At 38.1% G+C, this 144179-nt stretch overlaps 1 protein-coding gene and 1 long non-coding RNA gene across 6 annotated transcripts; one reads left to right on the top strand and one right to left on the bottom strand.

The window, feature by feature from the left end:
- Positions 1 to 35254: 35254 nt before the first annotated feature.
- On the bottom strand, positions 35255 to 143850 carry CEP162 (centrosomal protein 162). 5 transcript variants are annotated; one of them, XM_063637800.1, is made up of 28 exons: positions 142511 to 142616; positions 138494 to 138657; positions 137986 to 138188; positions 137237 to 137351; positions 131578 to 131724; positions 131080 to 131263; positions 129066 to 129133; positions 119657 to 119772; positions 117490 to 117520; positions 116550 to 116666; positions 110727 to 110918; positions 109464 to 109545; positions 103837 to 104119; positions 102723 to 102984; positions 92831 to 92964; positions 92340 to 92567; positions 91660 to 91800; positions 89226 to 89338; positions 86939 to 87044; positions 80760 to 80886; positions 79384 to 79547; positions 78464 to 78568; positions 68606 to 68818; positions 65858 to 66483; positions 62871 to 63012; positions 60023 to 60121; positions 36680 to 36814; positions 35255 to 35632 (listed from the first exon to the last, which is right to left on the bottom strand). In XM_063637800.1, the coding sequence occupies exons 4-28, from the start codon at positions 137292 to 137294 to the stop codon at positions 35426 to 35428; spliced, it is 4080 nt and encodes a 1359-aa protein (XP_063493870.1). In that variant the 5' UTR covers positions 137295 to 137351; positions 137986 to 138188; positions 138494 to 138657; positions 142511 to 142616; the 3' UTR covers positions 35255 to 35425. The 5 variants fall into 5 exon arrangements, 4 of the variants coding, with proteins under 4 accessions (XP_063493870.1, XP_055130062.1, XP_055130063.1 ...); XM_055274087.2 differs by lacking the exons at positions 137986 to 138188; positions 138494 to 138657 and adding an exon at positions 143731 to 143850 and having other exon boundaries at positions 142511 to 142626; XM_055274088.2 differs by lacking the exon at positions 137986 to 138188.
- On the top strand, positions 52799 to 59734 carry LOC129480408 (uncharacterized). The gene is made up of 3 exons (XR_008657029.2): positions 52799 to 53067; positions 58026 to 58094; positions 59279 to 59734. It is a non-coding gene; the product is annotated as an uncharacterized lncRNA (long non-coding RNA).
- Positions 143851 to 144179: the final 329 nt, after the last annotated feature.

Genomic DNA, 144179 nt, shown 5'->3' with positions numbered 1-144179 from the left:
TTGGAAACTGCCTCCCAAACCTAAAATGATCAAAGAGTAGATTGTATAAGTCACTGAGGATTTTTGAAAAAGAGGCAACTTTGAAGAAGTTGTGAAAAGAATGAAGGTGATTTTATAAATGCCTGATTTTCTCTTTTAGAGATGTACAACCACCTCAGGTTAAATTCAATGGATTTTTTCTCTTCTGAAAGCTGCCAAGCCTTTGCCAAATATATATTGTGTATGTGAGGTATTTTCTTACCTACTGAAAAAGTGTCTATTGTTGGTAGAACAATAATCCATCCTGTCACCCAGAAAAGATGTGTAGTAGAAATAGAAAGTCTTTATGTCTAGGCCAGGCTTGTAGATATATTGAGAGAGGCGACTTCAGGCAGCCTGTGATCAGAGGGGTTGAGTTGGCAGCTTGTGCTGATTCTTGAGGCAGATGTGTGTGAGTGGCACAGAGAAAATATTCTTGTCTTTCTATGGAGTTGGAGCTTTTGAATAAATTTTGCAGAAAACTTGGGATCCTCAGCTAAGAACAATCCTTGGGAAGTTCATTTACAACTGTATACCTAGCGAGAGGTCTCCAGAGAAATATGCCTGCCTTGGGAAGAATGTGTGTACATTTTAAGGAAAAACAGTTCATAAAATCCAGAGATACTGGAGAGAGAGGTATTCACATTTCTAGGATCCTTTCCATCTGTTCTCTGTGGAGCCAAGTTTTTCTTCCTCATGTTTTGCCTCTTCCTGTATATAAACAGAGAAACTCTATTTTTCTCCATCCCTCGTCTAGGATGCAGATGTTGTATGTATAGGAGGTTTTAACCTAGTTTGCAATGTTACTTCAGGGGTAGAATTGGGATGCGAGGGACCGTGTGGCTATGGATGGCTTTTAAAATGAATAATGGGAATCTGAACCTACCCAGATAACCTTGCGTATCCATTTATGATAAAATTAATAAAGACAAATGTTAAAAATTTAACACAAATGTTGTAAGACTTCATTCCAAAAACACCTCATTAGACAGCAGAATAGTGTCAAGTGTAAGTGTAGTACAAGTTGGCCCATAGAGTACCCACGGCCCCTGTGACCTACCAGTGTGAGTTTGAAAGCACCAGCCTTTGACTTCAAGTGAAATGTATGCGAATGACTTGCATTAAAAAATCATAAATTCAGAGACAATTATGATAACAACAGTGTCATAGGTTGTGTTCCATAAAAGCCTGAAAAGATTTATTGTAGGTGAGCTATAAGAAGGGGAATGATGGAAGCAGTTAGAGCAGGGGAAAAGCCACCAAGAATGTTATCTCAGCTGCAGACTGGCCACATTCTGATCTCACAGGAAGTTCTGGGGCACAAATTGCACTACAGAATCAGTCCCATCCTGAGGCAGGGCATGATCTTTTGTTGCCCCAAGCCAGTCAGGGTAAGATGCCTTCTGCTTTGATCAAGGGTAATTCTTGAGAGAAGAGGGTGCTGGTTAACATCCCTAGCAGCTGGGAACAGGCACTGGCTAGTAAAGGACCCTGTGTGGGCACTAGCAGCATGCATTACAAACAATAACATTTATTAGGCACTAAGGTGCCTAATTGGTGACATTTATTAGGCGCTAAGCTGCCCCTGTCCTAAATTAATTTTTGTAAGCCTACTATAGAACTTTCAACAGAGAGGTCTAAGTGAGCCTTTAAATATCATAATTCAGGTTACTTCTCTGTTCAAAATCCTTCAATGGCTTCCCATTTCATGCAGTGAAAAAGCCACATTCCTTATGATGACCTGAAAGCTCTACGTGATCTATGTCCTACTCTCCTGCCCATCACAGAAGCAGCCCTTCCAATAACTTTTATGTGTGTGTGTGGTGGGGTAGGGCAGGGTGGTCTTAGTAAGCCAAGAGTCATTACATCTGGGATGAGCCCTTTTCCTGAACAGATACGAGCCCACTCCTTTCAGGTACTGTGTTGTCAGCTCATAAGCTTACGATTGTGGCTTTCGGTTTCCTCTTTATTTTTGTCACCTGGAAACTTCACTTTCCTTCATGCTTAGCTCTATGTTACTTTTGTTGTTGTATTTTATCCAACATTACTAAAAGTTTTATTTAAGAGGGATTCGAATTAGCTCAGTTCACTGTGTTTCCAGAACTGGAAACATGTTATTTATTCCGTTTTAGAATACCTGTTTGATTCTTCTTAAAAATGTATGTAGTATATTTCTCTGGTGAAAATTTTTGTCTTTTCATCTATTTTGTCCATCATTTCCTCTATGCTCTTAAAATATTGCAACTAATTAGTTTATAGTTTTTATAAAAAGACTCTACTAACTCTAATGCCTAAATAATCTGTGGATTTGCATCTATTGTTTAATGTTTCTTATTCTTATATTATTAATCATATGGTCTTGACATTTCACATTTCTAGACATTTTTTATTATTTGGCAGATATTGTATATGAAAAATCCATTGATACAACATGGGAAATTATCTTCCATGAGAGATGTATTCTTCTTTCCTCTGTTAGGTAGATAGGGCTAGAGGCTGATTATCTCACTCGAATCAGGCATTGAAGTGGGTCAGGACTGAGTTGCGTTTTTAAAATAACTTTGAGGTATAAATGACAAAATAATTTTTACATATTTGAAGTGCACAATTTAATACATTTTGACACAGTATACACTCAAGAAATCATCACCACAATCAACATAATAAACATGTCCATCATCCATAAAAATTACGATGCCCTTTTATAATCCCTCCCTCCCATCCCTTTCTCTGAAACTACAGATCTGCTTTCCATTACAATAGATCAGTCCATATTTTCATGGTATTTATACAAGTGAAATCATGCAGTACATACTCTGTTTTGCCTGGCTTCTTTCATTCAGCATAATTATTTTGAGATTCATCCATGTTGTTGTGTGTATCAATAGTTCATTCCTTTTCATTGCTGAGTAGTGTTTCATTGTGTGGCTGTACATACCGTAATTTGCTTATCTATTTATTTGTTGATGGATATTTGGGTTACTTATCATTTTGGCTATTGTAAATAAATGTTTTCTATGAATATTTGCTGTAAATATTCGTTTATAAGTCTTTGTGTGAACATGTGCTTCTATTTGTTTAAGTTCCTAGAAGAGGGATTTCTGGGTCATATGATAGATAGGCATTTGTCTTTTTAAGAAATTGCTAAACAGTTTTCCAAAATGGTTGTACAATTTTAACTTTCTCATAGCGTATGTGAATTCTGGTTGCTCCACTTCCTTTCCAACATATTGTAACATCAGTCTTTTAAATTTTATTCATTCTAATATGCACATGTAGTAGTATCTCATTTTTCAATTGCATTTCTCTAATGGTATTCAGCATTTTTTCGTATGCTTATTTTTCATCAGTATATCTTTAGCGAAGTGCCTTTTCAAGTCTTTGTCCCATTGTTTTATTAGGGAATTTGTTTTATTATTGTTTTGAGAGTTCTTTATATTCTGTAAATATAAGTTATTTATCAGATACAGGATCTGCAAATAGTTTCTCTCAGTTTGTGGGTTGTCTTTTCATATCCTTAACAGTGTCTTCAAAGGACAGAAATTCTTCATTTTGGTGAACTCTAATCCATAATTTTTTAAAAAGATATCATGCTTTTGGTGTCATATGAAAGAAATCTTTGCCAAATCCAAGGTCGTAAAGATATAATCCTATGCTTTTTTTTCTAGAAGTTTTATAGTTTCAGATTTTCATTAAGGTTTATGATTCATTTTGAGTTTTTTTCTTAAACATGGTGTGAGATCACCATGATCTTTCTAATTAGAGATCAAAAAAGGTCCTTTTTTTTTTTGCTTATGGATATCTAATCATTCCAGCACGGTTTGGTGAAAAGATCCTTTCTCCAGTGTATTGCCTCTGCAACTTTACTGAAAATCAGTTGTCTATATATGTGTTGGCTTTATTTTTTTATTTTTTATTTTTTTACAATTCTGGACATTCTATTCACCTGTTTGACACTCATTCCACACTTCTCGATTATTATAGCTTTAGAAGTCTTGAAATCAGGTAGTAATATAGTTTGGATATTTACCCCCTCCAAATCTCATGTTGAAATGTAACCTCCAATGTTGGAGGTGGGCCTAGTGGAAGGTGTTTGGGTCATCAGGGCAGATTCCTCATGAATGGCTGTCCTCACAGTAATGAGTGGGTTCTCTAAGAATTCACACGAGAGCTGGATATTTAAAGGAGCCTGGCACCTCCTCCTCTCCTTCTTGCTCCCTCTCTCACCATGTGATGCACCCGCTCCCCCTGTGCTTTCTCCATGAGTGAAAACTCCCTGAGGCCTCAACAGAAGCTGAGCAGATGCTGGTGCCACACTTGTGCAGCCTGAATAACTTAACTGTGAGCCAAACAACCTCTCTTCTTTATAAATTACCTACTCTCAGGTATTCCTTTGTACTAATGCAAATGGATTAATACAGACAGTGTGTGTCTTCTTCTTCTCTCTCTTTTTTTTTTGAGACAGATTCTTGCTCTGTTGCCCAGGGGGGTACAGTGGTGGGATCTTGGCTCATTGCAAACTCCACCTCTCAGGTTCAAGTGATTCTGCTGCCTCAGCCTTCTGAGAGCTGGGATTACAGGCGCATGCCCCCATGCCCAGCAAATTTTTATATTTTTAGTAGGGATGGGGTTTTGCCATGTTGGCCAGGCTGATCTCGAACTCCTGGCCCCAAGTGATCCACTTGCCTTGGCCTCCCAAAGTGCTGGGAATACAGACATGAGCCACCATACCCAGCCAATTCTTCTAATGGTGTTCTTACTGTTTATTTTTGTTTTGACTATTTGGCATCCTTTGCATTTCTATATGAATTTTAGAATCAGTTTTTTATTTTTATTTTTATTTGTTTTTTGAGACAGGGTCTCACTCTGTCACCCAGGCTGGAATGCAGTGGTGCAAACATGGTTCACTGCAGCCTCAACCTCCCTGGGCTCAAGCCATCTTCCCACCTCAGCCCCCCGGGTTGCTGAGACTTCAGGCACGTGCCACCACACCTACCGAATTTTTTTCTTGTATTTTGTAGAGACAGCATTTCGCCATCTTGTCCAGGCTGGTCTTGAACTCCTGGGCTCAAGCAATCCACCTGCTTCAGCCTCCTAAAGTGCTGAAATTACAGGTGTGAGCCACCATGCCTGGCCAGAATCAGTTTTTAAATTCCCTGTCTTACACCCTTTTCTCCCTAAATTCCACTCATTTCTTAAGATACAACTTGAAAGCTATATTTTTGAAAAAATGTGCTCTAGATCCCTGGAGAAAGAAATTTCTACTTTCTCTGTGCTCTCTTCACACTTCATAACATTTTTATTGCATATATTCACATTCGGCTATATGTACAAGTCTGATCTTTTTTGCCACACAGTAAACCTTTCAAGACCAGGAATCTTGGTGTGTTCCCTCTGTCTGCTTGAAAAACTAGTTTTATACCTCGCAGGAGTGAGCCCTGTATTAAGAGAGACCTGCAGAAGACATGTAGCTCATTTCCCGCATATTGTCAAGGCATCCAATAGATTTACAATTGTTTATTCTATTGTTTGATGTCTCCAAGATCTCTCAGTCTTTATTATTTCTATTGACACTAATGTACTTTCAAAGAATAATGGGATTATTATTTTCCATATATCCAAACATACTCTAATTGACTTATGATGGTAATAACATGCAGCTGCATCTTAATCTATTCATTGTTCACATCCTCCTTCATCCTTGAACTCTTGGAGGAATGTCATATCATTAAAGATATTGATATCTTTGGCTAGCAGTGCAATAGTACATCAACTCAGACCTACTGAATATACACTGGCCCTCTATCTTATTATTCTCAGGAAGATTATTTTCATGGAGTTTAATTATGTCCTTCTTAGGGAAGAAATTCAGCTTAGTGATCTGGCAGCATGGGAATACGTGTAGCCTGCTTTTTGTAGGGTCTAAATTGTTTCATACTTATTAGGGACAAATACAATACAGAAATTGTTTCAGCATCTAACAAGTTAGCAGCATAACTGTATGAGTAGGGAAATCAGCTTTCCCATCCCACTCAGCCATTATGCCAGTGTGACGCTCACCTTGGGTAATGGTTTCCCCTGTGAGCAGTTTAAGGCTCCAGGACAGTTATGAATTTGGCTTTGTGTTTTTCTTCCTTAGTCTTTCCACATTGATTACACCTGGTGAGATTATATGACTCCTGTTTATTTGCAGCACTGCACTAATCTTTATTAAAGCATCATGTGTTTAAAAGCTAGTAGACAATTTGTTAGAAAATAGAAATGCTCTCAGATTTCGTCCTAAAGTAGAACCTTGATTAGTGGTTAAAGAAAATTTATATTAAACAATTAAATACAGAGGTATTAAAACAAAAAATGATTATTAGTTGATTCCATTAAATACTATAGCAGTCATTTGCCTTTAAGCCTATTTCTATGGAAGCTTTGCAATGATTCTGTCTCAAGTTCCATCAAAGGCCTGTGTCATTATCATCATCATCTTCATCATCATGGAATTAATTGCTCTGGAATATCCCAGGGAAATAAAGAGTTGAACACACAGGGGATGTGTGTATGTCAGTGTGTGTGCATGTATACAATGAGAATAATAATAAGACATTAGATCTTGGATATATATTCCTTTGAGAGAAGGACGTGATCAGGAAAACTTGGTGTGGTGAAAAAATAAAGCGGTAGGAGTGAGACGGTCAAATGGAAAGAAGTCATAGCAAAGGTGGTAGCAGAGTGGCATGGTTAGAAAATTCATAGAGCGGTTTGAAGGAAGGGGAGTGTCGTAGACAAAATAATGCTACCCACCACTCACCCACCTATGTCCGCCTGTGAATATGTTATGTATTGGCAAAAGGGCCTTTACAGATTAAGGACCTTGAGATGAGGAGACTGGAAAATGAGCCTGCATTATCCAGGTGGGCCCAATCTAATCACAGGAGTGGGGCATAAAATCAGAGAAGCTGAGTTAGAGCTGGAGGGAGATGTGACCACGGAAGAAGGCTCAGAGAGATGCAAAGTTGCTGGCCATGAAGATGGAGGAAGGGAGGCACAAGCCAAGGAATGTGAGTGGTTTACAGAAGCTGGAAAAGGCAAGAAAACAGATTCTTTTCTAGAGCACCCAGAAAAGAGCACAGTCTTGCTGATACCTTGATTTTAGCCCAACAAGAACTGCGTTGGATATTTGACCTACAGAACTGTAAGACGATAAACTTGTGTTGTTTTAAGTCATTATGTTTGCTATAACTTGTTACAACAGCAATAGAAAACTAACATAGGGAGGATTTATGTAAGACATTAGAGGTCTGTTATGGAGTGTGGATAGGAAGGCTGGGATCAGAGTGAGGAGGACCTCGGTGATTAGGGCAAGGATTCTGATGTTTACAACTTAAAAAAAAAATAATGTGAGGTAAGCAGGTGGAATGTGTCAAGCAATTTTTTAGGAAGAACCACCTGTCAATACTGTTGTAGACTATTTGGAGTGAGGGAACATTGGAGTAGAGGAATCAGTTAAGCTCCTACCAGAAAATCAAGAAGTAAAATGATGACAGAGCTTCAGTAGTGGTGGTAGCTATGAAAATGTAGACAGACAAATATATACATTATCTTGAAGAAAGTGGCTACAAGGTTGATGACTCCATGTTGGAGAAGATAAGTAAAGGATGCTTCAAAGTTTAAAACTGGCTGAATAGAGATGATGAAACATAGTGAGTAGGCAGCTGAGTTTAATGAGGACAGATTCTGGCAGAAATTGGAAACAGATGTTGGCATTCATGAGCAAGGAGAGAGGAAGGGTAGAAACGTAGATCCAATGTTATCTTGTTATCCCACTAGTAGTGGTATTTGTGACACGATGGTAGATAAAATCTCTGGGGATTTGAGGGGAGGGAGTGCTTTATTTGTGGAAGGAGATCAAGGGACAACAAAGGTGATTAATTTCCTGAGCCCCTACTTTGCGTGTGAGGCTGGGCTGCTGTGAAGGCTCTGATTCCAAATCACGGGGTGAGCACCTGCCCTTTTTTGCTACGGCTTCATTCACTCATTCCTGATAATGAGCAAAATAGGTAAGAAGACATGAGATTGCAAAGGTATGATTCCTTACCCTGACAGCCGAGAGCTGGTGAAAGACCTAGATGCCTTATTGCACCGTTTGCTCCAGTAAGCAGGCTCAATTTCACCCTTTATAAATAATTCAAATTCTTTCCTTCATGAATTCACTTGTGTGTACCTCACAAATCCTTTTCAGAAAACCATTCCAGACTTTTCTCCAAGAAGTTTCATAGACCTTGTGTAGCTCTATTTCTATTATCTGTCCTCTGTATCTGCATAAGGGTTTTGTTATTGTAATACCAATACCATTAGATAGGAACCATGGGTAGCGTGACCGTAAGTGCAGGGTACACTTTACTGAGACTAAATACACTTGGTCAGGCTCCTGCTGTGTTCTTGCCTTCGTTTTTGTGCTCCAAGAATGCATAACTTGTATAATTACCCTCTCGATCTGTTTGGCCTGCTCCTCTATATTCTATTCCATTTTCCATTTTCGTTTTACTTGAGTTTACAACTCATTTTATTCTACTAAAGAAACCTGATGCCTCTTCTCCTATAGATTTCCCCTCAAATTAATACTGTACTTCAACACACTTAATTCTTCCAACAATCTTATAAAGTAGGTATAGTTGGGAAAGAAAAGGATTTCCCTCAATTTGTATTATTTGGGTAGCTGTGCCAAGGCTTGGGGCTTACAACCTCTGAAGCCACAGCCCAAGCTCTACATTGGCCACTTTCAGCCGTGGTTGGAGTGGCTGGAATGCAGGGCACCAAGTCCCGAGGCTGCACACAGCATGGGAACTCTGGGTCTGGCCCACGAAACCATCTTTTCCTCCTAGGCCTCTGAGCCTGGGATGGAAGGGGCTGTCATGAAGACCTCTAACATTCCCTGAAGACATTTTCCCCACTATCTTGGGGATAAACATCTGGCTCCTCATTAATTATGCAAATCTCTGCAGCTGGCTTGAATTTCTCCTCAGAAAATGGGATTTTCTTTTCTATCGCATTGTTAGGCTGCAAATTTTTAGAAATTTTATGCTGTGTTTACCTTTTAAAATTGAATGCTTTTAACAGTACCCAACTCACCTCTTGAATGCTTTGTTGTCTAGAAATTTCTTCCATCGGCTGGGCGCAGTGGCTCACGCCTGTAATCCCAGCACTTTGGGAGGCTGAGGCGGGTGGATCACAAGGTCAGGAGATCGAGACCATCCTGGCTAACACACTGAAACCCTGTCTCTACTAAAAATACAAAAAATTAGCCGGGCATGGTGGCGGGCATCTGTAGTCCCAGCTACTTGGAGGCTGAGGCAGGACAACGGTGTGAACCCGGGAGACGGAGCTGGCAGCGAGCCGAGATTGCGCCACTGCACTCCAACCTGGGCGACAGAGCTAGACTCCGTCTCAAAAAAAAAAAAAGAAATTTATTTCATCAGATACCCTAAATCATCTCTCTCAAGCTCAAAGTTCCACCAATCTCTAGGGCAGAGGCAAAATGCCACCAGTCTCTTTGCTAAAACATAAGAGTCACCTTTGCTCCAGTTCCCAACAAGTTCATCTCCATCTGAGACCACCTCAGCCTGGATTTCATTGTCCATATCATTATCAGAATTTTGGCCAAAGCCATTCAACAAGTCTCTAGGGAGTCCCAAGCTTCCCCACATTTTCCTGTCTTCTTCTGAGTCCTCCAAACTGTTCCAACCTCGGCTTGTTACCCAGTTCTAAAGTAGCTTCCACATTTTTGGGTATATTTTCAGCAATGCCCCACTCTACGGGTACTAATTTATTGTATTCTGTTTTCATGCTGCTGATAAAGACATGCCTAAGACTGGGCAATTTACAAAAGAAAGAGGATTAATTGGACTTACAGTTCCACGTGGCTGGGGAAGCCTTACAATCATGGCAGAAGGTAAGGAGGAGCAAGTCATGTCTTACATGGATGGCAGCAGGCAAAGAGAGCTTGTGCAGCAGAATTTCTCTTTTCAAAACCATCAGATCTCATGAGACTTATTCACTATCATGAGAACAGCATGGGAAAGACTTGCCCCCATGATTCACTTACCTCCCACTGGGTCCCTCCCATAATATGTGGGAATTCAAGATGAGATTTGGGTGGTGACACAGCCAAACCATATCAGCATGGTAGTACTAAGAGACACCCTAAGGGATCTTCTGTATTCCAGGGGTACTGTTCTCTACCTCCATTGTGGAGTAGTAGTCCAATTTCCCCTTGGCAGTCTGGATTAGTCACCCTAGGCAATATCATAACTTCCTTCTTTGTCTGTTGACTCAGAGGCATGAGGAGCCCAAAGTAGCTAGATTGCAATCGTAACTTTCAGGTCAATGAAATCATTGTTTTATCTCTTGGTGGAAGTATCCTTCCCTCTGGAACTAAGAGCTCTAAGTCAACAAAGCATAAAGTCACAGGAATAGAAAGTAAAAATTTTGCTAGTGGGTCACTAGGGGTAATGTGGAGTGGTGCCATTCCCATTTCCACCCCTTGATTCCTAGACCTATATATTTTGCCAATAAGAAAAACTATCACATATTGGACACTGATTCAGAGCATCCATAACCTTTTTGAGAACCTTGTCCCAGCCCTGCAAGGTACTGTCACTTAGCTGTCACTGTAACTGTATCTTCAAATGACAATCCCACCATTCTATCAAGCCAGCTGCTTCAGGATGTTGAAGAACATTGTAAGACCAGTGAATTCCATGAACATTAGCCCACTGACATACTTCTTTGGCTTGTGAAATGATTTTCTTGGTCAGTAGCAGTGCTTTATGGAATACCATGACTGTGGATAAGGCATTTTATAAGTCAGTGGTTGGTGGTTTTGGCAGAAGCATTACATGCAGGAAAGACAAATCCATATCCACACTAAGTGTCTATTCCACTAAGGACAAAATGCTGCCCCTTCCATGATGGAAGTGATCCAATGTAATTAACCTGCCACCAGGTAGCTGACTGATGACCCCTGAGGATGGTGCCATATTGAGGACTCAGGGTTGGTCTCTGCTGCTGGCATATTGGGCACTTAGCAGTGGTCATAGCCAGGAAGGCTTTGGTGAGTGGAGGTCCATGTTGTTGAGCCTATGCATATCCTCCATCCCTGACTGCATATTACAGAATTATCTGTAAACCATGCCTGAGTTTCTCTTTGTTTGTCAACTGATTGTAGGGTACTCCCCCGTGAGGCCATAGATGCAGGCTGGGAGAAAGAAGACAATATAACAGGAGTAGGAACGATGGGCATTTGGGCCACCTCTTCATGTAACATACTTACGCCTTTGGAACCTGCTCATGGCTGATCACTTATATACCATTTCCATTTGATGATGGAGTGCTGCTGTTCATGCCCAATTTTTATAGTTCAGTGGGTCAGATAACATGCAGTTCATGATAGACAGCTTAGTTTGCATAGGAACTTTGTGGCTCATGGTCAAGGGTTCAGTTTCTACTAAGGCCCAGTAGCAGGTGAAGAGCTGTTTCTCAAAAGGAGAGCCATCTATGGATGATGATAGGGCCTTGCTGTAAAATCCTAAAGGCTTGAGCTTCAGTTCACATATAGGGTCCTTCCAAAGGCTCCAAACCGCACCCCTGTCTTCCGCTGAGACCTCAAGCACCATTGGATCTGCTGGATCATATAGCCCAAATGGCAGAGCAGTCTGTACAACAGCCTAGACCTGTTGGAGAGCCTTCTCCTATTCTGCACCCTACTCAAAACTAGTAGCTTTTTGGGTCACTTGGTACATGAGTCAGAGTAACACACCCAAATGAGTAATATGTTGCCTCCAAAATCCAACTAGGTCCACTAGGCATTGTGTCTCCTTCTTGGCTGTAGGAGGGGCCAGAAGCAAGAATACATATTTTACCTTAGAAGTAATATCTTACTGTCTCCCACACCACCGGACCCCTAGAAATTTCAGTGAGGTAGAAGGACCCAGAATTTTAGTTGATTTTATTTCCCACCCTCTCACATGCAAATGTCTTAATAAGTCTAGAGTAGTTGCTACTTCTTCCTCATTGGATCCAATCAGCATAACATTATTAATGAAATGGAACAGTGTGATACCTTGTGAAAGGGAAAGGCAATCAAGATCTTTGTGAACCAAATGCGATACAGTGCTGGAGGGTTGATATAATCCTGACATAGGATACTGAAGGTGTATTGCTGGCCTTACCAGCTAAAAGCAAACTGTTTATGGTTGGTTTTATGGACAGTTGTGAAGAAAAAGGCATTTACCAGATTAATAGCTGCATACAGCTCCCAAGAGATGTGTTAATTTGCTTAAGCAATAAAACCACATCTGGTACAGTAGCTGAATTAGAGTCACTACTTGGTTAAAGTATAACAATCTGCTGTCGTTCTTCAAGAATAAACCAAACCAGGATATTAACCATTGATCTAGCAACAATGTGGGGTCACACATAGCTTTGATTTGTTGGTACATGTCTTGCAGAGCTATCAAGACATTTCCAAAATTATCTGGGATGTATACACATCATTTAGTCTTAATTGATATGCCCTTTCCCGACTGTCAATTGTACTTGGAGGTCCTGTGGGGATATGATGGCAGGTTGGCTAAATATATATTTAATATATGTGTGCATGTGTCTTTATAATAGAGCCATTTATATTCCTTTGGGTATATACCCAGGAATGGCACTGCTGGGTCAAATGGTATTTTTGCCTCTAGGTCTTTGAGAAATTGCCACATTGGTTGAACTAATTTAAACTCCCATCAACAGTATGAAAGTATTCCTTTTTCTCCACAACCTTGCCAGCATCTGTTGTTGTTTGACTTTATAACAGTAGCCATTCTAACTGGTGTGAGATGGTATCTCATTGTGGTTTTGATATGCATTTCTCTAATGATCAGTGATGTTGAGATTTTTTTTTTATGCGTCTGCTGGCCACATTTATATCTTCTTTAAAGAAGTGTCTGTTCATGTCCTTTGCCTACTTTTTAATGGGGTTGTTTATGTTTTTCTAAATTTGTTTAAGTTCCTTATAGATGCTGGATATTAGACCTTTGTCAGATGCACCATTTGCCAAAAATCTTCTCCCATTCCATAGGTTGTCTGTTTACTCTGTGGATCGTTTCTTTTTCTAGGCAGAAGCTCTTTAATTATATCCCATTTGTCAAATTTTGTTTCTGTTGCAAGTGCTGTTGGCATCTTTGTCATCAAATCTTTGACCATGTTTATGTCCTAAATGGTATTGCCTAGGTTTTCTTACAGAGTTTTTATAGTTTGGGGGATTTATATTTAAGTCTTTAATTCATCTTGAGTTCATTTTATATATGGTGTAAGGAAGGGGTTCAGTTTCAATTTTCTGCATATGGCTAGCCAGTTCTCCCAGCACAATTTATTAAATAAGGAATCCTTTTCCCCTTGCTTGTTTTTGTTGTTTGTTGAAGATCAGATGGTTGTAGGTGTGTGGTCCTACTTCTGGGCTCTTTACTATGCACCATTGGTCTATGCGTCTGTTCCTGTACCAATACCATGCTGTTTTGGTTGCTGTATCCTTATAGTGTAGTTTGAAGTCAAGTAGTTTTGTAGTGTAGTGTGATGCCTCCAGCTTTGTTCTTTTTGCTTAGGATTGTATTGGCTTTTTGGGTTCTTTTTTGACTCCATAGGCATTTTAAAATAGTGTTTCCTAATTCTGTGAAGAATGTCAAAGGTAGTTTAATGGGAATAGCACTGAATCTATACATTGCTTTGGGTAGTATGACCATATGCATGCTATTGATTCCTCCTATCCATGAGCATGGAATGTGTTTCTATTTATTTGAGTCTTTCTCTGATTTCTTTGAGCAGTGGTTTGTAGTTTTCCTTGAAGAGGTCCTTCATTCCTTTGTTAGCTATTCCTAGGTATTTTATTCTTTTTGTGGCAGTTGTGAATGAAAGTTCATTCAAGGTTTAGCTCTCTCGGTTTGCCTGTTGTTGGTGTATAGGAAGAATAGCAATTTTTGCACATTGATTTTGTATACCGAAGTTGCTTATTAGTTTAAGAAGCTTTTGGGCTGAGATGGGGGAGGTTTCTTTTCTTCAAATACTCCACTTCTTTATTATTATTATTGTACTTTAAGTTCTGGGGTACTTGTGCAGAACATGCAGTTTTGTTACGTAGGTATACACGTGCCATAATGGTTTGCTGTACCTATCAACCTGTCATCTACATTACCTATTTCTCTTAATGCTACCCCTCTCCTAGGCCCCACCCCGCCATCCACAGGTCCTGGTGTGTGATGTTCCCCTCCCTGTGTTCATGTGTTCTCATTCTTCAACTGACACTTACGAGTGAGAACATGTGGTGTTTGGTTTTCTGTTCTTGCCTTAGTTTGCTGAAAATGATGGTTTCCAGCTTCATGCATGTCCCTGCAAAGGACATGAACTCATCGTTTTTTTATTTTTTTATTTATTTTTTTTTTATTATACTTTAGGTTTTAGGGTACATGTGCACAATGTGCAGGTTTGTTACATATGAATCCATATGCCATGTTGTTTTGCTGCACCCATTAACTCGTCATTTAGCATTAGGTATATCTCCTAATGCTGTCCCTCCCCACTCCCCCCACCCCACAACAGTCCCCAGAGTGTGATGTTCCCCTTCCTGTGTCCATGAGTTCTCATTGTTCAATTCCCACCTATGAGTGAGAACATGCGGTGTTTGGTTTTTTTGTCCTTGTGACAGTTTAGTGAGAATAATGATTTCGAGTTTCATCCATGTCCCTACAAAGGACATAAACTCATCATTTTTTATGGCTGCATAGTATTCCATGGTGTATATGTGCCACATTTTCTTAATCCAGTCTATTGTTGTTGGACATCTGGGTTGGTTCCAACTCTTTGCTATTGTGAATAGTGCCACAATAAACATATGTGTACATGTGTCTTTATAGCAGCATGATTTATAATCCTTTGGGTATATACCCAGTAATGGGATGGCTGGGTCAAATGGTATTTCTAGTTCTAGATCCCTGAGGAATCGCCACACTGACTTCCACAATGGTTGAACTAGTTTACAGTCCCACCAACAGTGTAAAAGTGTTCCTATTTCTCCACATCCTCTCCAGCACCTGTTGTTTCCTGACTTTTTAATGATGGCCATTCTAACTGGTGTGAGATGGTATCTCACTGTGGTTTTGATTTGCATTTCTCTGATGGCCAGTGATGATGAGCATTTTTTCATGTGGTTTTTGGCTGCATAAGTGTCTTCTTTTGAGAAATGTCTGTTTATGTCTTTTGCCCACTTTTTGATGGGGTTGTTTGTTTTTTTCTTGTAAATTTGCTTGAGTTCATTGTAGATTCTGGATATTAGCCCTTTGTCAGATGAGTAGGTTGCAAAAATTTTCTCCCATTCTGTAGGTTGCCTGTTCACTCTGATGGTAATTTCTTTTGCTGTGCAGAAGCTCTTTAGTTTAATTAGATCCCATTTGTCAATTTTGGCTTTTGTTGCCATTGCTTTTGGTGTTTTAAACATGAAGTCCTTGCCCACACCTATGTCCTGAATGATATTGCCTAGGTTTTCTTGTAGGATTTTAATGGTTTTAGGTCTAACATTTAAGTCTTTAATCCATCTTGAATTAATTTTTGTATAAGGTGTAAGGAAGGGATCCAGTTTCAGCTTTCTACATATGGCTAGCCAGTTTTCCCAGCACCATTTATTAAATAGGGAATCCTTTCCCCATTTCTTGTTTTTGTCAGGTTTGTCAAAGATCAGATAGTTGTAGATATGTGGCATCATTTCTGAGGGCTCTGTTCTGTTCCATTGATCTATGTCTCTGTTGTGGTACCAGTACCATGCTGTTTTGGTTACTGTAGCCTTGTAGTATAATTTGAAGTCAGGTAGCGTGATGCCTCCAGCTTTGTTCTTTTGGCTTAGGATTGACTTGGTGATGCGGGCTCTTTTTTGGTTCCATATGAACTTTAAAGTAGTTTTTTCCAATTCTGTGAAGAAAGTCATTGGTAGCTTGATGGGGATGGCATTGAATGTATAAATTACCTTGGGCAGTATGGCCATTTTCACGATATTGATTCTTCCAACCCATGAGCATGGCATGTTCTTCCATTTGTTTGTATCCTCTTTTATTTCATTGAGCAGTTGTTTGCAGTTCTCCTTGAAGAGGTCCTTCACATCCCTTGTAAGTTGGATTCCTAGGTATTTTATTCTCTTTGAAGCAATTGTGAATGGGAGTTCACTCATGATTTGGCTCTCTGTTTGTCTGTGATTGGTGTACAAGAATGCTTGTGATTTTTGTACATTGATTTTGTATCCTGAGACTTTGCTGAAGTTGCTAATCAGCTTAAGGAGATTTTGGGCTGAGACGATGGGGTTTTCTAGATATACAATCATGTCATCTGCAAACAGGGACAATTTGACTTCTTCTTTTCCTAATTGAATACCCTTTATTTCCTTCTCCTGCCTGATTGCCCTGGCCAGAACTTCCAGCACTATGTTGAATAGGAGTGGTGAGAGAGAGCATCCCTGTCTTGTGCCAGTATTCAAAGGGAATGCTTCCAGTTTTTGCCCATTCAGTATGATATTGGCTGTGGGATTGTGATAGATAGCTCTTATTATTTTGAGATGTGTCCCATCAATACCTAATTTATTGAGAGTTTTTAGCATGAAGGATTGTTGAATTTTGTCAAAGGCCTTTTCTGCATCTATTGAGATAATCGTGGTTTTTGTCTTTGGTTCTGTTTATATGCTGGATTACATTTATTGATGTGCGTATGTTGAACCAGCCCTGCATCCCAGGGATGAAGCCCACTTGATCATGGTGTATAAGCTTTTTGATGTGCTGCTGGATTCGGTTTGCTAGTATTTTATTGAGGATTTTTGCATCAATGTTCATCAAGGATATTGGTCTGAAATTCTCTTTTTTGTTTATGTCTCTGCCAGGCTTTGGTATCAGGACGATGCTGGCTTCATAAAATGTGTTAGGGAGGATTCCCTCTTTTTCTATCGATTGGAATAGTTTCAGAAGGAATGGTACCAGTTCCTCCTGGTACCTCTGGTAGAATTCGGCTGTGAATCCATCAGGTCCTGGACTCTTTTTGGTTGGTAAGCTATTGATTATTGCCACAATTTCAGAACCTGTTATTGGTCTATTCAGAGATTCAACTTCTTCCTCGCTTAGTCTTGGGAGGGTGTATTTGTTGAGGAATTTATCGATTTCTTCTAAATTTTCTAGTTTATTTGCATAGAGGTGTTTGTAGTATTCTCTGATGGTAGATTGTATTTCTGTGGGATCAGTGGTGATATCCCCTTTTTCATTTTTTATTGCATCTATTTGATTCTTCTCTCTTTCTTTTCTTCTTTATTAGTCTTGCTTGTGGTCTATCAATTTTGTTGATCTTTTCAAAAAACCAGCTCCTGGATTCATTAATTTTTTGAAGGGTTTTTTGTGTCTCTATTTCCTTCAGTTCTGCTCTGATTTTAGTTATTTCTAGCCTTCTGCTAGCTTTTGAATGTGTTTGCTCTTGCTTTTCTAGTTCTTTTAATTGTGATGTTAGGGTGTCAATTTTGGATCTTTCCTGCTTTCTCTTGTGGGCATTTAGTGCTATAAATTTCCCTCTACACACTGCTTTGAGTGTGTCCCAGAGATTCTGGTATGTTGTGTCTTTGTTCTTGTTGATTTCAAAGAACATCTTTATTTCTGCCTTCATTTCATTATGTACCCAATAGTCATTCAGGAGCAGGTTGTTCAGTTTCCATGTAGTTGAGTGGTTTTGAGTGAATTTCTTAATCCTGAGTTCTAGTTTGATTGCACTGTGGTCTGAGAGACGGTTTGTTATAATTTCTGTTCTTTTACATTTGCTGAGGAGAGCTTTACTTCCAACTATGTGGTCAATTTTGGAATAGGTGTGGTGTGGTGCTGAAAAAAATGTATATTCTGTTGATTTGGGGTGGAGAGTTCTGTAGATGTCTATTAGGTCCACTTTGTGCAGAGCTGAGTTCAATTCCTGGATGTCATTGTTAACTTTCTGTCTCGTTGATCTGTCTAATGTTGACAGTGGGGTGTTAAAATCTCCCATTATTATTGTGTGGGAGTTTAAGTCCCTTTGTAGGTCACTCAGGACTTGCTTTATGAATCTGGGTGCTCCTGTATTGGGTGCATATATATTTAGGATAGTTAGCTCTTCTTGTTGAATTGATCCCTTTACCATTATGTAGTGGCCTTCTTTGTCTCTTTTGATCTTTGTTGGTTTAAAGTCTGTTTTATCAGAGACTAGGATTGCAACCCCTACCTTTTTTTGTTTTCCATTTGCTTGATGGATCTTCCTCCATCCCTTTATCTTGAGTCTATGTGTGTCTCTGCACATGAGATGGGTTTCCTGAATACAGCACACTGATGGGTCCTGACTCCTTATCCAGTTTGCCAGTCTATGTCTTTTAATTGGAGCATTTAGCCCATTTACATTTAAAGTTAATAATGTTATGTGTGAATCTGATCCTGTCATTATGATGTTAGTTGGTTATTTTGCTCGTTAGTTGATGCAGTTTCTTCCTAGCCTCGATAGTCTTTACAATTTGGCATGTTTTTGCAGTGGCTGGTACTGGTTGTTCCTTTCCATGTTTAGTGCTTCCTTCAGGAGCTCTTTTAGGGCAGGCCTGGTGGTGACAAAATCACTCAGCGTTTGCTTGTCTGTAAAGTATTTTATTTCTCCTTCACTTATGAAGCTTAGTTTGGCGGGATAGGAAATTCTAGGTTGAAAATTCTTTTCTTTAAAAATGTTGAATATCGGCCCCCACTCTCTTCTGGCTTGTAGAGTTTCTGCCAAGAGATCAGCTGTTAGTCTGATGGGCTTCCCTTTGTGGGTAACCCGACCTTACTCTCTGGCTGCCCTTAACATTTTTTCCTTCATTTCAACTTTGGTGAATCTGACAATTATGTGTCTTGGAGTTGCTCTTCTCGAGGAGTATCTTTGTGGCATTCTCTGTATTTCCTGAATCTGAATGTTGGCCTGCCTTGCTAGATTGGGGAAGTTCTCCTGGATAATATCTTGCAGAGTGTTTTCCAACTTGGTTCCATTCTCCACGTCATTTTCAGGTACACCAATCAGACGTAGGTTTGGTCTTTTCGCATAGTCCCAAATTTCTTGGAGGCTTTGTTCATTTCTTTTTATTCTTTTTTCTCTAAACTTCCCTTCTCGCTTCATTTCATTCATTTCATCTTCCATCAGCGATACCCTTTCTTCCAGTTGATCGCATCTGCTACCGAGGCTTCTGCAATCTTCGCGTAGTTCTCGAAACTTGGCTTTCAGCTCCATCAGCTCCTTTAAGCCCTTCTCTCCATTGGTTTTTCTAGTTATCCATTCGTCTAATTTTTTTTCAAAGTTTTTAACTTCTTTGCTCTTGTTTTGAATTTCCTCCCGTAGCTCAGAGTAGTTTGATCGTCTGAAGCCTTCTTCTCTTAACTCGTCAAAGTCATCCTCCGTCCAGCTTTTTTCCGTTGCTGGTGAGGAACTGTGTTCCTTTGGAGGAGGAGAGGTGCTCTGCTTTTTAGAGTTTCCAGTTTTTCTGCTGTGTTTTTTCCCGATCTTTGTGGTTTTATCTACTTTTGGTCTTTGATGATGGTGATGTACAGATGGGTTTTTGGTGTGGATGTCCTTTCTGTTTGTTAGTTTTCCTTCTACCAGACAGGACCCTCAGCTGCAGGTCTGTTGGAGTTTACTAGAGGTCCACTCCAGACCCTGTTTGGCTGGGTGTCAGCAGCGGTGGCTGCAGAACAGCAGATTTTCGTGAGACCACAAATTCAGCTGTCTGATTGTTCCTCTGGAAGTTTTGTCTCAGAGGAGTACCCGTCCGAGTGAGGTGTCAGTCTGTCCCTACTGGGGGGTGCCTCCCAGTTAGACTGCTCAGGGGTGAGGGACCCACTTTAGGAGGCAGTCTGTCTGTTCTCAGATCTCCAGCTGCGTGCTGGGAGAACCACTACTCTCTTCAAAGCTGTCAGTCAGACAGGGACATTTAAGTCTGTGGAGGTTCCTGCTGAGTTTTTGTTTGTCTGTGCCCTGCCCCCAGAGGTGGAGCCTACAGAGGCAGGCAGGCCTCCTTGAGCTGTGGTGGGCTCCACCCAGTTCCAGCTTCCTGGCTGCTTTGTTCACCTAAGCAATCCTGGGCAATGGCGGGCGCCCCTCCCCCAGCCTCGCTGCCGCCTTGCAGTTTGATCTCAGACTGCTGTGCTAGCAATCAGTGAGACTCCGTGGGCATAGGACCCTCTGATCCAGGTGGGGGACACAATCTCCTAGTGTGCCGTTTTCCAGGCCCGTTGGAAAAGTGCAGTATTAGGGTGCGACTGACCTGATTTTGCAGGTGCCGTCTGTTACCCCTTTCTTTGACTAGGAAAGGGAACTCCCTGACCCCTTGCGCTTCCCGAGTGAGGCAATGCCTCGCCCTGCTTCGGCTCACGCACAGTACGCTTCACCGACTGTCCTGCACCCACTGTTTGGTACTCCCTAGTGAGATGAAACTGGTACCTCAAACAGAAATGCAGAAATCACCCGTCTTCTGTGTTGCTCAGGCTGGGAGCTGTAGACGGGAGCTGTTCCTATTCCGAACTCTTAGTTTTTTATGGCTGCATAGTATTCCATGGTGTATATGTGCCACATTTGCTTTATCCAGTCTAACATTGATGGGCATTTGGGTTGGTTCCAAGTCTTTGCTATTGTGAACAGCGCCACAATAAACATATGTGTCCATGTGTCTTTATAGTAGCATGATTTATAATCCTTTGGGTATACCCAGTAATGGGATTGCTGGGTCAAATGGTATTTCTGGTTCTAGATCCTTGAGGAATTGCCATACTGTCTTCCAAAATGGTTGAACTAATTTATACTCCCACCAACAATGTAAAAATATTCCTATTTCTCCACATCCTCTCCAGCATCTGTTTCCTGACTTTTCAATGATTGCCATTTTAACTGCCATGAGATGGTATCTCATTGTGGTTTTGATTTGCATTTCTCTAATGACCAGTGATGATGAACTTTGTTTTATATGTTTGTTGGCTACATAAATGTTTTCTTTTGAGAAGTGTCTGTTCATATCCTTCACCCACTTTTTGATGAGTTTGTTTTTTTCTTGTAAATTTAAGTTCTTTGTAGATTCTGGATATTAGCCCTTTTTCAGATGGATAGATTGCAGAGATTTTCTACCATTCTGTATGTTGCCTGTTCACTCTGATGATAGTTTCTTTTGCTGTGCAGAAGTTCTTTAATTAGATCTCATTTGTCAATTTTGGCTTTTGTTGTCATTGCTTTTGGTGTTTTAGTCATGAAGTCTTTGCCCATGCCTATGTCCTGAATGATATTGCCTAGGTTTTCTCCTAGTGTTTTTATGGTTTTAGGTCTTATGTTTAAGTCTGTGATCCATCTTGAGTTAATTTTTGTATAAGGTGTAAGGAAGGGGGTCAGTTTCAGTTTTCTGCGTATGGCTAGCCTGTTTTCCCAACACCATTTATTAAATAGGGAATCCTTTCCCCATTGCTTGTTTTTGTCAGTTTTGTCAAAGATCAGATGGTTGTAGATGTGTGGTATTATTTCTGAGGCCTCTGTTTTGTTCCATTTGTCTATATATCTGTTTTGGTACCAGTAGTATGCTGTTTTGGTTACTGTAGCCTTGTAGTATAGGTTGAAGCCAGATAGCATGATGCTTTCAGCTTTGTTCTTTTTGCTGAGGATTTTCTTGGCTATACGAGCTTTTTTTTGTTTCCGTATGAAATTTAAAGTAGTTTTTTTCCAATTCTGTGAAGAAAGTCAGTGGTAGCTTGATGGGAATAGCATTGAATCTATAAATTACTTTGGGCAGTATGATCATTTTAATGACATTGATTTCTTCCCATCCATGAGCATGAATTGTTTTTCCATTTGTTTGTGTCCTCTCTTATTTTCTTGAGTGGTGGTTTGTAGTTCTCCTTGAAGCAGTCCTTCAGATCCCTTGTAAGTTTTATTCCTAGTTATTTTATTCTCTTCGTAGCAATTGTGAATGGGAGTTCACTCATGATTTGGCTCTCTATTATTTGTGTGTAGGAATGCTTGTGATTTTGCACATTGATTTTGTGTTCTGAGAGTTTGCTGAAGTTGCTTATCAGCTTCAGGAGATTTGAGCTGAGATAATGGGGTTTTCTAAATATACAATCATGTCATCTGCAAAAAGAGACAATCTGACTTCCTCTTTTTCTATTTGAATACCCTTTATTTCTTTCTCTTGCCTAACTGCCCTGGCCCAAACTTCCAATACGGTATTGAACAGGAGTGGTGAGAGAGGGCATCCTTGTCTTTTGCCAGTTTTCAAAGGGAATGCTTCCAGTTTTTGCTCATTCAGTATGATATTGGCTGTGGGTTTGTCATAAATACCTCTTATTATTTAGAGATACATTCCATCAATACCTAGTTTATTGAGAGTTTTTAAGCATGAAGCGCTGTTGAATTTCGTCGAAGGCCTTTTCTACATTTATTGAGATAATTATGTGGTTTTTGTCATGGGTTCTGTTTATGTGATGGATTACATTTATTGATTTGCATATGTTGAATCAGCCTTGCATCCCAGGGATGAAGCCCACTTGATCATGGTAGATAAGCTTTCTGATGAGCTGCTGGACTCAGTCTGTGAATATTTTATTGAGGATTTTCACATCAATGTTATCATGGATATTGGCCTGAAATTTTTTTTGTTGTGTTTCTGCCAGGTTTTGGTATCAGGATGATGCTGGCCTCCTAAAATGAGTTAAGGAGGAGTCCCCCTTTTTCTATTGTTTGGAATAGTGTCATAAGGATTGGTACCAGCTCCTGTTTGTGCCTCTGGTAGAATGAAGCTGTGAATCCGTCTGGTCCTGGGCTTCTTTTGGTTGGTAGGCTATTAATTACTCCCTCAATTTCAGAACTTGTTATTGATCTATTCAGGGATTTGACTTCTTCCTGGTATAGACTTGGGAGACTGTATGTGTCCAGGAAATTGTCCATTTCTTCTTGATTTTCTAGTTAATTTGCATAGGGTTGTTTATAGTATTCTTTGATGGTAGTTTGTATTTCTGTGAGATCAGTGGTGATATATCCTTTATCATTTTTTATTGCATCTATTTGATTCTTCTCTATTTTCTTCTTTATTAGTCTGGCTAGCAGTCTATCTATTTTGTTAATCTTTACAAAAAACTGGCTCCTGGATTCATTGATTTTTACGAGGGATTTTTTATGTCTCTGTCTTCTTCAGTTCTGATCTGATCTTAGTTATTTCTTGTCTTCTGCTAGCTTTTGAATATGTTTGCTCTTGCCTCTCTAGTTCTTTTGTGATGTTAGGGTGTTGATTTTAGATCTTTCCTGCTTTCTCCTGTGGGCATTTAGTGCTTAATTTCCTTCTACACACTGCTTTAAATGTGTCCCAGAGATTCTGGTACACTGTGTCTTTGTTCTCATTGGTTTCAAAGAACATCTTTATTTCTGCCTTAATTTCGTTATTTACCCAGTAGTCATTCAGGAGCAGTTGTTCAGTTTCCATGTAGTTGTGCAGTTTTGAGTGAGTTTTTTAATCCTGAGTTCTAATTTTATTGCACTGTGGTCTGAGAGACTGTTTATGATTTCTGTTTTTTGCATCTGCTGAGGAGTGTTTTACTTCCAATTATGTGGTCAATTTTAGAATAAGTGTGATGTGATGCTGAGAAGAATGTATATTCTGTTGATTTGGGGTGGAGAGTTCTGTAGGTGTCTATTAGGTCCTCTTGGTTCAGAGCTGAGTTCAAGTCCTGAATATCCTTGTTAATTTTCTGTCTCATTGATCTGTCTAATATTGACAGTAGGGTAAAGTCTCCCATTATTGTGTGGGAGTCTAAGTCTCTTTGTAGGTCTCTCAGAACTTGCTTTATGAATCTGGGTGCTCTTGTATTGGGTGCATATATATTTAGGATAGTTAGCTCTTCTTGTTGCATTGATCCCTTTACCGTTATGTAATACCCTTCTTTGTCTCATTTGATCTTTGTTTAAAGTCTGTTTTATGAGATACTAGGATTGCAACCCCTGATTATTTTGCTTTCCATTTGTGAGGTAAATCTTCCTCCATCCCTTTATTTTGAGCCTATGTGTGTCTCTGCACGTGACATGGGTCTCCTGAATATAGCACACTGATGGGTCTTGACTCTTTATCCAATTTGCCAGTCTGTGTGTTTTAATTGGGGCATTTAGGACATTTACATTTAAGGTTAATATTTTTATGTGCGAATTTGATCCTGTCATTATGATCCTAGCTGGTTATTTTACCCATTAGTTGATGCAGTTTCTTCATAGTGTCAATGGTCTTTACAATTTGTTATGTTTTTGCAGTGGCTGGTACCAGTTGTTCCTTTCCAACTTCAGTGCTTCCTTCAGGAGCTCTAGTAAGGCAAAATCTCTCAGCATTTGCTTGTCCTTAAAGGATTTTATTTCTCTTTCACTTTTGAAGCTTAGTTTGGCTGGATATGAAATTCTGGGTTGAGAATTATTTAAGAACGTTGAATATTGGTCCCCAGCCTCTTCTGGCTTGTAGGGTTTCTGCCGAGAGATCTGTTAGTCTGATGGGTTTCCCTTTGTGGGTAAGCTGATCTTTCTCTCTGGCTGCCTTTAACATTTTTTCATTAATTTCAACCTTGTTGAATCTGACAATTACGTGTCTTGGGGTTGCTCTTCTTGAGCAGTATCTTTGTAGTGTTCTCTGTATTTCCTGAATTTGAATGTTGCTCTGTCTTGCTAGGTTGGGGAAGTTCTCCTGGATGATATCCTGAAGAGTGTTTTCCAGCTTGGTTCCATTCTCTCCCTCACTTTCCGGTACACCAATCAGACATACATTTGGTCTTTTCACATAGTCCCATATTTCTTGGAGACTTTGTTCATTCCTTTTCATTCTTTTTTCTCTAATCTTGTCTTCAAACTTTATTTCATTGAGTTAATCTTCAATCTCTGATGTCCTTTCTTCCACTTGATCGATTTGGCTATTGATATTTGTGTATGCTTCACGAAGTTCTCATGTTGTGTTTTTCAGCTCCATCAGGTCATTGATGTTCTCTAAACTGGTCATTCTAGTTAGGAACTCCTCTAACCTTTTTTCAAGGTTCTTAGCTTCCTTGCATTGGGTTAGAACATGCTCCTTTAGCTCAGAGGAGTTTGTTATTCCTCACCTTCTGAAGCCTACTTCTGTCAGTTAGTCAAACTCATTCTCCGTCCAGTTTTGTTCCCTTGCTGGTGAGGAGTTGTGATCCTTTGGAGAAGAGGCATTCTGGTTTTTAGAATTTTCATCCTTTTTGTGCTGATTTCTCCCCATCTTTGTGGATTTATCTACCTTTGCTCTTTGATGTTGGTGACCTTTGGATGGGGTCTCTGCATGGACGTCCTTTTTGTTGATGTTGATACCATTCCTTTCTGTTTATTTGTTTTCCTTCTAACAGGCCCACTGCTGCAGGTCTGCTGGAGTTTGTTGGAAGTCCACTGCACTCCCTGTTTTCCTGGGTATCACCAGTAGAAGCTGCAGAACAGCAAAGATTGCTGCCTGTTCCTTCCTCTGGAAGCTTCGTCCCAGAGGGGCACCCGCCAGATGCCAGCCAGAGCTCTCCTGTATGAGGTGTCTGTTGATCCCTGCTGGGAGGTGTCTCCCAGTCAGGATAAATGGGGGTCAGGGACCCCCTTAAGGAGGCAGTCTGTCTCTTAGCAGAGCTTGAACACTGTGCTGGGAGATCCACAGCTCTCTTCAGAGCTGTCAGGGAGGGACATTTAAATCTGCTGAAGCTGCATCCATAACTGCCCCTTCCCCCAGGCACTCTGTCCCAGGCAGATGGGTGTTTTATCTATAAGCGCCTGACTGGGGCTACTGCCTTTTTTTCAGAGATGCCCTGCCCAGAGAGGAGGAATCTAGAGAGGCAGTCTGGCCACAGTGGCTTTGCTGAGCTGCAGTCAGCTTCACCCAGTTTGAACTTCTCGGCAGCTTTATTTACACTGTGAGAGTAAAACCTCCAACCCAGGTCTCAGCAGTGGTGGACGCCCCTTTACCCACCAAGTTTGAGCATCCCAGGTTGACCTCAGACTGCTGTGCTGGCAGTGAGAATTTCAAGCCAGTGGAACTTAGCCTGCTGAGCTTCATGGGGGTGGGACCTGCCAAGCCAGACCGCTTGGCTCCCTGGCTTCAGCCCCCTTTCTAGGGGAGTGAACGGATCTGTCTCGCTGGTGTTCTGGGCACCACTGGGGTATGGAAAAAAAACACTCCTGCAGCTAGCTCAGTGTCTGCCCAAATGGCTGCCCAGTTTCGTGCTGGAAACCCAGGGCCCTGACGGTGTAGGCACTGCAGGGAATCTCCTGGTCTGCAGGTCGTGAAGACCACGGGAAAAGCACAACATCTGGGCCAGAGTTCACTGTTCCTCACGTCACAGTCCTTCATGGCTTCCCTTGGGTAGGGGAGAGGATTCCCTGACCCTTTGTGCTTCCTGGGTGAGGCAAAGCCCCACCCTGCTTCAGCTTGCCCTCCATGAGCTGCACCCACTGTCCAACCAGTTCCAGTGAGATGAACCAGGTACCTCAGTTGGAAATGCAGAGATCGCCCGCCTTCTGCATCGATCTCACTGGGAGCTGCGGACCAGAGCTGTTTCTATTTGGCCATCTTGATGGGATTTTCTAGACTTAAGATCATGTCATCTGCAAACAAAAAAGAGTTTGACTTCCTCTCTTCCTATTTAAATACACTTTGTTTCTCTTGCTGATTGCCCTGGCCAGAACTTCCAGTACTATGTTGAATAGGAGTGGTGAGAGAGGGCATCCTTGTTGATATGGTTTGGGTGTGTCCCCACCCAAATCTCATCTTGAATTGTAGCTCCTACAATTCCTATTTGTTGGTGAGGGACCTGGTGGGAGGTAATTGGATCATAAGGGTGATACTTTCCAGTGCTGTTATCGTGATAGTAAGTCTCATGAGATCTGATGGTTTTATAAGGGGAAATCCCTTTCGCTTGACTCTCATTCTGTCTTGCCTGCTGCCACCTAAGACATGCCTTTCACCTTCTGCCATGATTGTAAGGCCTTCCCAGCTGCATAGAATTGTGAATCCATTAAACTTCTTTTTCTTCATAAATTACCCAGTCTTGGGTATGTCTTCATCAGCAGTGTGAGAACAGACTAATACACCCGTCTTATGCCGATTTTCAAGGAGAATGTTTCCAGCTTTTACTTATTCAGTATGATATTGACTTTGGGTTTGTCATTTATGGCTCTTATTATTTTGAGGTATATTCCTTCAATACCTAGTTTTTTGAGTTTTTGACGTGAAGGAATGTTAAATTTTATGGAAGGACTTTTCTGACTCTGTTGAAATAATCACGTGATTTTTGTGTTCAGTTTACTTATGTGATGAATCACATTTATTGACTTGTGTATGTTGAACTAGCCTTGCATCCTGGGGATGTAGCCTACTTGATCGTGGTAGATAAGCTTTTTGATGTACTGCTGAATTTGGTTTGCCAGTATTTTGTTGAGAATTTTTGCATCGATGTTCATCAAGGATATTGGCTTGCAATTCCCTTCTCTTCCCTTCCCTTCTTCCCTTTCGTTTTTTCTTTTTCTTTTTTTTTTTTTCATGAGACAGAGTCTTGCTCTGTTGCCCAGCCTGGAGTGCAGTGGTGTGATCTCAGCTCACTACAACCTCTGATACCTAGGTTCAAGTGATTCCCCATCTCAGCTTCCCAAGTAGCTGGTATTACAGGAGAGCACCACCACACCCAGCTAATTTTTGTATTTTTAGTAGAGACAAAGTTTCACCGTATTGGCCAGGCTAGTCTTGAACTCCTGAGCACATGTGATCCGTCCACCTTGGCCTCCCAAAGTACTGGGATTACAGGTGTGAGCCACCATGCCCAGCCTGAAGTTTCTTTTATTTTATCTCTGCTGAGTTTTGGAATCAAGATGATGCCGGCTTCATAGAATGAGTTAGGGAGGAGTCTCTCCTTTTTTATTTTTTTCTGAATAGTTTCAGTCAGAATGGTACTGTCTCTTCTTTGTACCTCTGGTAGAATTCATATGGTCCTGGGCATTTTTTTGGTGGGCAAGCTATTTATTACTACCACAATTTCAAAATGTGTTATTGTTCTATTCAAGGATTCAATTTCTTTCTGGTTCTCATGTTTGGGGGCTTGTCTTCAATCTTTGAGGTTGCTGACCTTTGGATGTGGAGTGTGTGTGTGTGTGTGTGTGTGTGTGTTGTTGTTGTTGTTGATTTTTAACAGTTTGGCCACTCTCCAGTAGGGCTGCTGCAGTTTGCTGGGGGTCTGCTCCAGATCCTAGTCATCTTGGTTTTTCCAGTACCTGGAGGTATCACCAGTGAAGGCTGTGAAACAGCAAAGATGGCGGCCTGCCCCTTCCTCTGGAAGCTTCCTCTTAGGGGAATACTGACCTGTTGTTGGGCTGAATGCACCTGTAGGAGGTGGCTGGAGAATCCTATTGGGAGGTCTCACCCAGTTAGGAGGAACGGGATCAGGGACCTTCTTAAATAAGCAGTCTAGCTGCATTTTGGTGGAACAGTTGTGCTCTGTTGGGGATCCCTTCATCCCCCAATCAATTTGGGCTCTTCAATACCTGCAGGCTGGACTGGCTGAGACACCCAAACAGCAAAGGTGGCAGCCAGCCTCCCACACCCAGGCATTTCATTCATCCCAGGGAGAAATTAGAACTCTGAAGGCTGTAGAACATGGTTGGGGGTGGCTGGAGGCCCCAGCTAGGAGGATCAGTCCAGTGAGAAAAAATGGATCTGGATCCTGTTTAAAGAAGCATTCTGGCCATGCCTCCACAAAACAGCCATGCTATGCTGGGAAACCACCTCTGCTCTGGTGTGCTGGGACTCTCCAAAGCCCACAGGCTCAACAGCTCAGTCGTCCGAACACCAAAGGTGGCATCCCACCCCTCCCCCAGGGCACTCCATCCCAGGGAGAGATCAGAGCTCTTTCTAGAATACCAGCAGGTGAGGGTGGCTGGAGGCCCTGGCTGGGAGGTCCCGCTCCATGAAGAGGAACAGATCAGAGTCCTCCTTAAAGAAGCAGTCTGACCACATTCTGGCAATGCAGTTGTGCTGCACTGGGGGAATCCTTCCTCAGACTGTTTGGACTCTCTAAAGCCTGCAGGCTGGAAGGGCTGAGTTGACCAAACAGTTAAGATGGCAGCCCGCCCCTTCCCCTGGGGCCTCCATCCCTTCTCAGGCAGGCTTTACCCTGTTGCCAGTGGCTGGCTGGAATTCCAAGCCAGTGGGTCCTATCTTGTGAGATGCTGCAGAAGTGGGCCTGCAGACTGATACTGCTCAGAACCCTGGATTCAGCCCTCTTCCTAGGTCTGGATTTTTAGTTTCAGGTCTTAAATATATTTAAGTCTTTAACCTAAGTTAATTTTTATATATGGTGTGAGATAAGGATCCAATTTCATTCTTCTGCATGCGGATATCTAGTGTTCTTGATGCCACTTATTGAAGAGATTATTTTTCTCCATTGTGTGTTCTTGGTACCTTTATTGAAAATCAATTTTTTGTAAAAGTGTGGGTTTACTTTTGGATACTATATCTGGTCTCACTGGTCAATATGTCTGCTTTTGTGATAATATACTGTTTTGATTACTGTAGTTTTGTAGTATATTTTGATGTCAGGCAGTATGATGCCTTGAGCTTTGCTTTTTGCTTGTGATTATTTTGTTTTAGCTACTGAGGTCTTTTTGTGGTTCCATATAACTTTTAGGACTTTTATTTTTTTCTATTTCTGTGAAAAATGTTATTGTAATTTTAATAGGAATTTCATTGAATCTGCAGATTACATTGGGTAGTCTGGATACTTCAATATTTTTCCGATTTATGAATATGGGATTTCTTCCAATTTGTGTGTTTGTTCAATTTCTTTCACCCAAGTTTCTGTTGTTGTGCAATTATTCAACACTCCCACTTTAACAGTAGATACCGTGTGAGGCTGGAAGTTTGCTGTAACTCAGCCAACTGCATGATGAGGTCTAGTGTTTATTTTCAGCAATTACAGCCTTGTGGCTCTAGGAGATCAGATTCTCTCTCAGGGCACACTAGAAGCTCTTAAATCATTTATGCATTGCCTGAGCCAGAAATTCAAATCCTTGAGCTCATCCTTTTAAAAATTATGTTGTCCACCAACATTAGGGGTAACCAACTGACATAATTATATTCCTTAAGTTTTCCACAAGTGTTTGAAAATGTCATACACAGAATCACTAAATTACACGCCTTTTACAAGTGGTTGATTAGGAGTACCCAATCCAGATATTTTGTGTATCACAATAAGCAGTTCATCCCATAGACTATCAGTGCTCCCTGTACTGTTGGAAACAGACTCCTTAGCACTTGAAGTCCAATCAGATTAGAAAGCAAATTCTAGAAATCCCAAAACCAATTAAAGAAATTCATCCTAAAAGTTCTGTTCCTCTAGAATAACTCCTGGTGCCACAAATCTGTATTAGTCAGGGTTCTTTAGAGACACAGATGAAGATTTATCATGGGAATTGGTTGACACATGATGGAAGGGTGTAAGTCCCATGATATGTAACGTGCAAGCTGGAGAAATGAAAGCCAGCAGTGTAGTGCTGTCCAAGTCCAAAAGCCTGAGAACCTGGGGGACACTGGTTTAAGTCCTGGAGTCTGAAGGCTAGAAAACTTACAGTTCTGATGTCCAAGATCAGAAGAAAGGGTGTCTTAGCTTCAGAGAGAGGGCAAATTTGTCTTTCCTCTACCTTTTTGTTCTATATGGGACCTCAACCATTTGGGTGGTGCCTGTCCACATTGTGTGAGGATGGATCTTCCTTACTCAGTCTACTGATTCAAATGCCAATCTCTTGAGCAACAACTTCACAGACATACCCAGAAAGAATGCTTTACTAGCTCTCTGGGTATCTCATAATCTAGTGGAGGTGACATCTAAAATTAACCATCACACTAGGAGAAGACAGATCACTTCTGGAGCTTGCATCTTTATAAAAACAGCCAGATGTATCCATCTTCTGTGTTCTTATCCTGGCCCCTAAGTGCAATGATTAAGGAATAGGATGTGGCTCCTGGGTTTTTAGTTGTAACAAATAGCTTTTAGAGTACTTATGGATCTTAATATATAGAACTGAAGACCTGCCATGTATATAGCTTATTCCAAAACAGAATTTAGAATCGTCATCAAAATAGGATACACCTTTTCTGAAAGTAATTATATGATGTTTGCATGTCCCTGTGTTCCAGAACCAGACATTGCTTGCATTTGGAATGAATGGCCCATAGACAGTCAAAAGGACAAAGGAAAGGATGGGTGCAGCAATACATTAATAGGCTCACAGATAAAAATACACAAAACACACTCAATAAAATAAATTATAACTTAAAATTTCTTTGACATAAAAAATAGCAAACTGTAATACTTTTACTGCTCTCTAGGCATGTGGTTACTGAGCACTTGAAATATGGCTAGTCAAAATTGGGATGTGCTGTAACTGTAAAATGTATTTTGAAGATTTAGTATGACAAAATGCAAAAACTCAATTTTTCTATCAATACTGGTAATATTTAGGTAGATTATATAAATTCGTTTCACTTGCTTTTTACCTTTTTATTTTTTAATTTTTTTTTTTTACAGGCAGGGTCTTGCTCTGTTCCAGGCTGAAGTACAGTGGTGCAATCATAGCTCGCTGCAGCCTTGAACTCCTGGACTCAAGCGGTCCTTCTACCTCAGGCTCCTGAGTAGCTGTGACTACAGGCACATGTCACCACACCTGGCTAATTAAAAAATATTTTTAAGAGATGGGGGCTTTCCTATACCATGGTGTTGTATCTTCCTATACCATGGTGGAATGAAATTAGAAATCAATACGAAAAGGAACTCTCAAAATTGCACAAGCGTGGCCAGGCACGGTGGCTCACATCTGTAATCCAAAGTTTGGGAGGCCGAGGTGGGCAGATCACCTGAGGTCAGGAGTTCAAGACCAGCCTGGCCAACATGGTGAAACCCCATCTCTACTAAAAATATAAAAAATTAGCTGGGTGTGATGGCGTGCACCTGTAATCCCAGCTACTCGGGGGCTGAGACAGGAGATTCGCCTGAACCCAGGAGGTGGAGGTTGTAGTGAGCCGAGATTACACCATAGCATTCTGGCCTGGGTGACAGAGCAAGACTCCGTCTCAAAAACAAACAAAAACTGCACAAGTACATGAAAACAAAACAGCTTGCTCCTGAATGACTCCTGGGTAAACAATGAAATTAAGGCAGAAATAAAAAATTCTTTGAAATAAATGAAAATAGAGATATACCAAAACCTTTGGGATACAGCAAAAGTAATGTTAAGAGGAAAGTTTATAGAATAAGTGCCTACACAAAAAGACAGATCTCAAATTAACAACCTAACATCGCACCTCAAGGACCTAGAAAAACAAGAACAAACTGAATTCAAATCTAGAAGAAGATAAGAAATAACAAAGACCAAAGCCGAACTAAATGAGACCAAAAAAATGATAGAGGATCAATACAACAAAAAGTTGGTTCACTCAAAGAGTAAACCAAATTGACAGCTAGATTAACCAATAATGAGTAAATAAATCAAATTGGTAATAAAACATCTTTCAAAAACAACAAAAAGCCCAGGATCAGATGGATTCACAGCAAAATTCTACCAGACATACAAAGAGCTAGTATCAATCTTATTGAAACTATTCCAAAAAAACTGAAGAGGAAGGATGCCTCCCAAACTCACTCTACAAATACAGTTTCACCCTGATACCCACAATCAGTCAAGGATACCAGAAAAAAAGAGAACTGCAGGCCAGTCTACCTGATGAACACAGATCTGAAAATCCTCAGCAAAATACTAGCAAACCAAATCCAATAATACCGCAATAATAAAAGCCATATATTACAAACCTACAGCCAACATCATACTGCATGGGTTAAAGTTGAAAGCATTTCCCTAAGAACTGGAAAAAAGATGAGAATGTGCACTCTCACCACATCTATTCAAGACAGTATTGGCAGTCCTAGCTAGAGAAATCAGACAAGAGAAAGAGGTAAAAGATCCAAATTGGAAAAGAGAAAGTCAAATAATATGTTTTGCTGATGACATGACTGTATACCTAGAAAGCCCTAAAGATTCCTCCAGAAGACTCGTAGACTTGGTAAGTGAGTGCAGTGAAGTTTCAGGATACAAAATCAATATACAAAACCCAGTGGAATCTCTATACACCAATAACGTTCAAGCTGAGAACAAAATTAAGAACTCAATCCCATTTACAATAGCCACACACACACACACACAGTACCTAGGAATACATTTAACCAAGGAGGTAAAAAACTACAAAACACAGAAGAAACTGCATTTGACACAAGCAAATGGAAATACATCCCATGCTTATGAATTGAATAACCAATATGATTGTTTTAAATGACCATATTGCCCAAAGCAATCTACAGATTTGATGTAATTCCTATTAATTACCATCATTTTTTCACAGAATTGGGAAAAACAATCCTAAAATTCATATTGAACCCCCATCTCCAAAAAAAAAAAAAAAAAAGCCTAAATAGCCAAAGCACTCCTAAGCAAAAAGAACAAATACAGAGGCATCACATTGCTTGGCTTCAATACAAGGCTATAGTAACTAAAACAGCATGGTAGGGGTACAAAAATACACACAGATCAATGGAACAGAATAGGGAACTCAGAAATAAAGCCACATACTTACAGCTAACTGATCTCTGACAAAGTCAACAAAAATATACACTGGGGAAAGGACACCCTATTCAATAAATGGTGCTGGGAAAACTGATTTGCCATACGCAGAAGAAATAAACTAGATCCTTACCTCTCATCATATACAAAAATTAATGCAAGATGGATTAAAGACCTAAATGTAAGGCTTAAAAGTATTAAAATGCTAGAAGAAAACCTAGGAAAAACTCTTCTGGATGTTGGCCTCAGCAAAAAATTAACAATGAAGTCCCTAAAAGCAAATGCAACAAAACCAAAAATAGATAAATGGAACTGAATTAAAATTAAAGGCTCTGCACAGCAAAATAATCAACTAAATAGACAGACAACCTACATAATGGGGGAAAATATATGCAAGTTATTTCTCTGACATAGGACTAATATTCATCAGCTACAAGGAACTAAAACAATAAGAAAAAACCCCAAACAATCCCGTTACAAACTGGGCAAAGGACACGAACAGACATTGATCAAAAGAAATACAACTGACCAACAAACACGTAAAAAAAAGGTCAACATCACTAATCATTACAGAAATACAAAAACCACACTGAGATATCATCTTATACCAGTCACAATGGTTATTATTAAAAAGTCGTGAAACAACAGATGATGGTGTCAATGTGTAGAAAAGGGAACATGAATACTCTCTTGGTGGGAATGTAAATTAATTCAGCCTCTATGGAAAGCAGTATAGAGATTTCTCAAAGAACTAAAAATAGAACTACCATTCAACCCAGCAATCTCATTACTGGGAATCTACCCAAAGGAACAGAAATCATTATATAAAAAAGATATCTGCACATGTATGTTTACTGCAGCAATATTTACAATAGCAAATTCATGGAACCAACCTAAGTATCTACCAACAACTGACTGGATAAAGAAAATGTGAGATATATATATAGAGATATATATATAAATGGAGTATTATGCAACTATAAAAGAGAATGAAATGATGTCATCTGCAGCAACATGGATGGAGGTGGAGGCCATTATCCTATGTGAACTAAATCAGAAGTAAAAAATAAAATATTGCATATATTCTCACTTAAAAGTAGGAGCTAAACAATGGGTACACACAGACATAAAGATGGAGACAACAGACACTGGGGACTCCAACAGGGGAAAGAATGTGAGCGGCAGTAACGGTTGAAAAATTACCTGTTGGGTACAGTGTTTAATATTTGGGTGATGGGTACACTAGAAGCCCAGTTCCCACCATTATTCAATACACCCATGTTACAACAAGCACATGTACCCCCTGGATCTAAAATAAAAATTTTAAAAACTTCACATTATCAATAAAAATGTGGTGGAGTATGTTCAATTTTCTTTTCTTTCTATTTCTAGCATACAAGTGAGACCTTCTCTGCCATAAAGGAAACTGTCCATAAATCACTTAAAATGAGACTGGTTAATGATTTTTAGTAAAATACACCATGATACGTTTTTTTTCTTATTGGTTAAAGGCAATTTATTTTGAAATGTTGCTTTAGTTGTTTGTTTGCTTTCTGGAAACATATTGGAACACTTGTTTTTCATAAGCTGTCCTGACAGTGGCACAATCCCATCCATCTGTAGGCCTTTTAATAAGGTCATTATGAAATCTGAGTTTCTATCAATACTCTGGTGCATTCATTTCATCTGCAAAAGCAACTGGCACAACCACCCCTTGCCGGTGCAGCTCTCTGAGAACATCTAATATTGAGTCTAGTTCTGTGCGGAACTTCTCCAGCTCACGATTCTTTAACTGTGCCAGTCTTTTCCATTTTTCAACTTCTTTGTTTTGCTCCGTTTCTACTACTTGGTGTGTTTGCTGTATTATCTGCAAATAAAAAATTCCACATTGCTGTTATAGTTCATAGTGGTGGGTGAGGAACATTTAACAATCATAATGCTCTGCGTGGATGCAGCATTTTCTGTCTTCAAGGAGTATATACATCCTAACTGTGTTAGGGACTAAATGTTTGTGTCCCCCTTAAATTCATATGTTGAATTTCCTAACCCTTAATGTGACTGTATGGGGAGTAAGGAAATAATGTTAAATGACATCATAAGGGTGGGGACTTGATTTGACAAGAATTAGTGTTTTCACCACGAGAGACACCCAAGAGATCATCACCAGAAGAGACACCAAAGAGATCTCTCGCCCCGCTTCTCTCCTCTGCACACATGGTAGTGAGGGAAGATCATGTTAGAATGAGAAAAAAGGTGGCTATCTATCTGCAAGTGAGAAAGAGAGCCCTCACCAGAAACCTAACTGACCAAAACCTCAATCTGGGACTTCTGGCCTACAGAACTGTGAGAAAATAAACTTCTCCTGTTTAGCCACCCAATTGATGATATTTTGTTATGTCAGCCCAAGCAGACTAATATACTGTTCAAACAAAGTTAAATTTCAGCACCAAGGCAAGTGCCTAAAAACACATCATGCCCTTACATCTGCTATTTTTAACTTCTATTAATTTATGTTTAGAATTATAGTAATATTACTAGTGCTAGCTATATAATATTTTAAATAATCATATTAAAACAATTTATTTCTTATAAATATTTGCTGAAATGACTTGAATATGGAACACCATGCCTTGTTCCCAGGGTAAGATGTATAAGTTTTTAGGAATCCATCAATAATTAAGAACATGATACAAGTTTTTGCTTTTTTTCCAGATATAAGGATACGAAACTTCAAGCACTTGAGATATAGTCTCATTTTCTCGTAAAAGTTATAAATTTATTAAATTTTTAACAAGGATCAAAATACACTGGAAACACTGTAAGTGGTAATTTTTGATAGGGATGACAAAACTAGCAAATTAAAGGCACTTAAAAGTAAAGACCTATATAAATATGTAAATGTGATTTACTTTACCTGTTGAAGTTCCTGTTCTCTTTGTGCATGTCTCATTTCCATCTGCTTAATTTTCTTTTCTAAGCCCATGAAATGTTTCATCTCTGGTGTATGGTTTTCTTTGGCTTCTCTCAATTCTTCTAAGAGTTTTGTAATCTAAAATTGACATATGAAGCAAATGAAAAACTATGATCACAAGAATTTAACAGGTAATCTTGAAAACCAGAATATTTGTATAAAATTTCTCTATATAAGAGGCATCTTGGATTGTTAGAGTAATTAATAGCTTTCATTCTCTATATCCAGAAAGTAAAGGTTCATCCTAGCTCTGAGTTGACCTCACATTCTAAGAGGTTCCAGATGAACGGAGCATCTTCTACCTCCCAAGTATGGCAGTCTGGTAAAGGAGCTGAAAACGAAGTTGGCACTTTCTTTAATGCATTAAGTTTCACGACAAAGTATTTGTTAGTAAGATGGTTACTTACAGAATTTAAAAAAGTCCATTTAAAGCACTCAACATAGTATAGCGCCCCATGCACAGAAAGAGTTAATGAATACGTGTATTTCTTCTGTTAACTCCCTATAATCCTATCTGTAATTCTCTATGGTCCTTATCACTTTATAGTTTGTAGAAGTTCATTCTGCAAATAAATGTATACATATAAAGTAGAGATAATGAAGCACTGAGCCCTATCTGTGTTGGCTGCTGTCTTAGGACCTGGGGATCCAGAGATTAAAGACATAGACCCCATCCTCATAGAGTGTAGTGCAGTGCCTTCATATTGAACTCGGGAAAACAATTAATTGTATCTTCTTTATTCCATATAATCATGAAAAGGAATTCCAACAAGAATCAGATTTTGCTAATTGTTTACATCAAAAGTCAGCAAAAACCAAATGAAAATGGACAGAATTAAAAATAACTCTTGTTTTCTATGAAAACACCTATTACCTAATAACAATAATACTAAAAAATCCCAGTATCTTACCTACATTAGTTGAAAAACATGCAAAGATACAAGCAAATTAAATCAGAGGCAATCTATTTTAAATGTGGAGCATCCCTGATGATATCATCATTGAACAAAGATGCAGACTATAATTGGGATGGTTTGCAGAGAGCTCAGGGAGGGGCCTCACAGGACATGCTGTGGTGATGAGTGTTGGTTAGGCATAAAAACTGTATGTGTTAAAATAATGATTATTAAAATAATTTTTTAAAAAACTAATGACTAGTTTATTTGCATAGAGGTGTTTATAGTATTCTCTGATGGTAGTTTGTATTTCTGTGGGATCGGTGGTGATATCCCCTTTATCATTTTTTATTGCATCTATTTGATTCTTCTCTCTTTTCTTCTTTATTAGTCTTGCTAGCGGTCTATCAATTTTGTTGATCTTTTCAAAAAACCAGCTCCTGGATTCATTAATTCTTTGAAGGGTTTTTTGTGTATCTATTTCCTTCAGTTCTGCTCTGGTTTTAGTTATTTCTTGGCTTCTGCTAGCTTTTGAATGTGTTTGCTCCTGCTTTTCTAGAAAATCTAGAAGAAATGAATAAATTCCTCGACACACACACCCTCCCAAGACTAAACCAGGAAGCTGAATCTCAGAATAGACCAATAACAGGCTCTGAAATTGTGGCAATAATCAATAGCTTACCAACCAAAAAGAGTCCAGAACCAGACGGATTCACAGCCGAATTCTACCAGAGGTACAAGGAGGAAATGGTACTATTCCTTCTGAAACTATTCCAATCAATAGAAAAAGAGGGAATCCTCCCTAACTCATTTTATGAGGCCAGCATCATCCTGATACCAAAGCCTGGCAGAGACACAACCAAAAAAAGAGAATTTTAGACCAATACCCTTGATGAACATTGATGCAAAAATCCTCAATAAAATACTAGCAAACTGAATCCAGCAGCACATCAAAAAGCTTATCCACCATGATCAAGTGGGCTTCATCCCTGGGATGCAAGGCTGGTTCAACATACGCAAATCAATAAATGTAATCCAGCATATAAACAGAACCAAAGACAAAAATCACACGATTATCTCAATAAATGCAGAAAAGGCCTTTGACAAAATTCAACAATGCTTCATGCTAAAAACTCTCAATAAATTAAGTATTGATGGGACGTATCTCAAAATAATAAGAGCTATTTATGACAAACCCACAGCCAATATCATACTGAATGGGCAAAAACTGGAAGCATTCCCTCTGAAAACTGGCACAAGACAGGGATGCCCTCTCTCACCATTCCTATTCAACATAGTGCTGGAAGTTCTGGCCAGAGCAATCAGGCAGGAGAAGGAAATAAAGGGTATTCAATTAGGAAAAGAGGAAGTCAAATTGTCCCTGTTTGCAGATGACATGATTGTATATCTAGAAAACCCCATTGTCTCAGCCCAAAATCTCCTTAAGCTGATAAGCAACTTCAGCAAAGTCTCAGGATACAAAATCAATGTACAAAAATCACAAGCATTCTTATACACCAATAACAGACAGAGAGCCAAATCATGAGTGAACTCCCATTCACAATTGCTTCAAAGAGAATAAAATACCTAGGAATCCAACTTACAAGGGATGTGAAGGACCTCTTCAAGGAGAACTACAAACCACTGCTCAATGAAATAAAAGAGGATACAAACAAATGGAAGAACATTCCATGCTCATGGGTTGGAAGAATCAATATCGTGAAAATGGCCATACTGCCCAGGGTAATTTATAGATTCAATGCCATCCCCATCAAGCTACCAATGGCTTTCTTCACAGAATTGGTAAAAACTACTTTAAAGTTCATATGGAACCAAAAAAGAGTCTGTATCGCCAAGTCAATCCTAAGCCAAAAGAACAAAGCTGGAGGCATCATGCTACCTGACTTCAAACTATACTACAAGGCTACAGTAACCAAAACAGCATGGTACTGGTACCAAAACAGAGACATAGATCAATGGAACAGAACAGAGCCCTCAGAAATAATGCTGCATATCTACAACTATCTGATCTTTGACAAACCTGACAAAAACAAGAAATGGGGAAAGGATTCCCTATTTAATAAATGGTGCTGGGAAAACTGGCTAGCCATATGTAGAAAGCTGAAACTGGATCCCTTCCTTACACCTTATACAAAAATTAATTCAAGATGGATTAAAGACTTAAATGTTAGACCTAAAACCATAAAAACCCTAGAAGAAAACCTAGGCATTACCATTCAGGACATAGGCGTGGGCAAGGACTTCATGTCTAAAACACCAAAAGCAATGGCAACAAAAGCCAAAATTGACAAATGGGATCTAATTAAACTAAAGAGCTTCTGCACAGCAAAAGAAACTACCATCAGAGTGAACAGGCAACCTACAAAATGGGAGAAAATTTTCACAACCTACTCATCTGACAAAGGGCTAATATCCAGAATCTACAATGAACTCAAATTTACAAGAAAAAAACAAACAACCCCATCAAAAAGTGGGCAAAGGACATGAACAGACATTTCTCAAAAGAAGACATTTATGCAGCCAAAAAACACATGAAAAAATGCTCATCATCACTGGCCATCAGAGAAATGCAAATCAAAACCACAATGAGATACCATCTCACACCAGTTAGAATGGCCATCATTAAAAAGTCAGGAAACAACAGGTGCTGGAGAGGATGTGGAGAAATAGGAACACTTTTACACTGTTGGTGGGATTGTAAACTAGTTCAACCATTGTGGAAGTCAGTGTGGCGATTCCTCAGGGATCTAGAACTAGAAATACCATTTGACCCAGCCATCCCATTACTGGGTATATACCCAAAGGATTATAAATCATGCTGCTATAAAGACACATGTACATGTATGTTTATTGCGGCACTATTCACAATAGCAAAGAGTTGGAACCAACCCAAATGTCCAACAACGATAGACTGGATTAAGAAAATGTGGCCCATATACACCATGGAATACTATGCAGCCATAAAAAATGATGAGTTCATGTCCTTTGTAGGGACATGGATGAAACTGGAAATCATCATTCTCAGTAAACTGTCGCAAGGACAAAAAACCAAATACCGCACGTTCTCACTCATAGGTGGGAATTGAACAATGAGAACACATGGACACAGGAAGGGGAACATCACACTTTGGGGACTGTTGTGGGGTGGGGGGAGGGATAGCATTAGGAGATACACCTAATGCTAAATGATGAGTTAATGGGTGGAACACACCAACATGGCACATGGATACATACGTAACAAACCTGCACATTGTGCACATGTACCCTAAAACTTAAAGTACCATAAAAAAAAAAAAACTAATGATTAAACTAAGAAATCTGATAAAGGCATAGTCATACACAGAATGGTCAATTATTATTTCAATTCCTGTAACCTTTTTAATGGTTGAAAAATGATTTTGAGTAATATTTCCAGCTGTTACTATCTTGTGATACACCTGTTCCTGGTACTGGAAGCTCTGGTTTTCTGAACGAAGTAGTCAAGTGAATGAGAATTATAATATGGTGTGCTATGATTAAGAGATGGCCAATGAGTAGTGAGATAAGTGAGAACACCTAACTTGAAGAGAAGATGGGCCACAGAGAATTCCTAAGGCGGCTGTGTTTGAATTGAGTCTTAAAGGGTAAGTAGTAGTCAGTCATTACATTATGATGTGCTAGGCATTAGGCTAAGCACTTTACAGCTGTTGTCTCATTTTTTATTAAACCTTATATATGTTTACTGTCTGACTCCTCACATAAAATGTAAACTTCATATGAGCAAAGATTTTTGTCTTTGTTCTCCTCACTATTCCTAGCACCTAGAGCTGCCCATGGCAGAGAGGTAGGTGTTTAACAATTATTCATGAATTAATTAGTGCATTCACCTTTCGATGATTAAACAGTCATTGGTAAATCATATAGACTTAGAAATCTGGTTTTACACAAATAGAGAAAATTTCCTTTTAATTCCACCTACCTAAAAGAACCTTTAAGAATATAATCAAAACTGAATATGTACATATATTTTAAAAATCCTTGCATTTTAATGAATTATCCTCTAGAGATAACTGAATACTTAATAAGCAAACATGTATTTGAAAAATACTTCATGCTATGTACATATTATTAAAAAAACTGGAAACAACCTGCATGCCAACAATAGGGGATTTGTGAAATCAATTAGTAATGATTAATAAGAGCCTGAGACCTAGTCACAGGCAATAGGTTCTAATGGTGGCACTTCTATATGGTGGTTGGTAAGCCTGGACAAGTTACTTCACTTTCCTTAGCATCAATGTCTTCATCTAAAATGGGAATAATCGTAGTAACTACTCTTTTGGTTGCGATGAGAATCAAATAAAATAAGGCATATAAAACATTTTGCACAGTTCCTAGTACATATTAAACTTTTTTTTTAAATTATACTTTGTTCTGGGGTACATGTGCAAAACGTGCAGGTTTGTTACATAGGTATACACGTGCCATGATGGTTTGCTGCTCCCATCAACCCATCATCTACATTAGGTATTTTTCCTAATGCTATCCCTCCCCTAACCCCCAACCCCCTGACAGGCTCTGGTGTGTGATGTTCCCCTCCCTATGCCACTGTGTTCTCATTGTTCAACTACCACTTATGAGTGAGAACATACAGTGTTTGGTTTTCTGTTCTTGCCTTAATTTGCTGAGAATGATGGTTTCCAGCTTCATTCATGTCCCTGCAAAGGACATGAACTCTTCCTTTTTTATGACTACATAGTATTCTATGGTGTATGTGTGCCACATTTTCTTTATCCAGTCTATCATTGATGGGCATTTGGATTGGTTCCAAGTCTTTGCTATTGTGAATAGTGCCGCAGTAAACATACATGTGCATGTGTCTTAATAGTAGAATGATTTATAATCCTTTGGGTATATACCCAGTAATGGGATGGCTGGGTCAAATGGTATTTCTAGTTCTAGATCCTTGAGGGATCGCCACACTGTCTCCCACAATGGTTGAACTAATTTACACTCCCACCAACAGTGTAAAAGCATTCCTATTTCTCCACATCCTCTCCAGCATCTGTTGTTTCCTGACTTTTTAATGATTGCCTTTCTAACTGGTGTGAGATGGTATCTCATTGTGGTTTTGATTTGCATTTCTCTAATGACCAGCAATGAGCTTTTTTTCATATGTTTGTTGGCTGCATAAATGTCTTCTTTTGAAAAGTGTCTGTTCATATCCTTTGCCCACTTTTTGATGGGCTTGTTTTTTTTCTTGTAAATTTAAGTTCTTTGTAGATTATGGATATTAGCCCTTTGTCAGATGGATAGATTGCAAAAATTTTCTCCTATCATGTAGGGTGCCTGTTCATTCTGATTAGTTTCTTTTGCTGTGCAGAAGCTGTTTAGTTTAATTAGATCCCATTTGTCAATTTTTGGATTTTGTTGACACTGCTTTTGGTGTTTTATTCATGAAGTCTTTGCCCATATTGATTTGGACTGAGATGATGGGGTTTTCTAAATATACAATTGTGTCATCTGCAAACAGACACACTTTGACTTCCTCTCTTCCTATATGAATACCCTTTATTTCTTTTTCTTGCCTGATTGTTCTGGCCAGAACTTCAAATACTAAGTTGAATTGAATAGGAGTGGTGAGAGAGGGCATCCTTGTCTTGTGCTGGTCTTCAAAGGGAATGCTTCCAGTTTTTGCCCATTCAGTATGACATTGGCTGTGGGTTTGTCATAAATAGCTATTATTTTGTGATAACGTTCCATCAATACCTAGTTTGTTGAGAGTTTTTAGCATGAAGGGCTGTTGAATTTTGTCGAAGGCCTTTTCTGCATCTATAGAGATAATCATGTGGTTTTTGTCCTTGGTTTCGTTTATGTGGTGGATTTTGTTTATTGATTTGCGTATGGTAAACCAGACTTGCATCTCAGGGATGAAGCTGACTTGATCATGGTGGATAAGCTTTTTGATGTGCTGCTGGATTTGGATTGCTAGTATTTTACTGAGGATTTTTGCATTGATGTTCATCAGGGATATTGGCCTGAAATTTTCTTCTTTTGTTGTGTTTCTGCCAGGTTTTGGTATGAGGATAATGCTGGCCTCATAAAATGAGTTAGGGAGGAGTCCCTCTGTTTCTATTGTGTGGAATAGTTTCAGAAGGATTAGTACCAGCTCCTAGCTGTACCTCTGGTAGAATTTGGCTATGCATACATCTAGTCCTGGACTTTTTTTAGTTGGTAGGCTCCTCTTTGTACCTCTGGTAGAATTTGGCTGTGCATCCATCCAGTCCTGGACTTTTTTTGGTTGGTAGGCTATTAATTACTCCCTCAATTTCAGAACTTGTTATTGGTCTATTCAGGGATTCGACTTCTTCCTGGTTTAGACTTGGGAGGGCATTATGTGTCCAGGAATTTTTCCATTTCTTCTAGATTTTCTAGTTTATTTGCATAGAGGTGTTTATAGTATTCTTTCATGGTAGTTTGTATTTATGTGGGATCGGTGGTGATATCCCCTTTATCATTTTTTATTGTGTCTATTTTATTCTTCTCTCTTCTCTTCTTTATTAATTTGGCTAGCAGTCTATTTTGTTCATCTTTTCAAAAAACCAGCTCCTGGATTCACTGATCTTTCTTGAAAGGTTTCTTGTGTCTCTATCTCCTTTAGTTCTGCTCTGATCTTAGTTATTTCTTGTCTTCTGCTAGCTTTTGAATTTGTTTGCTCTTGCTTCTCTAGTTCTATTAATTGTGATGTTAGGGTGTTGATTTTAGATCTTTCCTGCTTTCTCCTGTGGGCATTTAGTGCTATAAATTTCCCTCTACACACTGCTTTAAATGTGTCCCAGAGATTCTGGTATGTCATGTCTTTGTTCTCATTGGTTTCAAAGAGCTTATTTATTTCTGCCTTCATTTCATTATTTACCCAGTAGTCCTTCAGGAGCAGTTGTTCAGTTTCCATGTAGTTGTGCGGTTTTGAGTGAGTTTTTTAATCCTGAGTTCCAACTTGATTGCACTGTGGTCTGAGAGACTGTTTGTTATGATTTCCATTCTTTTGCATTTGCTGAGGACTGTTTTACTTCCAATTATGTGGCCAATTTTAGAAGAAGTGCAATGTGGTGCTGAGAAGAATTCTGTTGATTTGGGGTGGAGAGTTCTGTAGATGTTTATTAGGTCTGCTTGGTGCAGAGCTGAGTTCAAGTCCTGAATATCCTTGTTAACTTTTTGTCTTGTTGATCTGTCCAATGTTGACAGTGGGGTGTTAAAGTCTCCCATTATTATTGTGTGGGAGTCTAAGTCTCTTTGTAGGTCCCTAAGGACTTGCTTTATGAATCTGGGTGCTCGTGTATTGGTTGCATATATATTTAGGATAGTTAGCTCCTCTTGTTGAATTGATTCCTTTACCATTATGTAATGGCCTTCTTTGTCTCTTTTTATCTTTGTTGGTTTAAAGTCTTTTTTATTAGAGACTAGGACTGCAACTCCTGCTTTTTTTTTTTTTGTTTTCCATTTGCTTGGTAGATCTTCCTCCATCCCTTTATCTTGAGCCTATGTGTGTCTCCACATGACCTGGGTCTCCTGAATACAGCACACTGATGGGTTTTGACTCTTTATCCAGTTTGCCAGTCTGTGTCTTTTAATTGGAGCATTTAGCCTATTTACATTTAAGGTTAATATTGTTGTGTGAATTTGATCCTGTCATTGTGATGTTAGCTGGTTATTTCGCTGGTTAGTTGGTGCTGTTTCTTCCTAGCACTGATGGTCTTTACAATTTGGCATGTTTTTGCAGTGGCTGGTACCAGTTGTTCCTGTCCATGTTTAGTGCTTCCTTCAGGAGCTCTTTTAGGGCAGGCCTGGTGGTGACAAAATCTCTCAGCACTTGCTTGTCTGTAAAGGATTTTATTTCTCCTTCACTTATGAAGCTTAAGTTTGGCTGGATATGAAATTCTGGGTTGAAAATTCTTTTCTTTAAGAATGTTGAATATTGGCCCCCACTCTCTTTTGGCTTGTAGAGTTTCTGCCAAGAGATCTGCTGTTAGTCTGATGGGCTTCCCTTTGTGGGTAAGCTGACCTTTCATTCTGGATGCCTTTAAGATTTTTTTCCTTCATTTCAACTTTGGAGAATCTGACAATTATGTGTCTTGGAGTTGCTCTTCCTGAGGAGTATCTTTGTGGTGTTCTCTGTATTTCCTGAATTTGAATGTTGTTCTGCCTTGCTAGGTTGGGGAAGTTCTCCTGGATAATATCCTGCAGAGTGTTTTCCAACTTGGTTCCATTCTCCCCGTCACTTTCAGGTACACCAATCAGACGTAGGTTTGGTCTTTTTACATAGTCCCATATTTCTTGGAGGCTTTGTTTCTTTTTAATCTTTTTTCTCTAAACTTCTCTTCTCACTTCATTTCATTCACTTGATCTTAAATCACTGATACCCTTTCTTCCACTTGATCGAATTGGCTATTGAGGCTTGTGCCTGCGTCACGTAGTTCTCGTGCCATGGTTTTCAGCTCCATCAGGTGATTTAAGGTCTTCTCTATGCTATTTATTTTAGTTAGCCATTCATCTACTCTTTTTTCAAGGTTTTTAGCTCCTTTGCGATGGTTTCAAACATTACTGATCTTCTGAGGCCTACTTCTGTCAACTCGTCAAAGTCATTCTCCGTCCAGCTTTATTCCATTGCTGGCAAGGAGCGGCATTCCTTTGGAGGAGAAGAGGCACTCTGATTTTTGGAATTTTCAGCTCTTCTGCTCTGTTTTCTCCCCCATCTTTGTGGTTTTATCTACCTTTGGCCTTTGATGATGGTGACCTAGAGATGGGGTTTTGGTGTGTATGTCCTTTGTTTATTAGTTTTCCTTCTAACTGTCAGGACCCTCAGCTGCAGGTCTGTTGGGAGTTTGCTTGAGGTCCACTCCAGACCCTGTTTGCCTGGGTATCACCAGCAGAGGCTGCAGAACAGCAAATATTGCAGAACAGCAAATGTTGCTGCCTGATCCTTCCTCTGGGAGCTTCATCTCAGAGGGGCACCCGGCTGTATGAGGTGTCAGTCGGCCCCTATTGGGAAGTGTCTCCCAGTTAGGCTACTCGAGGGTCAGGGACCCACTTGAGGAGGCAGTCTGTCCGTTCTCAGATCTCAAACTCCATGCTAGGAGAACCACTGCTCTCTTCAAAGCTGCCAAACAGGAACGTTTAAGTCTGCAGAAGTTTCTGCTGCCTTTTGTTCGGCTACGTCCTGCCCTCAGAGGTGGAGTCTATAGAGGCAGGCAGGCCGGCCTCCTTGAGCTGCGGTGGGCTCCACCCAGTTTAAGCTTCCTGGCCACTCTGTTTACCTACTCAAGCCTCAGCAATGGCGGATGCCCCTCCCTCAGCCTCGCTGCCACCTTGCAGTTCGATCTCGGACTGCTGTGCTAGCAGTGAGCAAGGCTCTGTGGGCATGGGACCCTCCGAGCTAGGCGCGGGATATAATGTCCTGGTGTGCTGTTTGCTAAGACCATTGGAAAAGCACAGTATTAGGGTGGGAGTGTCCCAATTTTCCAGGTACCATCTGTCACAGCTTCCCTTGGCTAGGAAAGGGAATTCCCAGACCCCTTGCGCTTCCTGGGTGAGGTGATGCCCTGCCCTGCTTCGGCTCACACTCCTTGGGCTGCACCCACTGTCCAACAAACCCCAGTGAGATGAACCTGGTACCTCAGTTGGAAGTTCAGAAATCAGCCATCTTCTGCATCGCTCACGCTGGGAGCTGTAGACTGGAGCTGTTTCTATTTGGCCATCTTGCATTTCAGATGGAGGTTTTTTCTATAAGACCCTGACTGGGGCTGCTGCCTTTAAGAGATGCCCTGCCCAGAGAGGAGGAATCTAGAGAGGCGTTCCGGCTACAGCGGCTTTGCCAAGCTGCAGTGGGCTCCGCCCAGTTCGAACTTCCTGTAGGCTTTGTTTATACTATGAGGGGAAAACTGCTTACTCAAGCCTCAGTAATGGTGGACGCCATTCCCCCCACCAAGCTTGAGCATCCCAGGTCACTTCAGACAGCTATGCTGGCAGTGAGAATTTCAGTCCAGTGGATCTCAGCTTGCTGGGCTCTGTAGGGGTGGGATCTGCTGAGCTAGTCCACTTGGCTCCCTGGCTTCAACCCCCTTTCCAGGGGTGTCTTGCTAGCATTCCAGGTGCCACTGTGGTATGAAAAAAAACTCCTGCAGCTAGCTCAGTGTCTGCCTGAATGGCCGCCCAGTTTTGTGCTTGAAACCCAGGGCCCTGGTGGTGTAGGCACCCAAGTGAATCTTCTGGTGTGTGTGTTGCGAAGACCTTGGGAAAAGCGTAGTATCTGGGCTGGAGTGCACCGTTCCTCATGGCACAGTCCCTCACAGCTTCCCTTGGCTAGGGGAGGGAGTTCCCCAACCCCTTGCACTTCCCGGATGAGGCAACGCCCCACCCTGCCTTGGCGCACCCTCTGTGGGTTGCACCCACTGTCTAACCAGTTCCAATGAGATGAGCCAGGTACCTCAGTTGGAAATGTAGAAATCACCTTCCTTCTGTGTTGATCTCACCAAGAGCTGTAGAATGGAGCTGTTCCTATTTGACCATCTTGTCAGCCTCCCCACCACAGATTAAACTTTTGATAAATAATTATATTATAATGCCTCTATTTTGAAATGGTACAATAGAAGTGCCAATAAAGATATATACTGTCATGAAAAGATCTTACATATATCTATCTATCTATCTATCTATCTATCTATCATCTATCTATCATCATCTATATCTATCTATCTATCTATACACACACACACACACATACACACACATATATACTGTTAGGTTAAAAATGCTTTGAAAATCATATGCATGCATACATACATACATGAACAAACATGTATTTGCATGTGTACACACATGAGAACCATATCCACAATATTGGTATTTCTCTATGAATAGAAAAAAATCTGGAAGGACATAGAGCAAAATATAGGTAGTGGGATTATAGTGATTTTATACCATCTAATTGCTAATACTAATTATTATGTATTAATAGTATAAAAATACATTGCATATTGAATCCATGCTCAACTAAGGACAGAAATAGCACCCAAAAAAAAGCATATAAGCATATATTCTTTAATGAATAAAACTCTGTTATCTTTTTATTACTTTACTGAAGTAAAAAAGAGTGATTCACCCGGATGATGTCACTTAACGGTGACTGAAGATGCTTTCTTACTGGAGAAGACAGATATCACTGACTGTTGGCAGGAGGTGGCTCAGGTGCTAGAGTTCAAACAATCTGTGCATAGCCCAGAGACTGCTTCCCAGAGAAGACATTTGTCTTTGTTCTCTTACTTGTTGGTGAGTAGATAATCTTAGAAACTACACATCTCAATTTAAACTGAACCACAAAATTATTCCTATTTTTATTACTTTAAACAAGCCTGGGCTGGTCATGATGGCTCACGCCTGTAATCCCAGCACTTTGGGAGGCTGAGACGGGTGGATCACTTGAGGTCAGGGGTTCCAGACCAGCCTGGCCGACATGGTGAAACTCCGTCTCTACTAAACACACAAAAATTAGCCAGGTGTGGTGGCACAATCCTGTAATCCCATCTACTCGGGAGGCTGAGACATAAGAATCACTTGAATGAGGGAGGCAGAGGTTGCTGTGAGCCGAGATTGTGCCACTGCACTCCAGCCTGGGCGACAACAGTAAGACTGTCTCAAAAAAACAACAAAAAAATGAGCCTGGTACACTGTATCTGTGTACTTTTCAATCATATCATGTGCCTTCGTGCTTTGTAACTACTGGCATAAGTCTTCCTGGTCACTTTGCTAGAGGAATTGTGAGTACTTACTTAATCTAGAGGGTTTAGATTCTAATTAGGCTAGCACTGAAGGAGATGCTGGGCACTGTGTCTTAAGCAGTCATTCCTGCCTTCTTTGCTGACAAGGCCTTGATATTGTTCAGGTGTTCATGTGATGCTGGGGTAAATTCTGATCAGTTTTACTGTCAGTTTACTGGACAACTACTGGACAAAAACAACTGATCAGTCATAGCTGTCCAGTTTTTCTTGGCAGTGATTGGTTTAGAGGTGGGCACGTCTTAGTCTGTTTTCTGCTGGTATAACCAAATACCACAGACACTTATTTGGCTCACAGTTCGGCATCTGGACAGTCCAAATGCATGGCACTGGCATCTGGGAAGGGCCTTTTGGTGCGTTAACCCATGAAAGAAAGGCAGGCAGGTGATGAGACAGAGAGGGAATGGGAACCACTGAACTTATTCCTTTATCATGAGCCCACTCCTGTGATAACTAACCCATTCCTGCTTTAACATCAACTAAATTTAAATATAAGTTTTGGCAGGGACATTCAAACCGCAGCAGCATGTGACACAGTTCTGAAGCAAAGGCAGTTAGCGGGAGACATTATAGACTATATGTATCTGTTTGATTATTTTTCTGTCCCACTGGTTAGAATGTTCCTTGACAGCAAGGACTCCAGATGTTTCATTGCTCTATCTTAAGAAGCATGTAACAGGGACTGACACCTGCTCACTAAGTATTCATTAAATCAATGAATAAAAAATGCTATGAAGGTCTTATTTAACTTGATAGCTGTAAAAACTGAGGCTGAGAGAGTTTAAACACACTAGAAGTGGCTACGTAAAGATAACTTTTTTCTTCTGCATGGGAAACTGACCTTGGGTTCAGTCACTTTTCTGTGTCTGTTCTCCCCTTGATAAAGAATGGCCATTGGCCACACACCAGGCACCTAGGCTTGGGGGACTTTGTATGAACTGAAATACTTCATAGGAAGACAGTTTTGGGCTCTCCTGAGCATGCTGACTCTTGTAACTGAGCATGTTCTTGTGGGAGCCACCACGCAAGGATTAGTATAAGAGATATCGGTTCTTGTGGAGCATGGGGCATCTAAGCTAGCAAGGGAGTAAGACTCGTACCTGGCAGGTGGTATGAGTCTTATTTCCTTGCACCTGTGTTGTCACTCGGACAGCTCCTGGACAACTATATGAACTGCTGTGAGAATGACTTGCACTGAAGAGAAATGCGTCATGCTGCCTTGCTAGCCTGCTGTTTCCTGGCCTGTATTCAGCATGCCAAATGTGGCCTTATGGTTGTTGTGTGACTCTAAATGTTTTCTTGAACATGCTAGCGAGCCTTACAACGGCGAGTCAAGAATTTAAACCCACATCTTATAAACCCTCTGATCTTTCCACTGTCCATTCACAAAACAACAGCAGCTAGCTGTAGAATATTTGGAACAAATTACAGTAAGAATTTTGATAATTCTTATGAGTGGGCCACAATAGTCCCTGAGGTCTTATTAGAGGTAAGTCTTAAATATTCTCTATATCTTTTATAAAATATGCAGATTAAAAAACAAAATCCCACAAATGAAAAAATCTATAATCAGTAAAATGCATATCCTAATAATAGGAAAAATATGAAAATAAGCAATAATAGCATCAATCTTTAGTTATCCGTAGGGATCATTAGTAAAGATTCATGTCTTTTCTCTGCAACTGCAGGGTGTGAAGAAATAAATGAACTGAAGATTTTTGCAGTCAATGAGAAGTGGAATAATAGATTGAAAAATCTATGATGAATATTAAAACACAAAAGATTAGAGTCTTAAAAAAAAAACCAAGGATTTGAAAAATACATGCCTGAGTTAGCATCAACGGAAGAGGTGCTAGATGCTTCGTAAGATTTTCACCCTGTTGCAGCACACATAATTTCAAAAGATGTGCTTGAAAATACTTTAGGTAACAAAGACATGAAACATAATGAAGAGTTTAGAAACATCCTTTCAGATTTCTATAACTAATATACTAAGTGGCAGTCATCTTTGCTTTATGCTGAAAACTTATAAATCATTGTTCAGTTATCTCATGGCCTATAAAATGTTAAAAACACATAAGCAATCAAAAGTTCACCAGTGGTTTAAAATGTATAGTGTGCTTTCATCTGTGGCGATGTATAGTGTACTTTCACTTGTGGTCATGTGGAGTCAAGGGGAGACTCCTCCGTTAAACAACTAGAAAACAGCACAAAATCGTTGAAACAACTGTTTTCAGACACTGGATAACAGCACTACAGACTGTGATTTCTGGAAGAAGGGAAATAAGGTGAGCTCTAGAGTTGTTCAGTTTATTGCCTGGAGGCAGTTTTGAAGCCAGTGGAAATGACCTGAGCATTTCCTGGAGCTCACACGGAGGTGGGAATAGTTCATATTTCCACCAGCCTGAGAGGAAATGCCTCATAATACACAGGACGTCAGGAGAGTCCTCAAACTAGTCTTGTCAAAACAGCTATTATATAGAATATTACACAGAATACAGCTGTTATAAATAAACTCCATATTAAAAGGTAGGTATTCCAATTAAAAGGCAGGGTGTCATTACCTTTACTCAGGACACTGAGTGCTTAGCTTTCTAGTAGTTATGCTTAAAAATCATGTGCTGTGTCTTTTCTACTTTCAAGTATTTTAGATATTCTTAAAGTAAGAACTGTCTTACCATTGTATTGCTCAATTAACAACAATTAAGTTAACTAAAACTGACTTCATTCTTTATCTTGCAAACAGGTACATATACTTTCTTTTATCGCTTTTCCTAAAAACTTTTTACTTCAGTTCTGAGGTTCTGTAAACTTAGTGCTTATGTTAACAAAGTTTTATGTACATCTTAAACACTGAAAAGAATGTGCAATGCTGAACCAGCCTTTCAACTACTAGAACAAGATTTTAAAAACTGACACTTGCATAATTGTAGAGTGTTTTTACATTGATCTTTTCATAATACAACTGGCTCTATTTTGCCTGTGGGACTTAAATCCTTCAGTAACAATAAATGGTATATATGCATCAAAGAATAGGGTGTGCAGCTTTCCTAGCTTTTCACACTTTTTAGAATCAAATGGATCTTAGAATCAAATGGAAGAAAGCTCTCTATCCTCCTCTTTTTCTGCCTAAAAGTAGGAAATAAATTTTCCTTTAGTGAAGAGGACTCTAGATGCTTATCAGCCCAGAGATGGCACCGGAGGAATCTGCAGTACTCCATGAGTTTCCTACCATATATTTACATTCCCAGTTTCCCACCTTTGTAGCCTAAAATGGCTTTCCTCTGTCCTTTCTTTACCTACAAATTGATTGTTCTTTGTTGAAGATGGTTTGTAAGCCAGAGTTCTAAGCCACTGTTTTGAGTTACTTTTCGTTGAGGTTTCTCCTCTGATGTGTGCTGCACACATTAATAAATTTGTTTTTCTCTTGTTAATCTGTCTTTTGTTACAGTGGCCTGTCCAAACAGGAACTCTCATGGGTTGAGAAAAAAAATTTTTCCTTCCTGACAGTTTTTGGCAATGCAGATGGAACTTTCTGGGATACCCCATCCACTCTGGAACCTGCAGATGAAATCCTAGCAAAACTGGCAGAAGCTGGTAAAAGGTAAGAATTCTTACCAAACTCAGCTCTCCCAGATACCTGTCTATAGCAGCCAGTCAAGAAAGGAAGGTGAAATTTTTCCTGGTCCTTCTTTTCCACATTCAGATTGGTAGGAGAAAAAAATTTGTAAAATTCTTTGAATTTGTGACTCTTGTGGGTTTGGTTTTGGTTACCTATTGGTTATAATTAATTTCTAGCCTCCTTGAAAAGGTCATTGTTTTCCATTGTCTTTGCATCATTTATTGTAAGGAGGAGAATCACAGGATAGAACACAGACATAGGTCATATAAGCCCGTTGTTCCAGCCACCCTTTCAGGCTGGTGAGTTCACGGTTCTCACCAGACTGGTGTGTTCACGGTTCTCACCAGACTGGTGTCTGTTTAGACAAACCTTGCTGTGGGTCCCCAATAAGAAAAAGAAAGGATGAGGTTCACCTTTTATCTTGTTTTATGTCCTGAGAGTTTGGCTTTTATGACCACTGAGAACACTGGTCTCTGGTCTCTGCCAGGTTGGGGGGGCACAAGCGTTGGCTTGTGTCAGGCAGCCAGGTGAACAGGGTGGGAACCCAAGACACAAGTGACAAGCGGTGTTCTCTTTGTCTGATGCAGCTCAGGGGAGTTTGTCTTAATAAGAGACGCCAGTCCATAAGGAGCCTTTGGTGTTTCAAACTTTGTTGTTTGGTTGATACTGGGAGAGTCCCATCCCAGCAGTGCCTGTGTGGTGTCACAGATTAGCAGGTCTGTGACTGGAGGTGTCTCTGTGGGAGGCTTGAAACACCGTTTTCACACAACTATTCTGTCTGCAGAGCAATGAAGGTCTTTGTTTTCTTAGGCTATCTTTGGGAGAAACTTTGGATATCGAGGGAGATTGGATCTTTTGCAGACTTTTTGAGGAAGTCTCTGGCAACCATGGTTAAGCTACAGAAGGCTACTTGGTTGTTTTTTTGTTGGTTTTTCGTAGAGACAGGGTCTTGCTCTGTCACCCAGGCTGGGGTACAGTGGCACAATCAGCTCACTGAAGCCTTGAACTCCTGGGCTTAACCAATCCTCTCACCTCTACCTCTTGAGTAGCTGGGACTACAGGCACATGTTACTGCACAAGCTAACTTTTGTATTTTTTGTAGAGATGATGTCTCGCCATGTTGCCCAGGCTGGCATCAAACTCCTGGCCTTGGGAGATCCTCTCACCTCAGCCTCCCAAAATGCTAGAATTTACAGGTGTGAGTCACCTTGCCTGGAAGACTTGTTTCAAACCATAAAAAAAGCTTATTGGTCTAGAGCAGCAGTTCCCAGCCTTTTTGGTACCAGGGAATGGTTTTGTGGAAGACAATTCTTCCACAGAAAGAGGGAGGATGGTTTTGGGATGATTCAAGCTCATCACATTTATAATTAGATTCTCTTATATGAGCCCACAACCTAGATCACTTGCATGTGCAGTTCACAATCAGGTTCACGCTCCTATGAGAATCTAATGCCTGCACTGATCTGACAGGAGGCAGAGCTCAGGCAGTAATGCTCACTTGCCCCCATCTCATCTGCTGAGAGGCCCGGTTCCTAACAGGCCATGGACTGGTACTGGTTTGTGGCCCAGGGTTGGGGACCCCTGGTCTAGAATCACATTAAAAAGGGTATACCTTTAAAGATTTGAGCTTTTATATCAAAAAATGATTTTTTTTTCAATTTTAAAGGGAGTATTCATTCAAAACAAATGTCTTACTGGTACTTATGGTAAAATAAAATTCAAAAGAGGGCATAAAAGAGTGTCAAGTCTAGTCTAAAAAAAAAAAATAAACAAAAGTCAGACTAGACTTAAGACCAACGTTAACATCCACACTTGCTATAAATTCCTCCTCACCTACCTATAGTCTCCTTTACTCCCAACTGCCTGACACTGATCTACCAGAAGATCTTCCGACCTCTGGGTCCCTGACTTAAACTTCTTTCCTCAAAATCCAGTCTCATCCTCTGAACAAATTCCTTTAATCCTAAAACTCCTCCAACTTCCCCAGGAAATCTTTTAAATGCCCAGCTGCCTACTAACTTGCCTTCCTCTGAAAGATTTACAGAAAGTACTGCAGCCTGATATCCAGGGCCGGGGTGTATAGGTTACTTGTGTAAATACTGCCAACCAGGAAATAAACAGAACACTGTCTCAGGGAACTGGCAGCCAGGCTGGCTTTGCTGTACCTACACTCCACCTACTTTACAGAGCTCTATCATCAACTCCATCAGCTCCAGGCCTTCTTATATTTTGGGGTCCCCACTACAAAAATATTCCTTAAGACTGTCCTGTGCTCAAGGAAAAGAAAAACTTAAAAAAAAATACCCTGGATCTTTCATAATAGGCAAATATGCCCTAAAACTCCTTCTTGGAGAAAACTTCCGTCCTTTCTCAGGACGTCCTTTCTCAAGACACGTGAATCTCACCATGTCTTTGAAATTAAACATTCAAGGAGTTAACTAAAACAACCCCCACATACATTTGAGATTAAAGAAAAAAAGGCGGCCCAGAGGGAGAAGAGTTTGTTTTTGTTTTTTTAAACACACTGCTATAAAAACTCCTTTACCCCAAATTTCGTCCATACCCTCCATGAGATTACCTACAAAGGGCAAATGAAAAATTTTAAGTCTTCCTCAGAAATACCAGTAAAAAGTTTGGCCATCCAAACAGGTAACCTTAATTTATTCCATCTGCCAAATATACAATTTGCATTGAACTATTCTTTTATAAATTAGCGAGTTTTATATTATTGTGCCTGTCTCATGGCTAAAACTTTAAAATGAAAGCTATATGATCTCTGCATCTGTCTATTTTTATGTACGTCTATGTGTATGTGTGTGTATATATGTATACATTTTTTTTCTACCTTTGGATGGTATTGTCAAAAGTAATTCATAAAAGAGCACTATTTAATTGGCTTAAAGAAAAAGAAGCACTTACATAAATTAAGAATTCCAAAAACTCTCAGAAGTATAGAAACTAACCCAAATGCTTTTCAAGTTCATGTGTCTCAGGTAAATCTGGTATATGATTAGTTTAACATTATTGGTTTAATAAAAATAGGCACGCCTTCAGAGTTGTCAACAGTAAGTATGATGCAGACATACAACCCTTATGCTACCTGGGTTTACTAATCAAATAAGTATCTCTGCTAGATATTTAAAATTAAAGACCTAGGAGTTCATCCCCAAATCAAATGTGCAAGTTGAAGTACAGTATCCATTATTCCATGTATATTAAGCACAGCAGGAAAAGAAAAACATGTATTTAACTTTTGAGTTCTTGTGCTGCTTGCCTAACATGTATGTGTTGTAAAAATAGTTAACAGGAAAGTAAGATGATGACTAGCTGTTTAATGGCTCATGAATTTTCATAAGCAATCCAAGCATAATTGTTAATAACAAGTACATTAAGTAAATATTAGTGGGATAAAATTTATAAAGTCTTCAAAAATATTAGTTACCCAAATCTCTTTGGCATAACTTACATCCTTGGGGTTCTGCTGAGTGAAATAATAAATATTCATTGAATATCTAGATCATTCCCAAATATACTGAAACATTAACTTCTGTTTCACAGACTCATGTTGCTGAACACAACCATATCTACCTCGGCTTCTTAATTTTTACAGAGAAGCAAATCACCTGTTCTTATTGTCACATTAAGAAAACTATAAAATATGCTTCTAGAAGTCATGAAATGATGTTAATCTACAAAATGTTGGTATATGACAGGTCATGGCTGCTTTGTAGTTTTCATAAGAAATTAATGTTACTAAGGATTAAAAGTTCTAATATACATATATTTAAAACTACTAAAGATGAGAGAAACAACTTTGTATGCAAAATATGCAAGGAAAATAAGATGTAGTTTTGGTAAGCAAAGTTATGAGGAATGAAGATGTGTTTTTGTTAAAGGAAAAAGAATAATTAAATCTGTACTAAAGTAGAATGACAGATTGTTTTAGAATGAGAAAGGAGAAGGAAGAACAAAAAAATGAATGAACATAGAAAGCTTGGAGAAGGAGAGAGAAAGTGAGAATGCATGAATATCTTGTGTGTTCAAGCTGTCTAAAACAGAATATGTTTATTATAAGAGTTTTAAAAATAGGCCTTAATGTCAAAAGTACAGTGGACAAAACTAGAAACTGGTTTTCTCTCTTAAAACAACAAAGCTTTCTTGGAGCATTGGTCTGCTCTTGATAAGAGATTATAAAAGATTTTCTTTACCTTTAAGTTAATTTATGTAGAAAGCAAAGATTTTGTGTTTTAGTAAAATAACTTCCTGTGTTTCCTATGGTCTCTATCAGTTCTTTGATTACTTAGGAAAACTGAGTCTTCTCACAATGCGACTTTCTGTATTTGCCTTTCGAATCTTTTAATAATCACTTTGGATAACTAAGTATTGTTTCATAACAACCTGTGATCCTATTTAATCAAATGTTTTAAACTTTTTGACATTTTTGACAACTTCCCCAAATCAAATTATAAATTATTTTGACCTCAAACTAGCTTTGGGATGTTCCAGAGGGCCCTGGAAAGTCTCAAAAGAATGTTCTTTCTCTCTTTACAAATAGACATGTCAAAGTAATTAGGCTTATTTGACATGATAAATTGTACAGGAATCATTGTCAAATAAAGACAATGTTTAATCTTCTTTGAGTTACTTTTGTATGGATATGTTATTAACAAATGTTCCAGAAGTTGTATACAATTCCTAAAAATCTGGTATGTCTTGGTATGATGTTATCAGTAATAATGCTAGTTAATATCTTAATGTTGTATTGTCACAAAAATAACCAAATTTCCATATCAAGTGCATTATAATGAACTCTCATCAGATGTTTAACCATGGCTAGTTTAAAGTCTTGTCATCCAGAGATAGATAGTTAATTGTTTTACTCTGTTACTTTCCTAAGAGCTTTTGTAAGCAATTATAAATACAAAGTGTTTTATCTTCAGAAAGATTCATGGAAACGACTCTGAGAAGTACAGGCTTCGGATAACTTCAAGATCATACCATTTGGCCGGGTAAGAATTTTTCAGAATTCTAATGAAAAGATTGATCGGTTTATAGAAGTGCTAACCCAACATCAAGCAGAACAAGAATTAATTACATGGGACTAAGTAAACTGATGAAGAATTCTTTTTAGGGACTGTCTGTTTAAAATACTGCTGATTCTTTAATATTCTGTAAGAGAACTTTTTCTCTTAAGCTATCCATAGCTTACAGCAATTTGGTAAATTATACTTTTGTAAACAGAATTGAAATATTTGTCTTTTTTTCCTCTCTTATCTCTCCAGAAACCATTAGTTGAGTATTCTTATTTTCACAGCGATATAAATATTTGTATAAGTTCAGTAAGAACCTGTTCTCTTTGTAACACAACTGGAAACATCAGTTATACTACCAAGGCTTTGACTGGAATGTCATATTTCAGAATGTGCATAGAATCAGATATAATCGGACAACTTAAAAAAATACATTGACTTTCTGTAGCCAATAAAGTCCCTTGGAAAAAACTGGCTTGGTACCTTACATACAAGGTTTCCTTACAGATGAGTAAGAAATGTCACTGCCTGGCAAGCCCAGGAGCCTCACAATATTTGGGGGATCTAGAAAAGAAAGGAATTTACCTGGATCTATTGGTATTGGAGGCAAAATCTGAAGGCAAGCCTTTGGCATGCGTTTCTAGCCTGGAGAGGCCAATAAAGAGCCAATCTGAGAATCCTTATTAAAAGTTCCAGCAAAACAGACTTATAAAAGAGGCTATATGTTTAATCACTATTCTTGGTGCACTTTTTATGCAAATAACCAAGCCAAGGTTAATGAGACTGGACTTATTTTTGCCAACAAATTGGTTTTATTGTGATTATCTCTGATAGAAATGAGGGTGACTGCAGAGAGAAAAATACTGTGCTTCATTAGAAAACTGTAACACACCCTTGTAGATATCAGATTCTAGCCTTGTTCTTTATCTCTGGGGTTTTGTTATTTACATGTAATCTGGTCTAGATCTCTGTCTATAATTCTCCAAAGTAGTATTTCAAATTTTTCTCCTACCTTGCTGCGTGTCTTATGACTAGAGATACTCAAACCGTAAAAAATGCTTTGAGCCCAACATCTAGAACTCTTGACTAGCTGCTCTTAGATTCAGAAATTAGTATATATACTACTCCTACCACTAATTTTTGTTTTTCTTTTGTTTCCATAGAAATGCCTCTTATTAAATCACCATATAGAGGCCTAACTTTGATGAGAGCTCACCTGCAATATCTCCTGAAATGAGACACAACTGCTTAATTGAATTGACCTATTCTCAGCACTAAGACAATGATTTGATATGGGGCAATGTACTTAAATTTGTTCAGTTGCACTTGTTCCAATCTATGTTTTTCTCTTCCTTTGCCAATCTCTGATCTCACAATCTCTAATCCAAATCTCTTCAAAGCTACCAACTTGGAGAGTTCTAAGCCACCATTTTGAGTTACTTTGTGTTGTGGTTTCTCCCGCATTGTGTGCTGCACATATTAATAAACTCGTTTTTCTCTTATTAATCTGTCTTTTGTTACGGGGTCTGTCTCAACTAAAAACTCATGAGGGTTGAGGAAAAAATTAGTTTTCCTCCCTGACAGTACTTAACACAGAAATGGCCTTCACTATTCAATTTTGGCTCCTGAAGAAAACAAACAGAAAACCCAAACATCTCCCATCCCATTTTCCCCACTATCTACAAAATCTCAACAGCAAATAAAACACAGACAACTTAATGACTTAATATCCGAACTTCACCTGGGGAAAGCAGATTTTACATAAGCACGCTGCTAATATTTTCTTGACATGTGATACTTTCAGGTTATGTCTATTTGTACATTTAGGTAAAAAATTTATAAATATGAATATGATTGAAATGCCTAAGAAAAACTTATTTTAGCCCAATATTTTGGCTATTTCTTACCTCTTTCTGTAGAATTTCTTCTCGAACTTGAGAAACCACAAGAGACTCTTGTTTACTCTGCAGCTCATTAACTTGACTTTGGAAATGTCTTATAAGTACCTAGGAAATTGTTAGAAGTGCTGAGTTAATAAAGCTCCTCCTTGAACACTATCTGAAAAATACAAGAGAGCCAACTCACAAAAGGGAACTCTTATATACTGTTGGTGGGAATGTAAGTTAGCACAACTACTATGGAAAAAAATTACAGAGATTTCTCAAAAAACTAAAAATAGAATTACCGTATTATCTAGCAATCCCACTACTAGGTATCTGTCCAAAGGAAAAGAAATTTGTATATCAAAGGGACACCTGGCACTTGCATGTTTATTGCAGCACTATTCACAATAGCAAAGACATGGAATCAATCTAAGTTCCCATCAACAGATGAAAAGAAATGTGGTATATATACCCAATGGAATACAATGCAGCCTTAAATAAGAAGGAAATAATGTCACACGCAGTAAAATGGATGGAACTGAAGGTCATTATGTTAAGTGAAGTAAGCTAGGCACAGAAGAATACTGCATGTTCTCACTCATATATGAGAGCTAAAAAACTTGATCTGATGAACACAGAGAACAGAACAATAGATACCAGAGATGGGAGTGGGGGGTTGGGAAGGACGAAGAGAGGTTGGTTATGGGTACAAATAGTTAGATGAAATAAGTTCTAATGTTTAATAGCAGACCAGGGTGACTGTACTTAGCAACGATATTATGTATATTTCAAGGTAACTAGAAGAGAGAGTCTGAAGTGATACCAAGACATAAAAATGAACACTCAAGGTGACAGAAATCCCAATTACCCTGACTTGATTATTATACATTCTTTGCATGTAGCAAACACTCACATGTATCCCATAAATATCTAAATCATTATATATCAATAAAAGGGGAGAAAATAAATATGAACATTTTCATGACTAGAAAAAGTCCTTTTAAAATAAAGCTCTATAAAGTCTACACATTTGGAAAAAGGTAGACAATATTATCTTTATACTCTGGTTAAGTTTGATAGTTTTTATTTAAGAACTATGGCTTAAATATAACATAAGCCTCATAATAGCTGTGAAATAAACGTCAGTCTCATATTTTTAGGTAAACTGAAATATATGAACAGATACTTCCATCAAGAAACTAAGAGAAATTGGCAAAAATTTATCTCTAATGCTGTACTTTTAATGATCAGACTATGCTGATTTCTCTAACTCAATTTTACAATATTACATTTATAACTCTGGGAAAATAACATTTATGGTACTATGGCATCATGATACTACTTTTCTCAACTCTTCCAGACTATTCCTTACTACAAAATCACTGGATAGAATGCTTAAAGTTGCCCTCTGACACTCTATTCCTATGGAGGATAAGGCTAGAGAGGTTCTCTGTAAGGCTGTATGGATTGTTACTTTCGAAAGGCACTTTAAGTATTTTTCATTAACGTAGTCAAACAGTCCTTTTTCTCCTCAGTGATCTGAAGTTAAGTTATAGACTTCATTACATTTTGCCCCTAAATACTTCAAATGCCACTTTGGGAGGCCAAAGTGGGTGGATCACTTGAGGTCAAAAGTTCGAGACCAGCCTGGCCAACATGGTGAAACCCCATCTCTACCAAAAATACAAAAATTAGTCAGGCATGGTGGCATGCACCTGTAATCCCAGCTACTTAGAAAGCTGAGACAGGAGAATTGCTTCAACCTGGGAGGCAGAGGTTGCAGTGAACTGAGACAGCCTGGGTGACAGAAGGAGACTGTCTCAAACAAAACCTTCAAATGCTTCAACATACATCTCTTTAGAATAAGGGCATTTCTCACAAAACCATAACATTTTATACCTAAGAAAATTTATAGTAATTTCTTTGGATCTAATAGCCAGTTCATATTCAAACTTCCCCAATTGAGGAATTTAGTTTTAATTAAGATGGTATTAAATAATTATACTTGGTGAGATAATTCTTTCTTGATGTTTTTCTCCCTGAGCTTCTTTCTTAAAATTGAAGCTTACAGACAAGATGAACACAATAAACATTCATATATTTTCAACTTGATAACCCAAATGGTGGCTGATCTGCCACCTGTTTCTTTTTCTTGGATATACCATTTGAAAGTAGATTGTAGATGAAAGTCCTATTTTAATGCAATTTTTATAAGTGACAAACAGTACAGAAAGCAGGCCACATGGTAGTGCTCATAGATATTCTAAGTAGATATACCTATTATTCAAAAAGGAAGACAGATTTATTTGAGGAAATGCTGATGAGTTGGCAGCATTCCATATAATAATTCTTAGAAGACTATGCTCCATCACTGCAAGAGCTGTGTATCTCTCTGTTCATTATTTTATTCCAGTGCTTGATTGTCTATTGACCTGAATCATTATTTGTTAATAAAAGGTCACGGGGCAGGAAGAATGCCTAAGTATAACTGTCAGCTGAGACTTGGGGATTTGGTTCAACATCCAAGTTCAAGTACTAGGGTCCTAATCATGTTAGACATATACCTCACCACCTGTGACGAATTTAGAGAAAGACTTATTTGAGAAGTATAGGGACAAACTGTAAAAACATTTATTTATATGGTGTAGTTTTAAAGTAGAAAAATTAAATGTATAGTATTATCTTCTTTAAAAAAATTAAATATATAGTATTATCTTCTTTAAAAAAGAAATCAAGCCAATAATAGTTTCCCATTTCTATCACCAAGCTGAAAAAGTTAAAACATTTCCAAATAAAACAATGTTAACTTTAATCTCATTAAAGTCAAAACAAGTTTATTCAAGTCAAAAGATAAAATAGATTTGTCATCTACCTCTTGAGTTGCTATTTTACGATTTAGTTCAGCTACTTTGGAAGAAGAATTTTCTACTGCATTTTGGCAAAGGAGTTTCTCTATTTCTCTCTGATGAGATGCTTTGAGGGATGCAATGTGTGCTGCAGTATCTTCCTTGACCCTACAGAGCAAATGAAAGAAAACCACACATAAAAGTGGCTCTTCAACCTCTAATTCGGAGTTAGCACAAAAACAGTAGAAGAAACCTGGGAATTAAGCAAAGGGAAAATGGGCACCAATATTAACTGCACTGTTAGGTGCTTTATACATTACTGCCTATGAGTTCTATGACCAATCCATGAGCTACTATTTACTGAATTTTATAAGGGCAAACTTGAGGAAATAGTGATATATCTCTACTTTATCCCCAACGTGAGGCTACACTTTCTGAGGGAATCTAGGGTTCCAAAATAACTGTCTGAATTTAAAGCAAAGCACATGACATTTGATCTTTTAAGATAAACTCAGATTTCCTGCCCAGATGCTTCTTTGGAAAATCACAGCTGTTCCCTTTAGAATCTTCAATGCCTTGCAGGCAGCATTAACCAATTTTCAACCTATGCATGAGACTCCAGGGCTAGTTGAATGTTGTGAGAATGAGACAATCTTTACGGTAATTCTCAGGACATATTATGCTTGTAATATGCAATTAATTAATTTGGACTATAAGAGTGAAAGACTATTCATTTGTCTCTGTGATAAAATTTATTCAGAGGCAGTTCACTAAATGGTTAAAATTATAAATAAAGATTTGGTATATTTCCTACAGATAAACATTTTCTCTCTTATTGGAAAGACTTGAAAATAACAGCATTTAACTTAAAGCATGTATTTTAGTAAACTGCTGTTGCTACATATTAATATGGTGCTTCCCAACTATAGACAAATTTATCCATTGCTTATTTCACCATATGAATATTTCTCCATGGATATAGTATGATTAGGGTCCTAGAAAAAGCATAAAAACCTAATTAAAGCACATACAACTGAATGACAGTAAAAAGTCTAAATATGGGACTAGAAAAGTTTATTCCTCACTTCTCAGGCCCAGACTTATCTAAGAAACAGATTGACAATATTAACAAATTTTAAATGATGTACAGGAAAATCAATAGGAAAACCTGAATTTTAAATTCTTTCCTGGATAAAATGTGATTCTTCTTAAATAGCTTCATGCTACTGTCATAATATTCAGGACTTAAGAAACAAGGTTTCCATTTGGTAGCAGTATGACTGCCATATGGTAACAACATAACTCACTCACTGCCATGGCTGCCAGTCAATAAGAATTTGTTGGGTGTTTCCCATGCTCATTCTGCTCCTACAGCATATTGCTGTGGGGATGCAAAAGAAGCATAATCTTACACCGGTTCTCAAGGAACTACAAGGCTGTGTATGATTAATCCTTTCCTGGTACATATTAGTAAGTTATGTAGGAGTTGGGGGTAGGAGAAGGCAATTTCCTGGGAAGTTCCACGAAATGTTTTGTGAAGGTAGTACTTATAACAAGAATAAGCAAAAGGCATGAGGAAATGTGACAGATTAGGTAAGTAGAGTAGTATTAGAATAGTGATGAGACTTGAGATGCTAGGCAGAGAAATTTAGTCTTGATATTTAAGGAGGCTGGGAGTCACCGGAGAGCAGAGTGACCCAGGTATATGAGTATTTAAAGAATATTAATGATTTTTAAGCAAGATGACTGGGGAAGGTTAAAAAAAGGAAGATTGGAGTGGGAAAATTGTATAATGGCAGCACTGGTTTATTAAAGTAAGGAAGATCGGAAAATGCGAAACATTTATACCAAGGAATAACAGAGATAAAGCTGGGCTGGCAATTAAAATAAATATAGACAGGGAAGGGGAGCTTGGGAAGGAGAATTAATTTACAGGTAAAAAAAGGAAACTTGAGGTACTGGTGATTCCAAGAGAAGCAATCCAATAAATAGTTCTAGGTTTCACATTTGAACTCAGCAAAGAGAACAAGACTTTAAAAGTAAATCTAGAAGTCATGGTTCATAGAAACCGTAAGAATGGGTAAGTTTAGCAACAGAGAAAGAACAGAGAATAACCAGAAAACCAAGAGCTGAATGCTGGTAGAAAGCCAGATTTTGGGGATGGAGAACGAGGAAGGGTCAGAATTCAGTAAAAGAAACAGAAAAGGAGTTTTGGTCAGAGCTGCCAAGCCACGGAGGTTAAGGGAAGAAGCCATTTCAGGAGAAGTAGTGTGGTCAACATTGTTGAAGAAAATGAGGAAGGAGAAAATGCCACTGGACTGGGAAAGGTCATTATTGAGACCAGGTTTAAAAGGAGTGATGATGAGAGCCATATTTAAGAGGAAGTGAGATAGAAATAAAAGAAAAGACTACTTGTGAAAAACGGGTGCTGAAGGACAGGATTGGAACCTGATCAGGTGAAAAAAAGATCTGAGGATGTCAAAAGACTCAGAGGAAAGAGACAGTGGATAGCAAATAGAGATAGTGAGAAGGAAATGGATGAGTATAAAGTTCCTTAAGGCATGAAGGGATGTGATCACCAGGTCAATTTGAAGAGTTATTTTTGAAAAGAGGACCTTTTCCTTTTAGACTGCCAACTAGCTTTAACAATAACTGTTTTCTGAAAGCAATCTGTCTATAGCAATAATAAACTATGACATTCCTTTGCTAGACGAGCCCAATGAGTCAGCTTATTAATACCATTTGGGTACATGCCAAAAGGCAAGACTGGCGAGCCCAAGGACACAATTTGGGTTGACACAAATGTTCAGGTACATCAGAATTTGGGCCACCAGCAGATAGAAGACTCTATCCTGAAACAGATATATGCTCAGCAATATAATATAATATATTAATATTCACTTACGAATTCAGTTCAGGGTCAAACTAATTATCTGGAGGAAATATATCATATAATTTTTCAATTTTTATCTTTTTATTTTTACAAATATTTATAAATAATTTAACGTTTTACCTTCTCATGGAGTTTTCAAATTGATTCATCGCTGCTTCAGATTTCATCTTCAGTTCATTCTTCTCTGAAATTAGTCCCTCTAGCTCATTTTTTAATCTGTAGTTTTCTTGTAAAACTTCTGAAACATGGGAATCAGCGAAAGTATGTGGTTGGTAAAGCTTGCTGTCCAGGCTTCCAGGGAAGGAGTCAGTATTTCCTTTACTTGAGTGCAAAACATCTTTCTTTGCCCTTTTGGCACACATTTCCTCCCTGCCCTTAGAGTTCTGATTTGATAGCATCATTCTTCTGTCTTTCTGAAGCCTCTCCACAGTTTTTGAGAGGTCTTGTATTTCTCTCTTTTTTGCAGCCAGTTCTTCATTGAGTCTTACTAATTTAGCTTTAGCATGAGCCTGTTCCACCTGGAATTCTATAGACTGAAAATCTTTATCATTTTTCTTGACGTCTAATTCAGCATTCTGATGTTTAAGAACGTCTATTTCGGCTTCAAGGTTTCTTACGGTGATCTGATGAGCTTCCTTGATGTCATCAAGTTCCTTCTCTAGTGCTTTAATTCTGGGAGAGTCATGTTGATTCAATTTGCAGGCAAGTAGCTGCTCCTGCTGCTCTAGTCTTTGTTCATACTGAATCTGAAGGAAAGAATCCATGTAATGCCAAACACCTGTTAAACGTTTCATTAGTTTCTGAAGCCCTGCAAACTAGAGGGTCCTACCTAATCCGTTATTCAGGTACTCATTATACATTCTGATGTCTACAATTCTGTTTCTTCAGTGAGTCAAATGTATTGAAGTCCTATTCTTTCAGGGCATAACATTATATATTCTTGATGTATGTTATGTAATTTAATAATTGATATGTTGCTTCATAAATATTAACTTACATATGTTCTTACACACTCCAAAATTTATTTTAAACCTCACAATAAAACCTATTATTATGCAGTCTTCTCCATGCAAACTATCAACACACTCTTTGAGGATAAACAGTAAAGCAACTGGGGGCACTGAAGACTTCGGGAAACAGCACATTTTCAACCTTCTAACATCAATTTATTAATTTCATAGAGAGTAAAATGGCCTGGAATTTGTATACTGGAGCTTTAATATTTTGTTTAGTATTCAGCAAATGAAATAAATAATTTCTTCTATGGAGGGAGGCACCAGCAGTGTTTGCTCATTCATTCAATGGATATTTACCAAGCTATGACCTTATGCCAGGCAATATGCAGGTTCTAGCAACAAAAATACTCAGTTCTTATTTTCAAAAAGCTCACAGCTTGGTGAGGAGAGCAACATGGCAGCAGCTACAATGTCCCACGAGTGCAATAATGGCCCTGTAAACATAGTGCAGTGAGTGCAGAGGAGGCAAGGCCGCCCTAAGTGTCTGGAGGCTTGACGGAAGGTGTGAAGACTGCACAGAGACAGCACATTTACGTTCGGTCTTGAGAGATAAGTGTTAATTAGGGGTTAGGTGGAGTCAGGGATGTTTTGGAAGTAGGAAGAGCACATGCAAAAGCTGGTGGAATGTTTGGTATATACAGGGAATCAGAAATGAAAGGGGGAAGAGGCAAGTAGTAAGCAAAGGCAGGTGTGGGATGGGGCAGGGGGTTGCAAAAAGAAACAAGTTAGGGTGTTTAGATTTAGATACATAAAAGTGGAGTAGGGGGTTGGAGTTTACACCTGACAGTCTTATTTGGTTGGTGGAACACTAATAATAATTATAATCATTAATTGTTTGCTAGACTCCAGGCATGTTATCAGGGATATCTATCTATCTATCTATCTATCTATCTATCTATCTATCTATCATCTATCTATCTATCTATCTATCTATCTATCTATCTATCTATCTATCTATCTATCATCTGTAAAAGAGGGTGGAATAGAAGAAACCCAAGCTCCTTGATGTGACCTTAATTAACAGGCCACTGTATTTCCAGGTTATCAACCTTCTACTGTTTCTGGAATCTAATGTTCTTTCATTTGTTGCTTTTCTCGGGATATAAATAAGTGGGGAATGAGATGAGCTTCCTAGAACATCTCAGCTCCCTCATCTGCAAAATAGTGTTAACAATATCTACTCCTCACAGGTGTTTGGAAGGATTATGCAAGATGAACAGTGATATTTATGAAAGCATCTAGCATAAATTCCTGACAGACATGTGCTCAACAAATTTTTAAAAATAATCTATAACTGTTATTTGTCTACAAATTTTTTTTAAAGTAAATGAAATATGTCCTGTTTCATACTTGGTCTGTTCTAGCACTTGTATTTTCTGATTCATTCCTGTTTCACAAAATAATGGAAAACTCAGAAAGTAAGACATTTCTGGAAGATGCTCCCCTATCCGCTGTTCCTAAAATGTATACTTCTGTCTTACTCTCCTACCCTTCTCTAGATAAATTTCAGTGAAAATATTTCCAAACATGGTAATTTCTTTTTTCCTTTTGTACTGAATACATATCAAGTGTGTCTTATTCTGCTTTTTCATGACTTAATTTCCACTAATTCTCATATTGAGAGAGGTGATGTAAAGATTATCCTGTGCTTGATTACTGTCAGAAATAGAAAAGTTGCTGAAAAAGGACACCAAAATAGGATGGACTTGGTTTCTTTGGCACCTATTGATACCAGTGGTAATGGTTTCATGGGAAAGAATGTTTATAGCTATTTGTTAATGTGAGATCCTAAGAAGTGCTTGCCCCCATTGTCCATCTCTGACCTTTATCTCTGAGGCTACTTAGCACTTACCTTCATTTTCTGAAACTGTTGTTCCATGGTACGAAGGCTTTTCTTTGCATCTTCATCTTTGCCCTCCAGATCAGCCTCTAGCTTTTTTATCCTTTTCTCCATAAATTCCACTGTATTTTTATCCACTGTATCACCAGCTGCTGATGCAGCCAATATTAAAGCAGGTAAAGAATTGGGATATCTTCTCTTCAGAATCCCTTCCATTTCCTTAACCTATTAAAACATATTTTCCACCAAAAAACTCTTAGATTTAATAAATGAATTCAGTAAAGTTTCAGCATACAATCTACAGAAGTCAGTACCATTTCTATATACCAATAACGATCTCGCTGAGGACCAAATCAAGGACTACTTAGGAATACATTTAACCAAGAAGGTGAAGGATGTTTGCCAGGAGAACTACAAAACACTGATAAAGAAAACCGTGACATAGGAACAGCTCCGGTCTACAGCTCCCAGCCTGAGCGACACAAAAGACGGGTGATTTCTGCATTTCTCTTTGAGGTACCGGTTTCATCTCACTAGGGAGTGCCAAACAGTGGGTGCAGGACAGTCGGTGAAGCGCACTGTACGCGAGCCAAAGCAGGGCGAGGCATTGCCTCACTCGGGAAGCGCAAGGGGTCAGGGAGTTCCCTTTCCTAGTCAAAGAAAGGGGTAACAGACGGCACCTGGAATATCGGGTCAGTCCCACCCTAATACTGCGCTTTTCCAATGGGCCTGGAAAACGGCACACTAGGAGATTGTATCCCGCACCTGGCTCGGAGGGTCCTATGCCCACGGAGTCTCGCTGATTGCTAGCACAGCAGTCTGAGATCAAACTGCAAGGCGGCAGCGAGGCTGGGGGAGGGGTGCCCGCCATTGCCCAGGCTTGCTTAGGTAAACAAAGCAGCCAGGAAGCTCGAACTGGGTGGAGTCCACCACAGCTCAAGGAGGGCTGCCTGCCTCTGTAGGCACCACCTCTGGGGGCAGGGCACGGACAAACAAAAAGTCAGCAGGAACCTCCACAGACTTAAATGTCCCTGTCTGACTGACAACTTTGAAGAGAGTAGTGGTTTTCCCAGCACACAGCTGGAGATCTGAAAACAGACAGACTGCCTCCTAAAGTGGGTCCCTCACCCCTGAGCAGCTTAACTAGGAGACACCCCCCATTAGGGACAGACTGACACCTCACTTGGCCGGGTACTCCTCTGAGACAAAACTTCCAGAGGAACTATCAGACACCTGAATTTGTGGTCTCACGAAAATCTGCTGTTCTGCAGCCACCGCTGCTGACACCCAGCCAAACAGGGTCTGGAGTGGACCTCTAGTAAACTCCAACATACCTGCAGCTGAGGGTCCTGTCTGGTAGAAGGAAAACTAACAAACAGAAAGGACATCCACACCAAAAACCCATCTGTACATCACCATCATCAAAGACCAAAGGTAGATAAAACCACAAAGATGGGGAAAAAACAGAGCAGAAAAACTGGAAACTCTAAAAAGCAGAGCACCTCTCCTCCTCCAAAGGAACGCAGTTCCTCACCAGCAACGGAACAAAGCTGGATGGAGGATGACTTTGACGAGTTGAGAGAAGAAGGCTTCAGACGATCAAACTACTCTGAGCTATGAGAGGAAATTCAACACAATAGCAAAGAAGTTAAAAACTTTGAAAAAAAAAATTAGAAGAATGGATAACTAGAATAACCAATGGAGAGAAGGGCTTAAAGGAGCTGATGGAGCTGAAAGCCAAGTTTCGAGAACTACGTGAAGATTGCAGAAGCCTCAGTAGCAGACGCGATCAACTGGAAGAAAGGGTATCGCTGATGGAAGATGAAATGAATGAAATGAAGCGAGAAGGGAAGTTTAGAGAAAAAAGAATAAAAAGAAATGAACAAAGCCTCCAAGAAATTTGGGACTATGTGAAAAGACCAAACCTACGTCTGATTGGTGTACCTGAAAATGACGGGCAGAATGGAACCAAGTTGGAAAACACTCTGCAAGATACTATCCAGGAGAACTTCCCCAATCTAGCAAGGCAGGCCAACATTCAGATTCAGGAAATACAGAGAACGCCACAAAGATACTCCTCGAGAAGAGCAACTCCAAGACACATAATTGTCAGATTCACCAAAGTTGAAATGAAGGAAAAAATGTTAAGGGCAGCCAGAGAGAAAGGTTGGGTTACCCACAAAGGGAAGCCCATCAGACTAACAGCTGATCTCTCGGCAGAAACCCTACAAGCCAGAAGAGAGTGGGGGCTGATATTCAACATTCTTAAAGAAAAGAATTTTCAACCCAGAATTTCATATCCAGCCAAACTAAGCTTCATAAGTGAAGGAGAAATAAAATACTTTACAGACAAGCAAACGCTGAGTGATTTTGTCACCACCACGCCTGCCATAAAAGAGATCCTGAAGGAAGCACTACACATGGAAAGGAACAACCGGTACCAGCCACTGCAAAACCATGCCAAGTTGTAAAGACCATCGAGGCTAGGAAGAAACTGCATCAACTAACGAGCAAAATAACCAACTAACATCACAATGACAGGATCAGATTCACACATAACAATATTAACGTTAAATGTAAATGGGCTAAATGCTCCAATTAAAAGACACAGAATGGCAAACTGGATAAGGAGTCAGGACCCATCAGTGTGCTGTATTCAGGAAACCCATCTCATGTGCAGAGACACACATAGACTCAAAATAAAGGGATGGAGGAAGATCTATCAAGCAACTGGAAAACAAAAAAACGCAGAGGTTGCAATCCTAGTCTCTGATAAAATGGACTTTAAACCAACAAAGATCAAAAGAGACAAAGAAGGGCATTACATAATGGTAAAGGGATCAATTCAACAAGAAGAGCTAACTATCCTAAATATATATGCACCCAACACAGGAGCACCCAGATTCATAAAGCAAGTCCTCAGTGACCTACAAAGGGACTTAAACTCCCACACAATAATAATGGGAGATTTTAACACCTCACTGTCAACATTAGACAGATCAACGAGACAGAAAGTTAACAAGGATATCCAGGAATTGAACTCAGCTCTGCACAAAGTGGACCTAATAGACATCTACAGAACTCTCCACCCCAAGTCAACAGAATATACATTTTTTTCAGCACCACACCACACCAATTCCAAAATTGACCACATATATGGAAGTAAAGCTCTCCTCAGCAAATGTAAAAGAACAGAAATTATAACAAACTGTCTCTCAGACCACAGTGCAATCAAACTAGAACTCAGGATTAAGAAACTCACTCAAAACCACTCAACTACATGGAAACTGAGCAACCTGCTCCTGAACGACTATTGGGTACATAATGAAATGAAGGCAGAAATAAAGATGTTCTTTGAAACTAACCAGAACAAAGACACAACATACCAGAATCTCTGGGACATGTTCAAAGCAGTGTGTAGAGGGAAATTTATAGCACTAAATGCCCACAAGAGAAAGCAGGAAAGATCCAAAATTGACACCCTAACATCACAATTAAAAGAACTAGAAAAGCAAGGGCAAACACATTCAAAAGCTAGCAGAAGGCTAGAAATAACTAAAATCAGAGCAGAACTGAAGGAAATAGAGACACAAAAAACCCTTCAAAAAATTAATGAATCCAGGAGTTGGTTTTTTGAAAAGATCAACAAAATTGATAGACCGCTAGCAAGACTAATAAAGAAGAAAAGAGAGAAGAATCAAATAGATGCAATAAAAAATGAAAAAGGGGATATCACCACCGATCCCACAGAAATACAATCTACCATCAAAGAATACTACAAACACCTCTATGCAAATAAACTAGAAAATCTAGAAGAAATGGATAAATTCCTCGACAAATACACCCTCCCAAGACTAAACCAGGAAGAAGTTGAATCTCTGAATAGACCAATAACAGGTTCTGAAATTGTGGCAATAATCAATAGCTTGCCAACCAAAAAGAGTCCAGGACCTGATGGATTCACAGCCGAATTCTACCAGAGGTACAAGGAGGAACTGGTACCATTCCTTCTGAAACTATTCCAATCGATAGAAAAAGAGGGAATCCTCCCTAACACATTTTATGAAGCCAGCATCGTCCTGATACCAAAGCCTGGCAGAGACATAACCAAGAAAGAGAATTTCAGACCAATATCCTTGATGAACATTGATGCAAAAATCCTCAATAAAATACCGGCAAACCGAATCCAGCAGCACATCAAAAAGCTTATCCACCATAATCATGTGGGCTTCATCCCTGGGATGCAAGGCTGGTTCAACATACACAAATCAATAAATGTAATCCAGCATATAAACAGAACCAAAGACAAAAACCACATGATTATCTCAATAGATGCAGAAAAGGCCTTTGACAAAATTCAACAACCCTTCATGCTAAAAACTCTCAATAAATTAGGTATTGATGGGACGTATCTCAAAATAATAAGAGCTATCTATGACAAACCCACAGCCAATATCATACTGAATGGGCAAAAACTGGAAGCATTCCCTCTGAAAACTGGCACAAGACAGGGATGCCCTCTCTCACCACTCCTATTCAACATAGTGCTGGAAGTTCTGGCCAGAGCAATCAGGCAGGAGAAGGAAATAAAGGGTATTCAATTAGGAAAAGAGGAAGTCAAATTGTCCCTGTTTGCAGATGACATGATTGTATATCTAGAAAACCCCATTGTCTCAGCCCAAAATCTCCTAAGCTGATTAGCAACTTCAGCGAAGTCTCAGGTTACAAAATCAATGTACAAAAATCACAAGCATTCTTGTACACCAATCACAGACAAACAGAGAGCCAAATCATGAGTGAACTCCCATTCACAATTGCTTCAAAGAGAATAAAATACCTAGGAATCCAACTTACAAGGGATGTGAAGGACCTCTTCAAGGAGAACTACAAACCACTGCTCAGTGAAATAAAAGAGGATACAAACAAATGGAAGAACATTCCATGCTCATGGGTTGGAAGAATCAATATCATGAAAATGGCCATACTGCCCAAGGTAATTTATAGATTCAGTGCCATCCCCATCAAGCTACCAATGACTTTCTTCACAGAATTGGAAAAAACTACTTTAAAGTTCATATGGAACCAAAAAAGAGCCCACATCACCAAGTCAATCCTAAGCCAAAAGAACAAAGCTGGAGGCATCACACTACCTGACTTCAAACTGTACTACAAGGCTACAGTAACCAAAACAGCATGGTACTGGTACCACAACAGACACATAGATCAATGGAACAGAACAGAGCCCTCAGCAATGATGCTGCATATCTTCAACTATTAGATCTTTGACAAACCTGACAAAAACAAGAAATGGGGAAAGGATTCCCTATTTAATAAATGGTGCTGGGAAAACTGGCTAGCCATATGTAGAAAGCTGAAACTGGATCCCTTCCTTACACCTTATACAAAAATTAATTCAAGATGGATTAAAGACTTAAATGTTAGACCTAAAACCATAAAAATCCTACAAGAAAACCTAGGCAATACCATTCAGGACATAGGCGTGGGCAAGGACTTCATGTCTAAAACACCAAAAGCAATGGCAACAAAAGCCAAAATCGACAAATGGGATCTAATTAAACTAAAGAGCTTCTGCACAGCAAAAGAAACTACCATCAGAGTGAACAGGCAACCTACAGAATGGGAGAAAATTTTTGCAACCTACTCATCTGACAAAGGGCTAATATCCAGAATCTACAATGAACTCAAACAAATTTACAAGAAAAAAACAAACAACCCCATGAAAAAGTGGGCCAAGGACATGAACAGACACTTCTCAAAAGAAGACATTTATGCAGCCAAAAAACACACGAAAAAATGCTCATCATCACTGGCCATCAGAGAAATGCAAATCAAAACCACAATGAGATACCATCTTACACCAGTTAGAATGGCGATCATTTAAAAAGTCAGGAAACAACAGGTGCTGGAGAGGATGTGAAGAAATAGGAACACTTTTACACTGTTGGTGGGACTGTAAACTAGTTCAACCATTGTGGAAGTCAGTGTGGCGATTCCTCAGGGATCTAGAACTAGAAATACCATTTGATCCAGCCATCCCATTACTGGGTATATACCCAAAGGACTATAAATCATGCTGCTATAAAGACACGTGCACACATATGTTTATGGCGGCACTATTCACAATAGCAAAGAGTTGGAACCAACCCAAATGTCCAACAACGATAGACTGGATTAAGAAAATGTGGCACATATACACCATGGAATACTATGCAGCCATAAAAAATGATGAGTTCATGTCCTTTGTAGGGACATGGATGAAACTGGAAAACATCATTCTCAGTAAACTATTGCAAGGATAAAAAAACCAAACACCGCATGTTCTCACTCATAGGTGGGAATTGAACAATGAGAACTCATGGACACAGGAAGGGGAACATCACACTCCGGGGACTGTTGTGGGGTTGGGGGAGGGGGGAGGGACAGCATTAGGAGATATACCTAATGCTAAATGACGAGTTAATGGGTGCAGGAAATCAACATGGCACATGGATACATATGTAACAAACCTGCACATTGTGCACATGTACCCTAAAACCTAAAGTATAATAATAAAAAAAAAAAAAAAAAAGAAAACCGTGACATAAACAAATGGAAAAACATGCCACGTGCATAGACTGGAAGGATTAGTATCGTTAAAATGACCATACTGACTAAAGCAATCTACAAATTCAATCCAATCCCTATCAAATTACCAAAGTCATTTTTTACAGAATTAGAAAAACCAATCCTACAATTCCTATGGAACCAAAAAAGAGGCCAAATAGCCAAAGCAATCCTAAGCAAAAAGAACAAAGCTGGAGGTATCACACTACCTGACTTCAAATTGTACTACAAGGCAATAGCAGCCAAAACAGTATGGTACTGATAAAAATAGACACATAGATCAATGGAATAGAATAGAGAACCCAGAAATTAAGCCACATGCCTACAATCAACTGATCTCGGACAAAGTCAACAAAAAGATACACTAGGGAAAGGACACCCTATTCAATAAATGGTGCTGAGAAAAATGGATTGTCATGTGCAAAAGAATGAAACTGAACTCACACCTCTCACCTTATACAAAAATAAACTCAAGATGCATTAAAGATCTAAGACCTCAAACTATAAAAATCCTAGAAAAAATTCTAAGAAAAACTCTTCTGAACACTGGCCCAGGCAAAGGATTTATGACCAAGTCCCCAAAAGCAAATGCAACAAAACCAAAAATAAACAAATGGACTTAATTAAATAACCCCATTAAAAAGCGGGCAAAGGACATGAACACACATTTTTCAAAAGACATACAAGTGGCCAAAAAATATGAAAAAATGCTCAACATCACTAATCACCAAATAAATGCAAATTAAAACCACAATGAGGTACCATCTTACACCAGTCATGGGTAAGATGGGGATGGTAACAGCAGCAATTTCAAAGGGTTGATACAATTGAGGATCAAATGACTTTCATCTTGGTAAGCACTTAGAGTGCCCAGCATATAGTGAGGGCTTGGTAAGTGTTGGCTTTTATGATGATTTCACCTCCTAAGGCAAGATGGTTTGCTGGTGCTCAAAATCCTGTTCATATTTGGTATTTAAGGGGCATATGATTTACAAAGTTAATATAAATATTTCCATTTGTGAAAACTGCTTACACATTTATTGATATATCATAAATTGGGATCTATCCATCTACAAATATTAGTCATTTCTTTCACCCGAAAAATTCAAAGCTTTGTTTCCTCTGATATTAGTTAACTGAGTTAGTTGTAGGTATATGAAAATACATGTATACATACCAACACTACATATATTAAAAAGAGAACTAGATTTTATAAATATAACATTTTAAATTAATGTATTCATTTAAAAATTTAAGACATATTTTCAATCTGATTTTGATATCTTGAAATACATACTGTATTTTTTGGGAAAAATGAGATTTTATTTGTATCTTCTTTAATTTTGCTTTTTAATATTATTCTTTCGTCAAAAATATCAGTCTGGTATACAAAGTAAATTTTTTTTAACTCTCATTGCAAATTAAACCATGAAATATTCCATTAAATAAAAAAAGCACAAACACAATCTAAAATTTTCATTACAATATGCATCTAATTAGCCCCATTTTTACTTATATTCTATTTAAAAATAGATAATTCATACTTAGTCTATTTAAGAATAGACTAATTATAATTATTCTGAATATATTGTGATATACCTTGATTAAAAAATACGTATTAAGGTTTAAAATATCAGGATAGAAATGCTCATGGAAACTAAATAAATACGATCTGAAATGTACATGTAGCAATCCAACTATATAGATAACTATTTTAGAAAAATATAAGATGGTGAACTAATGTTTAATAAAAGTATTAATACAAAAGGGAGGTTACTTTTATAAAGTGGTATATCTCTTGCCAATATGGATTCAATTCTACATAGTTTCTCTTAAAATAAGTTATAAAGAAGTAGCTCTTTTGGTCTTTTTTCTCTCCCACTTCTGGATGGCTTCTTAGATTAGCTAATCTAAATTTTTAGCACTAAAGAAAATTGAAGCAATGCTGGACTATACTTACTTCAGAATATTTCTAGTTCTTTTTTTAAATTAATTATTTACTTTTTTTTTTTTTTTTTGAGATGGAGTTTCGCTCCATCACCCAGGTTGAGGTACAGTGGCGTGATCTCGGCTCATTGCAACTTCTATCTCCCAGGTTCAAGTGATTCTCTTGCCTCACCCTCCCAAGTAGCTAGGATTACAGGTGTGTACCACCAAGCCCAGCTAAAACCATGCCTGGTTAATTTTTCTATTTTTTAGTAGAGAGAGGGTTTCACCATGTTGGCCAGCCTGGTCTTGAACTCCTAGCTTCATGGGATTCTCCTGCCTCGGCCCCCCAAAGTGCTGGGATTGCAGGCATGAGCCACCACGCCTGGCCAAATATTTCTAGTTCTTCATACCACGTTTGGCTGATCCTTTCTTGGCCCTGACTCAATCTACCCAGTCATACCTTTTAATATAAAAATAGGTCTTGTAAAAGTAATACAGTTAATTATTTGCTTAGTTTTCCTTCTTCTCATAAAACTGGGATAATATTCAGCCCCGTAATGACCTCACAGTTTCGGATTTATGATGGAATAATACCCATATGTCTAAGTACCATGACTTGACTACAGAATCATGTTCCCTTATGAACAAGGCTGGCAATTCATATTTTGTTTTAAAATATTTAGTTATGAATATAAATGCTATATTACAGTGTTTTAAAAACAGAAGGAAAAAATAATAATCCTGCCTCCTAAAACAAATACTTAAATAAAAAAATCTTTATTTTAATAGGCTTCACTTTATGACTAAAGGTCTCCCACACTGACCACAAAATGAGATTTCTAAGCCTGAACTGTAAGAAAGAGCTGAAGATAATGGCCAGCTCTTTGGGCAGCTGCATGTTTTGTTTACGGGGTGTTTTGTAACATTTCCCAAGCATTACCAGCATGTTCCCAACTCAGGGATCTCCCTCCGGTAGTCCTCTCTCAGCTGTCTACGGTCAGGAAGAGAAATCCTAACTCTATATCCAGAGTTTCAAAATTCTACTTCCTTCTTCCTAGATGTCTAATAGAGCTAGGGTACCAAATTACCTTTTATCAACAGGTCTACCATCTTACGAATGAGGCACATTAGTCTAAAAATTATGTTGTTATAAAGCTGTAGGTATACAAAATGATGTTATTACTTTTACTAATGTAAATACTTTAAAACAAAAATTTCCAGGTCAACTCCATCTCGTGGGAACTCCTGAAACAAAAGAGAAAACCAAAATGCACTATATATAAAATATGCTCATGAAAATTTACCGTGAACACATACTTGTCGCTCCAGATCCTGAATTTTTTTGGCATCTGCTGCTTTATCTTTTAAGCGTATCTTCTGCTGAATAGATGGATTCCCAGATTCAGCTTTCAGTTTCTCAATCTGTCAATAAACAAATAACATGTTAAGAAGCATATGTAAACGTAACAGAAAAGCTCCAGGGAGGAAGCATATTAGTTCACTCATACATTTATTAATTCCCCAGCAAAATTTGGGGAATTAATTCCTCAAATTCTTTGAGCTCCTCCCAAGTTCCAGGCACTTCCTAGATCTGGCAGGAGATACGGAAGGCAAACGAGACAAACTAAGTCCCTGCTCCCAAGATGCTTATGCTCTAGTAGAGGGAGAGAGTTGATAAGCTACTAAATAAAGTAAATCAAAGGGAAAATGAAATAACTTCAGAGTGGTAAGGGCTAAGAAGAAAATAAAACAGGTGAAGGGATAGGAACAAAGAACCAGAAGTTGAGGGATTGGCAGATACATTAGGAAAGGGAGTCAGGAACGTCTTTTCTAGAGAGTAGACATTTGAGCCAAGAAGAACAAGAAGGAGGAGTGAGACAAAAAAGAACTGAAGCTAGAGTATTCCAGGCCAAGAAAACAAGTGGAATGAGTCCAGCATGTTCAAGAATCGGAGGAGCTCTGACGTGGCTGGAGAAGAGTGACTGAGAGCAGTGTGGTACCCGATGACACTGAAGAGGCAGGCAGGGTTCGGACCCCACGGGGGCCTGACAGGCTGTGATAAGGAGCTTGTATTTATTCTCAGTCTAATTTAAAATAGACTATATCTCTAAAAGCAAACCACCGATCTTAATTAATAGTTCAGAGTAATGACACAATGATAAAAGGTTATGTAGAACGGATATGACGGACAAAAGGATTCATCTGGAGAAGAAATACATTCTGAAATGATCTATTACCTCAAGTTTGAGCTTCTCGATTTCCTCATTTGCTTCTCTAAGCCGAAGTGCATCTTTATCCAGAAGTTCCTGATTTTCAGCATACCACTGTAATCTTTTTTGCAGACGACTGATTTCTTGTTTATGTGTTTCTTCTAAAATTTTTATTTCATATAATTTCTCACCTATAAGATAAAGTAACTCAATAACCTGCTTGTTGTTCACCAAAATATGGAAATAAACTAAATTAAAAGATTTTAAATGAAAACCAATGCCATCTAATGACAGCATTATGAAAAAAATAAGAAGCATAAAACAACTGATGTATACAACATAGTGTCTAGCTTAATCTATTAGTCAAAGGAAATAAGAGATTGTGTTTATAATCCAAATTGTCAACCTTATAGCAAAGTTGGCTATGTAGAAATTTTTGATAAATTATTTTCCACTAACCTTTTTAAAATTATAAAAGTAAAGTTGTTTCCATGGGAAAATAAATGTTGGATTTAAGAAATAATAAAAATGAAGAACGCCCATAATTATATTAAAAAGTAACAACGACAAACATTCAGGAGTGCTTATTACCATTTATTATGTTATTTACTACAACAAACTTTTACAATGGATACTACTATTATTGTTATTACTCTATATTTTACAGATAAGGGAAGCAAATGTCATTTTCTTACAAACAGGTCAGAATGGATTTCTCTGCTGAAGCTCATAATACTGCAGAGGAAAGATCCTAACTTTTGCAAACAAGGGCTCCTCTGATCTAACTTTCTATCCCTGTGTTCTGCCACTCTAAGTTATGGAACATACTTCTGCAGCCTCTCTCCATCCCTTCACTTTCAAATTTTACTACCCTTCAAGGCCCATCTCAAATGCCACTCTGCCCCAAAACCCTCATTTGGTATCCCAATTCCTCTCATGTTTGCTTGTAATTTTTTCTTACGAGTATTCTTATCTTACTCTCCTTGGTTTTCGTAGTAGGGACCATGCCACATTTATCTATGTGTTCTTTATAAAACCCAGCGCGCTACCATTTATTCTCTTAGCAAATACATAACAGCCTGCAAAGTTTCAGACCCAGGGAAAAGAAGACAGGCCTTGCCCTCAGGAAGGTCACAGTCTAGCTAGGATGACAGATTTGTGAACAACCAAACATAAATGCCATGAATCCAAAATAATTCTTGATTTTCTCGTCTTGCAATTATTCCTGTTAAACCCAATCAAATTCATACATCTTTTAATAACTAATTTAAAAAAATGTTTCTGAAATTACAATACACTTCAAGGAGTAGCATTTTGATTATACCATTCAATTTCTATTACTTAAATTCAACATTAGAACAGCTATGATTATAAAGGTACACTGTTTCAGCTCAGTGTTTTACCTGTGACATAAGCAATCTGATTTTTGGCTTGGTCCCTCTCTTTCTTCATTTTCTCCAAGTCTACTTCAAGAGCTTGTTTGTCTTGTTTCAGTCTTTTGATGTCTTCCAATAAACTGTCTTTTTCTTTCTTGATATTCAAAAGAAATATAAAAGCAAGTTTTTTACGGCCACAATAAATTGTGGTATAGTCTTTCAAACAATCCATCATGAACACTGCTGCAAAATATTTTCTCTAAATTTTAGTTCTGATGTTATTACTACCACCTGCCCTACCCCAGAATTTTTAATGGCATGCAATAGCCTATTAAAATCAGTTCTAATTATCTCAACACAGCATTAAAGACCTCTCAATCTATTGTTCTAACTTCTTCCATATACTAACCATATTGATGACCCACGAATTCTCTTGCTTGGATTACTGTAATAAGCTCTTAACTAGTATTGCCTCTTCTACCTCTGGCTCCTACAGTCTATTCTCACAGCAGCCACATGAATTGTTGTACAGTCAATTAATGTCATTCTCCGTCAAAAACTCTCTGCTGGCCAGGTGTGGTGGCTCATGCCTGTAATCCCAGTACTTTGGGAGGCCGAGGTGGGTGGATCACTTGAGGTCAGGAATTCGAGACCAGTATGGCCAACAAGGTGAAACCATATCTCTACTAAAAATACAAAATTAGCCAGGCATGGTGGTGCTCGCCACCATGGTGGCGGGCACCACCATGACAAATGGGATCTAATTAAACTAAAGAGCTTCTGCTTAGCAAAAGAAACTATCGTCAGAGTGAACAGGCAACCTACAGAATGGGAGGAAATTTTTGCAATTTATCCATCTGACAAAGGACTAATATCCAGAATCTATAAGGAACTTAAACAAATTTACAAGAAAAAAAACATTAAAAAGTGGGCGAAGGATATAGACAGACTCTTCTCAAAAGACGGCATTTATGCGGCCAACAAACATATGAAAGAAGCTCATGATCACTGGTCATTAGAGAAATGCAAATCAAAACCACAATGAGATAGCATCTCAAGCCATTAGAATGATCATTAAAAAGTCTGGAAACAACAGATGCTGGCAAGGATGCGGAGAAACAGGAATGCTTTTACACTGTTGGTGGGAGTGTAAATTAGTTCAACCATTGTGGAAGACAGTGTGGCGATTCCTCAAGGATCTAGAACTAGAAATATCATTTGACTCCGCAATCCCATTACTGGGTATATACCCAAAGGATTATAAATCATTCTACTATAAAGACAGATGCACACGTATGTTTATTGCAGCACTATGTACAATAGCAAAGACTTGCAACCAACCCAAATGCCCAATGATAGACTGGATAAAGAAAATGTGGCACATATACACCATGGAATACTATGCAGCCATAAAAAAGAATGAGTTCATGTCCTTTGCAGGGCCATGGATGAAGCTGGAAACCATCATTCTTAGCAAACTAACACAGGAACAGAAAACCAAACACTGCATGTTCTCACTTATAAGTGGGAGCTGAAGAATGAGCACACATGGACACAAGGAGGGGAACATCACACAAGAGTGCCTGTTGGGGGGTGAGGGGCAAGGGGAGGAGAGAATTAGGACAAATACCTAATGCAGGTGGGGCTTAAAACATAGATGATAGGTTGATAGGGGCAGCAAACCACCATGGCACGTGTATACCTATGTAACAAACCTGCACATTCAGCACATGTACCCCAGAACTTAAAGTAAAATAAACAAAACAAAACAAACAAAAAAAAGAAAACTCTCTGCTGGCTCCTTGCAGGGTTAACTCAAAGTCCTTACCACGACCTTTAGTGTCATATAACCCAGCTTTACCCATGACTGATCACCTCTTCTATAAATTCCCACCTATTCCATTCTAGCCAGAGACCTCCTTGCTGTGTTTTGAACACTCCTACCTCAAGGGGTCTGCACTGTCTCTTCTGCTTGCAGTGCTTTGGGACCCAGATAGCCAGGCAGTTTCCTCCTTTACTTCATCAGGATTTCTGCTCACATGAAGCCCCAGAAGGCCTTCCTGACCACCCTATCTAAAACAGCAAGCCCCATCCTGGCCCCCAGACACACAGTTTCATTTTTTTCTCACAGCACTCACCACCACCTGACATATAAAATGCAGGATTTTATTTTGCCAAACTTTGTATCATAAATGCATAAAAAATGCTTGGGACATCAAAAAATAAAAATGGAATTCTCAATATGGACTACATTCTATACTACTCTCAGTAGGTCAAGGTGTTGTGCCCCATTCCTCTGCTTGACAAAAACCATACTTATCTTTTAAAGCTCACTTCAAATTAAGCTAAGCTATTCCTGATAATCCCCTCTTCTGTCTCCCACAAACTTCAGTACCTCTAGTATGGCATTTATTACTGTTTCCTATGACACTGATTCATGTATACGTAACCTCTTCTTTTTATTAGGCTGAAGGCTCTACGGGGACCAAGACTGATTTAGTACTACTTGTTTACTTTATGGTACTAAGTGCATGGCATGTATTAGATAAATGTAGGCTAAACTGAACTTATGAAATTTCTGGACTCAACAGCAGTCAACTCGGTATTTAAGTTTCAAAATGACAAGTTCTTACAAACTCTGTTTTACACTATCTTACAATTTAAAATTCAGTCTTAGAAAATAAGAGCATTTGTAAAGCATTGTATAATCTTAGTTTCTAGCTGCACTGCAGATTTAACTGTATCATTTCATTGTTTAATCTTCTGTAGATGTCCTTTCAGGAGAGCCCTGAAACCAAAATTAATCTAAAAGTTGCTGAATGCTCTTTCTGAAAAAACCTGTTGCTTAATTAGTTCAATCAATTTAGAAAAGTTCTCTATCAGTGTCTACTTCATGGAATTACAGTATTTTAGAATTCAAAGAACTGTAAACATCTTAAGTTTAATCATGCCATCACTCAATGGATGTCCACTCCAGGCTTGCATATTTCCAGGGACAGAGAATGACTACCTTGAAGAAAGTGAGTATGCCCCATGTTAAACCTGTGAGCCAGAGGCTTTGGGCTGACAAGTACTTTTCCTCTCTCATAAGTTACCGTGCAGACATTCAGAGAGGCCTCTGCCACTCTTGTCTTTACCCACTTATGCTTCGAAGGCCTCTAGCTTCTGGAAGGTAACAAACTCAGGGCTTTTGCATTTGCTCTTCCCTCTGGCTTGAAGCCTGAATCTTTGCATGGCTGGCTGTTCCTCCTCTTCAGCTCTCAACTCAGACATCTCTTTCTCAGAGAGAGCTTTCCTGTCCACACTATTAAATGCCGCCTTACCTCTAACTCATCACCCATTAGCCTCTATTTTCATTTTCTTCAAAGCACTCCTATCTGTAATTATTTACTTGTGTATCTGGTGTTCGTCTTCTTCACTAGAACATATGTTCCTGGTGAGCAAGATCTGTCTCTGTCTTATTTACCTACTGTATTTCCAATGCTTGATTGAGTGCCTGGTATATGGCAGGTGTTCAATAAAGGCTGTCTGATTAAATGAGTCGTAGTCAGCCCCATTCTCCCCCCCAATCCTGGGATACTAAAAGGGAAGGGCTCAGGAACTTACCTTTTATTACATTTCCACCCATACTTTATAACCAACTGACATTTTAAGAATATACTAATTGCACTAATTTTTAAGGTATAGACTACACACAAATATACTTGACATGATTATTTTGTAGATTTATTCCAGTATAAATAATTTTTGCTCTAAAACTATTTAAGAATACCAAAGTAAATGAAAATAAAGGTATGTTTACATTCTATCTTGCAGTATGTGCACAAAAAATTCCCAAATAATTTTTACTATTATTTTAAACTAAACTAACACCTTTTTTTTTTTTTTCCTGATTTCTTTTAGGCTACCCCTGACTTTGGTAGCTTCAAAATGATGGGACTAAATGTGGATTTTTACTCATTTATGTTGAGTGGGACTTACTGTGCTTCCTAAATTTGAGAATTCACCTTTTACCACTTCTAGAGAATCCTCAGCCATTACCTATTAAAACATTTAAATGTGCATTAGGGCATCTCATATTTCTTAATATTTCTGATATTTTATATTTCTCTATTTTTCTGTCTCACTCCAAGTTCTTTTAAATTGGTCTTTCAGTTTAATGCTTTTCTTAGTTGTTTATGATCATCTACTTCATTCTACTTTCTTAATTTCCGGCATATATCATTCCCGCAGCTCTGTTTAATGTTCGTTTGAATTTGCCTGGCCTGTTTTGTTCTTTTTGCATACTTTCTCATTTATTTTGTAAATTTAACCACTTTAAGTCTGTTTATTTTATAGCCTCTATTCAATAATTCTATTGGGGTTCTAATCCTGCTGATGGTGGGCTGTTTCTCTAGGTTTTGTAATTTTGCATTGTGAGCACATCATCAGCTGGATTTTATCTGCGGGAATACTGTGTGGACTGCGTTAAAGGGTGTATACTTCTAAGAATTGTTTTGAATTTGTTTCTTCTAAATCTACCAGAGGTTATCACTGACTCAGAACTAATGTTTATGTTATTTTTTTAGTTTGAGCATTGCAAGGTAGTGTCAATTCAAATACTAAACACGAATGAGGCAGAACAGGTACCATTTACATTGAACAACCATTAAAGTATGTGCAGAGGAGACTTTTTACCTCTCCCCACCCACAGACCAAGTTAAGACAGAAAAGCTTCCTTGACATCTCAGCTTCTTTTTTCCTAATCTACTATTTTAGTGAATGATGTGGTCCTTGAATGGTATCCCGTCTACACTTTGCTGTTAAAGCTCAGGCTTCCTGGTTACTAAACTTACTGCTATCTTTTTATCCCTCCTTACTTTTGGCTTCTAAAGATCTCCCTTACTTTCTTGAGAGCATGGTTAACCATTTACAAGATATTTATTGTATCTTTTTTCCAGTATCTTTTGGTGTTGTTAGTGGGAGTTTTCAAATTTTCTGTCATTAAAATATGCTCAAAACAGGACTTTTAAAAGGTAAAAACAACAGCCTTTGGAACTAATGCTAATGCTATGCTTGAAACCTTACTTTGTTCCCCCAAGCCTTCATAAAATATGGTAACATTAATTTCTGCTTTAGCTTGCTATTTTTGAGGCCCACTGAAAAGGAGGGGTCGTCCAATCATTCATTTACCTTTCTACCTATCTGCCTTCCTACATACACATGCAACCAAAGGAAGTTTCCTATAATGGATTCATATGTAAAGCTGTATTTTATATACTACAAAACCCTGTTACATTTATTAACTATGGTATGTTTCTATTTCTATGTAACCTAACTTTGCATGGTAAGTTACTATTAAAAAATAACTGGAATTTTTCTAATTTACATAATCATTGAAATAGATTGGAAGGGCTTTTTAGTTTAGTGCTACGATTCTCAGAGGGGTTGGAGGAAGTAACTATGTTCCACGGGCCATGTTTGGAAATGTGGCAGAGTGGTTTTAATTGTTAAAATGACTGGAGGGTGCTATAAGCATATAGTTCTTAGGGACAGGGATGATAAAAATCATGCAGTGCATGAATTACTTCTGCTTAAACTAGAACTACCCTGCCTTACATTCCCAAACTCCTCCTATTGATAAATACTGCTTTAGAAAACTCTAGGCCATATTCTTTACAATACAATTTAATAAACATAAAAAAGTTATGGAACAGCATTGCATTTCAACTTTATGCTAGGTATGTGGGATATAAATACTTGTAAGATACAGTCTCTGCTCTCTAGAAGTGCACAGTCTACTTCAGAAGACAGGTAGAAAGCTACTAACTTTTAAAGGTAAACAATTATCTCCAAATTACACTATTTAGGTTGTATGCTTTCAAATAAGAAATTTGTTTGAAATAAGGTATACATGTCCTAAATAAAATCATGCCTCTGATATGGCTCCATGATAAATGGGCCTGAGATGTGACAAATGCCTGATGAGAGGCTGAATCATAAAGACAATGACATCTAAAAACAGTATTATAATGTTTCCTCTACACTAAGGTCACATGTATACTATACGCTAATTTAAGATATTTCTCCCTAAATTTTAAATGGTATGAAGTTTATAGATTTCTTAATACATTTCTATGTAATTTTTTAATAAAAATTTTTATAAAAATGGGGATTTTTATAAAATCTTTATTATCCCTAATAGTCAAAATCGTTATGCAACTTACCTGTGCCATCCGTAGTTCTGCTAACAGATCTGTAAAATTCTGGTTTCTTGTGGGCTCTGAATCTTCAACTACTTGAGACAGAAAACGACTTTTGTGCATCTGTTCTCTGATTTATTTTGAAAATAAAAAGTTTGTTTTTCTTTCTTAGCAGGTGCTCCTTACAGTAGAAAATATTCAATTCTTAAAAATTAAAAACTAACATACATTGAAACTATATGCATAAACGAAGGTAAAATTTTCATTTAATCTAAAGATTAAAATACTACCACACTAAAAGAGAAATATACTTTAAGGGAAATGCTTATATTTATTCTAAAAGAACTGAAACCTAAGATTATTGGTTTATTTATAATATAAAAATATTAATTCCCAATTCTCAGAGGAAAAAAATTCACGGTCCACAAAGATGCGCTGCATTTTTCTGTGGGGTTGTTAATGCACTCATTGTCATATTGTTCTAGAATCTTTTCTGAGAGTCGCCAGTCTCATACATGGAAACTAACAAACAAAACCAAATACAGCCTAATATCTGGACCTTAGATTCAATTATCCTGTTAATCCAGAGATATTATAGAAGGAGTTTTGGATTCCACATAAGATCATTTAACCCTAATGTACTAAAGAAACCATTTATTTAATTCTGAAAGTTAATTTAGAGCTTCAAATTTGGATCCTGGGATAGATTTTCTTTTAGAAGCCAAGTAGTACAAGATAAAGATATTTTAAAATAACTTTACTGAAACATTTGGGAAAAAAAGCATAAGTAGGCCAGGCACGGTGGCTCACACCTGTAATCCCAGCACTTTGGGAGCCTGAGGTGGGTGGATCACGAGGTCAGGAGATCGAGACCATCCTGGCTAACATGGTGAAACCCTGTCTCTACCAAAAATACAAAAAATTAGCCAGGCGTGGTGGCGGGCACCTGTAGTCCCAGCTACTCGGGAGGCTGAGGCAGGAGAATGGCATGAACCCAGGAGGCCAGAGCTTACAGTGAGCTGAGATCACGCCACTGCACTCCAGCCTGGGCAATGGAGCGAGACTCTGCCTCAAAAAAAAAAAAAAGAAAAAGCATAAGTAAATGCATTCATGCATTACAACTGTGCAGATTATCACACATGGCCTGGGGTTAAACTTATCAACTTACCAGGAAAAAGAGGATATATATATATATACATATATAGTCTGCTACCAAGTGCACCTTTTTCTATTTCACCTGAAAGATCAGTATGAGCCATTATTAGCAGCCTGCCTCTTAGGCCCTAGGTTATATAACCAAAAAGGGGGGAGAAGTATATAAATAAATGTGGTAAACATTCATGATATTCATGGGTCAAAGAAACTTCTGAAAACGGTCCTTTCTGAGTGATTAGGTGTTTACATAAAAGGATACACAAATAGTGGTCATTCTCTAAAAGAAGATAGTATGCTAGCTTGTCCATGTTCATGGGCTTGGCTTTTTCACCTAATATGTTAAAGTCGGAAGCAGTAATGTCCAAAAGACCTTATAGTCTGAAATATGATTCCTAAGTAGGTGCTGGTGCTCCATTACCCTGCCATGATAAATGCTGGCTGAAAACAACTTACAGGTGCTCCTTTAAACAGCAGCCCCTGCCCCCGGCATAAAGGGCAGCCCCCACTCCTTTCCACGGTATACTCCGGCCAGTGACTGAAGCTGCCCCCTTGCCTCAAGCAGGGACCAACTCTGGTACAATCTATTCTCCAGAGCTTCTTGGTGGGAGGAGAATGAAGCCAGTCTCCAGCTGAGACCACTATTTGCCCTCCCACTACCTCGCCGTTCCTGCTTCCCTTGCTCCCTTCTCCTGAGAGTCATCCTTCAGTATATCATCTCCACAAGGACCTCCACCATCTCAGGCTCTGCTTCTATGGAACTTGACCCAAGAAGATCGTAAGTGATACTGTATGACCTTTCTTTTTTAGTGTTATTAATCATATGGTTCCTTGGGAAATGGTTAATTATCTCATTCTTAATGACTGATCAAGAGGAATACTGTATATTCAATTTCCTGAAACTGATGTTTGAATCAGTTATGAACATAAATTCATATGAATTCAAATATGAATATGCTGAAAATACTATCAAGTATGTGCTAGCCATCTAACACCAAAAGAAAAATCCACTATTAAACATGTAAACTGGAAATGAGTGTACAAATAAAAATAAAATTTTACTATGTCTAAGTAAAAATAAATGTATTATTAACATAATAAGAAAATGCTTAGAAATAGTCTAAGTATATTTGATTTTAAGAAGTTCAAAAGGACTTACTTTAAGGAAGCTACCTCACTGAATAAACTCTGGTTTTCCTTAAACATTCGCTCCTCATTTTTCTTGTTTTGTTCTTGGAGATCTTTTACTTGATTATATAATCGTTCATTTTCCTTTTTAAAAACAGAAAACTGCATTTTAGTTAAAAGTCATTAGTACTTATACAACATAATATATGTGCTCATAATAGATTAATCCTTTAAACGGCCTTTTAAGTTTCTTTAGTTTTTGCGTATGTAAAGTCTTTTTTTAACTTTTTATATTATATCTGAAGAAAATTTGGTGTCTAAAAACAGTTCTTTCCATAACGTTTAAAATGGCTAATTGAAAAAATAATTTGCAAAAATTCTCAAAGCCAGAGGGCCTAAGGTCAGTTTAATGCACTGCATTTCACAGGAGTTAAGTGGGAGAGTGGCTGAAGGAATCACCACATCCTGACTGTGTGGACCCGGGTGGAAAGACCCAGTGAGATCCTTTACATTCTTTTCTGTTTCTGGCCCGAGAGAGGGGAAAAAAAAATCACTGCTGGAGGAAGATTCTGGAAGTCTGGCTGCCAGTGGTGAGGTAATCAGATGTACCTATGGGTGCTCATACTTGTGTCTGATACTGACTGTAAACAGGGAGTTAAAGACTGGTGTTTCTGAAAGTTGTCAGGACAAGGCAGAGCAGAGGACAGACCCAGTTCACCACAAGGCTTGAGATAAAGAGCTAAAGAGTGACTCAACCAGTTGAGATCAGAGGGAGAAGAGACGGTGCCAATCTGCACTTAGTTGCCCTCCCTGGCTTATTAACCTGTTTAAAATTAAAAATCAGATGCAAACCAAGGGCTTTCAGTATCTAATGCAAACTATAGATTGTTTTACCATGTCTGGAATAGTGCCTGGCAGACAGTCTGTGCTTAAATACATGCAGAATTAAGGAACATTCCCCCCTACTACTTAGACACACACATTTTGTGTTGTCTCTGTTGGAGGGGTTGGTTGGCATACTTATGGGTCTGTTAAATTTTCTTAAAAACCCCTGTTTTTTAATGGCAAGGTCAAACTGGCAGAAGAATTTGAATGGTTCCCAGTAACTGAGGGCAGTGTGTCCTGCAAAATCATTCCAATTCGGTTACAGCAAACATTGTAATCATTGATGTGGCAATGCTTTCGATGATGTCCCTGGGTGATAATGCATGTTACTAAGGCTCAAGTTTCAAGTTACAGTTGTCAAAAGAGAAGAATGTAATGAGAGACAAGAAAGGAGAGAAGTAAGAAAAAAGGGTGTGGGAGGCACAGAACAAAGATAAAGTCTTATGCTGAAGATTACTAAACCTGTCCTGGTTGACTGTCAGGCTAGCAACACCAAGATACCAAGATGTCACTACGCATTGCAAACATCTGCCTCTGCAGGACCCACAGATTTTCTTGCATTAAATTAAAACTTTTTTCACCCTCAGGGCATTAGCAATTAATTTCAGATTCATATTTCTGAATAGCAAAACCAGCCAATATTGTCTAATGAAGAGCATTACAGAAAACCAACAAAAGATAGGACAGTTTTTAAGAAACTGGCTATTACAAATAATAACAGGTAACTTCCATTGATTGATTGCTGTGTGCCACACTAAGAGTGTACAGATGCTCCTCAACTTGCTTGCCCTGTAAACGGCTATATCCCATAAGGCCAAAAAGTAAGTAAAAAATGTCCTACTTTGAAAATGCACTTAATACCCTGATAAATCCACTGTAAAGTCAAAAAATAGTAAGTAAAACTTATGATGAGGTTATATCCTGATGAGCCCATCATAAAAGTTAAAACTTTGTTAAGTCAAACCAGTGGAAGTTGGGGATCCTATATATTATTATCCCCACTTCACAGATGAAGAAACTGGATTAGAAAGATTAAGTGATGCCCAAGGCACACAACAGGTGGTAGAGCTAAGACTCAAAACCAGATTTTTCTAGTCCAGAACCCACACTTTTAGCATTTAATTCTCCTCATGAGAAATATATAGACTAGTCAAATTATTACCTCCTATTTGCCAGAATTCCCATTATCTGTTAAATAAGCACAGAAGTATTTTAATATAACTTATTTTTTTTGAGACGGAGTCTCACTCTGTTGCCTAGGCTGGAGTGCAGTGATGTGATCTCGGCTCACTGAAACCTCTGCCTCCTAGGTTCAAGCGATTCTCTTGCCTCAACCTCCCAAGTAGCTGGAATGACAGGTGTGCGCCATCATGCCCAGCCAATTTTTTTTATTTTTAATAGAGATGGGGGTTTCACCATGTTGGCCAGGCTGGTCTCGAACTCCTGACCTCAGGTGATCCGCCCGCCTCATCCTCCCAAAGTGCTGGGATTACAGGCATAAGCCACTGTGCCTGGCCTGCCTTATTTTTATAACTAACAGATCAAGAGTAAATTTGCCATATGCTGAAGAATTGCCATACCTGTTGATATCCTTGAAGAAGTGTCTCTTGTTCTTGTATTACTTTTTGGATTTGCTTCAACTTTTCTCCAGTGACAGGATCAGCTGCTTCTCCAAAATGTAACCACCTTTGTTTTTTGTTTGTTTCTTCAAAGCTGCTTAACTTGGAGAAATTGCAGAAATTGTTTTATTTGGGGAAGGAAGTGATAAGGTGAGAAGTGAGAAAGAATAACAGAAAACTCTTATTTAGATCAAAAACTGTCTTATAATATTGAACACACTGGAATGCGACACAACTACAGTTAAATCAGCAAAGTGCTGTTTTGTTCTGATGGTGCCGGGTGAGTATAATAACTCGCAAATGCTCCACAATGTCATCCTCTGGGTCTATACCTTCCACAGCAGTTCTTGCTCAAACTTGGATTTCTCTGAAGGTCAGAATGAACTGATTTTCTTTAAAAAGGACTGCTAACAGAAGAAAACCATAAAAATGAGCCAATTTAAATTTAATTTTCTCCCCCAAGGGTTCAAAATTTGGGCTCTCATGTACGGAGTCACTCTTGGAACCATGACTATATTTTATACAGCAAACACATCAAGTTAAACATCTCTAGGAACCAAGGATGACAATGTATTTAGCAGGGAATTCATTTTTTTTTTTAAATAAATATAAAAAAAAAAACCGAACAATGTGTCTAGTACCTTAGCTTGAAGAATAAAATTATCTTGATTCAATTTGAAGAGTTCTTTTTCCTGTTGTTTCTTTAGTTCTTCCAACTTATTTTCTAGTTCTTTCTCTTTTTCTGAGAATGTGGCTTTAATTTGCTCAATTAGGGCTTGCGCACCCCTCCATTTTTCCTCTGCTTCCTGAACTCTTTTAAACATAAGTAATTCCTTCTCCTTGTTCTCACCACAGTATCCTAAGGAATCCTTTCAAGAAAGGATTACTTCATTACATTAGACTTATGTATAAGATTTGAACACAGGTGGTTAATTAAAAATAAGAATAAAAAGGACATGGTTAATAATGTTCTATTATATAAGAAAATTAACTGTTTAGTAAGAGTGATTACAGTATCACTTGAAAGAAAAGACATTTCCGTCCTTATTATATTTTGTTATACATAATTTAGTTTTAATATAATTTTAGAACGTAAAACATTATGATTATTAATTTTGAATTTAATACCTACAGTCTGAAACTGAATAAAGGAATCAGTTTCTGTGGGATCTTCAGACTTCTTAGGAGTAGTCAGGCAACTTTCAGTTTTGGGAGCTGGTTTATCCAAAGCTGCAGGCTTGATGAGTTTTGTTCCAGATAAGATTTCTAAATATTATAAACAATGTATAAATGCACCACAAATGTAAAGTTAAATGTGTACTCATCAGTTGTGTCCAATAACTAAAAATACAATGGAAACACAAAAACGAGGATCTCAAAATAGGCTGATGGACTACACTATAACACAGCTGTTTCACTATAACTGATTGCATTCAGAAAAATTGCCACTCCATAATCAACATTTACTAAATTTGACACAGATGGCCAATTAACCCGACTCATGTCAACTGACAAATGGAGCTAAATAAATGTGAGAATGTGGATAGAAATAACTTTCAGAGTTTATTACTTTTAAATAAATTCTTCTGTTAAATGTTCATAGCAATAATCAATCAAAATTTCTAAATGATAAATCAAGGAGCAGCTGATAACTTCATGAAACATTTTGGTGTGGATTAAGTGTGCTTTCAGAGCACACTTTTTATAAACAATGTATATCATGATATTATAGTATCAATGGAATAATATAAATTGCACGGAGGATTTTATAACTGTTAATCTAAATCAGATTTTAAAAGATTAACACTGCTATAAAAACCTGGCAATATATATTAAATTATAAAAAAACTGTGATTAATATACATTCTGTTCCAATTTTCAGCTTTTAAGGTAACCTGTAAATTCTTAAACAAGAAATCATTCTAAGGCTAATACATTATTCAGTTAATAATAAACAACGTTTAAGAACAGTACCTAAAAGGGATCCTAAGGTCCATATTCAAATACTACAGGTCCTGAGTTCAGTAGACAATATCTGATTGCTTTAGACATAAATTAAGAACTTCAAAATTTAAATTTTTAAAGTAATTTATTCAAGATGCTTTTTAAATGTAGAGTTTACTTTTTAATTACAAATGTTATGCATGATTATTAAATATTTGGAAAATATAGAATAGTCAAAAGAAAAAACAAATTACCAACAGTCCCTCACCAAAAGATTTTATTTCAATGATTTCTCCAGGTATGTGAAGGTTTTCCTTATAGAGTTATGGTCATATTTAATTAGACTGATGTAAGTTTTCTGGAGAAATTTCTAAAAGTGTTCATGAAGAGACTGTTTTGAGTCATTGTAAGAGCAGGCTTTCAAAATGTCCAAATCACTGGAGGCTCATTAAATGAATGGGGTGTGATCTGCTAGCACATGATTCTCCTTAGGACAGGGCAGCTAGTACGGGTGGAACGTCCCAGATCAGAAAATCCAAAATCCAAACTGCTCTAAAATCTGAAATTTTTTGAGCGTCAACATGACGCTCATAGAAAAATGCTTACAGGAATGTTTAAGATTTTGGATTTTTGGATTGGAGATGCTAAACTGGTAAACATAATGCAAACATTCCAAAATCCAACGAAATCTGAAATGTGAAACACTTCTGGTACCAGGCATTTTGGATACGTAATACTCAACCTATCACATGTTCTTGTTCATGGTTGTAGTCTGCCAGTCCTTTTATGCCACAGTTCTCCCTTCTCGAATTCTTAATTTTGACTTCTCTCTCAGTGGACTAAAGTATCAAGTAATTATTATTTTTTTAAAATTTTAATAATATTTATTTAACACAATATATCCAACATATTAAGATTTTGACATAAATGAATAATTAAAAATAGGGATATTTTATGTTGTTTGTTCATACTACGTCTACTACGTCTTAGAAGTACAAAAGGTAATTTATTTATAAGACATCTCAATTCAGACTATCTACATTTCAAATGCTAAGTGGCCATGTGTGGCCAGTGGCTGCCACAGTGGACAAGACAGTTCTCACCTCCACCCATCCTCCAGCCTCATCTCCTCATCCCCTTCCCCAGTTGATAGCCTAACTACATTGACTGTTTATTGAAGGATTCCTAAGTGACAATCACTGTACTCATATTTTCTCATTTTATCCACCCTTCCGTGTACCCCACCACTACATGCATACAGGAAAAACTTTCTGGGTTTGGTTTTCTTTCATTTGCATTTCACAGACTTGGAAACTGAGACAAAGAGAGATTAAGGAACTAATCCCAGCTCATGTGGCCTATACATGGCAGGGCTCCAGGCCAGATCTGCTGGATGTTTCCTCTCAACACTGTGCTGTCCTGCCTCCCACCTGGAGGTTCACAATAAAAGCATGCTGAATAATCTTTATTTATTTATTTTGAGACGGCATCTTGCTTTGTCGCCTAGGCTGGACTGCCGTGGTGCAATCTCAGCTCACTGCAACCTCTGCTTCCCAGGCTCAAGCAATTCTCCTGCCTCAGCCTCCCAAGCAGCTGGGATTACAAGCATCCGCCACCACACCCAGCAATTTTTTTGTATTTTTAGTAGAGACAGAGTTTTACCATGTTGGACAGGCTGATCTCAAACTCTTTACCTCAAGTGATCTGCCCGCCTTAGCCTCCCAGATTGCTGGGATTACAGGTGTGAGTCACTGTGCCTGACCTGAATAATCAATTTTAGTTCAACACTCTCTTTTTAAAAGTATGAAAACTGTGACTTGGACAAGTTGAGTGAATAGCCCAAGGACACACCTTTATTTAGTGGCCAAGTTGAGACTAGGAAAATAATTGTATTGAATTAACAAAGTAAAGGCACTTATTAATGCTGTCCAAATGAGGGAGCATTATTTTATTATGATATAATATTATTTCTGCACTCTAGGAAAAGTCAGTATGTGAGATTGAGAATTTGTAGCAGTCTAGATATTTGGCTACTGCCAAACTTTTTATTCCATTTTTAAATATATTTGGATCCTGAATCAAATAAACTGTAAAAAATAATGACATTTATGAGATATTTGGCTATTTAAACTTGACTGGATATTTAATAATGTTAAAAAATTGTTACGTTTTTAAGGTAAGATAATGGTATGATGTGTTTTTTTAAGTCCTTATCTTTAAAGATGCATACGGACATATTTGCAGTTGAAATAATACAATGTCTGGGTTAGCTTCAAAATAAAAAGAGAATAGCTGGAAATGAAGATGAAACAAGACTGAACAGGAGTTCATAATTTTGAAGCTGGGTGAGGGATAAATGAGATTCATTAACCATTTTATTTAAATTTGCATATGTTTACTTTCTTGGTAATAATTTAAATTTTTTCAATCAATTTATTCAACCATTCAGCATCTTTGCAAACTTTTAAAGTATGATTTGATTAATACAATTTTGAAGAACATCCCTAGGGGATGTGGTAAGGCGTAACCTTTGCTTAACACCTGTATGTGCAAGAGCCAAGCTAGCCACTTTGCAAACCTTATCTCCATTTTTTTTTTTTTTTTTTCACTTTAAGTTTTAGGGTACATGTGCCCAACGTGCAGGTTTGTTACATATGTATACATGTGCCATGTTGGTGTGCTGCACCCATTAACTTGTCATTTAAATTAGGTATATCTCCTAATGCTATACCTCCCCGCTCCCCCCAACCCCACGACAGGCCCCAGTGTGTGCTGTTCCCCTTCCTGTGTCCAAGTGTTCTCATTGTTCAATTCCCACCTATGAGTGAGAACATGCGGTGTTCGGTGTTTTGTCCTTGCCATAGTTTGCTGAGAATGATGGTTTCCAGCTTCATCCATGTCCCTACAAAGGACATGAACTCATCCTTTTTTATGGCTGCATAGTATTCCATGGTGTATATGTGCCACATTTTCTTAATCCAGTCTATCATTGATGGACATTTGGGTTGGTTCCAAGTTTTTCCTATTGTGAATAGTGCTGCAATAAACATACGTGTGCATCTGTCTTTATAGTAGAATGATTTATAATCCTTTGGGTATATACCCAGTAATGGGATGGCTGGGTCAAAAGGTATTTCTAGTTCTAGATCCTTGAGGAATTGCCACATTGTCTTCCACAATGGTGGAACTAGTTTACAGTCCCACCAACAGTGTAAAAGTGTTCCTGTTTGTCCACATCCTCTCCGGCATCTGTTGTTTCCTGACTTTTTAATGATCGCTATTCTAACTGGTGTGAGATGGTATCTCATTGTGGTTTTGATTTGCATTTCTCTGATGGCCAGTGATGATGAACATTTTTTCACCTGTCTGTTGGCTGCATAAACGTCTTCTCTTGAGAAGTGTCTGTTCATGTCCTTCACCCACTTTTTGATGGGGTTGTTTTTTCCTTGTAAATTTGTTTGAGTTCTTTGTAGATTCTGGATATTAGCCCTTTGTCAGATGAGTAGATTGCAAAAATTTTCTCCCATTCTGTAGGTTGCCTGTTCACTCTGATGGTAGTTTCCTTTGCTGTGCAGAAGCTCTTTAGTTTAATTAGATATCCCACAGAAATACAAACTACCATCAGAGAATACTATAAACACCTTTATGCAAATAAACTAGAAAATCTAGAAGAAATGGATAAATTCCTGGACACATACACCATCCCAAGACTAAACCAGGAAGAACTTGAATCCCTGCATAGACCAATAACACGCTCTGAAATTGAGGCAATAATTAATAGCCTATCAACCAAAAAAAGTCCAGGACCAGACAGATTCACAGCCGAATTCTACCAGAGGTACGAGGAGCTGGTACCATTCCTTCTGAAACTATTCCAGTCAATAGAAAAAGAGGGAATCCTCCCTAACACATTTTATGAAGCCAGCATCATCCTGACACCAAAGCCTGGCAGAGACACAACAAAAAAAAAGAGAATTTTAGACCAATATCCCTGATGAACATCGATGCAAAAATCTTCAATAAAATACTGGCAAACTGAATCCAGCAGCACATCAAAAAGCTTATCCACCATGATCAAGTGGGCTTCGTCCCTGGGATGCAAGGCTGGTTCAACATATGCAAATCAATAAACATAATCCAGCATATAAACAGAACCAAAGACAAAAACCACATGATTGTCTCAATAGATGCAGAAAAGGCCTTTGACAAAATCCAACAGCTCTTCATGCTAAAAACTCTCAATAAATTAGGTATTGATGGGATGTATCTCAAAATAATAAGAGCTATTTATGACAAACCCACAGCCAATATCATACTGAATGGGCAAAAACTGGAAGCACTCCCTTTGAAAACTGGCACAAGACAGGGATGCCCTCTCTCACCACTCCTATTCAACACAGTGTTGGAAGTTCTGGCCAGGGCAATCAGGCAGGAGAAAGAAATAAAGGTATTCAATTAGGAAAAGAGGAAATCAAATTGTCCCTGTTTGCAGACAACATGACTGTATATTTAGAAAACCCCATCATCTCAGCCCAAAATCTCCTTAAGCTGATAAGCAACTTTAGCAGTCTCAGGATACAAAATCAATGTGCAAAAATCACAAGCATTCTTATACACCAATAACAGACAAACAGAGAGCCAAATCATGAGTGAACTCCCATTCACAATTGCTTCAAAGAGAATAAAATACCTAGGAATAGAGCTTACAATGGATGTGAAGGACCTCTTCAAGGAGAACTACAAACCACTGCTCAACGAAATAAAAGAAGACACAAACAAATGGAAGAACATTCTATGCTCATGGATAGGAAGAATCAATATCATGAAAATCGCCATACTGCCCAAGGTAATTTATACATTCAATGTCAACCCCATCAAGCTACCAATGACTTTCTTCACAGAATTGGAAAAAACTACTTTAAAGTTCATGTGGAACCAAAAAAGAGCCTGCATTGCCAAGACAATCCTAAGCAAAAAGAACAAAGCTGGAGGCATCATGCTGCCTGACTTCAAACTATACTACAAGGCTACAGTAACCAGAACAGCATGGTACTGGTACCAAAACAGAGATATAGACCAACGGAACAGAACAGAGCCCTCAGAAATAATAACACACATCTACAACCAACTGATCTTTGACAAACCTGACAGAAATAAGAAATGAGGAAAGGATTCCCCATTTAATAAACGGTGCTGGGAAAACTGGCTAGCCATATATAGAAAGGTGAAACTGGATCCCTTCCTTACACCTTATACAAAAATTAATTCAAGATGAATTAAAGACTTAAATGTTAGACCTAATACCATAAAAACCCTAGAAGAAAACCTAGGCAATACCATTCAGGACACAGGCATGGGCAAGGACTTCGAGTCTAAAACACTAAAAGCAATGGCAACAAAAGCCAAAATTGTCAAGTAATTACTTTAAATAATGGCACATGAGCAGTACTTTATCCTTTTACACATGAAAAAAATTTGCTGGAATATGAAATTTAAACACGAAAACACTACAGAATTTGGAACCCATGAAACCTTCTTGAAATGGCAATGCATAAGAAAATTCAGTCAAAAAAGAAACCAATCAAAATAATTCCAGAATAGAGAAACTATGGCTAAGAGACAAGTGAAAAGCATTCAGTCTCTTTAATAATCAGAACCAAGAAATAAATGCAAAAGCTGAGGGAAATTAAAGTTGTAGGACAGAATATACTAAATATACCTTAAAAATAAAATAAAAATGAATAGGAGGCATGTAAGTTGGGGATATAATATGCTTTATATTTCACAGAAGGCAAGGAATTGATTGGTAATGTCTAAAATTAAAAAAGTTAAGAAACAACACTACAGTTATGGCAATCTTTGAGTGTTTTTCATAATCTCTTTCCTTAATGATTTTTCATAATCTTTTCCTTGTATTTTCAGATATACAATTTCTTAGGAAGAAATTTCTTTTTCTTCTTATAGATATAAGTAAACCTAGATCTAATATCCTATTTTAAAAGAACCTGTAAAGTGTAATCTCATTCTTATAAAATATTTTGTCCATTAATCCACATCTGCCTCTCTCCTTCTGTCCAATCATTCACATTTCCTTCTATTATATAAGTATATACATAGTGAGATGCATGGAATCTGCTCACCCAGCATAACAACAGTTGTTTCTGGCTAAATCATTGCTTTCTTCTTTTACTTTTCTGTAATTTTGAATTTTAAATAATAAGCATATATTAAGAATTTTTAATTCTTAATAAGAAAAGACAATAAGAATTTTTGTCCTTTCATGACAAAAAAAATACTTAGTCTAAAAATAAAACACAAGTTAGAGCCAAAGAAAATTAATCAAAACTAAAAAGGAAAACAACCACATGGCTGGTACTGCTAACTGCCAACCTTCTCTTCCTTCCTATTAATAAATATCTAATTCTGTCCTGAGCAGCAATGTACATAAACATACTCGACCCCCTCAACTCCATGCAACTGATGGCCACAAGATCAAAGGTCATTAAGATGGATGCAAAAACTTTCCTGATTAGGAAGTTGATGATTTGGCTGGCATCTACCTTTAACCTTTCACCCTACCTCACAGACAGGGTGCGGAGGCGGAGTAGCCATTGTGACAGTTAAGACAACAGTCACATACTAGGGATTTTGCATCAGGAAAGACAAAGGGATCTGGTTCCTAGCACAGCTTTCCAGCCATGAACTGCCTATCTCTGGACTCTTTGTGCATAAAAGAAAAGATGCCTTTAATTTGGTTAAGTTCCAGTAGTTGGACTTTTTCTTCATCCTAACCAATGCTGATTTTAATTTTAACTGCATTCTGTATATTTTCTGAACACTAATCTCATCTCAAACTCTGTTTCTTGGAGAACTCAACCTTTGACAAGTAACCACTATCCCAAAGGAATTACAGTTCCTCTGAATAAAACTAAAACTGCTCTGGGCAATTCTTCAATAAAAAACAGATTAAAAACATCATACTTAATAGTCTAATGAGAAAAAGTAGTTCAGTATAAAAACATTTATGGTCCATCATTATACTTTAGTATAAATTTTAATAATGTGTTTTATTTTTATTTTGGATGTCACAAATGCTATACAATTTTAAAATATGAAAAATGAGTTTAAGAATATTATTTCACTTTACTCATAAAAATATTAGTCTTCATCTAGCAACTTCCTCATTAGTCCTCTCATTTCTTTTTCACTCACCGTGACATTACCTCTGTCTTCATTCTTGGTCATTTCAACACACTCACAGGTGATCCTTTCAACTCCCTGGCTTTTGGTTCCTTGAACTTCTTTCCATTTCAGATACTAATTCCCATCGGCATAGTTTAGGTCTTTCCTAGACTATCATCAGTAATGCAACCACTCCCTAGTCTCATTCCCTCATCTAATCACCTACTATGACTATCATCTCTGTTTTCCCACCTCACAACCTCTGGTACCCAGATTCCAATAATCCTTTGACCCCACTAGGACTCACAGTTGATGGATCGTACCTGTTTCACATTGTGTCACACTCCCTTGATGCCCTTTCTTCCTTCATTGCTCAACTTAAATTCCACAGTCAACCATTTTAATCACTTTTACACACATCATCAGCTTCACTTGGCAAAAATGTATTTCTTGGTAAACCCAACTGTTTTACCAAGTACACCTGGTTTAACAGTTGGTTAAACAACTTGGTTATTTAACTTGTTAAATAACAACTTAATTGTTATTTAAATTTAAATTCATGATCACTAACTTTAATTAGACTGTCTTGGCTCCTGACAGTCTAACTCTCCTAGATGGCTACTTCATATCTTCTCTTTTCTCTTGTAACCTCCAAAACACCTTTGCCTAATCTTCACGCTCATCTAATGATACTGCTTTCTATTTCTCAGAGAAAACTGGAGCTATCACAAAAAGCATTCTCTCCTCACCACATCTAACCACTGCCAGCATATACTCTCCCTTCCTATCTGCCTCCACAGTTCCTAGAATGCAGGAACTAGCCATGTTACTGTCTAATGGCAACCTTTCTTCCACTGTGCACCAGATCCCATTACAGCTCCTCTACTCAAAAACACTGCCAAAGCAATTCTTCCCTCACTCTCGTACATTGTCAATTATTTTTCTATCAAATCTTTCTTAACATCATACAAACAAAACAATCATTTATTTCATAAAAACAAAGCAAAGCCAAAATGTTCTTGGTCTCACCTTCCATCTCAGCTACTGGCTCATTAGTTTGCTGCCTTTTACAGCAACTATCTACAGCGTGGTCTACAACTTGAAGCACCATTCCACTCCTCCTGTTCCCGCTTACTGCCATTTCATTTGCCTTTTACAAACACCTCTCCACGGAAACTGCTTGTCCACTTTATTGATCACCCCCTCCTTGCTAACCCGAAAGAGCAGTTCTCAGTCCTCATCTATCGTAATCTCTCAGCAGTAAATAACAGCAGTCCTTCTCAATATGCTTTCTTGACTTGCAGGATTCCACATGCTCTCAGGATTCTTCCAACCTCCCTCTGTTTCCTTTGCAGGTTCCTCCTCTTCTGCCTGATCTCTTCAGGTTAGCATGATCGGCGGCCTCAGGCCTTGGCTTGCTCCTTTCCCTCTATCTATGCTCACTCTTTTGGTACTCTCAATCAGATTTCAACAACTCCCAAATGGTATCTATAATCCATATTTCCCTCCTGAACTCCAGACTTTTACATCTGACTGCCTCCTTGTCACTTCTGCTTGCATGTTGAATAGACATCTCAAAACTACCATTTCAAAAATTAAACTCCCAGTGTTCCCGCAACTCTCAAATCTATTCCCCATTCCAGCTGAGTGTAACTCCATTCTTCCAGTTGCTCAAGCCAAAAATCTTAGCAACCCAAAACCAATTCTTCAGATTTTTGGTTCTACCTTCTAATATATCCTTATCTAACCACTTTTCATCACCTCTACTGCCACCACTCTAGGTCAAGCCCTGTTGCCTCCTGCAAATTGAATCTTACAAATGGAATGTGGTACCTTAATTCTCTTCCATGGAAGCAAAGAAAGTAAAACAATATACTAAATAAAGAGTATATGATTACCTTTTTTCCTAGGTTGATTGGAGGTGGAAATCGATCTCAAGTTTTTGCTTTTTAGAATGCCCTCTGAAGTTTTCTTTTCAAGAGTAGAAAACACCTTGAGTGGTGAACTCGGTTTGCCATAGCCTGAGCTCCTAACTGATGCATACAATCCACTCTGGGGTTTCCTTTTAAGTAAAGGAGGTGCACTTCTGGCCTTCTTGTATGGTACCTGTTTACCCATTACAGCCCCTTCTTCTTCAGAACTAAGTTGAGATCTGTAAGTCTGTACACAACAAGCAAAAGCTCTTTAGTACCTAAACTTTAACTACTGTTGTAAATGAATATTTCATAGATGGCAAAACAATAGTGATCCTACCATAGTTAAGTTCTTTCAGTCTAATACATCAGAATTTTAGTACTTTGAAGCAGACCTTCAAAGTTAGCATTGAAACAAAGTAAAGCAAAATAATAAAGCAAAATTAGCTTGCCAGAAACCAAGATGTGTAATTACTTGAAAGAACACAGCAGAAAGAAAGAACATATTTTGAAATGACATAAAATCTTATTTAATTTGTTATCTGAACTTCTCAAGATGCTTTAAAAATTTTTATTAATGCCTTGCCTTATTCCACAAAGAACTGGAGATGACTTAAATACATAATTCAAAATTACAAAATACAAGTAGAATGTCTGAATATGGGAACTACAAAGCAGAAGAGATCAAGAATACAGGAAAAAGAATCAGTAAAATGTAAATTTCTTCACAGGTGTTAACTGCTTTCCTATAAAATGTCAACTTAAAAAACACAAATGACTGGAAAGACTGAACACTGCATACTACAATGATGAATAAACTTTTATACTATTTAAATTCTGGATTATATTTTATTCAAAAAAAAGGAAAAAACGTATAAAGAATGGATTCTAAAAGCAAGCTAATGTTACGGTGGTATTTTTGAATTTGGGGATTGGCTAGCATTGTAATAAATATCACTCAAAAATATCCAAGATCTACTGTGGAGGTTAGTGTATAATCAATCCCACTAGTTTAAAAAGCACACACCTACCAATAGTACTTATATACTTTACATAACTTCGGTTCTCAATATCTCAAATCAATTTAGATTATACTTACTTTATTAATTTTGTCATCCTGAGATAATGATGAAGAATTAACAAGTATTTTTTTCCTCAAAATATTAAGGTACATTTTATCAACATGTTCTTCCGTGGCAGTTACTTGTGGACAGCGGTTTTCCATACTGTCATTTGTGGTCTTTTGTAAAATCACATTCTCATCATTTTTGTCAAAAAAAAGGTTCACATGTTGCGAGTCTTGAGACATAATATTTGGGTTCATCTTCAGGGGTAAAGAGCTAAAAAATTCAGTTTCTTTTCTTGTGGCCACTTTCTCAGAGCTATAAAACAAAACAGGACACAGATAATGAACCCTACGTAACAGCTCTTCAAATATCAGTAATAACCACATGTGCATGTGTACACGCAGATACACTATATATATGAGTTGTTAACTATTCAAATTAAGTTACTGATGTTAAATACATTATTTATAATTTTGATTAACAGAGTATACTCATGTAGTGTAATTGCTTTTAATTTCAAATAATAATTTTAATGCAGTATAATGCAAAGGATTATAAAGGTGATGCTGAGATCTATTTTAGAGAAAGACCAAACCAAACAAGACTGAGACTGCTTTTGTAGAAGAAAAGTAAAATATAAATTTCTAAGTGAACTTTTTGTAATATATCTTTTATCTACAATTTCTTATAAAGTCAACATGCACTTGAAATAAGAAAAATATTTTAAACATTTCTAGAAGAAACTAAAGAAATAATCATAAATTTATATTAAGGAGGCATAGAGTATAAATACTAAAAAGGCATACATTTAATCACAGTATAGGACAAATTTTAATGTAAAACAGAAAAATCACTAGGCTTTGAAAAGAAAATCATTTCTGTGGTTTAAAACATTTAAATGTAACAATTCAATTAGATATTAAAAATCTAGAAGATACAACATAAGGAAATGTTTTAAATGCGGTTAAATATTGGCAAACTACAGGGTCTCCAAAAATATGGGAACTGTTAGTCTTAAAATATTTAATCATGTGTCAATTAGGCCATTTAATTTTATAATTTATAAAATAAGATCAAAGAATGTTTAAGAGGCTACCATTTTCATATAATGTAGATTGGCTTGTTGGTAACTGCTAGAAGCTTCTAAAGCAGCTGGAATCATCAGAAATATAATAGTTCTTTCCTTCTTCATAGCAGCAGAACCTGGCTAGATGCTAATCAAAATTGTTTCTCGTTCTTGCTGGGTACCAACTAAACTACATTTCCTTGCCAACTTTCATCTAGATGGGACCATTTACTAGTTCTTCCCTTTAGAATGTGAGTGCTATGATGCTAAGAACCCAACTTATTTGTTACTGGCTTAGCTGTCAGGTTTAGGATGGCAGGAAACTGATAACTAGAGTCTGGAGAGACGGCAGCCTATGTTTTACAGTGGCAAAACATTGCTAAACTGTCATCTACAAAAGCTTATAAGGCAGACCACGTGCCAGCCAACCATGGAGAACTAAGAGAAGTGACTGGAAAGAACAAGGAGTTAAGTGCTGGCTACTATTAGCTTCTTTTGACAAGATATTACCAAAAAACTGACGAGCTCAACACAGAATGAGCTGGTTTGTAAGCAGAATTTAAAGAGAATAGAAAGAATCTAGAAACTCTAGAAATGGGTTCTCTCTCTGTGTAGACTCAATCTGTAAGATTCAGCCTTGAAGAATGCTATGAAAAAGCAAGATTTCAAGAGACTTCTTGGTTGAAAAGAGTGAGTGACCCCATCCCTTAGCAAAGATCATATTAAGAGTGTCATCCAGAGTGAGACTCCGTCTCAAAAAAAAAAAAAAAAAGAGTGTCATCTTCACATTTAAGGTATTGTTTCCCCAAATATCCACATAACTGCAAATAAATGCAGAGAAAAAAATTAGAGGAACAAGGAATCAAAGAATAAAGCAGATTTAAAACCTTTCTCTAGCAAAGAACTTTTTTTTTTTTAACTTTTATTCCAGGTTCAGGGATATGGGTATTGTTCACGGGGATTTGGTGTTCAGACTATTTCACACCCAGGTAATAAGCATAGTACCCAATAGGTAGTTTTTCGATCTTCACCCTCCTCCCAACCTCTCAAGTAGGCCCCAGTGTCTGTTGTTCTCATCTCTCTGTCCATATGTACTTGATGTTTAGTTCCCACTAATAAGTGAGAACATACAGTATTTTGTTTTCTGTTCTTGCGTTAGTTTGCTTAGGATAATGGCCTCTAGCTCCAGCCATGTTGGTGCAAAGGATGTGATCTCATTCGTTTTTATGGCTGCATGGTATTCCATGGTGTATATGTACCACACTTTCTTTATCCAGTCTACCACTGATGGGCATCTAGGTTGATTCCATGTCTTTGCTCTCGTGAACAGTGCTGCAATGAACATATGCATGCATATGTCTTCATGGTAGAACAATTTACATTCCTTTTGGTATATATCCAATGATGAGATTGCTAGTTGAATAGTAATTATGCTTTAAGTTCTTTGAGAAGTCGCCAAACTGCTTTCCACAATAGCTGAACTAATTTACATTCCCACCAGCAGTGTATAAATGTTCCCTTTTCTCTGCAACCAGCATTTTTTTTTTTGTTTTTTTACTTTCTAATAATAGCTATTCTGACTGGTGTGAGATGGCTTCTCATTGTGGTTTTAATTTGTATTTCTCTAACGATTAGTGACGTTGAGCATTTTTTCAAATGCTTGTTGGCTGCACGTCTTCTTTTGAAAAATGTCTGTTCGTGTCCTTGCCGACTTTTTTTTTTTTTTTTTTTTTTTTGAGATGGAGCACTCTGTTACCAGTCTGGAGTGCAGTGGTGTGAACTTGGCTCACTGCAACCTCTGCCTCTTGGGTTCAAGCAATTCTCCTGCCTCAGCCTCCCGAGTAGCTGGGACTATAGGTGCATGCCACATGCCCAGCTAATTTTTGTATTTTTAGTAGAGACGGGCTTTCACTAAGTTGGCCAGTATGGTCTCGATCTCTTGACCTCATGATCCGCCTGCCTCAGCCTCCCAAAGTGCTGGGATTACAGGCGTGAGCCACTGTGCCCAGGCTACTTTTTAATGAGGTTGTTTTTTGCTTGTAAATTTGCTTAAGTTCCTTATAGATTCTGGGTAGCAAAGAACTCTAAGTTTCATTACTGGCACATGGAATTCACTGGGACCAAAGCGATTACTAAGTTACGAAACTTTCTGAAAGAATATAATGTGAAAGAAACCATAACCCTGTTCAAAAGAAAAAAAAAAAAAGAAACCCAAAAGCCAGTGACCGGGAACCTTAAAACTACCTGTAGGCAGGAAGTGGATTGAGAAGGGAGTGTATCCCCCAAGATGGGCATACCCCTCAACCTAAAATTCACTTCAGTTGTAGCCAATGGTGATAACATACAAGACAAATCCTCCAAGGAATGGAATGAGGGGCTATATAGAAAAACTGATTTAAGGTAGCCCCTTCTCAATAGAATAATAACCTAATCAAGGAAAGTCCCTATTCCCGAGGTAGGGGGCCTTTAGAAGTTCTTTTCAGTGGTTCTCAAAGTTGTAACATTGATTGCTGTGTTTTCCTCATACTTTTCCTTGCTGAAAGGGCATATCTACTGCAGTTCCACCACTATATACTGGGATGGGGGTGAGGAAGTATATAACCCTGTCTTTTTAATTCATCCATTGGTAGACGATGAGGAGCCGTACTCAAACTTGATGGAGAGCACTGCGCTTCACCTGCAAATCCTGGCCCTTCAGATGCGTACAGTCCTGAATGGGACTTGGGGCTGCCTGCCTGGGGAAGGGGATAAGTTGGTCTGTGTATGAAGAACAGTGAAATTGATATTTCGTTATTAGAAAGGTATATCCTGGCAGAGACTGACTAGATACCGACCAAACTCACTTTTCTTTCTTGGCACAGAAACAAACCACATTTCACAGCCTCCTTGGACCTAGTTAGGTAGACGTGCTGGTTCCTACCAATGGCATGTGTTAAGGCAGTTAAAAGAAAGGACGCAAAACCATTCTCTTTCTTTCCTTACTGACTGGTTGGATGATGTCATAACAATCCTAAAACTATGTGTTGATGACAGAAGCAGCCTGGGTTCCTGAACGACTGTGTGGAGCAGAGCCCTAATCCAACCCCACTGACCCACAAGGGATAGTGATGTGAGCAAGAAATACAGTTTTGATGATAAGCTACTAAGATTTCAAGGATTATGTTATAGCAGCTAGGGTCATTTACTCCATAGTTTACTAAAAAATTTTCAGGTATGTGTACTAAAGATTACTGACATTTCTGTTACATACGATTACTGTTATACCTTCAATATAAGTATATACGTTTTAAGCTTTTAAACACAAATGTAAAAATCTGTTTTAGAATTCCTATTACTGAAATGGTTTTACCTATAACAACAAAGAGACAAGATGTGTAAGAAAATCTCTTTAGTTACCACTAACATATCCCCAAACAGCAATGATGAGTGGGCACAATCTCTCCTTTAAAAATACTAATTAGCATTACAGATCAATGGAAGACTACTAGACTTAGCATTGAAGTGAATGAATTTTAGTGGAAGGTTCACTGCATAATTTTTTTCTCAACTCGCACAAATGTAGAAACAAGGCCAGGAAATCACCACATGTGGATTTGCATCATGAGGATATAGTATAGGAAGGGGGCTCAAAACATGTCTGTTGAAGACACAAATGAACAAATGACAACATGAATGGATGACAGGCTATTTCACAGAAGTATTTTATGGAGATCAAAGACCTGACAATATAAGTGGTTAGGCACATGGATGGCCTGTGTTCCTGGTCTACAACTATATGACCTTGGGCAATGGCTTTATTTATTTTAACCTCTTAGGCTTCAATCTCCTTGTCTATGAAATAGGGATAATAATGAACTATAACCCATGGAGATGCGGTAAAGTTAAATGAAATAATATATGTAAAGTATTTGCCCAAAGTAAATGTGAAAAATGTTAGCTGTTATCATCTACCAGTAAACTGAGTTCATCTCAGTTTCATTTCTTGAATTATGGGCACAAAGATGCCTTCTCTACTTGTTGTGAGGATCACGTGGGAGACTGGACATGACATTTCAGTGCTACATAAAAGCAACGCTGTCTATGACAAGGTTACTGTGACGTGTTACTCCGTGTTGAAGAATGACAGTGGGTCACACATACTTCCACTAAACTGTATTGGACCTGAAGCATTTTAATGAGGACTCTTGTGGCTACAAAACTCACCCTGTGAGATGACGGCCAGTCTGTGACTAAATCAAAACTAACTGGTTTATAAAGAAGGAAATCTATGACTCATAAACAGAATAAAATTCACTTTCTCCCTCATCGTGAATGAACTGTTCTGGCACTATTTAAAGCTGAGGAGACTGTATTTTTCAGCGAAAACCTTTAGGACTATTTAGTGGCAGCAGTTTTTTTATAGCATCTATTTATTTTTCATTTAGCCCTAGAATTTTGATGACTTGAGTAAGGACAAATATAAAAAGAAGACAGTTATGACTCACAGGCAGATTCAAGCTAACATTAGTCATTAATCATTCACTAGGAATGATTACGTAGAACAATGACTATAAAAGTTTCCAATGACAAAACAATAAATAAAAAAATTCATACCTGACAGGTTGTAAATCAAAACCACTGATCCCAAAGGAATCTATTCTGATAGGTTTCATCAGCTCCTCTACTGTGGGCAGATCTCAGAGGCAGAAAAAAAGTAGAAACAAAAAATGTTATGTAGGTTGCTTAATTTATATGTGTAATGACACCAAAATTATATTTTCTGTGACACAGTTAACAAAACGGTACATGCAATAAACCTGGTTTTCCGTCTTGTTTCCTTATACCAGGAAAACTTCCTTTCTTATGAAATATCAAATAAATATCTCAAATATCAATATCAAATATATTTATCAAAAACATCTATACACACACACACGCTAAGTACATATTTGGTTGACCCTGAAATACCATTCTCTAACAAAATACAACTTTAATATATGTACACGCAAAAGAGTAAAAAGTGTCCCTTTAAGTGACTTCTTAATTTGATCAAGGCATATTAGAAAAGAAACTGGGCCGGGTGCGGTGGCTCATGCCTGTAATCCCAGTGCTTTGGGAGGCCAAGGCGGGTGGATCACCTGAGGTCAGGAGTTCGAGAGCAGCCTGACCAACATGGTGAAACCCCATCTCTACTAAAAAGACAAAAATTAGCTGGGCGTGGCAGCAGGCACCTATAATCCCAGCTACGCAGGAGGCTGAGGCAAGAGAATTGCTTGAACCAGGGTGGTGGAGGCTGCAGTGAGCTGAGATTGCGCCACTGCACTCCAGCCTGGGTGGCAGAGCAAGACTCTGTCTCAAAAAAAAAAAAAAAAAAAAGCAACTGAAATTTTGTTTTGTGTTTGGCTCTAATTTTATAGTTAAGCCAATGATTCCTGTATTTCATTTGAAAAAATCTTTTTTTTTTTGAGGCAGACTCTCACTCTGTTGCCAGGCTGGAGAAGCAGTGGCGCGATATTGGCTCACTGCAACCTTCACCTCCCGGGTTCAAGTGATTCTCCTGCCTCAGCCTCCCAAGTAGCTGGGACTACAGGCGTGCGCCACCATGCCCAGCTAATTTTTGTATTTTTAGTAGAGATGGGTTTTCACCATGTTGCCCAGGATGGTCTCAATCTCTTGACCTCGTGATCCACCCACCTTGGCCTCCCAAAGTGCTGGGATTATAGGCGTCAGCCACCTCGCCTGGCTGAAAAAATCTCTTTAATTAAGCTCAGAGACTGAGAAACAATCACTACAGCAAATTGCATTTTAATTATATTACACTAAAAACTCTTTAGAAAGGATATCAAATAATTGAAAAATTCATCTATAAGTTTTTACCAGATTCCATAGTAGAGATGTTTTTTGAATTCTCTTCATTTTCTTGAGGATGACCTTTCACTGAGCTCGTGATATCTTCCACTCTGTTACTCTCAATTTTCTGTTTGTCTTCATCTCCCAATGAATGGGCTATATGACAATAAGCCTGATGTAGGGCTTCAATGTCACCACTGCTTTGTCCATAAGAAACACCTGTTGAAATAAATGTAATCATCAGAAATAATTACATCACAAATACATGAGAACTATAAAACACTAATATCATTCCTTAACCTGTTAGGAATATAAAAGCAGAGTTAAGTACTAACTAGGTAATTTGCAGCTATGGCCTACCAGCATGGATTCATAGCAGGCTCAACAACTCTTTTAGCAAATTGAGGCATATCCTGATGTGGTAAGTATAAAATCTGCCTTCACTCATCATTGCTCTTTCTCCTACTATTCTTAATCGACCCCCTCTGCATAACTATTCTTAAGTTTCCCAAACTGAAAAATTCCTTTGAAGGATTCTACCTCTCCTTTACCATTACCATTCTCTCTGCCTCTCTGTTCCACCAAGCATCCTGTCATCTGCACTTTTTCAACCACAATGAATTCACTCCTCCAACTTTGCAATCCAATGTATTCCAATACCCTGCTAAAGCTGCTATGATCAAAAGCAATTTCCTAGACCAACTCCATTTGTCTTTAGTTCTCTTGAACTATGTGACACATCCAACATTATCTTTTTCACTTTATCTTAGCCAAAAGGCAGAGAAGTCATACGTTGTTTTTTTCCTGGTAACTGTGTCTTCTGCATGCCTTCTTCTTTTTGTTATTACCACAATTTTGATGGCAATTTTCTATCTCTTATGGTCTGTGGTTCATTTCAGGGCTTTATCTTCAGCCCTCTTCTTTTGAATGCCTCACTTACTAGTTTTTTGGCGTGGCTAACTTCATGAAGACTTTTAGCTTCAACTATTACCCATATGCTTATGACTCCCAAATCTATGTCTTGTGTCCTTATAACTCTTTTCTATCAACTTAACAGACATCTAGATTGCCCCATATCACATCTACATATTCCCCAACTTAATTCATTATATTCCCTACTAAAACTTGTTCTACTACCAGTATTTCCTAATCACATCACTATTTACTCAGTCAAAATAGAAATCTTGATGTCATCATTCACTCTTCCTTCCCTATTAGCCTTCTGATACGGTTTGGCTGTGTCCCCACCCAAATCTCATCTTGAATTATAACTCCCACAATTCCCATGTATCATGGGAGGGACCTGGTAGGAGGTGATTGAATTATGGGGGTGGGTCTTTTCTGTGCTGTTCTCATGATAGTGAATGAGTCTCATGAGATCTGTTTTTAAAAAACAGGAGTTTCCCTGCACAAGCTCTCTTTGCCTGCCACTATTCATGTAAGATGTGACTTGCTCCTCCTTGCCTTCTGCCATGATTGTGAGGATTCCCCAGCCATGTGGAACTGTAAATACAATAAACTCTTTTTCCTGTATAAATTACCCAGTCTTGGGTATGTCTTTATCAACAGCATGAAAATGGACTAATATACCTTCTCTTTCCACCAACTGACAAATTCTAGAAAAAAGAATTCAAATAATTTAATGATAATAATGATTGCACATTTTTGAGTACTTTCTTACTCATTTTCTAATTTTCATTACTAACAAGTGGAATTTTCAAAATTAGAGGAAAATAATGAATCATGGAAGAGAGGAAAAAAGGAAAACAAGTGACTAATCTCTTCTCTTCATACCCATGGTTAATTAACCAGTTATTAAAAATAAAATAGTTTATATAGTCTCATCTCTCTGTATATACAATGTAAGTTGTGTATATACACAGCTTCTAAACAGAAGAGATAGCCAAATGCTACATATAAGATTGTGTAAGAATGCCTTACAATGATATGTCTTTCTAGCTAATGCTTCAGGTCCCCACGGCTACATGAAATATACCCAAATAACAAGTTTGCTTAAATAAAATAAAAACAGAAGAGGATACTGCTAAGGAAGAACTGTCACAGTTGAAGGGCAGAGATTTTCAAGACGACATGAGGAAAAAGGTCTCGCTTGTAACATGAATGAAAGAGGTCATTAATTTTCAGGAAAAAAGGAAAAGCACACGGTGTCTTTTTTTTCCTCTATAGAAATATTAGGTTGAGCAAGTATCTGCTGAGCATATATAAAAGAAATGACTTCAGTGGTAAAGACCATAGTAGTATCAAACGCTCATACCTAACTTAGTAGGTATGAGGTGTCAGAAAGAATAGGTTCTAGGCTTTTAAGCAACAACAGTGCAAACATGCAGAAAAACAAATGACCTAAAAGTGAGAAATGAGAAATGAAAAAAAAAGAGGTAGGAGAGGCGGCTCAAAAAATGGCAGGAAAATGGTACCTTTCTAACTTGAGTTAGTAACCTAAGTCATATTAAAATTAATTTAATGGGTATGTAACTTTTTTCCATGCATATCATGAAAACGGGGTCCTTATCTGCCTTTTACATTGAAAACAGAAGACTCTGTAGTTATTTTATGTATTATTATTATTAGAAGTCAAAAGCTCCCATATTTTTCAACTTTAGAAAATTGAGGCTGGGCACAGCTTGCCTGTAATCCCAGCACTCTGGGAGGCCAAAGCAGGTGGATCACCTGAGGTCAAAAGTTCAAGACCAGCCTGGCCAACATGGTGAAACCCCATCTCTACTAAAAAAATACAAAAATTAGCCAGGCGTGGTGGGGTGCACCTATAATCCCAGCTACTCGGGAGGCTGAGACAGGAGAGTCACTTGAACCCAGGAGGTGGAGACTGTAATGAGCAGAGATCATGCCACTGCACTCCAGCCTGGGTGACAGCGCAAGATTCTGCCTCAAAAAAAAAAAAAAAAAAAAAAAAAGAGAAAATTGAGAAGTGCCAAGTACTATTTTGCAGAGGAAAGGGTCTAGTTTCATGGAGCAACACTGTCATCCTCTGATGACTCCAGTAATGCAGGCATAGCACAAAATGGTACTTGCCTTTGAGACAAATGAAAATAACTGAAAGATTAGATTTAGCTTGATGTTAGGAAATCTTAAGTTTTATATTTACTAACCTCTTTGATACAGCAAAGCACAAAGAATTTCATAAATAATGTTTTTAACAAAAGAGAATCTTTGACAATGTTTAAAGTTAGCCAATGTTTGAAAATTAACCAATGTTTGTTAAAGTTAGCTGCTTAATACATCAAGTGGCATGGTAAAACAAAACAAAAACCCCACTGAACTTTTCAGTTCTTAAACCTAGTTCACATACTCATTTGAAGACTTTCAAGTATATATTTTATTTATTTATTTATTTATTTTTTGAGGTGGAGTCTTACTCTGTCGCCCAGGCTGGAGTGCAGTGGCATGAACTTGGCTCACTGCAACCTCCGCCTCCCAGGTTCAAGCGATTCTCCTGCCTCAGCCTTCTGCGTAGCTAGGATTACAGGCATGTGCCACCATGCCTGGCTAATTTTTTGTATTTTTTAGTACAGACCGGGTTTCATCATGTTGGTCAGGCTGGTCTCGAACTCTTGACCTCAGGTGATCTGCCCGCCCCGGCCTCATAAAGTGATGGGATTACAGGCGGGAGCCATTGCACCTAGCTAAAGACTTTAAAGTATATATTTTAAATACCAGAAATTCAATACCCCACAGCCAACAAGTGTTTATACCGTATAACTCTAGGTTCTCTACTATAGCATGTATTATTAACAGAGGGTTGACATAAATAATGATGATAGGAACAACAACAAAGTTGCAACTGTTTAGCGAATCTTAAAAATGTACTATGTACTATATATTATCTCAGTTGACCATCATGAGCGTTCATTTTAAAGAACAGAAAACATGCTTAGAGGTACTCATTATCCAATGTCACAAAGCTGGTAAGTGGCAAGCTTTAAGTTTTAAAAACTTAACATTATAATATAACCTAATGTGCATACTCAAATGTACCATTTATGTAACTGTAATAATCTGAAGACATTATGTAATTGTAATATTTTAAATAATTTTTGCTTTCTTTTTTACTTGTTTTAATGCACATCTCAGAATAAAGTTTCCCTGGTCATCCTGAACACATGAACTTCCTATAAAATACTGTCAATCAGAAAAGTTGTAGCTGTACAATGGCCTTTCGAAAAAATTCATGTCTGCCTACTGAAAACTGTGCAAGGAGACAGACTATCAAAGCACGTACGTGACATAGTTCCTTAAATCAACGGCAGTAAAACTGGGGGACATGCACTCAGCACATGCTTACATCATGGGGGAATACTCAATTGGGCAACAAGTGAGTAATGTGTCTCGATGGGAAAATTATGTCTTATAGTTGTAATTTTTTTACCTTTATATTTTAAAATGAAAGTGGATGTAACAAGTCAAAAGAGTGGTGACTCTTGGAAAGACAGTGACTAGAAATAAGAGATGTGATGGATATTGTGGTTTAGGTCCTCTTGTTTTTTTATCTGGTTGCTGATTACATGGGTGTGCTCAGTATTTCAAAATTCACTGAGTTGCACTATTGTGATACCACAAACTTTTCTATAGGTATACTATGTATCAATTAAAAAGTAAAAAGCAAAAAAAAAATGCAAGCTGATGACGGTTAGTGATTTCTGAGTTGGTTAGCGATTTCTATTACTCTTTTTTATCAAGTGTCTGAATTGGTTTAGTTAACCAGTATCCATAGACTACAAAGCAAGCTGATTAAAAAGTTCCCATTTGCAGCTATTTATGTGATAAAATAAGAATATTTGTATACTATTCAACAAAAACAAAAAACAAACACACTGGAAGGCTGATGGTGATATGAGACCGTAACAAATCTCAATATTGTTTCTAATTTCAAAAATTCCAAAAGACCATTACTGTCCTCACTTATTTTATGAACAAATGTAACAAATATAAGTTTAAATATGTATCCTGATAAATTATCATTTTTACCTATGAGAGAGTTCTACATAAGATTTCAACTGGGCTGGGGTGTGGTGGCTCACGCCTGTAATCCCAGCACTTTGGGAGGCCGAGGCGGGCAGATCACAAGATCAGGAGATCAAGATCATCCTGGCTAACATAGTGAAACCTTGTCTCTACTAAAATAATACAAAAATATTAGCCGGGTGTGTTGGCGGGCGCCTGTAGTCCCAGCTACTCGGGAAGCTGAGGCAGGAGAATGGCATGAATCCGGGAGGTGGAGCTGGCAGTGAGCCGAGATAGCTCCACTGCACTCCAGCTGGGGTGACAGAACGAGACTCCGTCCCAAAAAAAAAAAAAGAAATAGATTTCAACTGAAGATCTGAAGATGTGCATTCTACTGCTTTAAAAAATTTTGAAAAGGCATTATCTCAAAGACCTTTATAAGCTTTAGGAAAGCCTAGTTGGTCTCAGGTATTTCAGAATTTGGGGATGGGGTGTAGCTTTTCCCTAGAGAAAGAACTATGGAAAAGCACAATAAGACCAAAGTCCCATTTCTCTTACACATGGCAGATTTAACTGAATACTCTGGAGAGGCACAGAAAATTAGTTAATGTTCACCTACAGTGCTACACTATTATCAACAGCATTTATTCATTAATAAATATTTAAAACCTCACTTTACTTGGCCTACTAGCATTGTGTCACCATTAGCAAGTTCCAATTATTTAAATTATTATATATGGTAGAAAAATGTCAGATTTAAAGTTTTCATTATCAGTATAGTTATTATATATACATTTCCTTAGAAATGCAGTCAATTATTCATAAAGCATTCCATATTTAGAGAACAGTCAGGTTTCTAAACATTTTTACCTGTTCCTGTCATTTCATTCTCAGTCATTTCTGGAAGGCCCCTTGGCTTAGGTGTTATTTTATCTTGTTCATCAAGATTGACCTCTGCAACAGAGTCTAATGAATCAAGCAGCACAACTGGAAGAATATAAAAGAAAAATATAAGGAATGTAGATAAACTCAGTGGTTCTGTTGATCTAATAAAATTATTTTAAATATATGCAATGCAGGCCGGGTGCGGTGGCTCACGCCTGTAATCCCAGCACTTTGGGAGGCCAAGGCAGGCAGATCACGAGGTCAGGAGATCGAGACCATCCTGGCTAACATGGTGAAACCCCGTCTCTATTAAAAATACAAAAAATTAGCCAGGCGTGGTGGCAGGCACCTGTAGTTCCAGCTACTTGGGAGGCTGAGGCAGGAGAATAGCGAGAACCCGGGAGGTGGAGCTTGCAGTGACCCAAGATTGCACCATTGTACTCCAGCCTGGACAACAGAGTGAGACTATTTCACACACACACACACACAAAATACAAAAAAAAAAAAATATGCAATGCATATTAAAATGAAGATAAATGCTTATATACAAATATATAATCTTATATATGTATATATGTAACCAGCATGTTTTATCTATGTGTGTTTGTATGTATATAACAAATATGATTTTCTTCCGAAGTAGAAGACAGTAGGCTAACACCAACATACATATCTATGCTTATGTACAGCCTAGTAAACATGTACACATGGAAGGCAAAGGGCATAAGAAAAATAAAAAAAAAATCTTAAATATAACAGAATGGATTCAAGATAGGCATAAGAAACATATTATTGAGAAAAGCTAGGAACTTTAATTCCTTAGAAATGTTTAAAAACAGATAGTGACTCATTCAGAATTACTTAGATGAAATTCTGAACAGACTAATTTTTTGCCAACTAAAACATGAATATAAATAATATTTACCATTAGCAAGCATGCCAGTTTTTTCTTCTTCCTAAATTAAAAACGGAAAATGATTATATGTTTTGAAACCAAAATTATGTAAAATGAACACAATGCAAATAATAGCAAAATCTGAAATCCAGGGCTTTTTATCCCATATTGAAAAGATCAGGAACTGTGTTTTCTAGGCTTCTTTCACCAACCACTCTCATTTATCATAATTCTTCAAGACTAGCTCTGACAGAACGTCTAAAATTCTCTTCTGAAGCTTGGCAATCACCAAAATTAATTTAGACCTTAAAAATTCTTGCTTAAGGCATTTAAGTTCTATTTGCTCATCTACCTTGCTCAAGAATTCTCTAGTTTTTTTTGAATGTCAAGATAACAGCTATTTCACACAAGAGTTCTGCAGTTATAACATTACCAGTCTATTTTCCCTTATGTTCAAAATTAAGGACCAAATCTTATACTCATTATTTCATCTATGTTTCAAAAGACACAACTTTCAGAAAGACAAGCCACCAAACAGCAAGACAGATGAAGTTCTTCAGTATTAGGGGTTCCCTTAGAATACTTTTCCTATTAATATTACCTATATCTCCTACTTGGGTAGGCAGTTTGTGGGATCTTCCAGTAACAGAGCTTTAATCCTTTCCTATTTTGATTCATACCCAGACAGTGCTCTGAAGCTTCCAGTTAGGCTGATGTATTTTTATGCATATGGTACACTTTCTAAATATACCACACTATTATGCCTTGTACTGACCTATTCATTTTTCTTTTTTTTGAGACAGGGTCGTGCTCTGTCGCCCAGGCGGGAGCGCAGTGGCTCAATCTTGGCTCACTGCAACCTCCGCCCCCGGGGTTTGAGCGATTCTCCTGCCTCAGCCTCCCGAGCAGCTGGGACTACAGGCGCGTGCCAACCATACCCGGCTAATGTTTTGTATTTTTAGTAGAGAAGGGGTTTCATCATGTTGACCAGGCTGGTGACCTATACATTTTTCAAAAAAATATTGTAATTGCCATATTCCAAGTACAAATCTCATTAAATTTCTATGGATATTCATCAATCACATTAATTTCTATGTTATTTCTAAGGTCATCTAGTTTTTTCCTCAAGACTGAGTGATACGTAGACATCCCAGGACCAAATACTAAGTAAACTTAAAAATAAGATTTATATATACCTGAAAAGTGTTTCTTTTATCTTGAGTCTATGTTTTCATTCATGTTAAAACATCTAGTCCTAACACACAGTACCAAAGAGACTGTGCCCAGATAGAGACCAAAATAAAAAATAGTAATAACAAATAACAAAACAACAATATTAATTGTTCTACTAGCTACTATTAGATAGCTTCAAAGATAAGTTCTATAAGGTAGGCAATATGAAGTAGTAGGCCTGAACAATTCTTGGTAAGAACTGGGAAATGAGAGAGTATGAAGCACCACTGAATGTGAATGGAATCATGTAGTTCCTTATCTTAGCCAAGTAAGTTTCAGACGTTAATATTGTAACTAGTATAAATATTAGGGAGGGACATTTACTATACTTCAAAAAGGCAAGTCATACAAAAGAAAAAGTGTAAGTTAACATACTTGTTTAAAAATTAGTTTTGAATTTTAATTAAGCTTTCAATTTTTAAAGCTTAACTTAAGCTTATTTGCCAAAATAAATCTCTTTTTGTTTGTTTGAGACAGGGTCTCACTCACCAACTAGGATGGAGTGCAGTGACACAATCACAGGTCACTGCAGCCTTGACCTCCCTGGCTCAAGTGATCTTCCCACCTCAGTCTCCTAAGTAGGTGGATACTTTGCTAATTTTTTAAAAATTTATTTTTTGGAGAGATGAGATCTCACTATGTTATCCAGGTTGTCCTTGAGCTCCTGGGCTCAAACAGTCCTCCTGCCTCAGCCTCCCAAAGTGTTGAAATTACAGGCGTGAACCACTGTGCCTGGCCAAAAATCTCTCATAAAATCATCAGTTGTCATAATTTTTTCATTAAGATTTACATTAATTTAATATCTTAAGTTAAGAAAATGTTTAACTGAGTGTTAGGAGACCTGTCAGTTTACAACAACGAGCAAGATTATGAAGAACTCCATTTTTTGAGCTCTTCATATAGCAATAGGCAGCCAGGTTGATGAAAAAGTTGCAAAACTGTCAAATATGTAATTGATATATACCTGTTTGGGTACAGTTATTTCTTCTGATTTGGAATTCTCTTTGGAAGGCATCTCTTCATCTTTAGTAGTCAATGGTGCACCAATATACTCATCTTCAAAATCATCACTGTAATTTTCTGAAGAAAGTAATTTTTAAAAGTACAAAGACCACATTGTCAAAAAAGTCAAATTCCAGGAAAAGGCTGTTGATTTCCAAAGGAAGAAGTCTGTATAAGAATAGTTTATTGTAATAGTAACATAAAGATGTCTTTAGAGAATCTATGGAACTCTCCACCCCAAATCGACAGGATATACATTCTTCTCAGCATCACATCACACTTATTCCAAAATTGACCACATAGTTAGAAGTAAAGCAATCCTTGGCAAATGTAAAAGAACAGAAATTATTAACAAACTGTCTCTCAGACCACAGTGCAATCAAATTAGAACTCAGGATTAAGAAACTCACTCAAAACCACACAACTACATGGAAACTGAACAACCTGCTCCTGAATGACTCCTGGGTACATAACGAAATGAAGGCAGAAATAAAGATGTTCTTTGAAACCAATGAGAACAAAGACACAACATAACAGAATCTCTGGGACACATTTGAAGCAGTGTGTAGAGGGAAATTTACAGCACTAAATGCACACAAGGGAAAGCAGGAAAGATCTAAAATTGACACCCTCACATCACAATTAAAAGAACTAGAGAAGCAAGAGCAAACACATTCAAAAGCTAGCAGAAGGCAAGAAATAACTAAGATCAGAGCAGAACTGAAGGAGATAGAGACACAAAAAACCCTTCAAAAAATCAATGAATCCAAGAGCTGGTTTTCTGAAAAGATCAACAAAATTGATAGACCGCTAGCAAGACTAATAAAGAAGAGAGAAGAATCAAACAGACACAATAAAAAATGGTAAAGGGGATATCACCACCGATCCCACAGAAATACAATCTACCATTAGAACACACTATAAACACCTCTATGCAAATAAACTAGAAAATCTAGAAGAAATGGATAAATTCCTGGACACACACACCCTCCCAAGGCTAAACCAGGAAGAAGCTGAATCCCTGAATAGACCAACAACAGACTCTGAAATTGAGGCAAAATTAATAGTCTACCAACCAAAAAAAGTCCAGGACCAGACGGATTCACGACTTCTACCAGCGGTACAAAGAGGAGCTGGTACCATTCCTTCTGAAACTATCCCATCAATATAAAAAGAGGGAATCCTCCCTAACTCATTTTATGATGCCAGCATCATACTGATACCAAAGCCTGGCAGAGACACAACAACAAAAAAAGAGAATTTTAGACCAATATCCCTGATGAACATTGATGCAAAATAAAATACTGGCAAACTGAATCCAGCAGCACATCAAAAAGCTTATCCACCATGATCAAGTGGGCTTCATCCCTGGGATGCAAGGCTGGTTCAACATACACAAATCAATAAATGTAATCCAGCATATAAACAGAACCAAAGACAAAAACCACATGATTATCTCAATAGACGCAGAAAAGGCCTTTGACAAAATTCAACAACGCTTCATGTTAAAAACTCTCAATAAACTAGGTATTGATGGGATGTATCTCAAAATAATAAGAGCTATTTATGACAAACCCACAGCCAATATCATATTGAATGGGCAAAAACTGGAAGCATTCCCTTTGAAGACTGGCATAAGACAGGGATGCCCTCTCTCACCACTCCTATTCAACATAGTCTTGGAAATACTGGCCAGGGCAATCAGGCAGGAGAAAGAAATAAAGGGTATTCAATTAGGAAAAGAGGAAGTCAAATTGTCGCTGTTTGCAGATGACATGATTGTACATTTAGAAAACCCCACTGTCTCAGCCTAAAATCTCCTTAAGCTGATAAGCAACTTCAGCAGTCTCAGGATACAAAATCAATGTGCAAAAATCACAAGCATTCTTATACACCAATAACAGACAAACAGAGAGCCAAATCATGAGTGAACTCCCATTCACAATTGCTTCAAAGAGAATAAAATACCTAGGAATCCAGCTTACAAGGGATGTGAAGGACCTCTTCAAGGAGAACTACAAACCACTGCTCAACGAAATAAAAGAGGACACAAACAAATGGAAGAACATTCCATGCTCATGGATAGGAAGAATCAGTATCGTGAAAATGGCCATACTGCCCAAGGTAATTTATACATTCAATGCCAACTCCATCAAGCTACCAATGACTTTCTTCACAGAACTGGAAAAAACTACTTTAAAGTTCATGTGGAACCAAAAAAGAGCCCGCATTGCCAAGACAATCCTAAGCAAAAAGAACAAAGCTGGAGGCATCATGCCACCTGACTTCAAACTATACTACAAGGCTACAGTAACCAGAACAGCATGGTACTGGTACCAAAACAGAGATATAGACCAATGGAACAGAACAGAGCCCTCAGAAATAATACCACACATCTACAACCATCTGATCTTTGACAAACCTGACAGAAATAAGAAATGAGGAAAGGATTCCCGATTTAATAAATGGTGCTGGGAAAACTGGCTAGCCATATGTAGAAAGCTGAAACTGGATCCCTTCCTTACACCTCACATAAAAATTAATTCAAGATGGATTAAAGACTTAAATGTTAGACCTAAAACCATAAAAACCCTAGAAGAAAACCTAGGCAGTGTCATTCAGGACACAGGCATGGGCAAGGACTTCATGTCTAAAACACCAAAAGCGATGGCAACAAAAGCCAAAATTGACAAATGGGATCTAATTAAACTAAAGAGCTTCTGCACAGCAAAAGAAACTACTATCAGAGTGAACAGGCAACCTACAGAATGGGAGAAAAGTTTTGCAATTTACCCATCTGACAAAGGGCTAATATCCAGAATCTACAGAGAACTCAAACAAATTTATAAGAAAAAAATCAAACAACCTGACCAAAAAGTGGGCAAAGGATATGAATATATACTTCTCGAAAGAAGACATTTATACAGCCAACAGACACATGAAAAAATGCTCATCATCACTGGTCATCAGAGAAATGCAAAGCAAAACCAAAATGAGATACTATCTCACACCAGTCAGAATGGCGATCATTAAAAAGTCAAGAAACAACAGATGCCGGAGAGGATGTGGAGAAATAGGAACACTTTTACACTGTTGGTAGGAGTGTAAACTAGTTCAACCATTGTGGAAGACAGTGTGGCGATTCCTCAAGGATCTAGAACTAGAAATACCATTTGACCCAGCAATCCCATTACTGGGTATATACCCAAAGGATTATAAATCATGCTGCTATAAAGACACATGCACACGTATGTTTACTGCGGCACTGTTCACAATAGGAAAGACTTGGAGTCAACCCAAATGTCCATCAATGATAGACTGGATTAAGAAAATGTGGCACACAGACACCATGGAATACTACGCAGCCATAAAAAAGTATGAGTTCATGTCCTTTGTAGGGACGTGGATGAAGCTAGAAACCATCATTCTGAGCAAACTGTCGCAAGGACAGAAAACCAAACAGCGCATGTTCTCACTCATAGGTGGGAATTGAACAATGAGAACACTTGGACACAGGGTGGGGAACATCACACACTGAGGCCTGTCATGGGGTGGGGGGAGGGGGGAGGGATAGCATTAGGAGAGATACCTAATGTAAATGACGAGTTAATGCAGCACACCAACATGGCACATGTATACATATGTAACAAACCTGCACGTTGTGCACATGTACCCTAGAACTTAAAGTATATATATATAAAAAGAACTTTTTCTTTTGCAAACGTTTAATGAGAGTTCAATTTATAAGACTATCTTTGGTTTATGTCATTATGGTACTTTCAAATAGTTCTCACAATTTTATATTTTTAGTCTTTTATATTATTAACCAAATAAAAATTTCTAGAGCTGCCCAAAGGATCTTGAATTACCTTTAAAATAAGACTTTAATATTTATTTTTAAAAGACAAACATGACCAATTGCTTACTTATAAAAGGAAGGACTTTTGTGAAATCTTGCCACTTTTAAAAAGGTTGGATTTTGTTTTTTAGGTTGATTTTTTTTGTTTGTTTCTACAGGTATCTCTACCGTAAGTCTTAACCAGTCCTTATGAAAGATCTCTGACCCTTCCCTTAGGTAAATACTGACCTTTGCTGTTTTCCCAATCATGACTGCTTCTTATCTAAAGCCTCCAAATTATATCTCAATGACTGTGCAGAAGGAAAAGGTGTCTCCAGGTTAACTGAGGCATTCAGTCTACTTACAGGGAAGGTTGGACAGGAACTATTTGGCCAGGATCTCTTCTTCAATTTTTAACTTATTCACAGTATTAATTTAGATCTGTAGCTATGAAAGGGGAATATCTTTTCAGAGTGGAACTGATCATTTTAGAAACAAACATGATCTAATTTGTATTTCAAAAAACTACATCACACTGAGAAACAGGATGGCCTGATGAGAAAAAGACTACATAAGGTACTAGAGTCTACTTCTGGAATGGCTGTTTTTTATTCTTTTCTTAGAATGAAGATGAAGACGACAACTTGTGTGTAATTAATACTGGAAGTTAAGAAATGAGTTTGAGAGGGTTTGGGAGTGAAACAGGGATGCTTCCAGTGAGATCTGGCTACAGAAACATCTACATTTTAGTTCATAAGAAATATGAGCTTGGAACAGCATGTGTATTGTAACTTAGGTAGATAAACTAGGTTAGTTGGTTAACTATGTCAGTATTTGTACTCTGAGGCTGAGAAGTTCACCTTTGTTTCTCTTCCACATAAGAAAGAACATTGCTTGGGATTTTCTAATATCAGTAGACATATAGTTAAAATCACAAGACAGTTAAAAGTAATAACTTTGTATTAGGCACACTTCTAAGTGCTGAGACCAATACAAGATGATTAAGACTTTAGTAGTCTAAGTGGGAACCACCGAATTTTAAGTAACCCCTGAGATTAGACTTGCTTAAGAAAAGATGATGAACAAGGAAAGAGGAGATATGGGAGAATATGACATTGAACTTGGACAACTACTTAGGATTTGGGAACCAATGGGAGGCGCTGTGGTGCGTGTGTGACTGTATAAAGAAAGTGTTAGAAACAGTTCAGGCAGTATGGCATAGTGCTTAAGAGCATGACCTGGGGCCAGAAGGCCTAGATTCAATCCCTGGTTCCACTACTTTCAGCTGTAGAACCACTGGCAGGCCACAAACTCCCTTTGCTTCACTTTTTCCGTCTGTACATTGGGGATAATAGTACTTTTCTCAGAAGATTGCTGAGATGATTAAGAGTTAAAGTGTTTAGAACAGTGGTTGATATGTAATATGCACTGTATATAAGTGTTCACTATAATGTTTATAGTAATTATTGCTGTTAGTATTATTATAGCTTCTCTGTTTTTTTTTTTTTTTTTTTTTTGAGATGGAGTTTTGCTCTTGTTGCCCAGGCTAGAGTGCGATGGCATGATCTCGGCTCACTGCCAACCTCTGCCTCCCAGGTCCAAGCGATTCTCCTGCCTCAGCCTCCTGAGTAGCTGGGATTACAGGTGCCCACCACCACACCTGGCTAATTTTTTGTATTTTTCGTAGAGACAGGTTTCACCATGTTGGCCAGGCTGATCTCAAACTCCTGATGTCAGGTGATCCACCCGCCTTGGCCTCACAAAGTGCTGGGATCACAGGCGTGAGCCACCACACCCGGCCTGTTATAGCTACTCTTGTACTTAATCTAAATCAAAAGTTAATACAGCCAAGTATTATTTCTGATTGGGAAAAGTGCCAATCTAATAAGCATTCTTCAAAACAACATTTTCTTATTTTCATTTAGTAACTAAACAGCCTACAGGCAAATACTAGCATCCAGCACATGAATAACCGACTTCCTCCCCAGAAACCTGTCATGAATAAAGTACATTTGAAGTAAGAAGGAAGTGTCATTAGTAGACCCAGAGACAAATGAAAGACAAGAAACAAAGAAAAGGAAAATAGCACATGTCAGAGATTTCAGGAACAAACATCAAGGCAAATTAAATTTATATAAAAATGAAAGAGTAAAACTAATTTGAGAGGGTGATTCTTACATGAGAAACATCAGAGATAGTATCTAGGCTCTTCTACATTGTTCGGAAAACAATCAGAATATTTACTTGTACCACTCTGACCTTTTTCGCAGGTAGATGTTACATATTCAAGTTATTGGGTTTCTATGATTCTCTATCCTTGTAACTTCAAAAATGTTATTTTCAGAAATAAAAATGTTCTTAAAGCTCAGATAAACCATATGTAATGTAAAAGACCTTTTTGGAAGACATTTTTAATCTTTTGTTGGCAAACTTAGCTGCAAATTTTTAATTCTTTGCCAATCTAGAGGACTTCCTCCTCTGCCATGTTGGAGTTAAAGGGATTGTACTTTCTTTGTAAACAATACAACGTATAAAACAACTATTTAGATATTAGACAACTCGCAGCAAAAAAAATGTGATTCCTAAGAAAACAAGTGAGCTAGCCTACAATTACCTGAAGGCACATACATTCTGAAGTACTGAGCAGGGGCAGGGAGATTAGGACAGTCTCACTGAGTAGAGGAGAGCGAGGTAAGTTCAGAAAGGCTGAGGCAATTTAGAAAATGCAAGACAGTAATCAAGAGAGGAGGTGCCTAAGGAAAAACAAAGCCCCAGAAATCTGCATAGGGTGCCCTTGAGTCTTTGCTGAATACTAAGCTATTAATGCATAAAATGAGCCAAGAACAAGTGGGATGCTGTAAGTTAGACAATTCTCAAGTTCATACAAGACAGGGAGACTTGCAAACTCTCATCTGCTTAAGTAGAGAGTCCTCACTGATCACTAGGGGCATTGGGATGTGCCTTAGCAATAGGGTTAGAGGTTACTAGAGCTACTCTAGACTTCTGCTAACAAAGCATAAGAAAAGCCTTGAAAAAAATCAAGTGGTAGGATCAACTACTCACCAGGCAGGGCTCAATAACACTCTTTAAAAGAAGAAAATAAAATCTAGACACTGAATAACATAAAATTCACAATACCCAACATCCAATAAAAAATTACTAGACTTCTAAGAGGCAGGAAAAAGTGTCAGGAAACTAGAAGAAAAAATAGCCAACAGAAAAGGGACGCAGAAATGAACAAATACTGAGATCTGTAAAATATGTTTAATATTAAAGACTTGAAAAAAATGAACATAATGAAGAAAAATACTAAAGAATTTTAAAACAAAGATCCAAAATGAACTGTTAAGAGTGAAAGAAAAAAAAAAGGATGGGATTGGGCCAGGCATGGTGGCTCATGCCTGTAATCCCAGCACTTTGGGAGGTCAAGGTGGGCAGATCACGAGGTCAGGAGATCAAGACCATCCTGGTTAACACGGTGAAACCCCGTCTCTACTAAAAATACAAAAAATTATCTGGGTGTAGTGGTAGGTGCCTGTATCCCAGCTACTTGGGAGGCTGAAGCAGGAGAATGGCGTGAACCCGGGAGGCAGAGCTTGCAGTGAGCCGAGATTGCACCACTGCACTCCAGCCTGGCTGACAGAGCAAGATTCTGTCTCAAAAAAAAAAAAAAAAAAAAAAAAAAAATGGGATTAATAGCAGATTAAAGGAAAAAGACCAGTAACTTGAAGCAAATGAACAGTGATATGAACTGTTCTATTGTGACCAGTGAAGCACAGAAAGAAAAAGAGGTTTTAAAAAATGGAACAGTCTTAGTGACCCATCAAACAAAGTTTAGCATTCTAACATAATTAGGGTCAGAGGGCAGGAAGTAGAAAGCAGCATTATTATTAATATTTTAAGAATTCATGGCCAAATATTTTTTATTTTGATGGAAACTATAAATCCATAGATCAAAGATGCTCAACCAACTCTGAACAGAATAAATAGAAGAAAAGCATACCATGACACACCATAGTCAAACTGCCAAAAAACAAGGATAAAACCTTGAAAATAGAGGAAAAAAAAGACATGATATATACAAAATAACAATAATAGGAATTACCAGAAACTTCTCATGAGAAATAAGGTCAAAAGACAATAGGATAAAATCATTAAACTGCCCGAAGGAAAAAAAAAACTACATAAAATTCTATATCAAGTAAAAGTATTCCTCAAAAACAAAGGCAGAGTATATTTTCAGACAAACAAAAGCTGAGAGAACTCGTTCCTAGCAGTAACCTGCGCTACAAGAAATGTGAAAGGAGGCTCTTCGTGGCGAAGAAAAGTAATTTGAGATAAATTCAAATCTACGCAATGGAAAATATATGGATACACATTTTTACATAAATATCTATTTATTATATTCCTTAAAAGTACTTTTAAATGATAACTGATTGCTTTAACAGCAATAATAATAATGCACTGTGGTGTTTTTAAGACATGTCGAAGAAAAACGTTGACAAAAATAGCAAAATGGTTGAGGAGAGTTTATTGTTGTTAGAGTTCATATAAATATAGTGACATAACGTTATCTGAAAGTAGACTGTAATAAGGTAAAGTCATATATTGTGACTCACGGGGCAACTAAGAAAAAAAATACAACAAAGAAGTATAGCTAAAAAGCCAAAAGAAGAATAAAATGGAATACTATAAATAATACAATAGAAGGGAGGACAAAAGCAACAAAAGCAAAAAGATGAAAAGAAAACAAATGGCAAAACGGTAAACAACTATATCAATAAATACATTTCTGTAAAGGGTAAAAACAATTAAAAGGCAGAGACTGTCAGATTGAACAAAAATGCTAAAACCAGCTATATGCAGTCTATGAAAAAAACATTTTAAATATAAAAACACACATGCATTAAAAGTTAAAAGGTGGGGCCGGGCGCGGTGTCTCACGCTTGTAATCCCAGCACTTTGGGAGGCCGAGGCGGGCAGATCACGAGGTCAGGAGATCCAGACCACGGTGAAACCCCGTCTCTACTAAAAATACAAAAAAATTAGCCGGGCGTGGTGGCGGGCGCCTGTAGTCCCAGCTACTCGGAGAGGCTGAGGCAGAATGGCATGAACCCAGGAGGCAGAGCTTGCAGTGAGCCGAGATCGCGCCACTGCACTCCAGTCTGGGCGACAGAGAGAGACTCCGTATCAAAAAAAAAAAAAAAAAAAAAAAAAAGTCAATAGGTGGGAAAAGGTACACGTCTCTACCACCATGCTTTGGAGGTCTTTGCCCTGTCTTCAGAGATGCCCACAATCCTGGCACAAAAATCATTTTTTCTTTCTTCCCAAGTGGTCCACTGCCCACTCTCAACAAATGAGGCAGTTCACTTTTAACAATTTCTTAGCAGCTCAGTTTATAACACAGGCAAACCCACTCTATCTATTCAAAGTTCTGAGACAATATGATTTTCCTTTTATTTTTCTTATCAATGTCTTTATTAAAAGATATTATCTTTTCAAATATTATAAATTTAAGAACCAATGAAATTACCTGCCAGTTCTTCATGTTTCGATTCATTCTCATGTTCGTCATCAGTTAGTTCTACATTGGCTTGATTACTGGAAAAAATATTTATTTTAGCATTACATGTTAAAAATATATTTTCATGTAACTCTTTCTGTATACCTTTTTTAAAAATCCCTAAAATTATACATGTCCTCTCTCAAGTCCTCTTGTTCTATCAAAAGCTAAAAATTTGGGAGCTTTAAGGAAAATGTTTTGAAAATAAATCATCTTCGAAGCATATGATTAATTGTAGCTTAAAAACAATACAAAGGAAAAAGATGCCCTATTTCTTAAATATACATAATTTTATTACTATGTACATTTACATGTACAAATATTATCTTATGACCCTAGAGATCCCTTCTACACTAAAGATTAGAAATTGACCACAAGCTATGAGACCCAGTGAGGTCCATATGAAAGTCAGAAAAAAAAATGCTAAAGTCAGCACTTACATGCTAATAAGCAATTTAATCCTCAAACAGAAGCTGAATAGGAGCCTTAAAACAAAACCTAAGCAAGGGGACAAGGAGCTTGAGTATGATTTAATTATATTGGATGTATTGGTCCATATACTGCTTTCTCTCAAACCAGGAATCAGTTCTACCTTTTCAGTCTATCAACCCTCTTTATTGAGATCGTTAGAGAAACTGTAAGACTATATAATAATGATGAGAGCTACAAACACCTAATGTTGCATGTTCAATGCTATTCTGTACTTTGACCGGCCTGCTCTAGAGCAGAAATATCAATAGTTAAGAATACTGTTAAGAAATAAGAAAAAAGTTAAAAAATGTAGCAAAGTGGCAAAAAGTTGGGGCCCACAAACCCATGCATGCTTAATCTGTATTGACACCGTTGGGAAAGGCAATGACCGTAGCCCCTGAGTGTCCCTGCACATTCTTGCTGAATATGCCAAGAGTGCAAGACGCTGATCACTTTTCACCATGCCATTTGGGTAACATTTCCGACCAAACAAAGAGCAGGCTTGTTTCCACCTACTATAAAAGTAATACATTTTCCAAGCTCAGTGTTCCTCTTCTGTAACACAGCCCATCATGTGTGCATACATCCATTATGGATCCTTTGCCTTGCCCTCAGCATAATCATAGGGCATGGGGAACCAATGCAAATGCAACATTCAGGTACTGCCTTTGTTCTTTAATTCTGATCCAGGAATCTTCTGTCTATTGTCAACACCATAAAACTGGAAGGCTAGCTTGTTAGCTTGCCAAGTAGGATAAAAATCTCAGACCCCGAAAAGTTCATGACAGTAAATGTATTTCTTTATCCACTGTCTATAAAAAACTAATCATTCTGCAGAGCCTAGGTGCTCTAATAATCAGAGATTATGATTCTCCTGACCCTTAATTATACCTTTGTGATCTCAAAATCCTAAATAAAATTGTAATCTGCTTTCCATTCATAATTTTAAAAATTACATGGATAACTAAATAAGGGCATTAAAGACCTCAGGTTTCAAAGGTCTTGAGAATGGCAATGGTCTAGTGTAATAAAGAGAGGACCAGCTCAGTGAACTAGTGGGATTCCTAGAATAAATGAGGTTTCCCAATAACCATCAGGGTCAACCATACAGAGGTTAAGACACAGATCAAACTTGTCTTTGCTTCTTGGTTCCCACTTCCCTTTCTGTTATTTTTTTTCCTGAGTTTATAATAGTAACCTGGACTCTCTTATTTATCTGTGGAAAATGACTTAATAAATTACTTTCCTAGTAAGGACTTCTTGGCAATGTACTATTAGTCTCAATAGCATGAAATTTCAGATTGTGGAGGCAGCATGGGCTCTCAAATACAAAGAAACATATTCTATTCACACATAAGAAAAACCCTAACTATAAAATGAACAGATAATAGATTTGAAAAAGAAGATTTAATTTTGCCTATTATAATGTTTACCTATTTAAAATCGTGCATATATCTGCCTTCCAAAAATATAGAAATCATAAAAATCATTAATAGTTTACACTGTACTTTACCTATGTACAGCTTTAAAATGTGTAGAGTCATTAGAATCCAATTCCTTATTTAATCTCGAATAATCAATGGAAGATGTCAAGCCTTTCTCAAGCCTGGCAAAAAATTGTTCTTTCTCCTCTTGTTCTTCTAATGTGTCCAATCCCACTCCGAGAATACTATGGTTGAGCTCAGAAACTACTAGTTCTAAATGGAAAGCACAAATATATTTTAGTAATACACAGAATTTTGAAAACATTGATTTAAATGATGCATTTATTGACATTATGTAGTAAATTTTAAAAATTTTACAAATATTTACTCTCACTCATCAAATATGAATTCATATTAATAATATGTAAGGTTTAAAGCTTCTCCAGAATAATTCTAAACCTCTAGGAAGATATTAAATCCATCTACATGCTTCAGTAAAGGAGGCTTCAAGATAGTTAATTTTTGTAGCTCTGAATATAAGCACAACAATTAATAATTTAGCAACTCACATCCCTTGCATTTCTTACCATTTGTTTCTAAGCTATCAGTACTTAAGAGAGAGGTTCCACTGCTCTTAAGAAATTGAATTTTTTCAGCAGACTCCTCTTCTATTTCCGTAACAGCTTGAGAAGTCTTCTTTGTTTTCAAATAGCTCACATTTGTTCCAAGCAGTCCTAGGAACACAATTTAACACAGATGAAGATTTATGTTCAAGGAATTGTTTTGACCACTATGACAACACAATAATAACATTATGCTAATTTCGTGCACAGTAGCCACAAAATAAATCTGCTCTATTAAATAAAAATCCATCAGACCTAACATTCACAAAAGAAAGATTATAATTCTATTCGGTGGCACTGTATCATATTAAATAGAATACTTCAAAGAGTTGCACCATGAGACAAAATTTTTTAAAATTACTTTGAAGCTCAAGTACTTAATACAGTATACCATGCTACTTTAAAGAATATCTTCTGCCTTATTCCCTCTGTTCTTTACATTTCTCAGAGTGTTTTTGTTGCTGAACTCAACGCTATTGGAAACAGACTGTGGGCGGCATGAATTAGTATAACAAAATACAAGGGGGCAAAGTAGGTACAATTAAAAACCTACCAGGTTAGACAGAAGCCTTCGTTAGTGTAAATATCATTTCAAAAAATAGATGGAAATAGTAAAAGCTCTTTCAAAGTCATTATTTCTAAAACAATGGAATCAGTGGCTCACTGCAGGAGAGGTTCTCATGCCAGGATATGTGCATATTGTTGGGGACGGGAGGGTATTATAGTCTCTCACAGCATTCAGGAATTTGAAATTTTCTCTAAGGCTGACATATATTAAGCATATTAAAAGTGTTTTATGACTAATTAGACATTTGATGATACTAAGAAATTATTACAGATATTTCTTAGACAATATTATGGTTGTATTTTAAAAAGAGAGTACTTATTTTCAGAGATACTTTGAAATATATGTGGAGAGAACTGATATGCTGTTGGAGATTTGTTTCAGTATAATCCTGAGTGTCAGAAGGTGGAGAATAAGAGAGAATATTGATGAAAAGTGATTGGCCATGAGTTAATAACAACTGTTGCAGCTAGGCGATGGGTACATGGGAGTATGTGGTACTTACGTAAATGTTTGAAGTTTTTTATAATAAAGTTTCAAAAATGTTCTATGAATCCTGGGTAAAAAAGTATAACTTACATTTATGTAGCAAAGGTTCTGAGTATTATTTATTTTATTCAAATTTTTTGACAAACTATGTGCCTAGAACATTATTAGTGCCAGCTACACAATGAAGTCCTTTACCATCACGAAGGTTAAAATCTAACAGGAGGAGACAATCGACAGCAAATATTTAAGGTGCCTACTACACACCAGGCATTGTTCTAAATGCTGGGGCTTTATCAGTGAATAAAAAAGACAAAAATCCATTCTAACTGGTGTAAGATGGTATCTCATTGTGGTTTTGATTTGCATTCCTCTGATGGCCAGTGATGATGAGCATTTTTTCATGTGTTTTTTGGCTGCATAAATGTCTTCATGTTCTCACTCATAGGTGGGAATTGAACAATGAGAACACATCGACAAAGGAAGGGGAACATCACACTCCGGGGACGGTTGTGGGATGCGGGGAGAGGGGAGGGATAGCATTAGGAGATATACCTAATGTTAAATGACAAGTTCATGGGTGCAGCACACCAACATGGCACATGTATACATATGTAACAAACCTGCACGTTGTGCACATGTACCTTAAAACTTAAAGTATAATAATAATAAAATTAAAAAATAAATAAATACATAAATAAATAAGACAAAAATCCCTGCTCATTCATGGGATTTGAGGCAGGCAATAAGTAAAATAAGTAAGTACACTGCAATTAAATAGTACATTAGAAAACAGTTAAGTGCCAAGAAGAAAAATAAAACAAGAAAGAGGAACAGAGAATGCAGGAATGAAGGGCACTACAACCTTAAACAGGATGGTCCGGAAGGCCTTCACTGAGAAGTTAACACGTGAGCTATGGCTTGGTGGGGGTGAGGGACCAATCCACATGAATACATGGAGGAGGAGTGTTTAAGGAGGAGGAAAGCAGTGTATAACCTCTAAGCCAGGAAAATGCCCAGGCATGTGTGAAGAGAAAGGAGGCCTGTGTAGTGATACTGGCATAAGCAAGGAAAAGGTAGTCTAAGTTGGGAGGCCAAAAGAGTCAGGGGGCAGAACTGGTGTGGGTGGTAGCTTGAAGGTCATTAGCTTTTATAACAAGTGAAATGAGAAGCTATTAGAGGGAAGAGGTGGCTATGATGTGGCAGGCAAGATTTTTTGGTGTAAAGAAGTTTAAGGAACTCAAAAGTCAGGTTATTAGAGGCATTAGCTATATAGTTAATGTAGTCACCAACAATTAGACAAGAGAATTGGAGACTCACAGTGAAACAGCAGCTAAAATCTTTGAGGAATGAGGAGGAATAACCCGGAGTTCAGTAGATAACTGCAACAAAGAGACATAGTAGATATGTGGTCTGATAGCAAGGTTCATAAGGAGATTGGAAGGAGAATGGTCTAGAAACAGCAATGAACAATAACATACTCCTTTTCCAAGTCTAATGGAACAAGACATGGCAAGAAAACAGTAACCACTGGAGGTTACTAGAGAAGCAGCCGTGTTCACAGAGCAAAGTTAAATGTGAATGACAACTCTGCTCTGAAGGAATTCTATAAGATTAATTGCGGGGGTATACCAAGACAGGAAAATCCAAGAATATTTCCATGAGGAAGTAACATTTCTGCTAAGATGTGAAGAAAGACCACGACATAACTAGGTGAACTAGGCCAGGGAGACCAGTACAGGCAGGGGACACAGTAGGTACAGAAGTGTGACAATGGGAGGGGCAGGCCACATTTGCAGATGCAAAAAGACCAGTGAGGCTGGACCCAGATGGTGAGGGTAAGCCTAAGAGGAAATAAGCCCAGAGCAGGAAGTCAACGGTTGGACCATGCTCGTCCTCATAGGCCAGGCGCAGGGACTTGCTCTGTATTCCAAGAGCACTAGAAAAAACTTGGTAAAGTTATACAATATCAAAATTTCCTTATTTTAATAGTATATGTTTGTTGTAAAAAACTGATACATGGAAAAGATAAATAATTATGAGTAATGTTTTATTTTTGTTTTTTGCTTTTTAATATTCTTTTGTTCTTTGTTTTCTTCAAAAACCAGAAGGCTGAAAATGTGTGCTATAAATATTAAGATTAGAAAAAACATCACTTTTGGTAGAAGGAAGCCTTATTAAGAAGTCACGAATTTTGACTTCAGTTTCCTAATTAATGTCCTCTTGGAAAAGGCTAATAATCAATTTATTTTATGCCTGTCTGTGAATAATGGTTTTACTGGATCAAATAATAACCTCCATAAGTTGTAAAAAATCAAGAGAGATTCATAGATGCTTCAAATGAAAAAGTATATGCCAAGGTTGGTGTGCTGTGGTGGCAACATGTCCAGGGTCTCACCCTGGCTCTAAAGCACGACTTGAGATTGTAGCTCACACTAACCAAGCTCACAAGAGATTAATGTAACAGAAACGAAGATCCAGTTTAGTTATTTACAATAAAGAATACAATCAGCAAGAGGATGAGATAGTTTCACCTTCTAAGCCAAACATTTTATTCCTATGGCAACTGGGAAACAAGCAAAATTATAATGTAAAAGTTGCTCATGTTAACGTTTAATGGCACCTGTCTTAAGATTAGTAATGCATTCCTCTTCTCAAGAGGGGTGTTGAATTCTCCCTCAGAAGGTTCTACACTCTTGATACAGGAATCATGTCTTGCCTTTTTATACTAATGCCTAGTATTTAGAACATAATACGAGCTCAGTAAGTGTGTGCTTGAGTCAGGCACCAGGTTATTCCTGTGGGCAGGGAAACCTCCCTCTGTTTAAGCTGACATTGCCAAAGTTTGCTTCTTGACTATCCTTCTTTACTTCTTTTACTAATCAAATCTATTTTTGATACATTTTAAAAAAATTATTAATACCATCAATCAGGTTACATGTGAGTATTTTTGGTCTAGGAGCTATTCTTTTCCTGTATGATTAGGTTGTATGTATCTGCTCTGATTCATTATCTTCTAGACAAAAGGCTTTACGTCCCAAATCTTTGTCAACAATTCCAATAGTACTTCATCTCATAATATCCTTTTCAAGCATTAAAAGCAGGGAGAGATTCTAAAACATAATTCTTCACTACAAAGTTCAGCACGTTGCATAAGAATTTATAAAAAATGCACTGAATTGTTCAATAAGGAATTTCTTTAAACTACAGTATTAAAAAGAACAGAGAAGTAACTGTCAAATCTACTTTATCATGCATTTATTAAACAAATTTATCACTTAATGTTGAGAGTCAGGGCACACAAGGACAAAGAAGTGTTTCCTACCCTCACAAAGCTCCCAACCTCAGGAGTTGTCCTATAGGTTACAACTATCAACACAATGTGTAAGTGTTACTATGGTGTTCTGACACTAAAATGAAGGAGAAACTAATTGTGACAAGAGAGCTAGAAGATACAGTGAAGGACTGCAAAAAGTGGCGCTGCTAGGCTTTATTGGGCCAGAAGGATGGATGAGAGGAAAGGCATTCTAATGGCAAGGAAGCATGAGATAATGCACAGAGGCAGGGAGGCCTATGGTGTTTCCAGGAGATGAGGAATGATTAAGTATGGCTAGAGCACACGAGAAGGCAGGGTTCCAGTCAGATCATGCAAAGCCTTAATTATGACATGAATTCAGGCTCAATTTTTATGGGGGGGGGGAAACAAAAGCCCATATGTAAACTTTTTCCCTAGAGATATGGAAATTCTATCATTTTACAGAATTGTGCTTAACACTGATCCACATATGGTGTGAATGTAGGTACTGAAATAGAAGTAGTCGGGGTTGTTTACAGATATGGCAGTATCATATATACTAAACCTATCATGCCAGGTGTGGCAGCTCATGCTTGTAATCCCAGCGTTTTGGAAGGCCAAGGTGGGAGGACTGCTTGAGGCAAGTTCGAGATCAGCCTGGCAACATAGTGAGAGACCCTATCTCTACAAGAAATAAAAAAAATTAGCCAGGCATATTGGCATGTACCAGTAGTCCTAGCTACTCAGAAAGCTGAGGTGGGAAGATTGCTTGAGTCCAGGAGTTTGAAGTTACAATGAGTTACAATGAGCTATGATTGCCCTTCAGCCTGGGTATATCATATACATATACATATGAGACATATATACATATGGCAGTAAATTTTTTTTTACTACTGTCATTAACAAACTGTGATACCAAAGTCCATAGGTTTGTTAAACTCTTCCCAATGCAATGACATTAATATACTGCCAGAATATCTTATGAAATCACCTTAAATCAATTTATCATTAAACATGATAATATACCTGAATTGTCACCTTGAGTAAATATAAATTATCTCCATGTAAAATAAGCTGATAATGTTATAACACAGATTCTCAATTACATAATAAATACATAATAAAGTACTGGTTATATGAAAATCAATTCAAACTTCAAAAATCCACACTATTAGTATTCTTTTCTTTATATATTTAGAATGAAGTAACAAAATCCAGAAGTCTTGACTGACCCCTTGTGGTCAAATAATTTGAAACTAAAAATCAGCAACATTTACCATCATCTTTAAAATCATCTTCAGTTATCCACCAAGGCACTGTATCTTTCTTCTTCATCTCTTTTTTAGATTGTCTAGCTGTTTTGTCTGAATTTTCAAAAGAATCATCTGAAAGCTGAATTAGATATAAGATATTGAATTTGAAAATACAGTGTAAATTCAAGAATCTCAGATTCATTAAGCATGTTTCTATTAGTTCACTCACAGTTCAGCTATCACATAAATAACACTCTCATCAATAACGTATAATTTCACAGCTACAAACATATTTGGCCAAAATAACTTAAAAATCAGACATACATTTCTGAGCATCAATTTCATAATTAAGTAAACCAGGAGAATAACAACGAAGACATAAAACTTGATCAAGAATTTTTTTCAGGAAAGAAAAAACAGGAGGATACAATCCTGTCTTCTAGACATTCTCTAGGGTTTAAGAATAAATAATGGCTGAACAAAATTGCATAGCACCACTCTAGAAACAGAATTTCAGGATAAGGAAGAACTGAGTTTCAGGGTGTAAAGAGGAGGATGGAATTGACCAGAAAAATCAGGATTTTTTTTCAGTGATTGATAAACGCTAATTTGCTTTTTTCTACTCTTCCAATCCAAATTTTACTACAACTCTAAATCCCATACTCTAACCTCAATACCACCCCCCACCACTTTAGCCAATAACTTGGTCACTTTTTTCTCTGAGAAATAAAAACCTTCAAACACCATCCACCTCACTTCACTACTAAACTTACTTGTGAAGCCACTTCTTTCGTCTCTCAGACAACACAATTCTTTCCTCCACTCCCAGCAGAACTTCTCTAGGTTCTTCCTTCCTTGGTTATCCCATTTGATTTCTGTATCTTCACTCCCTTCTCTCTCTACTCCCCTCCCTTCCCTCTGATTATACAGCTGCTCAGCACTGCATCTCCAGTGCCTGGCACAGTACCGGGTACAACTGTGGAATGAAAAAATGAACATTCTACTCAACTTTGAAAAAAAAAAAAAAAGGAAAACAAAACAAAAAAATTCCTTATCCCCACGTCCCTTTTACTCTACCTATCACATTTCCTTGATATACCAACTCCTTGAGTTCACTTAACCCTTTATAATCTGGTTCCCATCCAAAACAGCTCTCCTTCAGGCACGAAAGGCCTCCGAAATGCCACGAATAAAGTACCACCATCAGTTATCCTCCCTGATCATGTCATGGAATTTGCTACTGGTGATCAACTCTTACTCTTACTTCTTGAAACTCTCTACCTTGACTTCAGTAGCATCACTTCCTCCGGGTTATTCTTCAGATCTGTGGCTATTCCCATCCATCTATTTTAATAGCTTTTGGCTTTTTACCCATTTATGTAACAGGAGACTTCTCCAGGACTATGCTCTTGATCCTTTTTCAATCTCATTTTACATTACTTTTTCTGGAAAAGAAATCAACATTTACCACATGTCTGCTCTATGTCAGGATCTACACTCAGGTTAACTCACTTAATCATTAAACAACCCTGCAGAAATTTACTCATGGTGAAACTGAAGCTCTAAGAGGTTAAGCAACTTGCGCAAGTTGCTACTGTTAGTAAGTGTTACAAAGTGACATTTAAACCCCTGTCTGACTAACTCCTGTCCACTTTCCACTATACTATGTAGTTCCCCAACTAGAATATTGTTATCTGAGTGACCTTTTAAACTTCTAAAATGACAGTGTGCGCCCACACACACAAACACACACACTTGCCAAACAAAAAACTCTACCTCAGTGACTTGAAGAATGTCAATTTAAAAATGTTCAAGAAGAACTTACTGTCTTCACTAACAACCAGGTAGGAAGACAGGAAGAGGGAAGAAAAAATATTCCTTATCCCATCTGAATTTCTGAAATTAGTTAGCTGCATCACTTTTCACTTACTCTCTAACTTCAGTATCACCTTGAGGTGTTCCATTTCTCTTTCCTCCCATTTTTTCAGTTTATTTATCCGTAACATAGGCATGGTACTACTGACCTTGTTGGGCCATGACAAAGAAAAGAAAAAGAAATGCAGATTTCTAATACATGATAAGTATTCTTACTTTCAACAACCTTCCACAGTGCTTCCCAGCACTTTCCTTAATTATTTTTAATGAGTATGATTCATTAAAAATAAAACAAAACAGGCCGGGTGTGGTGGCTCACAGCTGTAATCCCAGCACTTTGGGAGGCCGAGGTGGGCAGATCTCGAGGTCAGGAGTTTGAGACCAGCCTGACCAACATGGTGAAGCTATGTCTCTACTAAAAATAGAAAAATTAGCTGGGCGTGGTGGCGTGTGCCTGTAATTCCAGCTACTCAGGAGGCTGACGCAGGAGAATCACTTGAACCTGGAAGGCAGAGGTTGCAGTGAGCCAAGATTGTGCCACTGCACTCAAGCCTGGGTGACAGAGCAAGGCTCTGTCTCAAAAATAAATAAATAAATAAATAAATAAATAAATAAAAATAAAAATTAAATAAATAGAAATAAAACACAACAAAAAAGCTGATTCTCAGATATAACAGTTGTTGGCAAGGATATGGAGAAACTGGAACTCTGGGCTGGGTGCAGTGGCTCATACCTGTAATCCCAGCAGTTTGAGAGGCCAAGGTAGGCGGATCACTTGAGGTCAGGTGTTTGGGACCAGACTGGCCAACATGGTGAAACCCCGTCTCTACTAAAAGCACAAAAATTAGCTGGGCATGGTGGCAGGCACCTGTAATCTCAGCAATTTAGGAGGCTGAGGCATGGGAATTGCTTGAGCTCAGAAGGCAGAAGTTGCAGTCAGCCAAGATTGCACCATGGCACTCCAGCCTGGGCAACAGAGCAAGACTCAGTCTCAAGACAAAAAAGAAATTGGAACTCTGATAAACTAATACACTACTAGCGGAAATGTTAAATAGCACAGCCATTTTAGAAAATAGGCAAACACACAGCTACCATATGAGACAGCAATTTCACTCTTTGGCATATACACAAGAGGAACAAAAACACATCCACACAAAAACTTGTACATGATTGTTCATGGCAGCATTGTTCGTAACTGCCAAAAAGTGGAAAGAACCCAGATGTCCGTCAACTGATAGGTGGAAAAACAAATGTGGTACGTCTACACAATGAAATATTACACAATGAAATATTACTTAGCTATAAAAAGATATGAAGTGTTAATATACTACGACATGGATGAACCTTGAAAACATCATGCTGAGTACAAGAAGCCAGACCCAAAGGGCCCCATAATATATAATTCCATTTCTATGAAATGTCTGTAACAGGCAAACATTTAGAGACAGAAATCAGATTAGTAGTTGCCTAAGTCTAGGGAAGGGGGAACAAGGAGATGGAGTAACTACTAACGGATATGGGATTTCTTTCTGGGGTGACAAAAATTCCTATAATTGATTGTGGTGATGGTTACATAACTCTGAAACCACAGAACTGCACATTTAAAATGGGTGAATTAAATGGTATGTGAATTATATCTCAATAAAACTATTTTTAAAAAGCTGGTTACTACTCTCCTAAAAATAAAGATATATAAACTATGTCTTTGAATAAATTGTTTGAAAAATAATTTATCAAAGTGAGAAAAGTTAGCATGACTCTAAAATCATGACTTTCATAGTAAAAAAAATGACACATTGCAACTGAGGATGGATATAAGAGGGAGAGAGACAGAGACAGAAGGGTAGGGGAAGGAGAGTGTTGGAGAATGTGTGTGCTGGAAGGGTGGTAAATGAGGAAAGAACAAAAACATCTTCTAAAAGGCCTGTTCTGCTATCTTTTACAATAAAAATTATTCCTATAAATTTAATTTTCAAAATGTGTCTGTATTTGAAATTTTAAAAAATCAACTTTTCAAATGGTAAACGAAACTTATTCCAAGTGCCTATTACATATTGGCAATTGGTAGACGCTTTTTTTAATCCTTAAAACAATCGTACAAAGAAGGCATTGTTTTTCCATGAGACAGATAATGAAAGTGAAGTTTTTTTGTACATTAAACTCCCTTTTTTTTTTTTTACAAGAACGTATGACATATGACGTATAATAGCTTAAAATGTGACTCTCCTGAATGCTCTACAAGGCCCCTCCATTTATATAAATAGTTATGCATCGCTTAATTATGGGGTATGTCCTGAGAAATGTGATTTCATCATGGGAGCATCACAGAGTGTATTTACACAAACCTAGATGGCTCCATGGTATAGCCTACTCCACACTTAGGCTATATGGTAATGCTTATTGCTCCTAGGCTATAAAGCTGTTCAGCATGTACTGTACCGAATCCTGCAGGCAACTGTAACACAATGGCAAGCATTTGTGTATCTAAACGTAGAAAAGCTACAGCAAACATATGGTACAAAAGATTAAAAAGGTACACCTTTATAGGGCAGTCCCATTATAAGCTTACGGAACCATTGTTGTATATGCGGTCTGTTGCTGACCAAAACATCTTTATGAGGTGTACGACTGTACAGAGAACGTGGTATAACCATTTAATGTACTCATTCAAATATTTATTAAGTATTTATTAGGTACTGTAGATACAGTAATGAACATGTTGATATATAATAGCAATGAACATACAGTCATCATATTACAGACCATATATTCTTATAATGGGAAGCAGAAAACAGACCCATACAAGAAAAATAATTAATGTGCTAAGTGCTATAAAAAGAATTAAATACATACTAGACTAAGAAGTGACTTCGTGGTTACCTTTTACTGGATAAACAGAAGAATCCTCTCTAAAGTGGTGATATTTAAGATTTTCACCAGCCAGGTAAAGAGGGAGGAGCATTATTGGTAGAGGGAACAGTGAGTGCAAAGCTCCTAAGGTGTATGAGCTTGAAATGTCTGGGAGAGAAAAAAGGCCACTGTGGAATAAATAAAGTGGATGAAAGAGGGATATGAAGGCAGTGAGATATGAAAGAGCGAAATCATGAAAGGCTTTAAAACCATGGTAAGGAGTTCGGTTTTTTTTCTACATGTGATGGGAGACCAATAGAGTCTTTTACTGGGGAGGAACAGTCTGACTGCAGTGTGGTGAAAGGAATGCTGGGCCATGAGTTGGGAACTGCTGCAACAGTCCAGTTGAGATGATGGCACTGAACTAGCAGTGGCAGAAAAGGGACAGAGCTGGAGGGATGACGGGAGTTGAGAGTTTAGCGATGGACTAACTGTATCTTCGAGGTGACAGAATTGAAGGATGAGTCTTTTGAGACAAATTTGACAATACAGTTTTTAAAAATATAAACTTACCTCTTTCATAAACTGTTCAAACTCTTCATCTAGCTCTTCTTGGGAATAGTTAGCCATAGTCAACAATTTTGACCTCCCAAAGTAAACATTCTAAAGTATCTCAAACATTGGAAACACTAAATGACAAGAGACATAAACATCTTTTGAGGAAATCCATCACATCATGAACACGACCAGACTTAAACTTCAGACATTTGTTATGATTCAGTATATATGTACAATTTTATTTTTAACCAGTAAGCTGGTCAAGAGATTCCTAATTCATTAAGCAAACTGATCTGGAAAAGGAGCTTTGACAGGATGTCTTGTACTCAACGTTCAGAATTATGTTTTCATCTGTTAATATCCAACTGTTAAAGAGTGGTCTCTACAATATTTCCCAAACCTATGTTTGTGTGCATGTGTTAATTAGTACCTCTCAAACACAAACCAGGTCCTCACAGGTAATCTTAAAAACTGTAAGTTAGCAAATCCAAAGGACTGTTTCTTTCTTGCAAAGCACACGACAGAGTTTGTGCTGCCTTATCACTTGGCTCGTTATTTTACCAATCCATAGTAATAGTTTCGTAAAGCAGACTGTATCCAGATACGGGGATGTTTCAAAATATACACAAATAGAATTTAGTAAGAATTAATAATTAGTCAAAATACTTAAAGAATACTTAAAGTTAATGGAGTACACAAATCAGTACTGTTTCTTTTGAAGCGAGGGAAGACCGACAAAAATTGCGCGCTGAACACAAGTAGAATCCAGTGATTTGCAACGGAAAGCGTTCCTCTAGACACCTAACGAACCCAACCTTGGGTCGACCCCCAGCTCCTGAACTCCCTAGAGCAGCTCAAATCCCAGCTTTCTTCAGTAGAGATGGGGGAGGGGAAGAGGACTTGCAGACCCGGACAATATCCTCCCCATCGTGCAGAATAACACCTCTTCCCCTCATTAGCACTTTCAATCAGTTCAGGGTAAGTGCGGTTAAGGTCTTGGCCTGAATAGCTTGGACACAGGTGAACTCCACCAAAAGCTTCTCAAGCCTGGCTGCGACGCCGTCCCCGCAAGCGCGGGTGCGGGAATTGGAAGGAAGACAAAGACGCATTTGCCGTGGGCTCCGGGCGGAGAAGGGGAATGATCCGGAAAACTAAAGCCCTTCGGTCCAGTATGAAGCACGGCCTTGGCCAGGGCGATTTGGGTGAGAAACCAGCGTTCACACCTTACCACCTACCTCTGCCTCTGAATTCCGCGCTTTCCCGGAAGGTCTCTGCGGGTCCGCCAGTCGTCAGGGTAACAGACTTCAGCTGCCGGGTTCTGGAGTCACGTGACCCGGGCAGGTCACGTGGACCGTGGGTTTCCCAATGCCTTTACAAGAGAAGGTCGGAATAACCGCGGCTCAGAAAGACACTCTAGTGGCTAAACCTTCGCTGCTGCAGTAAAATGCCTTTCCCTCCCTGGCTTTCTCTACGTTCCTTAGAAAAGGGGATAGCGGCAAACCGGTTACTGGAGAAGCGAGACGGAGGCTTCCAGCGGGCTTGTGGGGCGCAGTGGCTGTAGGCCAGCCCGTGGCTTTCTGGGAAATGTAGTTTAGCTCCCCGGGTCCTTGGGTTTCCGCACTCCGCATCTTCGCCTCCCAGCCTTCCCCACGCTTGTCATTCGGGCGCTCTGTTTTTCCAAGCG

Source organism: Symphalangus syndactylus, chromosome 4 (assembly GCF_028878055.3).
Source record: "Symphalangus syndactylus isolate Jambi chromosome 4, NHGRI_mSymSyn1-v2.1_pri, whole genome shotgun sequence".
Taxonomy (NCBI): Eukaryota; Metazoa; Chordata; class Mammalia; order Primates; family Hylobatidae; genus Symphalangus; species Symphalangus syndactylus.
The sequence above is the reverse complement of the archived record's forward strand: the minus strand, read 5'-3'. Positions and strand labels throughout refer to the sequence as shown.

What these genes read in the sequence shown, in the direction of transcription:
- CEP162 (XM_055274087.2), bottom strand. Translation starts at nt 142,567, where the DNA reads ATGGCTAACTATTCCCAAGAAGAGCTAGATGAAGAGTTTGAACAGTTT. An exon ending in ATTTTATTCTTCAAGCTAAG is followed by an intron (nt 91,801 to 92,339) that starts GTACTAGACACA and finishes AATTTCTCCAAG; the next exon opens with TTAAGCAGCTTTGAAGAAAC. An exon ending in TTTGAAAACTCCATGAGAAG is followed by an intron (nt 63,013 to 65,857) that starts GTAAAACGTTAA and finishes TTTGCTCTGTAG; the next exon opens with GGTCAAGGAAGATACTGCAG.